We start from the raw sequence: 144,179 nt of genomic DNA on the forward strand, positions 1-144,179 counted from the left end.
CATTTGCCACCATCCATGAGTCAGTATAGAGATAAAGTACTGGCCATTTTTCTCGTTCAGCAATGTCCAAGGCCAGCTAGATGGCTTTCACCTCTGCAAACTGGCTCGATTCACCTTCTCCTTCAGCAGTTTCTGCAACTTGGCATATAGGACTCCATACAGCAGCTTTCCACCTCCGATGCTTTCCCACAAGGCGACAGGACCCATCAGGGAACAGGGCATATTGCTTCTCATTTTCTGGTAGTTTGTTATACAGTGAGGCCTCTTCAGCACGCGTCACCTCCTCCTCTGGGGATATTCCAAAATCTTTGCCTTCTGGCCAATTCGTGATCACCTCCAAGATTCCTGGGCGACTGGGGTTTCTTATTTGGGCCCGTTGTGTGATCAGTGCGACCCACTTACTCCACGTAGCATCGGTTGCATGATGTGTAGAGGGGACCCTCCCTTTGAACATCCAGCCCAGCACCGGCAGTCGGGGTGCCAGGAGGAGCTGTGTTTCAGTACCAACCACTTCCGAAGCAGCTCGAATCCCTTCATATGCTGCCAATATCTCCTTCTCAGTTGGAGTGTAGCGGGCCTCGGATCCTCTGTATCCCCGACTCCAGAACCCTAAGGGTCGACCTCGAGTTTCCCCTGGTGCTTTCTGCCAGAGGCTCCAGGTAGGACCATTCTCCCCGGCTGCAGTGTAGAGCACATTCCATACATCTTGTCCTGCCCGGACTGGCCCAAGGGCTACTGCCTGAACTATCTCCTGTTTAATTTGTTCAAAGGCTTGTCGTTGCTCAGGGCCCCATCTGAAGTCGTTCTTCTTCCTGGTCACATGATAGAGAGGGCTTACGATCTGACTGTAATTTGGAATATGCATTCTCCAAAAGCCCACAACGCCTAAGAAAGCTTGTGTTTCCTTTTTACTAGTTGTTGGGGACTTGGCTGTTATTTTGTTGATCACATCTGTTGGGACCTGACGACGTCCATCCTGCCATTTTATTCCTAAAAACTGGATCTCCTGTGCAGGTCCCTTGACCTTACTTTGTTTTATGGCAAAGCCGGCCTTCAGAAGGATTTGGACTATTCTCTCCCCTTTCTCGAAAACTTCCTCTGCTGTGTTGCCCCACACGATGATGTCATCAATGTATTGCAGGTGTTCCGGAGCCTCACCCTGTTCCAGTGTGGTGTGGATCAGTCCATGGCAAACGGTAGGGCTGTGTTTCCACCCCTGGGGCAGTCAGTTCCAGGTGTACTGGACGCCCCTCCAAGTGAAAGCAAACTGTGGCCTGCACTCTGCCGCCAAAGGGATCGAGAAGAAGGCATTAGCGATATCCATTGTGGCGTACCACTTGGCTGCCTTTGACTCCAGTTCGTATTGAAGTTCTAGCATGTCCGGCACGGCAGCACTCAGTGGCGGCGTGACTTCGTTCAGGCCACGGTAGTCTACTGTTAGTCTCCACTCTCCATTAGACTTTTGCACTGGCCATATGGGACTGTTAAAGGGTGAGCGAGTCTTGCTGATCACTCCTTGGCTCTCCAGTCGACGAATCAGCTCATGGATGGGGATCAGAGAGTCTCGGTTGGTGCGGTATTGCCGCCGGTGCACTGTTGTGGTAGCGATTGGTACTTGTTGTTCTTCAACCCTCAGCAACCCCACAACAGAAGGGTCCTCCGAGAGACCAGGCAAGGTGGACAGCTGTTTAATTTCCTCCGTCTCCAGGGCAGCTCTACCAAAAGCCCACCGATACCCTTTTGGGTCCTTGAAATACCCTCTCCTGAGGTAGTCTATGCCAAGGATGCCCGGAGCCTCTGGGCCAGTCACAATGGGGTGCTTCTGCCACTCATTCCTGGTTAGGCTCACTTCGGCCTCCAATACAGTTAACTCTTGGGATCCCCCTGTCACTCCAGAAATACAGATGGGTTCTGCCCCTTTATAGTTTGATGGCATCAGAGTACACTGTGCACCAGTGTCTACTAGAGCCTTATACTCCTGTGGGTCTGATGTGCCAGGCCATCGAAACCACACAGTCCAGTAAACCCGGTTGTCCCTTTCCTCCACCTGGCTGGAGGCAGGGCCCCTCTAGTTCTGGTCATAGTATCCATCTCTCACTTCTTGCAAACGTGAGTCAAGAATTTCTTCATCGCAATTACAATCCAAAGTAAGATCAGCCCTTCTCCTCTGTCTGGGGAACTGTTCACTGGAAACTGGACCGTCGTGAGACAGGTTTTTCCTGACAACTGGAGCAGCATTTTTCCTGAGAGAACCCCCTTGTGTGATTGTTTTTCCTTGCAACTCACGTACACGTGCCTCTAGGGTCAAGGTAGGTTTTCCATCCCACTGCCTCATGTCCTCTCCGTGGTCACGCAGGTAAAACCACAGGGTGCCCCATGGTGTGTACTTTCTATATCCTCTCTCTTGAGGAGAAAAACTCTGACTCCTAATGGCTGAGATACTGGTCCGTACAGGTGGAGAATAGGACATATCCTCTTTGAGTTGCTGGACCTCCCGGTACAGTTTCTCCACAGCCGAGACAAGGGAGGAGGAGATAGTTTCTTTGAAATCCCGAAGTCTGCTAACCACCTCATCCACCGTTGGTGCTTCTTCCTCTTTCCAGCACAATACTGCCAACGAACTGGCATACGATGCTGGTGCTCTCCGTACCAACTTCCGCCACATGGGTTGGGTGCACTGGATGTCATCTGGATCTTTGGGTGTTTGGACATCGTCCAGGTCACTATAAACCACCTCCAGCACGCCTAGTTCTCTCAGGTACTGGATACCTCTCTCCATAGTGGTCCATTTGCCTAGGCGATATATAACATCTTCCTTGAAGGGATACCTTTCCTTTACGCCTGATAGCAGTCGCCTCCAGAGGCTGAGGACCTGTGTCCCTTTTCCGATTGCTTTGTCAATACCCGCTTCCCTAGCAAGGGATCCCAGCTGTTTGGCCTTCTTCCCCTCTAATTCCAGGCTACTGGCCCCATTATCCCAGCATCGGAGCAGCCAGGTAACAATATGCTCGCCTGGACGACGGCCGAAATCTTTCCGCATATCTCGCAACTCACCCAGGGATAGGGATCGGGTGGTTTCCGTCTCGTTTATGAGTTCTTCCTCTTCCTCCTCCCCTCCTTGTGATGGCCCTGGTTTTCCATCATCCTTTTCTACACGACCTGACTTCCGCTTCCAAGATTTCTTCTTCTGTACAGGGGCGACGGATACCAGTGACGGTTGGTCCTCTGGTTCAGCTGTAGTACCCGTCGCGAGGGTTTGGGTAGCTGCAGTGCCTGTCGCGGGGGTTGGAGTAATTGTAGTGACTGTTGCCGGGGTCTGAGTAGCCATAGTGGTTGTTGTGGGGGTTGAAGTAGGCACAGTGCCTGTCGCAGGGGTTTGAGTAGCCACAGTGGTTGTCGTGCGGGTTGAAGTAGCTACAGTGCCTGTCGTGGGGGTTTGAGTAGTCACCGTGTCTGTTGCTGGGGTTGATCTCTGGACAGTATTCCTGAATAGTTGTTTAACTCTAAACAAGGCCTGAACCACATTCAGAAGACATAGCAATATGAACATGCTCGTTTGAACATCCCAAGGATATTCAAAATTCTCAGGGAATATTGTGGACGTCTTCATGAAGAGGATAGAAGAAAAAGGAGTTTCTGAAGATATGGAAGGGAAGGTGAACAAGTGGGAGAAAGTGTCCCATCCTGTCTCCCCCCTAAATTCATCCTCTGAGGTGAAGACTTAAGAAGTGTAATTATTAATAGTTTCCAAAAGATAGCTCCCAAAGAACAGGAATGATGGCAGTGCTGAGTACAGGCTCGTGACCAATAATTTTATTATAACATAAAGCCAGGTCACACAGTATAGCAAAGCAATGACCTTAATCCATTTCCCAGAGATGACCAACCCCACATACAAACTGATAATCAGCAGTATAGACAGCCAGTAAGGTGCTATATACCACAACTCCAAAAACAGATCCAAAAACTCTGAGAGCAAATAAATCAACATTGTGAACATCGAGTACTAAACTGATATAATGAATGCTTATAACAAATTTGTTTTAACCCGTTCAGGTCAGATGTGTCGTTATCTCAACCCTTTGAGCCCCACGTTGGGCGCCAAAAAGGACTGTCGTGGTTTAACCTGGCAGGCAGCCAAATACCACGCAGCTGCTCACTCACTCCCCCCACCCCCAGCGGGACGGGGAAAGAATCGGAAGGGTAAGAGTGAGAAAAACTCGTGGGTTGAGATAAAGACAGTTTAATAGAACAGGGAAAAAAAAGGGAAAATAATAATGATAATGATAAAATATACAAAATGAGTGATGCACAATGCAATTGCTCACCACCCGCGCTGACCGATAACCAAGTAGCGATCGGTACTTCCTGGATCACGCCTACCGTTCATATACTGAGCATGTCGTCACATGGTATGGAATACCCCATTAGCCAGCTGGGGGCTGTCCTGATTATGTTCCCTCCCATCTTGTGTACCTAGCTCAGTCAGTAGGCATGGGAGCTATCCTTGGACTAGGAGGGCACTTAGCAACAACTGAAAACATCAGTGTGTTATCAACATTCTCCTCATACTAAATCCAAAACACAGCACTAGGAAGAAATTTAACCCTATCCCAGCCGAAACCAGGACAATTGGTAATAAATTAAATTAATATTTCCCCAAGTTGAGTCTGTTTTGCCCATGATGGTAATTGGTGAGTGATCTCTCCCTGACCTTATCTCGACCCATGAGCCTTTCGTTATATTTTCTCTCCCCTGTCCAGCTGAGGAGGGGGAGTGAAAGAGTGGCTTTGGTGAGCACCTGGCATCCAGCCAGGGTCAACCCACCACAAGCGTATCATAAAGAACGATTTTAAATAGAGGTGAAAACACGTGTTGGTTATGTCCAGCAGATCTTACATCAGTTATTCAGATCTTCCAGCAAAGATCCTCCTATTCAGCTTGTGAGGAAATACGCGCCAGCTGTGACATGCTCTTTCCTTCACACCAGCAAGCTTTGTTCTCTCTCTGTCTGCCCTCTAGTTTAACAACTGCTGGGGAAAAAAAAAATCTACACTAACCTCCCCCAAAGTGCACACAAGCTTTTCTTCCATAACCCAGGTGCTCTTGTCCAGCTGCAGGTTAGGTGAGAGTACCACCAGGAGTAGGAGACCACAGCTCCCAGGCAATCATTCACGACCCCACCTTGTATGGTGCAGTAGCCATCTATGTGGCTTGTGTGGGACGGAACCAGGGGGCATTGTACGGTGGCACAGTTCTGAGGGCATGTCCTGGAGAGGATGTCTGACAGGGAAATGAAGAGGAGTAGGCACACCCAGTGCTGCAGAAATGGTAGCAGGATTCCCAATACTTTTCTAGCTCCACGGGCCAAGTTACAATGTGTTACAGCTCCTCCTTTGTCTTGAGACCTTCTTCACTAATCAAGTCGTAATTTCACTCCCTAGCAAAGTTCCTGCTGATTTTAGAAGTGCAGCATCTAACATGTAGTTAGGCCTGATGCAACAGAGATGAAGCGTTGAGTATCCATACTTCTCCCTGAAGTTAGTCACCTGGGCCATGACCACTAGCTAATGTTCTCACTCTGTGTCTCACTGTGTATCTCCATTACGGACACTGATGTTGACAGGGACCCTACCACAGTACAAACCACTAGCAGGAACCAGAAAGCAGTCATTTACACAGCATCAAGCCTAGGATACTGACACATGTCAGCATTTAAATGTTTGTAAACTAGTTTTTCTGCCTGAAGACATGTCCTTTTTAAAAACAAGTTGGTCAAATTGTCTCAAGTGGATTTATGCTAGTGAAAAATGTAGTTCAGCCATATGGACAGGCAACCAGACTACAAATACTGCTGTGTTTCTGATACACCATGCCTGCATTTGAGGCCAGATAATGCTAACAAGAATTTGTTAACATTATCTACCCAGAAATTGCATAATCTGGCATTTTTGTTAACTACAGGAGGAAGTCACTATCTTCTGATGGATGAAACCTCACAAGTTTTTGTACAAACAGTCATATGATCCATATGTCACCAAAGATGGTTGTTTTGATGATGCCAAGCAAAAAAAAAACCACCCCAAAACCAACCCATGTAGCAACAACAAAAAGTAACTAAACATTTCTCAGCATAGAATATTACAAGAATAATATGAATCCTAATTATACTACTACTGTAAATATTATGTAAGCTCTAGTAGCAGTGCATTAAGTCCACCACCAGTTGCCTCTGCCAAGGACAGAGGCCGCAGTGCTACGCTGCAGTCCATGGTGTGTTACTCACCACAGCTTCCTTGAGCGTAAGTGGCTCTGCTGAGCAGCACCTTCATTGTACGGAGTTCAGCTCTTCCTCTGATGTCACCTGTTGTCGCTCCCTGCCTGCACTGCCTGACCTGACACAGCCCTGTCCAGCCATCACCAACATGGCATGTAGCATCAAGAAAGAAGGTAGGAGCAGAGTCCTGAGACTACTTCAGCTGCTTTCAGCAATGTTTTGACACAAACGTCAAGTAAATGCTCGTAACTGCACTATCACTCCAGTGCCTGGTTGCCTATAAAGAACCAGACCTCCTCCTCTAGCCAAAAGAAAAACAGGGGACCCTGGACCTTTGGAAAATTCAGGGCTCCAAGCTTATCTTGGAGGATTTGTGATTACATAGCACAAATCGGGGCTTTTTTCTTAGTTAGGGACAAAGTGGGTAAATTGGGAGGATAAGGACACAAAGACTTACCCCCTGTCAGTGGATCTTTCCGAGAGGTTTGGTGCCTGACATCTAGCTGTTCTCTGACTGTCATTGTCACAACTTGGATCCAAAGCAGAATAAACAGTGAACCCTTTGTCTCCTTTTGCCCCAGAGCTATAAAAAAGCAAGTGTTACTCATTCCTCACTAGGGCTCATTTTTGAAAAAAAGGTTAATTTTAGCCTCCAAAGAAAAAAAGAAATGGAGTCTGAGTTAAAGTCAGTATGTTAAAAACATCTTCCCTTTGAAAAAAAATTTGTGAATATCATGTTGGTTAAAATAGGAGTAGTCCAACCCCTACCAAGGTACCAAGTACTCTGGTGGCCAGGACTGTACTGATGAATATAAAAAAGGATTTGCCAGCTACACTGACAAGTTTGTGGAGGGCAGGTACAGAGTCTTGGTGATTTCTATGTACAGTTCGTTAAGCAGCTAGGATTATCTGCAAAGCCCATCAGCATTCCTCATGGTCCCAGATAGTGGCTTCTTAAATACTAGGCTTTAAATAATGAAGTAAGGCTGCAAAAGTCATTCAGTGGAAGTTCTCTCTCCCTTCCCCATGCACATACAGTTCTTTACCACATTATTCCTAGGCAAAGCTAATGCTGCAAGATAAAACAGACTTTAGATAAACAGATTCATAGATTTAAGTCCTGCAGTTTCAAGTCCAGGGACTTCCCTGGTAGATCTTGTTCTTTGAATAAAATACAAAACAAAAGGAAACAAAAGGAAGCACAAAATGCAATACATCTCTTATTTAGATGGTGTGACATTTTCTCTCAAGGTTTTGGATTTTTGGTTGGAACATCCCTGGTCATCAGTGTCAGAAATCTTCCGTGGGTGGTGTGGGTAAGGCATCAGTCCCCTACCTTAATGTTCAACTCAGAAGTCAGAGTGTGCACTGGAGGAACTCTTAGGTGGTATGAGGTTTCCTTTGCAAAGTTTACAAAGCACTTAAATTCATTGACTCTCTAGCCCTTCCCCAGGGACTTTCCCAGTACAGAAGTTTCCTGAAAAGAGACGATGTGCTGAGCTAGGGGTTCCTGACATCTGGCTGTTCTGAACTGTCATAACTTGGATCCAAACCAGAACAAACACTGAACTCTTTCTGCCTGGTGCTAAGAGCTCAGTCCAGTCCTTCATTATTGCAAGGTAAGGAGAGAAGAGGGAGGGGGAATCCTCTTGATGAATTCTGCTCTAGTCTTCCCCAAATCTTGTTCCAGAGTCAGTGTAAAACCTGGGAGACTACTCTGGGGACAGGTTCTTCAATTGCTGAGGAAGATGAAAGGATTGTTACGCTGAGCTCAGGGATTTGATGAGTTTGGAGCTATGATGAAGAACAAACTTCTCATTAAGTGCTTTGGCTGGTGTGGATAGATAGATAGGTAGATTTTGCCTACAGGCATAATCTGTTGTCTAGAATTTTTCAAGACTGCCCATGATTTCCTGGGAGGCAGGACTTTGCCTTGAATGCTGAGGCTATTTCAGGTACTGTGATGCTTATCTTAACTCTGGTCTCTTGAAAAGCAACCCATGGTTTCCTGTTGTCACGAACAAAGCGGCAAGTAGTCCAGAAGAGCGTGCTGTGGTGTGGGATGGGAAGCGGCAGCTTTTGAGTAGGCCAGTCACATATATAGCTGACAAGGAGGCTGCTGAAACAAGGTACTTGCTCCTTCTATTTAAGGATGCTCTGAAAGTAAGTCAGTCTTACAAGTATGGATTTCAGTGGTAACAAGCATCAAAGATTTTTTTTTTTAATCCAGAAATATTAGTGGTGTGGTTATTTTTAAATACACTTTGTTCTTTTCAACAGGACTCATTGAAAAATTAACCAAATTTGTCAACTTCTAAACCATTAAAATTTAGAGAATTCACAATTTGTAGATTTGACAAGGAAGTAGCAATTAAAATGCTCAAAACCAATAGCACCCAGTTAAACAGTCTTGCTTTTCCTCCCATACAAATAGATGTTCAACCTTTACCTGAGTTTTATGAATCAACCGGCATACCAATATTATACTCAAAGACCTCAATTCCTTGAAGGAGAAGTTTGGCATAACATCTTTATTCAAATATGCTTAGTGCATTCAGACAATCTCTGTAACAGTTCCCAGAGAAATAGCCACATAAGACATGGTCTGGTACTGCTAGTGACAAAGGTCTTGTTCATTTTGATGAGAGTAGAATCAAGCTCGTAACTCCTAAGGCTCAACAGTAATTATTGTTCCTGATAAATGGTGACTGAACATCCGATTATATTGCTGCAGCATTTCAACTAGATATCTGCTTAAACAGGAAGCAAGTCCATCCCATTTTCTGGAAGTGTTTTTAAGGTTTTATTTATTTCTAGCTCTAAATTTGTTCCAAATGGCTCAGAACTGACAAGAGTGGGACACTGACCAAAGTTCATGCTGTTGCCCCCCTTTAGCAGGGGGGTCCCACCTCTGTGGGTAACTGGGACAAACCATGCCTACCCACCCGCTCCCCTGAGCCTGCAGATTCCAGGCCTGTTGTTCTGCATGGGCTTGGCTATCCTTTTACAACACATCAGCGTTCAAACCTGCAGCCATTATAGTCTCTGCAATGTTTATCACTCAGAGCTGACAAGTTTCTGGTGATTTATAAAGATGTTTTAAGCATTAGTCCAGAAAGTCTGACTCCAGCTGTCTATGTCTTCCCAACCCACCACTGAACGTCTCAGAGGAAATAAGGCAAGATACGTCAGGTATTTTATTTTGGTGCTCTGAATTGCACCACACTCGCTCACTCTCTCAATCTCTCCCCCAACTCACTCCCTCCTTTTCCCTGTGTGTGTGGGACTCTTAACTTCAAGCTGTGAATTGTGCTTAGGTTAGATGCCTGAAGTAAGGGAGGCAAAAGCTACAGGGTGTTTGCACAGTACTGAGCCCAACACAGGCTTTTATAGCTGCTCTGCAGTCAAAGCTATGTATTCTTAGACCTCCGGGGCCAGCTGTCAGCATGTTGCTATCAGATTTCCTACAGAAAATTCTAGGTGAGGCTGTGAGAAGGAAAAGGTGTAAACCTACGCCAGGAGTAGGCAGAGCTCACACCTTCCTTGTCACCACCACTCAAATACTCTCCCACACTTTGCTTTGCCTCTCAACTCACTTCCTTTGTCCCGTCTCTCTGCCCTTGGTTCACTTTGCCTCATTCCTTTCCACATGCTGTGTGACACATGCAAGCCACGTATGCGCACTCTGAAGGGGAGTCATGCTGTGTCACACTGGCTGCTGCAGGTGCTAGCCTCTTGCAATAGACTTGCTAGTTATTTGTAAAACCTGAGCTTGGAAGCTGTTGCTTGCTCATTGAAACATGCCAGAGTAGTACACCGCTTTTGCATCATCTTCTCTATTCTCATAGATTTAAAAATAAAAAAATCCTCCAAAATAAAAAGCATGTTGTTTTTACAGGAGTACTAGTGCTTATGAAAGGAGCCAGCCTCTGGGAGACAAGAGGAACACAGAACACACAAGAAAAGTTCCCAGCAGCATCCAGCCTTTGTGAAGTTTACTTAGAATAGAATCATATTCTATCTATTCTATAGAATCATAGAACCATAGAATCATTAAGGTTGGAAAAGACCTCTAAGATCATCCAGTCCAACTGTCAACCCAACACCACCATACCCACTACACCATGTCCCTAAGCGCCTCATCTACATGTCTTTTAAATACTTCCAGGGATGGTGACTCAACCACTTCCCTGGGCAGCCTGTTCCAATGTTTAACCACTCTTTCAGTAAAGAAATTTTTCCTAATGTCCAATCTAAACCTCCCTTGGCACAACTTGAGGCCATTTCCTCTCGTCCTATCGCTAGTTACTTGGCAGAAGAGACCAACACCCACCTCGCTACAACCTCCTTTCAGGTAGTTGTAGAGCGCGATGAGGTCTCCCCTCAGCCTCCTCTTCTCCAGGCTAAACAGTCCCAGTTCCCTCAGCCGCTCCTCAAAAGACTTGTGCTCCAGGCCCTTCACCAGCTTCGTTGCCCTTCTCTGGACATGCTCCAGCACCTCCATGTCCTTCTTGTAGTGAGGGGCCCAAATCTGAACACAGTATTCGAGGTGCGGCCTCACCAGTGCCGAGTACAGGGGCACGATCACCTCCCTACTCCTGCTGGCCACACTATTTCTGATACAGGCCAGGATGCCATTGGCCTTCTGGCACACTGCTGGCTCATGTTCAGCCGGCTGTCGACCAGCACCCCCAGGTCCTTTTCCTCTGGGCAGCTTTCCAGCCACTCTTCCCCAAGCCTGTAACGTTGCATGGGGTTGTTGTGGCCCAAGTGCAGGACCCGGCACTTGGCCTTGTTGAACCTCATACAGTTGGCCTCGGACCATCAATCCAGCCTGTCCAGGTCCCTCTGCAGAGCCTTCCTACCCTCGAGCAGATCAACACTCCCGCCCAGCTTGGTGTCGTCTGCAAACTTACTGAGGGAGCACTCGATCCCCTCATCCAGATCATTGATAAAGATATTGAACAGGACCGGCCCCAGTACTGAGCCCTGGGGAACACCGCTCATGACCGGCCGCCAACTGGATTTAACTCCGTTGACCACAACTCTCTGGGCTCATGGAACATAATGACAGCAACTAATATATTAGAAAGAGATCTAGTTCAAGGTGCTTTTTTGCTAGGAATGCTGGGTTTCTGTTAACATAATCAAATGGTGTAGGCGTGTCTCAGCTTCAGACTAGACTACTTAATTAGAGACACAGCTAGTATTAGAGAACTGCCGTGAAGCAGTACATATTCCTGCAGAGCCCATTAGGGAAAAGGAATGTAAAAATTTCAGAAAGTTTACAAGATTTGCAAATAAGTTGCTCTGAAAAAATCAACCATTTTCTGAATTTTAAAGAAAAATTAAAAGCTAGGAGACAATATATAACACAAGTAGTGTTTTTGTTAATAATTAAGATGCACATATTTGTCTGTAATGAATAGGTTGGATTTCTTTAAGAAGCCTGTCGTGGTTTAACCCTGGCCGGCAACTAAACACCACACAGCCGCTCGCTCACTCACTCCCCCCAGAATTGGATGGGGGAGAGAATCAGAAGAGTAAAAGTGAGAAAACTCGTGGGTTGAGATAAAGACAGTTTAATAGGGAAAGCAAAAGCCGCGCATGCAAGCAAAGCAAAACAAGGAATTCATTCACTACTTCCCATCGGCAGGCAGGTGTTCAGCCATCTCCAGGAAAGCAGGGCTCCATCACGCGTAAGGGTTACTTGGGAAGACAAACGCCATCACTCCGAACGTCCCCCCCTTCCTTCTTCTTCCCCCAGCTTTATATGCTGAGCATGACATCATATGGTATGGAATATCCCTTTGGTCAGTTGGGGTCAGCTGTCCCAGCTGTGTCCCCTCCCAACTTCTTGTGCACCCCTAGCCTACTCGCTAGTGGGGTGGTGCGAGAAGCAGAAAAGGCCTTGACTCTGTGTAAGCACTGCTCAGCAGTAACTAAAACATCCCTGTGTTATCAACACTGTTTTCAGCACAAATCCAAAACATAGCCCCATACTAGCTACTATGAAGAAAATTAACTCTATCCCAGCCAAAACCAGCACAAAGCCTCATAAAAAGTTTTCCTTCATAAAGTGATCTCTATTTGGCATTGTAAATGCCCCTCAGATTGCAAGTAATTAACAGGAATAATGAAAATTGAAACAAAATAATGTATTTTTCATATAACATTTATAGCATTCCAAGATAAAATTAATAAAATACAAATTATCATAATTACAGAAAATCATATTAATGACTTTTTTTAATACTTCATATGTAAAAATCATTGTCATGGTTATGTTTTAAAACAGCAAGAATAAATATCAAAAAGATGGCAGCTTTCTGCCATTCCCATTAATACTGTTAATAACAATTTATTTTACAAGTGCTTGATTGCAAAATAAAGGCAGATTATATACCATGATTTTTCCAGTAGTGTAAGTTACAGCAGTATAAAGTTTGGGTTTTTTAACATGTTATCATACCTAAATAATAAAATATATCATCATTTGCCCAAATTGTCACTATTAGCACAGACTAGAAGTTGCATATCCTTTACCTTCCCTCATAAAGACTCCTTTCACTTCACTGCTAAGAGCTGCACCTTACTTAAGCAAAGTGCAGAGGACTGAGTTCCCAATACAGATATCAGAATATGTATATTTTTAAATGCCTGAACACAGAACTACAAATATAGTCGGAATAGTAAGTATGACTAGAACTTTTTGCTATCCATACTTTTTAAGAAATCCAGCACTGATACAGTATTAAAGCAGCTACTGTTTTCACTCCCGCTTTTCAAAGTTCATTACAATTTGCATGGATTCTTTTCACTGGTTTAAAACTTTGACATGAAGATATTCAAACATTTGTACTTAACTTGGGTGGTTTTTTTGGTGTTTTGGGGTTTTTTTTGGTGTTCACAGCTTAAGAGGAAACTGTGAAAATGATGATGAAACGCAAGTATACCCTAACTGCTCAGTAATTCAGAAAGTGAAATTATAAAGAAATATATAATTTACATTCTTCAGCTGCAAATAAATATGACTATATACTGACAGAATAATTACTCCAACATTCAGTTTCCAAAAGCACAGTTTGCAAGGCAGTTATATTTTAAATCACCTAACCCGGAGCATCAAATGTGCTGCAAGAACACTATTAGCCTACAGTACAGTCACTGCTTAAACTTATCAAAGCTGGTTTTAATTTTTTTGGCTACGGTACTGTTAGGACTAGAGCTATAGTAGCAAAGAACTCATCACGAGTTGCCGTAATCTGGCTGGGAAGTGGAGTAAATCCTCAGGCACGTAGCCCCCAAGCAAGTTCTGCATGTTTTATACTAGCAGTAACTAAACTAGTTTAAAACTAGCTCAAGTACACAGCAAATGCTGTGCAGGCACATCCCTTATTTCTACAATGTTTTTTTATAGTTGTACCCTCTATTTTTTTCTTGAAAGTTTTCCAGATTTAGTCACATGAACTCACAATTACTTTTCAAAACATACTTTAGATTAATTAACCTACAAATTGCACTTAATTAGAGCAAAAGTAACTGTTGGTCAGCAATGAACACTATGGATGAAACCTGACTTCACTTATCAACTCCTCATTTAAACTCCCAGCATCCAGGGAGGATGTGACACTGGGGATCGCCAAGCACAATTCAGAGGAGAACTCAGTTTAAAAATATATCTACACCAATGAAATTAAAGTGAAGCTTTTTTACACTGTTAATAATTGGCATTTTTGAATGGCATTTAAATGAATAAGCATTTATTCTTTTTGCAACAACTTACTGCAAAATACAGGCACCTTAAAAACAGATATGTAATGCAACCAGGGCATTTGGACATTAAAAGTGTTTACCATTATCTAGTCATGCTATGTATTTCCCTTCTTCTAAAGAAATACTCTACAGTTTTAAGCCATGCCTGAAATGTGTGCAAATTATGTTTCAGCATTTAACTCAATTTTCACGTTATATTTCTTTTACAGCAACAAAACCATTAGTGTGCCAAGATTTTCAACAGTTACAAGTGTAAAAATCTTAAGCAGACATATCTTCAATAATGTATTCTTGCTATTGCACATATGCTCATATGACAATGAAACTCTGGTCCATATTCAATTTCAATTATTTACACATGCTAAAATCATTTATCTGCATATAATGTTGGAAAAGAAAAAAAAAAAATAGCCTTTCTTGACCAACGCACATTGTTCCAAAATTTATGCCAGCAAATTTTATGAAGAACAGCCTGCCGTTCAATCTTTCTGCTTATACAGGGTCTGATTCAAAGACCACTGAAGCCAAAAGAAGCCTTAATTTAATTCAGTAGATTTTGGACTAAGCATAAAGTTAAAATAGAAAAAATTTAGAAAGTGTTTACTATAGTAGTTGATATAACTGCACTTTGGATGCATTAAGATGCTTTCACAGCAACTGTTAAAATACAAAAAAATTCCTTCCAAAAGATCTTCTTCCTAAAACTTACAATGTTACAGTTCAAGTTGAGCCCTAGGTATATTTATGAAGTTTACCCTCTATTAACTTAATTAATAGTTTTTCTCCTTTTGGTCATGACACAAAAGCTCATGCTGATGCACGACAATATCTACAGCAGAAGCAGCATATTCTTGTCATAAGTAGTAAAGTTATCTTACAGGTGCATTTCCAAAATATAGTTGTTCCTTCATATTCTTTTTTTTTTTTTTAAATGCTCTTTTCTGGTTCAGTGATATATCATAAATACAGTCTTTTCCAAGCAATGAGTAGGAAATAGATTTCCACTGAATTTTCTTTAGCTTTGAGGAGTTTAGACATCATCAAATATTCTGCTTCAAGACATTGAGAGGTATCTTCCACCAGGCTGGTACCTGCAGAATCAATTTTAAATATGAAAAAGTATCACAGGAATCAGAAAAATAAAGACCTATGAAATCATATAACCCTCGCTGCACTCTTTACTCCTTAAGTCTCCACGAATTACAGGATCTGAAGTTCTACTGAATTGCTGTTTCCATGAGAATTTGTTAGGCAGTCATTAAATTAAATCTCATGTGACCAAGAAAAACAGTGATACGAATACAGGGAGTCTTAAAGAACTTTGTTTCCTCTTACAAAGGAAAGAAGTTGAATGTTTTTGTTGAATAGAACTTTTTTTTAAACCAGCATCCAAAAGTTGTTTGGGTGATTAAAAGAACATCTCATTGGGTATTCCTAGGAGAAATACAACATCAAAGATGATTAAAACAAATGGCTGCATACTTAGTGGGGAAAAAAGAAGCTTCACAAATTGTTGATCAAATATATTTTAAAAGCATTTTAAAAGCACAAATAAGTTCCAATACAAGCACAATGTACTTCCTCTCTGTGGTATTTACCAAAACCTGAAAAGACACAAAGCCAGAACCTAGCCTCCCTCTTACGCTGTCCTAGAAGGCTTTCGACTACTGCAGGAGCTACAGTTTTAAAAATCAGTGTTACACAAGCTATTTTTAAGTGAATTGAAATTTTAAATGCAATTATTCTTGATTTATTACCTCTATGAAGTGAAATGCAGGTCACTAGAGGAAGGCTCAGTTAAGTTCTGTGGCTCCAGATTTTCCACTCTGCAAAGTCCGTATAGGTAAGACTTCAGACACTATACTTGAAATGTATTTGCTCCAAAAGAATTATATATTCATATTCCTATTTTTGTAAACTATTATCCCTGTCTCACACTGTATAGAAGTCAACAGCTGATAGAACTGCCAGGTTAGTTCCTCTTTAAACTCTTGTGCTTAAAAAGAACCAACTTTTGAAATGTGGTGACATTAGACTAGATAAATTAGTTGTTGATACAAACTAATATTGCTGAATCAATCTGTAAAACTTGACAATGTCGTTTAACAGGATTCTTTGCATGTTTTTGAACTAGCATTTATTTGTTGACAATATAGATATATGTCAACTGAAACCATTTCTGAATTTTTATTGTATTTGGTATAGCTGAAAATAATGTAAACTATAACTTTTTATAAGGTAATTTAAAATTATTTATCATTAAATGGTTTACATCATAACTGCCTAGACAAAAAAAGCACCCGTAAAATGTATTCTTTCTTGAATATGAGCAGAGCTTAGCAGTTAAAAGATACTCTATTTCATGACTAAAGAAATTTGATGTTGCAATCACACCCACAGAATCACAGAATTCTCTATTATAGACAGAACTACACTGTGCAGTCTGGGACTTTTCGTTCAATAAATTCAGATTTTCATTTACTCCAGTAGTTCCAAGATCTGATCCCCAGGTGTATTCCTGCAATTACTGGCCCTGTAATACTCAGTTTTATTTCTTGCAGCCCTTTATGATAGTTTTTATGCAGGGGAATCAAGTGAGCTTTCTCAAGTCTTGTAAGAAATTAAAGAAAACCTTGTATTGTACATATGCAGGTCATTCTCCAGTTCTTTCACTTCTGTATTTATATGCAATATTTTTCAGATTATGCCAATATACAAAATTATATTCAACTCAAACCTTACTCAGACATTTCTAAAAAACTGAAAAAACCTTCCGGTTTCAATTGGTTTTAAAATAATCCCTATATCATGGGGGAGAAGGAAGAAAGGAAAAGAGCTAGGCGAGACAGTAAATTTTGTTTACAAAACTATTATTATGAAACCAGCTGATATAGCTGTTACAGGTCAGAAGACAGAAGACATTAATATCTTTTAATTGTAAATAAAACAGAAGATTCCTCAACTTCCCAAGTCCAATTCAAGAGGGTCATCATTAATTGAGTCTGCGTTAAAATCCAAAGGTTCTGCATCCTGGAGAAGTTCTATTCTATCTCTTTCAGTCCTACCATTTGACTGGGTGTACTTTGATAGCGCTGAATAGGTAAAAGGAAGGAAAGACACTCATTTGCTCTATGAACACCTTAGAGTGTGTAGAAACATCAAACCAGAATAATAATCTGCTGGTATCTCATTCAAAGTGGAAGTGTGATGATTTAGAGTAGATTCAGTATTAAACCAAATCTGGCTACACGCTCAAAATTGTAGTATTTAATTTTTGTATCTCCAGAGCAATGTGACTACAACTTTTCTCTTGCCCCTCAAGTAGGATGAGATCTACTTTGTAAAGAATCAAAGAAAATGAGAAGTTATATGCAAACTTTACTTTTAAATCAATCAATCATCCATTCATCTTTCCACCTTCCCACTTTTAACTAAGCTATCCTAGAGAGAGCTATGTGCAAGATTTAGCTGGAGTTTTTTTGGTTTGATTTTTTTGTTTTTAAAGAGGCAATCTCATGAATTAAAGATAGTTGTTTTGCAGCTCACTCTGCCACCTTCATTAGGCCATTACCTACAGCTTGTTTTGGCATTGGAATGCTACGTATTCATATGGTTAACATGAAAATATAATTTCATATAATTTCAGTTAGTCTACCACTGAAAATTTGGGTTTCCAACTTTGTAAAGAGAAAGGGGAAATCTACCAGAGTTGTCTCAAAAGCATGTTCAAAGCTTCCCGCCTCCCCCTTTTTCTTCTTCTTTTTTTTTTTTTGTTGTTGTTTGTTTTGGAAAGCACTTTCCTTGAAGCTTCTCCCTTTTATTTAGTAAACTTTTATGAGCTTTGCAGCACTTAATTCAATCTGTCACAGTTTAGTTGATCAGTTTCATTTCTCACTTGTTGTTAGCTTACAAGAGCACATAAAATATATGAAAAACACTGACACAATGACAAATAAACTTTTTGGAAGTTTAGAACAGACACAAAAAAGTTTTTTGTTAACAGACATTATTAAATGAACATGTATATACTTGTGTGATAGGTTATTGGCTTTACATTTGTTGGGCATTTATCTGATTATTCCATTATTCCAGTCTGAAAGAGTTCATTTGCAAGTAGAAGCGGTAAATTTTAGATTTAAAATTCCCAACTTCAAGACATATATAATAATAAGCTGGCTGGACTTATAAACAGAGCTTTAAACTAGATTTAGCAGGGGTAGGGGATGGTATTCTAAGCACTCAAGAAGAGCCAGGGCTGCTGAGGCATTAGGAAGCAACAGGGGAAACACCTGTGAATTGCCTCAAGGGAATTAGGACAAGCTCCTCTAAAAAGGTGATGTGGCCAATAGCCCAGCTGAAGTGCCTCTATACCAATGCACAAAGCACGGGAAACAAACAGGAGGAGCTGGTAGCTGCTGCCCAGATGGAAAACTATGATCTGACTGCTATCACAGAGACTTGGTAGGATGAATCGCACGATTGGAGTGCTGTGATTGACAGCTATAAAATATTCAGAAGGGACAGGCAAGGAAGGAGAGGTGGGGGAGTTGCCCTCTATGCCAAAAATGGGATTGATTGCACAGAGCTATCTTTGAAGAACAGCAATGCGCAGGTCGAGAGCTTATTAGAGACCAAGTGTCATGGTTTAACCCCGGTCGGCAACCAAGCACCACACAGCTACTCACTCACCCTTCCCCCCCCCATGGTGGGATGGGGGAGAGAATCAGAAGAGCAAAAGTAAGAAAACTCGTGGGTTGAGATAAGAACAGTTTAATAATTCAAATAAAACAAAATAAAAAAAAAATAATAATAAGTTGTAATGAAAAGGAAAACAACAAAAGAGAGAGAGAAGAACAAAACCCAGGAAAAACAAGTGATGCAACCGCTCACCACCCACCAACTGATGCCCAGCCAGTCCCCGAGTAGCGATCGCTGCCCCCCGGCCAACTCCCCCCACCTTATATACTGAGCATGTTGTCATATGGTATGGAATACCCCTTTGGCCAGTTTGGGTCAGCTGTCCTGGCTATGTTCCCTCCCAGCTTCTTGTGCACCTCCTTGCTTGCAGACTATGGGAAGCTGAAAATTCCTTGACTTAGTATAAACACTGCTTAGCAACAACTAAAACATCAGTGTGTTATCAACATTATTCTCATATTAAATCCAAAACACAGCACTATACCAGCTACTAGGAAGAAAATTAACTCTATCCCAGCCGAAACCAGGACAACAAGCTAACAAAGGAAACTTTGTTGTTGGTGTCTACTACAGGACACCCGATTAAGAAGAGGAGGTTGATGAAGAGTTCTTTCTTCAACTGCAGGAAGCATCACGCTCACAGGCCCTGATCCTGATAGGGGACTTCCACCACCCGGACATCTGCTGGAAAAGCAGCACAGCGAACTGCAAGCAGCCCAGGAAACTACTGGAGTGCGTTGAGGACAACTTCCTAGTACAGGTGATGGAGAGCCCGACCAGAGGAGAGGCACTGCTGGACCTGTTGCTCACTAATGTGGAAGAACTTATCGGATAGATCAAGATTGGAGGTAGCCTGGGCTGCAGCGATCATGTCCTGGTGGAATTCTCAATCTTGAGGGGTATAGGACAGGTTAAAGTAGAGTCAGGACCCTAAACCTCAGAAAGGCAAAATTTTGGCTGTTTAGGGCGCTAGTGCGTGGGATCCCTTGGGAAACTGCCCTCAGAGGCAAAGGAGCGAATGAGAGCTGGGAGATATTTAAAGACATTTTTCTTAGGGCGCAAGAGCTCTCAATCCCAACGTGCAAGAAGTCGGGCAGGGGAGGCAGGAGGCCAGCTTGGCTAAGTCAAGACCTCTTAGCCAAACTAAAACACAAAAACCAAAATGCATAGGCAGTGGAGGCAGGGATACACATCCTGGGGAGATTATAGGGATATGGCCCGGGAGTGCAGGGAGGGGATCAGGAAAGCCAAGGCACAGCTGGAGCTGAACTTGGCTAGGGACGTAAAAAATAACAAGAAGGGCTTCTTCAGGTACATAGGACAACAAAGGAAGATGAAAGAAACTGTACCCCCCTGATGAGCAAAACAGGAGACCTGGCTACAACCGACATGTTGAGTACCTCAGCCTTCTCCAAATTTTTTTGCCTCAGTCTTCACCAGCAAGTGCTCTAGCTACACCGCCCAATTCACAGAATCCAAAGGCAGGGACTGGGAGAATGAAGTACTGCCCACCGTAGGGGAAGGTCAGCTTCGAGACCATCTAAGGAACCTGAATGTGCACAAGTCCATGGGACCCGATGAGATCCATCCGAGGGTCCTGAGGGAACTGTTGGATGAAGTTGCTAAGCCACTCTCCATCATATTTGAAAAGTCTTGGCAGTCCGATGAAGTTCCCGCTGACTGGAAAAGGGGAAACATAACCCCCATTTTTAAAAAGGGAAAAAAGGAAGACCCGGGGAACTACAGGACGGTCAGTCTCACCTCTGTGCCCAGTAAGATCATGGAGCAAATCCTCCTGGAAACCATGCTAAGGCACATGGAAAACAGAGGTGATTGGTGACAGCCAACATGGCTTCACTGAAGGCAAATCATGCCTGACAAATCTGGTGGCCTTCCACGACGGGGTTAGCATTGGTGGATAAGGGAAGAGCAACTGATGTCATCTACCTGGACTTGTGCAAAGCATTTGATACTGTCCTGCACAACATCCTTGTCTCTAAAATGGAGAGACATGGATTTGACAGGTGGACCACTCAGTGGATAAGGAATTGGCTGGATGGTCGCACTCAAAGAGTTGTGGTCAACGGCTTGATGTCCGGGTGGAGACCAGTGACGAGTGGTGTCCCTCGGGGGTCCGTATTGGGACCAGTATTATTTAACATCTTTGTCGGGGACATGGACAGTGGGATTGAGTGCACCCTCAGCAAGTTTGCGGATGACGCCAAGCTGAGTGGTGTGGTTGATACTCCAGAGGGACAGGATGCCATCCAGAGGGACCTGGACAGGCTAGAGAGGTGGGCCTATGTGAACCTCATGAGGTTCAACAAGGCCAAGTGCAAGGTCCTGCACCTGGGTCGGGGCAATCCCAAACATAGATACAGGCTGGGCAATGAGTGGATTGAGAGCAGCCCTGCAGAGAAGGACTTGGGGGTATTGGTGGAAGAAAAACTGAATATGAGCCAGCAACGTGCGCTCGCAGCCCAGAAAGCCAATCGCATCCTGGGCTGCATCAAAAGAAGCGTGGCCAGCAGGTCGAGGGAGGTGATTCTGCCCCTCTACTCTGCTCTCGTGAGACCCCACCTGGAGTACTGTGTTCAGCTCTGGAGCCCTCAGCACAAGAAAGACATGGACCTGTTGGAGCAGGTCCAGAGGAGGGCCACGAAGATGATCAGGGGGATGGAACGCCTCTCCTATGAGGACAGGCTGAGAGAGTTGGGGTTGTTCAGCCTGGAGAAGAGAAGGCTCTAGGGAGACCTTATAGCAGCCTTCCAGTACTTAAAGGGGGCCTACAGGAAAGATGGGGAGGGACTCTTTCTCAGGGAGTGTAATGATAGGATGGAGGGGTAATGGCTTTAAACTGAAAGAGGGTAGATTTAGATTAGATATTAAGAAGAAATTCTTTACTGTGAGGGTGGTGAGGCACTGGTACAGGTTGCCCAGAGAAGCTGTGGATGCTCCCTCCCTGGAAGTGTTTGAGGCCAGGTTGGATGGGGCTTTGAGCAACCTGATCTAGTGGAAGGTATCCCTGCCCACGGCAGGGGGGTTGGAACTAGATGATCTTTAAGGTCCCTTCCAACCCAAACTATTCTATATCCTAAATAAAGTCTCTGTTGACAGCTGCTAGTCTAATTGCAATCATTATATGTCCCATAAGCAGTCCAAGTAATTGAGTCTAGCCAGAATCTCCAACCTCAGCTAGTTGAAGTGTTGAAGATGGGAAGAAATAAAGCACTCTTTTCAGGTGTCTTTAATGGGCAAGATGGCACTGTGGCACAGAAGGTAATATATCATCACATCATCTAAGACAAAAAGGAATCTATTTACAGCTACTCACACAGCCAGTGTTGTGCAGAAAAGATATTAAAAACAAACAAAACAACCCCCAACAAAAAAAAAAAATCCCCAAAAAACCCTGAGAAGCTGGATTCTTTTTGGTCTGTGTGGACAACTCTGTTTTTAGTGGCATCGTCTCTATTTCCATACCGCTCTTTCCATTCCTGGAAAAAGACAAAAAAGAAAACAAGCTGTGAGGAAAAAGTACCACAACTAAAGCATATCTAGCATCAAGACATAGTCCAGACCCACAATTTAGAGCTAACTGGTCAATCACATCAGACTATGAAAGTAATAATTTGAAAACATTCCTGTTCAGTATCTTGATACAGGAAGATTTTTTTTTTTTTTTTTAAACTCAAGATATGTCCCTTCACTAAACCGGTTTCAATAACTGTTCTTTAGAAGAAAGACTCACAGAAAACAAACTACATATTATTAAATCTGCACACAAAGTTCACTCAACTGCTCTAAGTTATGGTGAGAAGACAGACATTGCTTTTTTGGTTTCTATTTCCATCTAGTGGTAGAATGGTCAAATACCCAGATGCTGATAGCACAAAAAAAAACCCCAAAACATTTGGACAGGCCATGTTTACTAAGCTGCTTGTTCTGTTGTGTTTCCATTCCATCATATAATGTTTTAGCATGTAAACATTTTAATATGAAGTATAATGAAATATTAAAGAAGAAAATGTCTCATGCTCTTATTAGAAGACAACTTCATGTCTCAATAGAAACTTTTCCAATTGCTCCAATAACTTTAAAATATTTCAGATTCGTATCTGGATCCCAGATTACGGACTGGTAGGAACTGGTATACTCAAAGTTACTGTGCTAATTTATGTCATCATATCTTACAGTTCTAAGCTGCAGAAGGATCAAGCATTTATTCATGATCCAGTAAAAGGTAACACTCTCAAAAGCCCAAAAAGTTTCAAGAATGTGCTACAGTATTTAATGCAAACTCAAAAAACAGGTAACATATGAAACTGAGTTTGCTGTTGAACTGAAATTGTTGCTTAATGACAGATCATTTCAGTGTATACTAAATGCATCTTGCATTTGCTGCTATTTAGTTTCACAATAAGTTCAAGTTCTAAAATTATGAGATGGGGGGAGAGGATCAGAAGAAAGGTCTATGCAGTATTGGCTGTCATCATGTGGTGGTGCATTTCCCCCCGCCCCCTCCTAGGCTGCTTGTTGATCTCAGAAATTTCCATGAGACCTCGGCCTTGGTGTACTGAGTCTGGTGGTTGAGAGCTCCTTGACCGTATCAGAAACTCTGCATAGCTGAGGCTGGGAACATACTCCTACTGTCTGGCCCAGGTGTCAAGTAGAATAACACTGAAACCTTGAGAATTTTTTAGTAATTACCACCTGGGACTGTGGCCAGGATGGGAATTTACAGATGCCTAAAGCCAACCATCTTGCGAACCTATAAATGGTGGTCCTAAGTGAGACCCTTTGAACTCTCCGGGACCACAGCGGGCTGCACCCTGTATCTCCCTCTGAGTGGGACGCCTCTCAGAGCTTGCGACTTCTCAGGTCTGCAATATTCGGAGGCCCATCGTCCAACAGGACCTGGGCTGAAACTCTTCACTCCTCAAGGCTCAACCCTTGCCCGTTGAGAAATGCCGAGACATTTTACATGAATATTTCTTCACCAAACTCGAGGGGAATTTTTAACAGGTATACCTTTTGTACATTTATAAATATATATTTCTGTCTGTGTGTACGTGTGAACTAACAGTAAGCATAATCTGTAATTAAGTCGTGATTATAGTAGACTCTACTAACACTTAATTTGTAAATATTAAATTAGTTAATGATTAAGTGCTGCTAAAGTTTGTTAATGATTAAGTGCTGTTAAAATTGTGAATGAACCCTAGACTGCTGCCAAACACATATGGTCCCTAAGATATAAACATAGAGACATTAGACATAACATGATTTTCCTTTGTATGTTTCATTGGTGTAGTAAGTAATAGAGTGAACCTTGCCATCGAACTCTTAAGTCGCACCTTTATAAATCACTTTCTGCTAATACCTTTGACGGTGATTCTTTAAGCAGTCTCTAAACCACTCATTCGCGACACATCAATAATTGAAGTCAAGTATCCCTGAGCTTGAAAAGCCCAGAGTTTTTAGTCCCAGTATTATCTTGCCTTTCTGCAGATAATATTTTTCCCTTCCTTTAGTTAGGTCATTTTTTGCGTGCATCCTTTCGATTTATCTCTTTGATTGTGACTTTCTGTCCTGGTTTCGGCTGGGACAGAGTTAAATTTCTTCCTAGTGCTGTGTTTTGGATTTAGCATGAGAAGAATGTTGATAACACACTGATGTTTTTAGTTGTTGCTAAGTACCCTGGCTAGCAGGGCTAGTCAAGGACATTCAGCTTCCATGCTCTGGAAGAGGCTGGGAGGGAGCATAGCCGGGACAGCTGGCCCAGCTGGCCAACGGGATATTCCATACCATGTGACATCATGTTCTGCATATGAATGGTAGGCGTTTTCCAGGAAGTAGCGATCGCTACTTGGTTATCGGTCAGCGCGGGTGGTGAGCAATTGCATTGTGCATCACTCATTTTGTATATTTTATCATTATCATTATTATTTTCCCTTTTCTGTTCTATTAAACTGTCTTTATCTCAACCCACGATTTTTTCTCACTCTTACCCTTCCGATTCTCTCTCTGTCCCACTGGGGTGGGGGGGGGAGGGGGAGTGAGTGAGCGGCTGCGTGGTGTTTGGCTGCCTGCCAGGTTAAACCACGACACTTTTTGTACTAAATTCCAAATGTTATAAATTAATGAAAAACTGAAGCTGCTTAAAATGAAGCTGCCTGAATTATTGTTTATTCAGATTGAGTGCCTTCACCAATCTTTCAATTCAGTATGCACTCAAAATATGATTTGAATGAAACGTTCTGTTTGTTGCTCGGTGGTAACAGTATTCATTCTGTCTTAAATGTAATTCCCTCCTCTGAAAAAAAAAAAAAAATCTGTGCCAATTACTTTCCAATGAGCACACAAAGCAACAGGTAACTTTGGGAGGAGCATACAGTCCCCATTTCAGTGAATATGACAACACTGCAACTGCAGTTATTTCAAGCAGAGCAGTATCAGCAGAAGAGACTGATGATAAACCATTTCAGATTATTCTGCATCCTAGAATTCACAACACTTTTTAACACTTGTTAAACCTATAGGCATAAGCTGTTCTCACAGCACACTGAGTAACTAGGTTGTCCAAGTAGTGTGACCACAATCATCCTCTTATCTTTTAAAGTTAAAATGTAGATTATCTCCCCCCCCCCAGCCAAGACTATCCTGCAAGATTAAACTGATTCCATCAATTATTGGGGGACTTATTTTTTTGCAAAATAGATCATGCTGAATTAAATAGCGATGACAAATCCTATCAGATATAGCAGTATATTAATATTATAATTAGCTAAAACAATCTCATACCCTTCTTCTGTTTTCACCTTCTTCCTGCCTTTGTTGTTTTCTTTTCTCTATAAATAAAAATTTAAAAAAATTTTCTGAGCTACACCAACATTTTTTTTTAAAACAAACATAATGAAAATCCAAAGTTAACTAGCAAAGATTCTTATTGAAATAGATGGCTCATACAATTAAATAAAAACAAAAGACAAAGCTGCTTGTCTATCATTATGGAGTTTCCCATTAAAATCAACTCATCATGATGATATCTTGGGTCAAGGCATAACATTTGGATACCACTTGGCAAAGCAAAAAGAAACTCTTAGAAATAGTTGGGAAAAGTATGATGTTAGGAAGAAACTTGAGCATTATTGAATCAAAATCTTGCTGAAGTTCTAGGAGGCCCAAAGTATGACCCAAACAGTTTGTGTCAGTATCTGCTATTAAGCTGGAAGTGTAACATCACAGTACCAAAGAAATAGTAATCTGTTGTTTAAGGGAATGAGACACTCCCCCTTCTCCAAAAAATACTACTATAAGTAAATCTAGCTGGTTTCGTTTTTCATAAACTATGAAAGGAGAATAAAAGTATTGCATAATATAACATTATATCCAGAGATTTTAATTTCTAAACCTTCACTCAAGAACCACAACAGCTTTTAACAACTTTCAAGGAACACTTTCAATAAAAATTAACATTAAAAAAATTAAAAAGCTCTCCAAAACAGCAGATAATTACAGCTCTACAGAACAACATGCTTTGTGTGATAAAGCACAGTAGTTAGTTGAAACAGCAAAAAATCCTAAAGGAAATGACAGAATTTGGACAGCTCAATGAACATACTTACACAAAGAAAGATTAAAATGAGGTTGTTGATGATAAAGACAATTTAAGTGCTAACTATCCTTTATGACAGATTATACAAGATCTCAGCATCTGCTCAGGTATTATTAGATCAGTAATGACTTCAGAGGAGCATCACTGAATTGTAAAATATTTAGAAATATCTCAATTTCAGATACTGGATGAGTAAAGCTGATACTTTACTTCAGATGTCAATGAAGTCCAGCACTGTTTATATAGCAACCACAGTGCTGTAAGCCTATTGAATTTTGTGCAGTAGACTGCCTCATTACTGTTTCCAAAATATTGACAAGCTATATGCTTTTTTTGGGGGGGCAACTTTTCAGACAAGTTTAATGCAACAATATATTATATTTTGTGGGAAGAATAGGATAGAGGACTTAACTTACCTATTCTGATTAGCTCTTTTCCTTCATCAATCAAATCATTTCGCTGTCCCCCATGAACTGCTGGAATCCCAAAAGATTCAAACGAGTTTCTAAACTGGTAAAAGCAGAAGGATAAGCAATTTCCTTTGTTAATATACAATGAATAGTTTAGATATATTACACTGCAAAATGTAAAACAATTTATTCAGAAATTTATGGACAATTCAAAGAAAAAAAGCAACATAGAAGAAAAGGCAGATTATTATATTAGCTGAGAAATCAGAAAATTCAGAACAGTGACACGTTCCTAAATCCAATTGAAAGTGATGGAATAATCTTATTCAAGTAGTGAGATAAAACTGTTTATAGTCTGAGAGTAGTGCAAATGATTTAAGACAATTACTTGAAATGTTCTCAGATATAACAGAATTTATACCTATGATATCTCATTGACTCTTCTTTGCCAGAAAAAAATGACTATAAAGATTCTGCCTATTATGATTTCTGTATTTTTAAAACAGTAATAACATAGGAAAACCACCTTCATCTCAGGTTTCACTCAGGAGAAATGTGTGGCATACTCTTAAGCTGTAGGGATGCTGGCTGCCATTTTGGATACCCACTAGACAGCAGTCAGATAATAAGCTTGCTCCATCTTTTGCCCAGGATTAAGCTAGTCCTGGAACTGGATAGCATGAAACCACTTTCACCTTTTCAACTTCCCACCAGAGAATACAACTGCTGGTTTTGTTATTGTTTTCCTCCCTCCAAACTGGAACATCATTATCATGTTCAAAGTTGGCTTCATTGTATATTTATGCTGAAAAGTTTTTTCCTATACTATCTGAACTTTAAGACTGCTGGATTAAACAAGGGAGACAAATTTCCTTGATAGATTTTAATTAAACATTCAGTTTCACATGTATCTGAATGTTTAGAGGGCATTAAATTTCATGAAAAGAACCTTCCTCTCACCCCCCCCCCCCCACACACACCCCAGTGGGACGGGGAGAGAATCGGAAGGGTAAGAGTGAGAAAAACTCGTGGGTTGAGATAAAGACAGTTTAATAGAACAGAAAAGGAAGGGGGAAAAAAAAAATAATAATGATAGAATATACAAAATGAGTGATGCACAATGCAATTGCTCATCACCTGCACTGACCGATAACCAAGCAGCGATCGCTACTTCCTGGATCACGCCTACCATTCATATACTGAGCATGACGTCACATGGTATGGAACACCCTGTTGGCCAGCTGGGCCAGCTGTCCCGGCTATGCTCCCTCCCAGCCTCTTGTGCACCTGGCAGAGCATGGAAGCTAAAAGTCCTTGACTAGCAGGGTACTTGGCAACAACTGAAAACATCAGTGTGTTATCAACATTCTTCTCATACTAAATCCAAAACACAGCACTAGGAAGAAATTTAACCCTATCCCAGCCGAAACCAGGACACTCTCCTTTAGTTTCTTTTCTTCCTTTTCACCATGGCATTCAAGACCCAGGATCATCACAGTCAAGAAGTCACACAAAGTGTTTTCTTGTCATTGGCTTTCCTGTTTGCTTTTTGTGGGTTTCTTTGCCTCCACCACCACTCTTGTCACCTAGCCTAAAGGTAAGCAGGAAAAAGCTAGGACTGGATCCTTGTTGTCTTACTACCTGTAGATGCGCATAGGATATTAACGGACATTCAAGGCATTTAACTATATTCTACATGACTCAAAACCTATATGTTGCTTCTGACTGAATGGTAATGCAAAATTGAAGAAGTGAACATAAATGTAGCCAAGCAGGGTCAGACCAAAGATATCTCATCCCTTACAGTGGTCAAAAGCAGACATTTTGAAATAATATAAGGATAAAGCAAGCATATAACAGTATTTTCTGCAATTACCCTTCTAGCCTCCAACAAATTGTGCCTTAGGGAAACAAGATCAAATGATTTAAACCACTATGCTTTCAAACTGAAGTCTGGCAACTGATCAGAAATTTGTTATGAGTCTGTTTGTTAGAAAGTTCATTACCTAAAGTTTGTGCTAAAGCTTCTCAGTTTATTAGAAAACCTTGCTGAAAACATAGCTTCCTCACGGTAATTTTAATCTCAAATAGCAGAATCTAAATGTTTGTGGGCTCCAAAGTTTGAACAGACTCCAAAACCCAGGAATGAATTTTAATGCAAAAAACCCCCACACAAACCCAGTTATGAGTTAATACAATGGTTATTCTTAAAATGTACGCATTTCACATATATAAACAGCGATCTATTGTTTTAGGTTTTGCATTTTTATTAATACGTCACAACTCAACTGCTGGAAGAGAAGTGAATCTCTTCCTGATTGCTGAAACTAATATTACTAATGTAAAGAAACGTGGAGGATCAGTCTTGCAAATTACTTACCTAAAGTATGTGGCAATACAGAGAATGACAACAAGCATTGGATAATATATATAGAATCATAGAATCATTAAGGTTGGAAAAGACCTCTAAGATCATCAAGTCCAACCGTCAACCCAACACCACCATACCCACTACACCATGTCCCTAAGCGCCTCATCTACACGTCTTTTAAATACTTCCAGGGATGGTGACTCAACCACTTCCCTGGGCAGCCTGTTCCAAGGCCTGACCACTCTTTCAGTAAAGAAATTTCTCCTAATGTCCAATCTAAACCTCCCTTGGCGCAACTTGAGGCCATTTCCTCTCGTCCTATCGCTAGTTACTTGGCAGAAGAGACCAACACCCACCTCGCTACAACCTCCTTTCAGGTAGTTGTAGAGCACGATGAGGTCTCCCCTCAGCCTCCTCTTCTCCAGGCTAAACAGTCCCAGTTCCCTCAGCCGCTCCTCATAAGGCTTGCGCTCCAGGCCCTTCACCAGCTTCGTTGCCCTCCTCTGGACATGCTCCAGCACCTCCATGTCCTTCTTGTAGTGAGGGGCCCAAATCTGAACACAGTATTCGAGGTGCGGCCTCACCAGTGCCGAGTACAGGGGCACGATCACCTCCCTACTCCTGCTGGCCACACTATTTCTGATAGAGGACAGGATGCCATTGGCCTTCTTGGCCACCTGGGCACTCTGCCGGCTCATGTTCAGCTGGCTGTCGACCAGCACCCCCAGGTCCTTTTCCTCTGGGCAGCTTTCCAGCCACTCCTCCCCAAGCCTGTAGCGTTGCATGGAGTTGTTGTGGCCCAAGTGCAGGACCCGGCACTTGGCCTTGTTGAACCTGTCCCGGTTTCGGCTGGGATAGGGTTAAATTTCTTCCTAGTGCTGTGTTTTGGATTTAGTATGAGAAGAATGTTGATAACGCACTGATGTTTTCAGTTGTTGCTAAGTGCCCTCCTAGTCCAAGGACAGCTCCCATGCCTACTGACTGAGCTAGGTACACAAGATGGGAGGGAACATAATCAGGACAGCCGGGACAGCTGGCTAAAGGGGTATTCCGTACCATGGGACATCATGCTCAGTATATGAACGGTAGGCGTGATCCAGGAAGTACCAATCGCTACTTGGTTATCGGTCAGCGCAGGTGGTGAGCAATTGCATTGTGCATCACTCATTTTGTATATTCTATCATTATTTATTATCATTATTTTCCCTTTTCTGTTCTATTAAACTGTCTTTATCTCAACCCACGAGTTTTTCTCACTCTTACCCTTCCGATTCTCTCCCCGTCCCACTGGGGTGGGGGGGGAGTGAGTGAGCGGCTGTGTGGTATTTGGCTGCCTGCCAGGTTAAACTACGACAAACCTCATACAGTTGGCCTCGGCCCATCGATCCAGCCTGTCCAGGTCCCTCTGCAGAGCCTTCCTACCCTCGAGCAGATCAACACTCCCACCCAACTTGGTGTCATCTGCAAACTTACTGAGGGAGCACTCAATCCCCTCATCCAGATCGTTGATAAAGATATTGAACAAGACTGGCCCCAAAACTGAGCCCTGGGGAACACCGCTCGTGACTGGCCGCCAACTGGATTTAACTCCATTCACCACAAGTCTCTGGGCTCGGCCATCCAGCCAGTTTTTTACCCAGCGAAGAGTGTACCTGTCTAAGCCGTGAGCCGCCAGCTTCTCTAGGAGAATGCTGTGGGAGACAGTGTCAAAGGCTTTACTGAAGTCCAGGTAGACCACATCCACAGCCTTTCCCTCATCCACTAGGCAGGTCACCTGGTCATAGAAGGAGATCAGGTTGGTCAAGCAGGACCTGCCTTCCGTGAACCCGTGCGGGCTGGGCCTGATCCCCTGGTTGTCCCGGACATGCCTTGTGAGCACCCTCAAAACGAACCGCTCCATGATCTTCCCTGGCACCGAGGTCAGGCTGACTGGCCTGTAGTTCCCCGGATCCTCCTTCCGGCACTTCTTGTAGATGGGCGTCACATTGGCAAGCCTCCAGTCGTCTGGGACCTCCCCTGTTAACCAGGACTGCTGGTAAATGATGGAGAGTGGCTCAGCAAGCTCCTCCGCCAGCTCCCTCAGCACCCTCGGGTGGATCTCATCTGGCCCCATAGACTTGTGAACATCCAGGTGGCGTAGCAGGTCATTAACTTCTTCCTCTTGGATTATGGGGGGTTTATCCTGCTCGCCGTCCCTGTCTTCCAGCTCAGGGGACTGAGTACCCTGAGGATAACTGCTCTGACTATTAAAGACTGAGGCAAAGAAGGCATTAAGTACCTCAGCCTTATCCTCGTCCTTGGTGGCAACGATCCCCCCCCCCCGCATCCAATAGAGGATGGAGATTCTCCTTGGCTCTCCTTTTGTCATTAATATACCTGTAAAAGCTTTTTTTGTTGTCTCTCACGACAGTGGCCAGGTTGAGTTCTAGCCGGGCTTTTGCCTTTCTAGTTTCCTCTCTGCACGACCTAACGAGATCCCTGTACTCTTCTTGAGTTGCCTGCCCCTTCTTCCAAAGGTGATAAACTCTCCTTTTTTTTCCTGAGTCCCAGCCAGAGCTCCCCGTTCAGCCAGGCCGGACGTCTTCCCCGCCCGTTCTTCTTAAGGCACATGGGGACAGCCCGCTCCTGCGCCTTTAAGACTTCCTTCTTGAAGAACGTCCAGCCTTCCTGGACCCCTTTGCCCTTCAGGACTGTCCCCCAAGGGACCCTCTCGACCAGTGTCCTGAGCAGGCCAAAGTCCGCCCTCCGGAATTCCATGGTAGCGGTTTTGCTGGCCCCCCTCCTTACTTCACCAAGTATTGAGAATTCTATCATTTCATGGTCGCTAAGCCCAAGACGGCCTCCGACCACCACATCTCCCACCAGTCTTTCTCTGTTTGTGAACAGCAGGTCAAGCGAGGCACCTCCCCTGGTAGGCTCCCTTACCAGCTGCGTCAGGAAGTTATCATCTTCCACACACTCCAGGAACCTCCTCGACTGTTTCCTCTCTGCCGTGTGGTATTTCCAGCAGACATCGGAAAGTTGAAGTCCCCCACGAGAACAAGGGCTAGCAACTGTGAGACTTCTGCCAGCCTCTTGTAGAATATTTCGTCTGCCTCCTCGTCCTGGCTAGGTGGTCTATAACAGACCCCCAGCAGGATATCTGCCTTGTTGGCCTTCCCCCTCATCCTTACCCACAAGCACTCGACCTCATCATCACTACCATTGAGCTCTAGACAGTCGAAGCACTCCCTAACACACAGGGCTACCCCACCGCCTCTCCTTCCTCGCCTGTCCCTTCTGAAGAGCTTATAGCCATCCATTGCAGCACTCCAATCGTGAGACTCATCCCACCATGTTTCCGTGATGGTGACTAAGTCATAGCTACCCTGCTGCACAATGGCTTCCAGCTCCTCCCGTTTGCCGCCCATGCTGCGTGCATTGGTGTACATGCACTTGAGCTGGGCTGCCAATTTCTCCCCCGACATTGGCGTGCCCCCCCTAGGCTCTTCTCTAGTGAGCCTGGTTTTATCCCCTTCCCCCTTCGAATCTAGTTTAAAGCCCTCTCGATGAGCCCCACCAACTCATACGCAAGAATCCTTTTCCCCCTGTGAGACAGCTGAACTCCATCCGTTGCCAGCAGGCCCGGTGCTGTGTAAAGCTCCCCGTGGTCAAAGAAGCCAAAATTCTGTCGATGGCACCAGCCCCTGAGCCACATGTTGATCCGATGAGTTTTCCTGTTCCCTTCAGTATTCCTCCCTGCCACTGAAGGGATCGAGGAAAACACTACCTGTGCTCCCGATCCTTCCACCAGTCGCCCCAGTGCCCTGAAGTCCCTTTTGATCCCTTCGGGACTCCTCTCTGCAACCTCCTCACTGCCAGCCTGTATAACCAATAGCAGGTAGTAATCGGAGGCCTGCACGAGACTAGGGAGCTTCCTAGTAATGTCCTTCACCCGGGCCCCAGAGAGGCAGCAGACTTCCCTGTGGGATGGGTCTGGCTGGCAAATTGGGCCCTCCGTCCCCCTCAGAAGGGAATCACCTATGACAATTACCGCCCTTTTTTCCTTAGCGGAGACAGTCGTAATGCATGGGGCTGACTGACTCGCCTCAGGCAACCCCCTGGATGGGCCTTCATCTACATCCTCATTTGCCTGGCCCTCAAGTTCCAGGGCCCCATATCCGTTGTGTAAGGGCAACTGGGAAGGTGAGGGAGGCCGGCCGGGGGTTCGCCTGGCACCCCGAGCAGGGACCTGTGTCCATTCCCCTCCGTCGCCTGGGTCTCCTCCTTCTGCCTGGCGGCAAGAGGGCAGGGGATCCTCCGCTTCTTGCGGAGCCTCCATCTGCTGCCCTTGCCTCAGGGATGGTAGGGTGCGACTCCACCAATCTATCTCCCTCTCACACTCCCTGATACTCCTTAACCTCTCCACTTCCTCCTTCAGCTCTTGCCACCAGGCTGAGCAGATCGTCCACCTGGTCACAGTGCACACAGGCGTCATCTCTGCTGCCCTCCTGTACAAGGGACAGCCTCAGGCACTCCCTGCAGCCGGAGACCTGGACAGATGTATGTTTGTGTGGGGGCTCCGTCTGGGTCGCCACGTTTCTTCTGGCGATGGCTTTCGGCCGAGTGGAAACCATAGCTAGGTCCTCTTCTGGGAGGGCGATGACCACGAGTGAAGCTAGCCTCTGGAGCCTGGAGGGGGGCTGCGCCCTGCCCGCGCGAACTGCCGCGCGAACTGCCGCGCCACGCCCCGGATCGCTCGCGCTCCCTGGGGGCTGCTCTTGTATCTGAGGGGGTTTGGCCGCCGTCTCTCCTGTCCCCGCCCACGCTGAGTCAGAGCTGCCGCTCGTCAGGAGCTCACTCCTCCAGCTCGGGGGAGGGGGTGGGGGCTGGGGCACCCTCTCGCTCCCTGCGCTTTTGCCTTCGCGGTTTTTGCTGCGGTTTTGCCGCTTTAGGAAGGGTCCCCCGGCGCGATCCTCCGCTCCGGAGCCCTTTGGCTCGGTGGCTTCGAGGGGCAACAGTTTCATTTATATTTTTTCATTTATAATCATATGGATATATCACAGAATAATGATGTACAGATCATTGGGATTTATATCCATTTAAAACATTGCATCTGCAATGAAGGACAGCACTCTCATGGATCCCATTATCTGGAAAAAATATCCACAATAGCAAGCTCTGATCAGATATATTCTACATATACCCAGAAAGATTGTGCCATCTCCCTGTTTTCAGTCCACAACACACAAACACACAATCCTTTACAGTTACTGAAACATAGGTAAGTATTATCATCACAGATCTGATTCAGACAGCTGACCCAGAATGCCTAGATATAAAGGCCACCTCTAACAGTGTATTCACTTTGAGGTGTCTAAGATGCTAGATCTTGTTGTCTCACCTGATCTAGAATCAGTTCAAATCTGGTGGATCTTTTCATCTGCTGTGAAAGGAGTCTCTGGACAACACTAAGAATCTACTTGCCAACAACAAAGGGAGATGTGACTTGCTGTCCTACAGAAATTGGTTGTTCAGTAAAACTAAACTCACTGGTTTTCAGTGGCAAGTTAGGTTTGCTCCCAATCCATAAAGATGCCCCATACGCTAAAGCCAGTGGAAGCTAAAGCTATTAGGAAGTGAAGAACAGTCTGCACTCTTCAGCATATTACTGTAATTTCTTAGGATAGAGATCAAAACAGAAAAATGAAGCTACTGATGACTCCTGTGTAGCTAGCAATCATTACCAAACTCCTGGTCTATAAGTATTTTTACCCTGTTTAATATTAGTAAAAAGATTTGAGTATCTGAATCTTACTATAAGAAGTATATAAAAATATTTTTCCTATTCTCCAAACCATACAGAAGCCTCAAAACCACATTTTCTGTGCTTACTGACGTATAAGCAATTGGCTGAGTGTTTTTGTGAGAGATTGTTGCATCCATATGGGTCAAGCCCAAAAAGTTCAAGCATAATGGTGGAGTAAGATGGCAAAATAACCTGCACAAATGCAAGGGGCAACAGAATTTAAAACAATTTCTTGCATTAAAAATATTAAGAAATCATAACTGGATATATCACAGAATAATGATGTACAGATCATTGGGATTTATATCCATATGATTATAAATGAAAAAATATAAATGAAAGCTTAATGGACATTTTCAATTGACTATTTGACAGAAAATCTGCAAAATATATGCCACATACTCACATGCCACTGAAAAGGAGACTGTACTCATCTGTCTGATGATGTGAAGCTAAGTAATAATAGTTAAATACACGGATCCTGAAGACAGTAAACACAGATACTTAGGAAAAAGATGGTAAGAAAACAAGCCATTTGAAAACAAAACAAAAAAAAAAAGAAGAAAAAAGTTGTTTGAATGTAGAACTCTACTAAAGGTTTTAATGCATTCAGCACATAGTCTGTGTATGCAACAGGTTGACTACAGTCTAATTTTTTATTTTGAAATGGAACAATAACACCAGCTCTGAGAAGAATTTCAGGAGGGGTTTTTTTGACTAGTTTAAATTGAGAACGATACTTGTAACATTCTGCACTTCATATAAGCTAACATAACTGACCCTAGAAACATTTATTCTACTTGTTTTTGTTATGTAAGTGAAATTAGTATAATTGCCTCGATAATTACTATGACTGATTTGACATTTTCTTCACACAAAAAGTGATCAAAACAAGTGTTTTCAATTCAACCTATTTTGTTAGTATACTAGAATTTTTCAGCTCAGCTCCTTTACTGATAAATTTGTGCACTCGTATACTAGCCACACCTCCTGGGACTGGATTTCTGGTCAGCAGCAAATTCCTATTTAAGAAAGAGAGGTCACACACATGGCTGATTAGACACAAAGTATAAACATCTAAGCTGCAAGCTAACATTTCACAAATTACTCTACACATGCTATTCAGCTCAACTGGGTCACACCTTCACGCTGTAACGGAGAGGTGTAAGAAGTGGCAAAAGGCAGACTCCCTCCACAGAAACAAAGTTTGGTATTATGTATTTTAGAGACCTGAAAGTTGACAGATTGTCACGAATGGGTGGTTTTAAGGCTGCGTAAAGAATCACCGGCAAGGTATTGGCAAAGGGTGATTTTAATAGAAATTTATAGAAACGTGACTTAACAGAATTTGATGGCAAGGTTCACTCTATTACTTATTACATGGATTAAGTTACACAGGGGAAAATCGTATTAGAATTGTGTTGGAATGATTTGTACAGAGATTAAGAGTAAAAGGGTTAAAAGATAAAAGGGTAAAAAGGTAAAAGGTAAAAAGGGTTAAAAGGTAAAAAAGGTAAAAGGGGGACCCTCTCATTGAGTCACGAGGTTCAGAAGAGATCCAACTGGACCCAATCTTAGTCTCAGACTTGGACAACGGTTTATGTCTAATACAGAAAGGGATAGGAAGGACCTCCCGTTGGGTCACAAGGTTCAGAGTAGACCCCTTTGTTTTCTAAACTCCTTCTCAAAAAGGAGCCTAGGTGCGGCTGGATCTACCCTTAGTCTCAGACCTGGGCAATGGTTTATGACTAAAGGGTTAAGGGTGTTTTAGCAGCAACTTAGAGTCTTACAATGCTTAAACATTGATCAATTTGACAGCTTGCACAAAGAATTAGTCAAGTTGCTACAAATACTACAAAGATTAAAACAACTTAACTACAGGTTATACTTGTTAGTAACTATATAGATAAGTGCGCAAAAAGATCTAGATCAATTAATACATATATATATAACCACAGATTATAACTGTAAGCGCGCAAAAGTTCTAGATCAATACATATATATAAAACTACAGATTATAACTGTAAGCGCGCAAAAAGATCTAGTTCAATCAATACATATATATATATATGCATATGAATATGGTACCAAAGCTAAATGAAAGGCCTAGAGTTAGTTAATTTATAAAGGTATACCTGTTAAAAATTCTCCTCGAGTCCCGTGAAATACTCACGTTAAATGCTTTGGCATTTCCCAACGGGCGAAGAGTTGAGCCCCGAGGAGCGTCTCAGCCCAAAATCTCGGCGATCCTCCGAGTATCGCAAATTCGAGTTTGCGGACTCTGAGAAGCGTCCCACTCAGAGGGATATTCTGGGTGCAGCCCGCTGCGGTCCAGGAGAGCTCAAAGGGTCTCACTTGGTACTGCTGTTTATAGGTTTGCAAGATGATTGGCTTTAGTCATCAGTAAATTTCCATTTTGGCTACTATCCGAGGTGGTCCAGGGTAGTAATTATGGTATTGTTTCACTGTAACAATGGTATTGTTCCACTTGAGCTATGATCCAGGTAGGGAATGCTTCAGAGCCGTCAGAGATGACGAATTATCTCTTGTTTCTGTTCCCTACTTTGATCATGTAGCTAGTGTCCCTGGTACGATCAGTGTTGTTCCCCACCTTAGCCATGCAAGAGTGCTTGGTACGGCCAAGGGACGCTTAACCGCCCAACTCATACACAATGGCTAAAGCTTAACAGAAGGTTCTGAGATCGTATCGTAGCCCAGAGGAAAAGAAGGGGGGAGGAATGCACCACCACAATCCACCCCGTGACTAAAGTCAATCCATCTGTCCCTCACAGAGTGGCGGTGTGGTCGCCTCTTGCCTCTGTGCCTATAAACAGATGAATGCCATATTCCAATTGTAATTTGAGGGAAATTTTTGGTCGGTTTGTTTGATTATTAAGATTTTGTTAAATGTGATAGAGCAATCTTATATGTGCGAGGAGGTTTTGATAACAGTGCTACTTGTCTAGCTATTTTCCACACTCTGACATACAGAACAATGTTTAACAACAAGCATAATATAACAGAAATTAGTAAAATTACAATGGGGTGTAAAATTCGATTTAAAGTCCCTGTTGCAGTCGGCGACCATCCGAATAAAGTGTCCCACCAATGATGTTCTCCATCTTTCCTCACTCTTTCTAAGACATGGTGTATTTCTTTTGTATTGTGATGGACAGTAATTAGAGTCTTTTGTCCATGATTTTGAATTCGTTGTAGTACTTGGTTCAGGTCGTTGTGTTGCAACAGTTTTCTCACCAATGTGAGGTTCATTCCAATGGGGGTAAGTAGTAAATTTTGATAGGGTGTGTAGTTTGATTGTAGCATCTGATGAGTTGTGACAGGGGCTGAATAATTGAAGTCACATCCTATGATTTTGGTGAAATTACAAATACAGACATTTGAATGATTATTTGTTTTTACAGTGGTGTTATCTGTAAGTATAGAATCACAAAAAGTTCTTAAACAAATGCATCTGTTTCCAACATATATTAGTACAGTTTCGGGGGTTTCATCAGGATGTATTTCAAAATGACAAATACTTTGTTCAGTGTCAAGACAAATGTCTTGGGCTTTTATGGTGTTGCCTTCACAAATGAATCCTTGTTGTTTTTGTACAACACATGCATCTACATCAATAGTTTGCCATTTGTTTTTATTTTGTTGGGCCCATACTCTATGTTCTAGTGGATAGAGTACAGTTCCATTATGATTCAATCCTAGTGCAATGATTGGGTATATAGTGTATACCGAAGCATTGCGTATTGTCAAGACAAAAGCTGTTACTTTGTTATCAGTGGGGTTATAAGTGAAATTAACTAAATGCCATCAGGATTGGAATTCCCTTTCAAATTTAGTTGCATTATCCCAAATTTGAATTTCAGTGGGCAAGGTGCCTTCATTGCTTTCCCTTATAATTGTTGTTACAGTAGATTGCACCCACAACTGAGAAATGTCTATGGTGCAGAATGTACTGTAGTTGCCACATTGATTAGCATGAACAAAGGAAGTGAGGGTCTCCACCCCGTGCGTCGGGTTTGTTGGTGTATAAGCCAAATTTGGTTTATGCTGGCAATGATTGCTCCTGTGAGAAGGATAAGCAATCCTTCGATGGTTAACCCAATCTCCAAGGGAGGTGTGTTGGTATCACTCCTGGTATTGTTCCTGGAAAGGGGAAACAATACAAGTCTCGGCAGGGTTTTTCCAGACGGGTTACCCCTTAGTGGTTTAACTTGTTTAACTGCTCGGACTAAAGATAATATTCCCTTTTCCCACTCGGAATATCTCTGTTCTGTTTCTTTAAATGCAGTCAAGCTGAACATCAAAGGTCTTTTCGGTCCGTCAGGGCTAGTTTGGAACAAGTTACAGTAAGTACCATGTTCAGCAAAACTCCATTCTGCTGTAATAGGGTCGTGGGAGTGTACTGGTCCCAGTGACTGACATGGCTTTAATTCCTGTACTACAGTTTTGACTGCCTCTTCATGTTCTGAATTCCATTTCCACGGTTTTCCTTTTCGTAAAAGTAAGTATAGTGGGTGAGCAATGATAGGAAATCCAGGTACATGTTTTCTCCAGTATCCTAAAGTACTTATAAGCTGTTGTAATTCTTTTTTAGATTGGGGCATTTGCAATTGTTCTAATTTACTTAGGGTGTCTGGTGGAACTGTTGCACTACCTGCAATCCACCAAGTGCCTAAAAATTTTACTTCCTGTCGTGGTTTAACCTGGCAGCAGCCAAATACCACACAGCCGCTCACTCACTCCCCCCACCCCCAGCGGGACGGGGAGAGAATCGGAAGGGTAAGAGTGAGAAAAACTCGTGGGTTGAGATAAAGACAGTTTAATAGGGAAAGCAAAAGCCACGCGCACGCAAGCAAAGCAAAACAAGGAATTCATTCACCACTTCCCATCAGCAGGCAGGTGTTCAGCCATCGCCAGGAAAGCAGGGCTCCATCACGCGTAACGGTTACTTGGGAAGACACACGCCATCACTCCAAACGCCCCCCCTCCTTCTTCTTCACCCAGCCTTATATGCTGAGCATGACGTCATATGGTATGGAATAGCCTATTGGCCAGCTGGGCCAGCCGCCCTGGCCACACTCCCTCCCAGCCCCCTGCACATCTGGCAGGGCATGGGAAGATGAAAAGTCCTTGACTAGCGTAAACAATACCTAGCAACAACCAAAACATCAGCGTGTCATCAATATTATTCTCACACTACATCCAAAACACAGCACTATACCAGTTAATAGGAAGAAAATCAACTCCATCCCAGCCAAAACCAGGACACTTCCTTACTTGGTCTCTGACATTTCTCCGGTGGAATTTCGACTTCTGCCTTTTGTAGTGTTTGCCATACTGTTGTTGTTGTTTTCCCTACTTCTTCAGGGGAATCTTCTCCAACCAGAATATCATCTATGTACTGGTACAGTTTCACATTCTGAGGAAGTGAGACTGTTTGTAAAAGTTCAGCAAGCGCAGCATGAGCAATGGTAGGTGAATGTTTATACCCTTGTGGGAGTCTGTTAAAGGTATATTGTATACCTTCCCAAGTAAAAGCAAATTTTTCTTTATCTTTTTCCTGCAAGGGGACCATAAAGAACATGTCTTTTACATCTAGGGTTGCCATCCAGGGGTGTGTGGCTGCTTGCAGTGTAGCTGTTAAAACTGCAATATTGGGTACTGCAGCCGTTAGCAGAGCTGTGTTAGCATTGAGGCGCCGATAATCAATTGTTAATCGCCACTTCCCGTCTGGTTTTCGGACTGGCCAAATTGGTGATTTATAAGGGGAGTGGGTTCTGGAGATGATTTGTTGTTTTTCCAAATCAGCTATCACTTCAGAGATTCCAGCTCGTGCTGCAGCAGAAATTGGATACTGCGAGACGTTTGTGATTTTGGAATCTGGGAGTGCAGGGGCTGCGCGGAGTAGACGTACTTTAATGTCCCCCCTTGAAATAGATCAAGGATTGATGTTTGAACCGAAGGACCATATGCTGCCATTTGGCAGACGCCAGGTACGTCCGTTCAGAACATCGAAACCCAAAATATTTTCATTGTGATTTTTAACTGCAAAGAGGGTAGATAGCATACGCTTTTCGCCTGGGAGCCATAAATTAACTTTGGCAGTTTGGCACGTAACACTCGCTCCGTTCACTCCAGTGATTGTAACCCTTTGTTGTCTAGGTTGTATGCCCAGTTCTTTGGCATCCTGTTGTGTTAATATTGAAATTTGTGCTCCTGTGTCAATTAAAAATGTTACCAATTTTTGCCGAGGGCCAACCAGAATAAGAATGTATGGGCCATCATCATTTATCCATTGATAGGGTTGTATTTGCTGGACGGTCAGGCCCATTCGCCGTCCGGCCATTATTCGTTTTTTGATTTCGAGTTTTGGGGAAGGAAAGGGTTTTCGCTCTTTCTTGGAGCTAATGATGGTTTTTGAGAGTTAGGAGCGTTTCTTCCCTGATTATGTTTGTTGCATTTTTGAAACGTTTGAATTAGACTTTGGATAACAGTGATAGACTGCCTTTGAACTGCGATTCTTGGAATACCTAAGGCTAATACTTGATTATATAGTTCTTTCCACCTATGAGTTTTAGATTGTTGACCAATAGGCTCTGAATCGTGTAAATTATTTTGGGATGTTTGTTGGATTTGTCTGACATTGCAACCTGAACTTTTAGTTTCATTCGGTAGGTCGTTCCATCCCATTTCTCGCCCATGATTTATGATATCATGTATTAATGTTGCCCAAGTAGGTATTTCTCTGTGCACTAGGGCTTCTTCTTCTTGGTCATTGGCAGCATTTCTTATATCTAGCAAGGCATTATAATCTGTGTCTCTCCTAAGTTCATTTCATTTTGCAATGAGATAAGGTTTGAGTGTAGCAGGGGCTCCTTTAATTAATGGTTTTAGCATGTTATAATCTACAGTTGCTGATATGGGAACATTAATGGGAAGGCGCTCATGCATGGCTTGGATACAGGCAGCTTTTGTGATAGCTGTAGATAGCTCACCTAAAGATCTAATAGGTATTATTAGAGGTTCTCCTCTTTCTAGTATATCAATTCCGCCAGCCTAATATGCAATTCTACTTGTTATCGAGTGAGAATCATTTGGGGGATCAGGACCAGAATTTAAAAAGACGCCAGGACCCCAAAATCCATTAGCTTCCTCACCGTTTAATAAGACTCTGTCTCCTCCAGTTAAGCTTACTCGCCACAAGTATTCGGTCTCAGTTTCGCCTGGCTTACGGCCATAGCATTCTTGCAAATTAGCTAGCTGGATTGAATCGAATTGAGTTATTTTCTGGGTATGATTTCCTGCTCCACCCCGAGGTCCAGTTGTTTCCTCAGTTTTTATAATGGGTCTGACTATTTGTTCAGGGCTAAGGAGTCATTTTCCTCCGATTCGTTATTATCGGGGTCTCCCCATAAGTTTCCATCCCATTCTTCAGTGGATACAATTAATTTCCTAAATTGGACAAGATCAGGGGGGTAAGGAGCTCGCATAAGCATCATTTCGATTTTTTCTTCCAACTTTCACTTGTTTTCCCTTTCTTTCTTCAATTGTTTTCGCAGCAGTTCGTTTTCTGGAGATATTTAAAGAGACATTTTAAAATCAGTCTGGTCTACTATTATTGTAATAACAATCTATCTAAAAAGATTTTTGCTGATTACCTCAGAAGAGGGTACTTCAAAGACTCAAGAGGGTACCAGTGGGCTTTTGGTATAGCTGCCTTGAGTACGGAGAAGATTAAACAGCTGTCTAGCTTACCTGGCCTCTCAGAGGACCAGTCTGTGGTGGGGTTGTTGAGGGTCAAAGAACAACAGGTGACAATTGCTACCACAACAGTGCACTGGCGGCAATATCGCACCAACCGAGACTCCCTGATCCCCATCCATGAGCTGATCCGGTGACTGGAGAGCCAAGGAGTGATCAGCAAGACTCGCTCACCCTTTAACAGTCCCATATGGCCAGTGCAAAAATTTAACAGAGTGGAGACTAACAGTGGACTACCGTGGCCTGAACGAAGTCACGCCACCACTGAGTGCTGCCGTGCCGGACATGCTAGAACTTCAATACGAAGTGCAATCAAAGGCAGCCAAATGGTATGCAACAACTGATATCGCTAACGCATTTTTCTCGATCCCTTTGGTGGCAGAGTGCAGGCCACAGTTTGCTTTCACTTGGAGGGGCATCCAGTACACCTGGAATCGACTGCCCCAGGGGTGGAAACACAGCCCTACCATTTGCCATGGACTGATCCACACTGCACGGGAACAGGGTGAAGCTCCTGAACACCTGCAGTATATTGATGACATCATTGTATGGGGCAAAACAGCAGAAGAAGTGTTTGAGAAGGGGAGAAGAATAATCCAGATTCTTTTGAAAGCTGGTTTTGCTATAAAACAAAGTAAGATCAAAGGACCTGCACAGGAGATCCAGTTTTTAGGAATAAAATGGCAAGATGGGCATCGTCATATCCTAATGGATGTGATCAATAAAATAACAGCCATGTCTCCACCAACTAGCAAAAAATGCATATTCCAGGTTATACTCTGATTGTAAGCCCTCTCTATCGAGTGACCTGGAAGAAGAATGACTTTACATAGGGCCCTGAGCAGCAGCAAGCTTTTGAAAAAATTAAATGGGAGATAGTTCATGCAGTAGCCCTTGGGCCAGTCCGGGCAGGACAAGATGTAAAAAGCATGCTTTACACCTCAGCCAGGGACCACAGCCCCACCTGAAGCCTCTAGCAGAAAGCACCAGGGGAGACTCAAGGTCGACCTCTAGGGTTTTGGAGTCAGGGATACAGAGGATATGAAACCCATTACACTCCAACCGAGAAAGAGATATTAGCAGCATATGAAGGAGTTTGAGCCGCTTCAGAAGTAGTTGGTACTGAAGCACAGCTCCTTTTGGCACCTCGCTTGCCTGTGCTGGGCTGGATGTTCAAAGGGAGCGTCCCCTCTACACATCATGCAACCAATGCTACGTGGAGTCAGTGGGTCGCACTGATCACACAACGGGCCCAAATAAGAAATCCTGACCGCCCGGGAATTCTGGAAGCGATTACAAACTGGCCAGAGGGCCGAAACCTGGGAGTGTCTCCAGAGGAGGTGACGCGTGCTGAAGAGGCCCCACTGTATAACAAACTACCAGAAAATGAGAAGCAATATGCCCTGTTCACTGATGGGTCCTGTCGCCTTGTGGGAAAGCATCGGAGGTGGAAAGCTGCTGTATGGAGTCCTACAGAACAAGTTGCAGAAACTGCTGAAGGAGAAGGTGGATGGTGTCAGTTTGCAGTGGTGAAAGCCATCCAGCTGGCCTTGGACATTGTTGAACGAGAAAAATGGCCAGTACTTTCTCTCTATACTGACTCATGGATGGTGGCAAATGCCCTGTGGGGGTGGTTGCAGCAGTGGAAGCAGAACAACTGGCAGCGCAGAGGTAAACCCATCTGGGCTGCTGCATTGTGGCAAGATATTGCTGCCCGGGTAGAGAACCTGGCTGTAAAAGTACGTCACGTAGATGCTCACGTACCCAAGAGTCAGCCCACTGAAGAACAGCAAAACAACCAGCAGGTGGACCAGGCTGCTAAGATTGAAGTGGCTCAGGTGGATCTGGACTAGCAACATAAGGGTAAGCTATTTATAGCTCGGTGGGCTGATGACACATCAGGGCATTTAGGAGGGGATGCAACATACAGATGGACTTGACCATTGATGCCATTGCACAGGTATTTTCACATGCCATTTTCACATGAATGTGAAACATGCGCCATAATCAAACAAGCCAAGTGGCTAAAGCCTTTTTGGTATAGAGGATGATGGCTGAAATATCAATATGGGGAAACCTGGCAGATTGATTATATCACACTCCCACAAACCTGCCAAGGCAAGCATCATGTGCTTACAATGGTGGAAGCGACTACTGGATGTTTGGAAACATATCCTGTGCCCCATGCCACTGCCCGGAACGCTATCCTGGGCCTTGAAAAGCAAGTCCTATGGTGACATGGCACTCCAGAAAGAACTGAGTCAGACAACGGGACTCATTTCCGAAACACCCTCATAGACACCTGGGCCAAAGAGCATGGCATTGAGTGGGTATATCACATCCCCTACCATGCACCAGCCTCCGGGAAAATCGAACGATACAATGGACTGCTAAAGACTACACTGAGAGCAATGGGTGGTGGGACATTCAAGCATTGGGATACACATTTAGCAGAAGCCACTTGGCTCGTTAACACTAGAGGATCTGCCAGTCGACCTGGACCTGCCCAATCAAAACCCCTGTGCGCTGTGGAAGGAGATAAGATCCCCGTAGTATATATAAGGAACTTGTTGGGAAATACAGTCTGGGTTATTCCTTCCTCAGGAAAGGGTAAACCTATTCATGGGATTGTTTTTGCTCAAGGACCTGGGTGCACTTGGTGTGTAATGCAGAAGGATGGGGAAGTCCAATGTGTGCCTCAAGGGGATTTAATCCTGGGTGAAAATAATCCATGATTTCAGTTGTATGATGGCAGTATTACATGATGCTGTATGTCACCACTGCTGTGACTGCCATATATCAAAGATATTAGAGCAGGAACCTCTCGCTGCTAGCCAAGCAGCAAGAGGAGGAATTCATTGCAATGTTAAGACTTAAGGCCTAGTCCAAAGGGACCAGGGGTGGGGAATGTAATGGATATACCTTTAAATTGTTGTAACCCATGATTTGAGTTGCTTGTTATAGGAATTACTATAGCAGGAACCACCTGAACCAATGGAGGACAAGCCCTACAAGAAGCAGTGCAAGTGCAGCAGTGACCTGACTTGAGCTGGCTTTGGTGCCCAGTAACTCCACGCAACACACCACCTCTCCTGTCCTGAGTGACCACCATAACAGATGGAGCCCAAAGTCATGGACTAAAAGAACTCAATGGACATTTTATGGACATTTTACAGGGGTGGTCCATAGACTAAGGGAATGATACCTATGTATTACATCTGTCCTGGTTTCGTCTGGGATGGAGTTGATTTTCTTCCTATTAACTGGTATAGTGCTGTGTTTTAGATGTAGTATGAGAATAATGGTGATAACACACTGATGTTTTAGTTGTTGCTAAGTAATGTTTACCCTAGTCAAGGACTTTTAATTTTCCCGTGCCCTGCCAGGTGCGCAGGGGTCTGGGAGGGAGTGTGGCCGGGACGGCTGGCCCAGCTGGCCAATGGGCTATTCCATTCCATATGACGTCATGCTCAGCATATAAGGCTGGGCGAAGAAGAAGAAGGGGGGCACGTTCAGAGTGATGGCGTTTGTCTTCCCAAGTAACCGTTACGCGTGATGGAGCCCTGCTTTCCTGGGGATGGCTGAACACCTGCCTGCCGATGGGAAGTAGTGAATGAATTCCTTGTTTTGCTTTGCTTGCACGCGTGGCTTTTGCTTTCCCTATTAAACTGTCTTTATCTCAACCCACGAGTTTTCTCCCTTTTACCCTTCTGATTCTCTCCCCCATCCCACCGGCGGGGAGTGAGCGAGCAGCTGCGTGGTGCTCAGTTGCCGGCTGGGGTTAAACCACGACAACATCAAAGGATAGGAAGGGGGGTGGTGGTTAATGAGGTTGTATTGGATAGTGTGGGACCTGAGCATGACGTAAATGGTATGGAATAAGGGGTGGAGAATGTGCTGGTTTGGGCTGGGATAGAGTTCATTTTCTTCACAGTAGCTGGTAAGGGGCTATGTTTTGGATTTGTGCTGAAAACAGTGTTGATAATACAGGGATGTTTTCATTATTGCTGAGCAGTGCTTACACAGAGTCAAGGCCTTTTCTGCTTCTGACACCACCCCACCAGTGAGTAGGCTGGGGGCGCACAAAAAGTTGGGAGGGGACACAGCCGGGACAGTTAGTGGTGAGCAATTGTTTTCATTTGCATTACTTGTCTTTCCTGGGTTTTATTTCTCTCTCTTTGTTATTTTCCTTTTCATTACTTTTTTATTTTTATTATTATTTTATTTCAATTATTAAACTGTTTTTATCTCAACCCATGAGTTTTCTCACTTTTACCCTTCCAATTCTCTTCCCCCATCCCACTGGGGGGGAAGTGAGCGAGTGGCTGTGTGGTGTTTAGTTGCCATCTGGGGTTAAACCACGACAGTGATTCTCTCATACTTACCTCTATGTATATAATTATATCTCTTTTCTGCCAGCTGAATGAAAACTGCAAATAGCGATAAAACTGGTTTTGTGCTGAAAAACGTGCACTCTGACCTTACAACAATTACAGAGAATGTGGCCAAAACAACTCCAAGAACCCTGTAAAACCATGGTCGTAGAAGACATTCCCAGTACCGCTCTGGAAAAAAACAAAACAAAACAAAACAAAACAAAACAAAACAAAACCCAAACAAACAAACAAAAAACGACAAAAAAACCCCACACCCACAAAAAAAAACACAACAAAAACCCCACTCATATCCTGAATGCGTTAATGAAAATTACACAACCAGAAATGGAACTCCCTCACAAAAACTTACAAACTTCTTGCGCGCATGCTCTTAAAATCAAGGCTGGAATCTGGGGTCATACACTTAATTTCAGAGCTTTTCCAATGCCTAGAGATCTGGCTCAGCCCTAAGGAATCACATGCACAACTGGGGAAAACAGGGCAGGATTTGTGAGGCAAATTTTGCAAAAGGATTGGGAGGGGGGTAGAACAGAACTCTTTGCTTTCGGTCCAGATACTGTGGGTGATCCACTTTTTGTTTGTTCTTCTGTTACTCTCTCAGAAACAAAGCTTAGGCTGTAAAATTATATTGTCCTACCCTGGAAATAACTCATTGCTAGTGCACAACAAATCAGAAGTTAAAATATTATTAGGAGAAGACACTTTCTAAAAAGATGCACAAGCAGTCGCATCTCCTAATGTTTGGTACATGACAAACAAAGAGTCCTTTCCTCTTCACTTTACTAGAAGAGCTATGCCACCCCAATAACATCCCACAAATATAGAAGGTAGCCATGATGCAATGATTTCAAGTTTCTATTTTTCTTTCTTCTTTTAAGGCTTCAAAGTTTGCTATTACAACATGTCACTGCTATTAAATTTGTAAAAAAATTTAAGCTTATGGTCAAGAGCATAAATCAATACCTGACAGCTATTCCATTACATAAATGCATTAAGATGCACATTTGCTTCCCTCTACTGTAACTGAACTTTTTACATAAACCAATCTGTTCTTCTTACAAAACGGTACCAGTTACTCCTTTACATATTAAAAATCTGCATGACAGCACTTACCAACAGTTGGTGTATAGAAATACTGAATAATTTTATTCTCTGGTTCCTGGGAATGAAAGGTATGAACAAACTGTCAGGTTGCACTGGTTTCATTTTTTGCCACATCTTCTAGGTAAAATGCTTGTTCTAAAAGAATTTGCCACTGGACCTGTGTACGATGATGTCTCTGTACTGAATAAATTACCTATAATAAATTCCAAGAAATTATGGTTACAACATATTTGTTTCAAGAAACGAGAGAAAAGCCTTGCAAAATCCCTCTAAAAATTTCTACATTACAGAACTGCAAAGATTAATTACTCACAAAAGCAGGCAGTTAATTCTCTTAATATAAAAATCATAAGAGGAACACACGATTCCTGAGTTTTGCAGTTCTTTCATCACAATCTATCTGTAGCGATAACAGCCTACTTTTTCCAACATACCAATTTATTTTTGCATCTCAGTGAATACCAAGCTTTTACTACAATTTCTTTTTTAGAATGCACTGTCAATCAATCATTACAAGGCTTACTTGCAGCCAGTTAAAACATTATCAGGATATAACACAACAAGAACAGTTTTTACACATCCAGAAATTAGATCTGGACATCACTTGGGATATTAAACTTCTATGTTTTCTTTCATTGATAAAAGTTTCTGTTAAGTAGCAATCCCAAAACCCACTATACGTCACAATTCAGGTAAAGTACATTGAAAATCTTTGTTTGACTAGCATTTATTCTTATTACATTAGCATAAATGTATTAATATACCTGCTTGTGAAGTTTGACCAAACTTTTTTCACTTGGATAACTGTTCTGTCTTTCATCAAAATCTTCATAATCATCCATGTTCCTACCGATTCTTTCCTGGTACTCAATAGAACACTGGAAGGAAAAGGAAAATTGACTGGAAGATGAAGAAGGGGTAGCAAGTGCTCTTTGTTAATTATTTGTAAATGTTTGGGGCATTTCATGCAACTGAAAAGCTCACTCTAAGTGCAGATTTTTCCTTTTGATACCAGCATCTGTCTTCTAGTAGTAGAAGAAAAAGTAATATTTTCCTGTTCAAGAATAATCAACTTGACATTCTTTATTAATAAGATATGGCACTTTGAATTATTTACTGTAGCGGGTTGACCCTGACTGGACACCAGGTGCCCACCAAAGCTGCTCTATCACTCCCCTCCTCAGCTGGACAGGGGAGAGAAAATATAACGAAAGGCTCGTGGGTCAAGATAAGGTCAGGGAGAGATCACTCACCAATTACTGTCATGGGCAAAACAGACTCTACTTGGGGAAATTAATTTAATTTATTGCCAATCAAATCAGAGTAGGATAATGAGAAATAAAACCAAATCTTAAAACACCTTCCCCCCACCCCTCCCTTCTTCCCAGGCTCAACTTCACTCCCGATTTTCTCCACCTCCTCCCCCCCCGAGCAGTGCAGGGGGGCAGGGAATGGGGGTTGCGGTCAGTTTATCCCATGGGAGACAGTCCTCCACAAACTTCTCCAACGTGGGTCCTTCCCAGGGGGTGCAGTTCTTCACAAACTGCTCCAGCGTGGGTCCTTTCCATGGGGTGCAGTCGTTCAGGAACAGACTGCTCCAGCGTGGGTCCCCCACGGGGTCACAAGTCCTGCCAGCAAACCTGCTCCAGCGTGGGTTCCTCTCTCCATGGGGTCACAGGTCCTGCCAGGAGCCTGCTCCAGTGTGGGCTGTCCACAGGGTCACAGCCTCCTTTGGGCGCATCCACCTGCTCCGGCGTGGGGTCCTCCACAGGCTGCAGGTGGATATCTGCTCCACTGTTAACCTCCATGGGCTGCAGGGGGACAGCCTGCATCACCATGGTCTTGACGGGAATCTCTGCTCTGGCGCCTGGAGCACCTCCTCCCCCTCCTTCTTCACTGACCTTGGTGTCTGCAGAGTTGTTTCTCTCACATATTCTCACTCTTCTCTTCGCTGCTGCTTGTTGTTGTGCAGAAGTTTTTTTTTCCTCTTCTTAAATATGTTATCACAGAGGCACTACCACCGTCGCTGATTGGCTCAGCCTTGGTGTCGTGGTTTAACCCCAGCCAGCAGCTAAACCCCACACAGCCGCTCACTCACCCCCCACCTCCAGTGGGATGGGGGAGAGAATCGGGAGGGCACAAGTAGGAAAACTCGTGGGTTGAGATAAAAACAGTTTAATAATTGAAATAAAACAAAGTAGAACAGTAATAATAACAATGAGAACAACAATAGCAGAATATACAAAGCAGGCAATGCACAATGCAACTGCTCACCGACGGCTGACCACATGTCACGAACTGGGGTAAGCGCCCCCCCACCCCTGGTTTTTATACTGAGCATGATGTCACATGGTATAGAATACCCCATTGGCCAGCTGGGTCAACCACCCCGGCTATGCTCCCCCCCACACCCACAGCTTCCCCTGCACTTGGCAGGGCATGGGAGGCCGAAAAGTCCCCGGTGCAAGCACCACCCTACAACAACCAAAGCATCAATGGGCCATCAACACTCCTCTCATACCAAACCCGAAACAGAGCACACCCCCCAAGCTACTGGGAAGAAAGTTAAATCTGTCCCAGGCGGAACCAGGACACCTGCACTCTGCCGCCAAAGGGATTGAGAAGAACGCATTAGCGATATCAGTTGTGGCATACAACTTGGCTGCCTTTGATTCCAGTTCGTATTGGAGTTCTAGCATGTCCGGCACAGCAGCACTCAACGGCGGCGTGACTTCGTTCAGGCCATGGTAGTCTACCGTTAGTCCCCACTCTCCATTGGACTTTCGCACTGGCCATGTGGGACTGTTAAAAGGTGAGCAAGTCTTGCTGATCACTCCTTGGCTCTCCAGTCGACAAATCAGCTTATGGATGGGAAGCAGGGAGTCTCGGTTGGTGCGATATTGCCACCGGTGCACTGTTGTGCTGCCAACGAATTGGCATGCGACGCTGGTGCGCTCCGTACCAACTTCCAACACATGGGTCACATGCACTGGACTTCATCTGGATCTTTGGTTACTTGCTCGTTGTCCAGGTCACTATAAACCACCTCCAGCATGGCTAATTCTCTCAAGTACTGGATACCTCTCTCCATAGTGGTCCATTTGCCTGGGCGATATATAACATCTTCCTTGAAGGGATACCTTTCCTTCACGCCTGGCAGCAGTCGCCTCCAGAGGCTGAGGGCTTGTGTCCCTTTTCCAATCGCTTTGTCAATGCCCCCTTCCCTAGAAAGGGATCCCAGCTGTTTGGCTTCCTTCCCCTCTAATTCCAGGCTACTGGCCCCATTATCCTAGCATCGGAGCAGCCAGGTAACAATATGCTCGCCTGGACGATGGCCGAAATCTTTTCGCATATCTTGCAGCTCACTCAGGGATAGCAATCGGGTGGTTTCTGTCTCGTTTATGAGTTCTTCCTCTTCCTCCTCCCCTCCTCGTGAAGACCCTGCTTTTCCATCATCCCTTTCTGAATGATCTGACTTTTGCTTCCAAGATTTCCTCTTATGTACAGAGGCAACTGATATAAGCAAGGGTTGGTCCTCTGGTTCAGCTGCAGTGCTCATCGCGGGGGTTGGAGTAGCTGCAGCGCCCGTCGTTTTGTCATCAGATCCGGAGCCCTTCTCTCCCCCTTGAGGGTTCTGAATAGTGTTGAACAGGGCTCGGTAGGCATGGGCCAGGCCCCAGCACATTGCAGTCATCTGGGTCTCTCTGGAATTGCCAGGGTGACAGCATACGTTTTCCAAATATTTTACTAGTTTTTCAGGATTCTGCACTTGTTCAGGGGTTGTCCTGGTTTCAGCTGGGATGGAGTTGATTTTCTTCCTATTAACTGGTATAGTGCTGCGTTTTGGATGTGGTATGAGAATAATGGTGATAACACACTGATGTTTGAGTTGTTGCTAAGTAGTGTTTACTCTAGTCAAGGACTTTTCATCTTCCCGTGCCCTGCCAGGTGCACGGGGGGCTGGGAGGGAGTGTGGCCGGGACGGCTGGCCCAGCTGGCCAATGGGCTATTCCATACCATATGACGTCATGCTCAGCATATAAGGCTGGGTGAAGAAGAAGGAGGGGGGCACGTTCAGAGTGATGGCGTTTGTTTTCCCAAGTAACCGTTACGCGTGATGGAGCCCTGCTTTCCTGGGGATGGCTGAACACCTGCCTGCCGATGGGAAGTAGTGAATGAATTCCTTGTTTTGCTTTGCTTGCGCGCATGGCTTTTGCTTTCCCTATTAAACTGTCTTTATCTCAATCCACGAGTTTTCTCCCTTTTACCCTTCTGATTCTCTCCCCCATCCCACCGGGGGGAGTGAGCGAGCGGTTGTGTGGTGCTTAGTTGCCGGCTGGGGTTAAACCACGACAGTCCTTTTTGGCACCCAATGTGGGGCTCGAAGGGTTCGAGATAACAACAGGTTTGATTGGAATGTGCTAGATTGAATTTATAGCTGTTGTTGCTGTTTAGCTATTAATAGGCAGGCTCCTGTGCTTTCCATGGGGCTTGCTTGCATTACTGTATATGAGAGTCTTGTGCTCGTTAGTGGCTGCTTTTTGCTTCCGCTGCTTGCTGTACTGCTGGACTGCTTATCGTCTTACTTTGCTGTGCCTGGGAACATTCTGATAACAGCAATGGGGATGTGCCTGGGCTGGCAGATGTCCAGGGCATTGCTGCTGTTTCTGTGCTGCTGTGCTGGACAGGCTGGAACTCCAGTGTGAACTCGAGTCGAAGGGACTGTGACCTGTGGATGAGTCCACGCGGGAGCAGGACACCCCGAGGCATCTGTGGCCGTGGATAAGCCCATGCCCAAGCAGGTACATCTCGAAGCGTCTGTGGCTGTGATTATGCCCGTGCCGCAGCAGGTATACCTCTGAAGGGATTGTGGCCTAAGGATAAGTCCACGCTGGAGAAGGTACACCTCGAAGCATCTGTGGCCGTGGATAAGTCCATGCTGCAGCAGGTACACCTTCAAGCATCAGTGGCTGTGCATGAGGTCATGCTGGAGCACCTCAAAGCGTGTGGTCGTGGATAAGCCCATGACAGGGGAGGTACACCCCTGGAGGGACTGCAGCCTTGGGTAAGGCCATGTTGGAGCAGGTTTACTTCTGAAGGGACTGTGGCTGTGGGTAAGGACACGCTGGAGCTGGTGCACCTCAAAGTGACCGTGGCTGTGGATAAGTCTATGCCGCAGTAGGTATACCCCTGGAGAGACTGTGGCTCATAGATAAGGCTCCACTTGGAGCAGGTACAACCCTAAGGGACTGCAGTCTGTGGATAAGTCCAAGCCAGAGCAGGGCAAGGGGAGGAGTTCATTGCAATGTTAAACCTGATGGTCTGGTTCAAAGGGACCAGGGGTGGAGATTGTAATGGATATACCTTTAAATTGTTGTAACTCATGGTTTGAGTTGCATGTTATGGGAGTTACTATAGGAGGAACCACCTGAACCAATGGAGGACAAGCCTTACAAGAAGCAGTGCAAGTGCAGCAGTGACCCGACCTGAGCTGGCTTTGGTGCCCAATAACTCCACGCAACACACCACCTCTCCTGTCCTGAGTGACCACCATAACAGACCGAGCCCAGAGTCATGGACTAAATGAACTCAATGGACATTTTCTGGACATTTGTGGACATTTTACAGACATTTTACAGGGGTGGTCCATAGACTAAGGGAATGATATCTGTGTATTGTATCAAAGGATGGGAAGGGTGGTGGAGGGTAATGGGAATGTATTGGATAGTGTGGGACCTAAGCATGATGTAAATGGTATGGAATAAGGGATGGATACTGTCTTGGTTTCAGCTGGGATGGAGTTGATTTTCTTCCTATTAACTGGTATATTGCTGCGTTTTGTATGTAGTATGAGAATAGTGTTGATAACACACTGATGTTTTAGTTGTTGCTAAGTAATGTTTACGCTAGTCAAGGACTTTTCATCTTCCTGTGCCCTGCCAGGTGCGCTGGGGGGCTGGGAGGGAGTGTGGCCGGGACGGCTGGCCCAGCTGGCCAATGGGCTATTCCATACCATATGACGTCATGCTCAGCATATAAGGCTGGGCAAAGAAGAAGGAAGGGGAGACGTTCGGAGTTATGGCTTTTTGTCTTCCCAAGTAACCGTTACGCGTGATGGAGCCCTGCTTTCCTGGGGATGGCTGAACACCTGCCTGCCGATGGGAAGTAGTGAATGAATTCCTTGTTTTGCTTTGCTTGTGCGCGCGGCTTTTGATTTCCCTATTAAACTGTCTTTATCTCAACCCACGAGTTTTCTCACTTTTACCCTTCTGAATCTGTCCCCCATCCCACCCGGGGGGAGTGAGCGAGCGGCTGTGTGGTGCTCAGTGGCCAGCTGGGGTTAAACCACGACAGGGGTGAAGCTCCAAAACACTGGAGGTGACCACTGTCCTAGGCACTTGCCCATACTATCCCACACACCCTGCCACTCATAACTATCCAGCCTCGGGGCAGATCTCTGGGTGGTATTCTTAAATAGTTGTTTAACCTTAAACAAGGCCTGAAACACATTGAGGAGACATAGCAATAGGAACATGCTGGTTTGAACATCCCAAGGATATTCAAGATCCTCAAGAGCTTTTGTAATCAGCCTGGAGGGGAAGGGGAAGGTAAAGGAAGCTGTCTCCCCCTAAATTGGCGCTCTGAGGAGAAGGGGTAAAAAGTGTAATTATTAATAGTTTCCAAAAGATAGCTTCCAAAAAACAGGAATGATGGCAGCGCTGAGTACAGTCTCCTGATCAATAATTTTATCATAACATAAACCAGTGTCACACAGTATAGCAAAGCGATGACCTTAATACATTTCCCAGAGATGATAAACCCCACATAAAAACTGATAATCAGCAGTATATACAGCCAGTAGGGTGCTACATACCAAAACTCCAAGAACAGATCCAACAACTCTGAGAGCAAATAAACCAACATTGTGACCAGCGAGTACTAAACCGATAAAATGAATGCTTATAACAAATTTGTTTTAACCTGCTTGGGTCAGATGTGTCGTTATCTCAACCCTTCGTGCCCCACGTTGGGTGCCAAAAAGGACTGTTGTGGTTTAACCTGACAGGCAGCCAATACCACGCAGCTGCTCACTCACTCCCCCTGCCCCCCCAGTGGGACGGGGAGAGAATCGGAAGGGTAAGAGTGAGAAAAACTCGTGGGTTGAGATAAAGACAGTTTACCAGAAAAAGGGAAAATAATAATAATAATAAATAATGATAGAATATAAAAAATGAGTGATGCACAATGCAATTGCTCACCACCCGCGCTGACCGATAACCAAGTAGCGATCGGTACTTCCTGGATCACGCCTACCGTTCATATACTGAGCATGACGTCCCATGGTATGGAATACCCCATTAGCCAGCTGAGCTGTCTGTCCTGATTATGTTCCCTCCCATCTTGTGTCCCTAGCTCAGTCAGTAGGCATGGGAGCTGTCCTTGGACTAGGAGGGTACTAAGAAACAACTGAAAACATCAGTGTGTTATCAACATTCTTCTCATACTAAATCCAAAACAAAGCACTAGGAAGAAATTTAACTCTATCCCAGCCGAAACCAGGACAGTATCCACCCCTTATTCCATACCATTTACGTTATGCTTAGGTCTCACATTTTTCTATACATTTCAATTAATCACCACTATCTTTCTTTTTATATATACATATATATATATGCACACACAGATATCACTCCCTTAGTCTATGGACTATCCCTTTAAAATGTCCACTGAGTTCATTTAGTCCACAACTTTGGGCTCCATCTGTCATAACAGTTTTCAGGGCAGGAGAGATGGTGTGTGGTGTTGGGCTGTTTCATCCTGAAGCCAGTTCTCATTTCGGTACTGCTGCGCTTGTGCAGTTCTATCATCGTTGCACTTTGCTCGGTTTCATCGGAGTTAGTTCATTCTTCATTAATTTGGGTGATTTTCACTGCTATACCATTGATAGCAACCATAGAAATAATGGTATACAATATCATATAACAATTGACATCATAAAATTCAGTTCATTGGCTATTTTCACCCAAAATCAAATCCCCTTGAGGTACACACCGGACCTCCCCATCCTTTCGCATCACCCACCAAGTGCACCCAGGTCCCTGAGCAAAAGCAATCCCATGGATGGGTTTTCCCTTGCCAGAGGCAGGAGTAACCCAGACTGTCTTCCCCAGCATATTTCTTATGTGCACGACAGGGATTTTATCCCCCTCTACAGTAAGTAAGGGTTTTGATTGGGCAGGGCCAGCTCAATTGACAGATCCCCTAGTGTTGACTATCCAGGTGGCGTTTGCTAAAAGTGTATCCCAATGCTTGAATGTCCCACCACCCATTGCTCTCAGCGTAGTCTTTAGCAGTCCATTGTATCATTCGATTTTCCCAGAGGCTGGTGCATGGTAGGGGGTGTGATATACCCACTCAATGCCATGCTCTTTGGCCCAGGTGTCTATGAGGGTGTTTCGGAAATGAGTCCCATTGTCTGACTCAATTCTTTCTGGGGTGCCGTGTCGCCATAGGACTTGCTTTTCAAGGCCCAGGATGGTGATCCGGGCAGTGGCATGGGGCACGGGATATGTTTCCACCCATCCGGTGGTTTCTTCCACCATGGTGAGCAGATTACGCTTGCCGTGTCGGGTTTGTGGGAGTGTGATATAATCAATCTGCCAGGCCTCCCCATATTTGTATTTCAACCATCGTCCTCCATACCCGCGACGCTTTACTCGCTTGGCTTGCTTGATGGCAGCGCATGTTTCACATTCATGGATAACCTGTGCAATAGCATCCATGGTAAAGTCCACCCCTAAGTCACGAGCCCATCTATATGTTGTGTCTCTTCCTTCATGACGCGAGGTGTCATGGGCCCATCGAGCTATCAACAGTTCACCCTTATGTTGCCAGTCCAGATCCACCAGAGCTACTTCAATCTTAGCAGCCTGGTCCACCTGCTGGTTGTTTTGGTGTTCTTCAGTGGCCTGACTCTTGGGTACGTGAGCATCTACGTGACGTACTTTTACAGTCAGGTTCTCTACTCGGGCAGCAATATCTTGCCACAATGCGGCAGCCCAGATGGGTTTACCTCTGCGCTGCCAGTTGTTCTGCTTCCACTGCTGCAACCACCCCCACAGGGCATTTGCCACCATCCATGAGTCAGTATAGAGATAAAGTACTGGCCACTTTTCTCATTCGGCAATGTCCAAGGCCAGCTGGATGGCTTTCACCTCTACAATCTGGCTCGATTCACCTTCTCCTTCAGCTGTTTCTGCAACTTGTCATATAGGACTCCATACAGCAGCTTTTCGCCTCCGATGCTTTCCCACAAGACGACAGGACCCATCAGTGAAAAGGGCATATTGCTTCTCGTTTTCTGGTAGTTTGTTATATGGTGGGGCCTCTTCAGCATGCGTCACCTCCTCCTCTGGGGATATTCCAAAATCTTTGCCTTCTGGCCAATTCGTGATCACCTCCAAGATTCCTGGGCGACTGCGATTTCTTATTCGGGCCCGTTGTGTGATCAGTGCGACCCACTTACTCCACGTAGCATCGGTTGCATGATGTGTAGAGGGGACCCTCCCTTTGAACATCCAGCCCAGCACCGGCAGTCGGGGTGCCAGGAGGAGCTGTGTTTCAGTACCAACCACTTCCGAAGCAGCTCGAATCCCTTCATATGCTGCCAATATCTCCTTCTCAGTTGGAGTATAGCGGGCCTCGGATCCTCTGTATCCCCGACTCCAGAAACCCAGAGGTCAACCAGAGGCTCCAGGTAGGACCATTCTCCCCGGCTGTGGTGTAGAGCACATTATTTACATCTTGTCCTGCCCGGACTGGCCCAAGGGCTACTGCATGAACTATCTCCCATTTAATTTTTTCAAAGGCTTGTCATTGATCAGGGCCCCATTTGATGTCATTCTTCTTCCGGGTCACTTGATAGAGAGGGCTTACGTTTTGACTGTAATTTGGAATATGCATTCTCCAAAAGCCCACAACGCCTAAGAAGGCTTGTGTTTACTTGCTAGTTGGTGTGGGACATGGCTCTTATTTTGTTGATCACATCCATTGGGATCTGACAACATCCATCTTGCCATTTTATTCCTAAAAACTGGATCTGCTGTGCAGGTCCCTTGACCTTACTTTGTTTTATGGCAAAACTGGCCTTCAGAAGGATTTGGACTATTCTCTCCCCTTTCTCAAAAACTTCTGCTGTGTTGCCCCGCACAATGATGTCATCAATGCATTGTAGGTGTTCTGGAGCCTCACCCTGTTCCAGTGCGGTGTGGATCAGTCCATGGCAAATGGCAGGGCTGTGTTTCCACCCCTGGGGCAGTCGATTCCAGGTGTACTGGACGCCCCTCCAAGTGAAAGCAAACTGTGGCCTGCACTCTGCCGCCAAAGGGATTGAGAAGAACGCATTAGCGATATCCATTGTGGCATACCGCTTGGCTGCCTTTGACTCCAGTTCGTATTGAAGTTCTAGCATGTCCGGCACGGCAGCACTCAGTGGTGGCCTGACTTTGTTCAGGCCATGGTAGTCTACTATTAGTTTCCACTCTCCATTGGACTTTCGCACTGGCCATATGGGACTGTTAAAGGGTGAGCGAGTCTTGCTGATCACTCCTTGGCTCTCCAGTCGACAAATAGCTCATGGCTGGGAAGCAGGGAGCCTTGGTTGGTGCGATATTGCGGCCGGTGCACCATTGTGGTAGCGATTGGTACCTGCTGTTCTTCAACCCTCAGCAACCCCACAACAGAAGGGTCCTCCGACAGACCAGGCAAGGTGGACAGCTGTTTAATTTCCTCCATCTCCAGGACAGCTATACCAAAAGCCCACCGGTACCCTTTTGGGTCTTTGAAATACCCTCTCCTGAGGTAGTCTATGCCAAGGATGCACGGAGCCTCTGGGCCAGTCACAATGGGGTGCTTCTGCCACTCATTCCCGGTTAGGCTCACTTCGGCCTCCAATACAGTTAACTCTTGGGATCCCCCTGTCACTCCAGAAATACAGATGGGTTCTGCCCCTTCATAGCTTGATGGCATCAGGGTACACTGTGCACCGGTGTCTACGAGATCCTTATACTCCTGTGGGTCTGATGTGCCAGGCCATCGAATCCACACAGTCCAGTAAACCCGGTTGTCCCTTTCCTCCACCTGGCTGGAGGCAGGGCCCCTCTAGTCCTGGTCATCGTATTCGCTATCCACTTTTTGTAAGTATGAATCAGAAGTCCCTTTATTAAGGTCGGAAGTGGAATCAGCCCTTCTACTCTGTCTGGGGGACTGCTCACTGGAGACTGGGGCAGCAGTTTTCCTGGAAGAACCCCCTTTTGTGGTTGTTTTTCCTTGCAACTCACGTACCCGTGCCTGTAGGACTGAGGTAGGTTTTCCATCCCACTTCCTCATGTCCTCTCCATGGTCATGCAGGTAAAACCACAGGGTGCCCCGGTGTGTCTACCCACGATGTCTCCTCTCTTGAGCAGAGGGACGCTTTCTCCTAATGGCTGAGATACTGGTCCATGCAGGTGGGGAGTAGGACATATCCTCTTTGAGTTGCTGGACCTCCTGAGACAGTTTCTCCACAGCAGAGACACAGGCCCGTAGGGAGGAAGAGAGTCTTTCTTCATATTGCCAGAGTTGGCCAGCCAATTCATCCACTGTTTGTTCCTCTCCGTCTTTCCAGGTCATTATTGCCAATGAGTTTGTGTGTGACGCTGGTGCGCACCGTACAAACTTCCACAACATGGGTCGGGTGCATTTGACTTCATCTGGATCTTTGGGTAACTGCTCGTTGTTCAGGTCATCATAAATCACCTCCAGCACGGCTAATTCCCTCAGGTACTGGATACATCTCTCCATGGTGGTCCACTTGCCTGGGTGACGTATAACGTCTTCCTTGAAGGGAAACCTTTCCTTCACGCCTGACAGCAGTCGCCTCCAGAGGCTGAGGACTTGTGCCCCTTGTCCAATCGCTTTGTCAATGCCCCCTTCCCTAGAAAGGGATCCCAGCTGCTTGGCTTCCCTCTAATTCCAGGCTACTGGCCCCATTATCCCAGCATCGGAGCAGCCAGGTAACAATGAGGTCGCCTGGACGGAGTCTGAAATCTTTTCGCATATCTCGCAGCTCACCCAGGGATAGGGATCGGGTGGTTACCATCTCATTTACGGGTTCTGCCTCCTCCTCCTCCTGTTCTCGTGATGGCCCTGGTTCATCTTCATCCCTTACTAAACAAGCTGATTTTCTTGTGCATTTTCTTTTTTGTGTAGGGGCGACTGATACCGGCACGGGTTGGTTCTCTGTCGCAAGGGGCGGAGTAGCTGCCGTGCCTGCCGTGGGGGTTAGGGTAGCCTCAGTGCCTGCCGTGGGGGTTGGGGTAGCCACAGGGCCTGTTGTTTTGTCATCAGCTGCAGAGACCTTTCCTTCCCCTTGGGGGTTCTGAGTGGTGTTAAACAGGGCTCGGTAGGCATGGGCCAGGCCCTAGCACATTGCAGTGATTTGTGTCTCCCTAGAATGGCCAGGGTGACAGCATACTTTTTCCAAATATTCTACTAATTTTTCAGGGTTCTGCACTTGTTCAGGGGTGAAGTTCCAAAACACTGGCAGTGCCCACCGTCCTAGGCATTTGCCCATGCTATCCCACTCACCCTGCCACTCATAACTATCCAGCCTTGGGGCAGATCCCTGGATGACATTTTTAAATTGCTTATTAACCTTGGACAAAACCAAAACAATATTCCCAAGGAATACCAATAGATGTATCTTAACTACCCAGGGGTGTTCAAGGTACTGACAAGTTATCTTAACGAAGGAGACGACATCATAGAGGAAGGTAGCGAGGGTGCCATTCTCTATTTCCTCCATAAAAAAACCTCTCAGAGGAAGAGGTATACTTGCTAATGATCTCCATGAGGTGGTACCCGAAATACAGAAACGGCTTCATTACAAATCCCAAATACCAAACAACCCCCAATGCCAGTGTTTTAATAACAAATCTCCCAGGCAAAACATCACTAATCACTGCAGAGCAAAGCAGACTACAAAATCCAACTCCAATCTTTAACAGGTACAGTAAAAACAAGAGCATGGTGCAGGGCAGATAAATTAATATCGAGAACAGATGAATCAATATTGTGACCAGCAACTGTTAACAGATATAAATTCCTTAATATGCTCTAGTTAATCTGTTGTTATCTCAACCCTTCGTGCCCCACGTTGGGTGCCAAAAAACACTATCATGTTTTAACCCCAGCCAGCACCTAAAACCCACACAGCCGCTCGCTCACCCCCCCCAGCTCCGGTGGGGTGGTGGAGAGAATTGGGAGGGCACAAGTAGGAAAACTCCCAGGTTGAGATAAAAACCTGTTTAATAATTGAAATAAAACTAAGTAGAACAGTAATAATAACAATGAGAACAACAATAACAGAATACACAAAGCAGGCAATGCACAATGCAACTGCGCACCGACCGCCGACTGTTGGAGAAAGTTAGCCAGACTAGGCTGCGGTGGGAAAATTCTGAGTCATGCTGAGAAGGGAGAAAAGAAAGTCATGCTGACCTTGCTCTGTGCAGATAAGCAACTTTGAGAAAGTACAGTATAAGAAAAACAGGATGGAACCCGGACCACGTAGCAGTAACCGAAAGTAGGAGGAATATGATAATGTAATTTTTAGAGCTAAGCCAATGATTGTGAGACAAGTATGCATAAGGTAGAACTTAGTGTATAAATATGTGTAGGGTTTTACAATAAAGTTGAAGCTGGCCTTATCACTCACATTGAGTCGACTGCCTGCCTTCCCTCGCTCGTCGCAAGTGGCGCCCGAACAGGGACCCCCCATCCCTGTTTTCCACCGGACAGCGAGATCGGAGAAGCACTGGTAGCAGCGACCAGGGAGCAGAAGATCAGTAGACGCTGTCGCGGCGTGCCTGATCCGTGCTTGAACCCAGGATGATTAAAAGGGGTTCGCCGTCCGATAGAAGGCTACCCGTGGGAAAAGGCTGCAAACGACCGGATAATTAAGAGGGTCAAGAGAAGCGCGCAATGGAAGTAGAGGTAGCCTTCGATATTTTAAAATGCTTTTTAGAAGAGCGGGGAGTAAGCCAATTAAAAGACCTGGCTGGGTTAATTGCGTTAGGGAAAGCGAAAGGGTTTTTAAAAGACCCTGAAAGTATGTTTGAAGTAGACGAGTGGCGTTCTTATGGAGATTGTTTGTGGGATCTAGTAATTGATGATGATAAATCAGCAAGAAAATTAATGAAATCTTGGAGAGATGTTATTAATTGTATAAAAAGATATAAAACTGAAAGGCGAATAGCTACAGCCGCCTCAGATCGGCTTGAGCAGTCCGATCCTGCCGCTGGACGTCTCACAGCAGGGGGTGACTACTTTTCACCTCCGCCTTCGGGAATTCTTGTTCCCGTTGTTTGCCGACCCTCTCGTCCCCCTCCTGATCCGCCGACAGAAAGGGCTTGTCCCTCCGCACCGCCGGGGGAAAGGGAGGGGGAGGGTCCAAGTGAAAATGAGAGGGTAGACGGTAGCGGACAGGAGACTGCTCAAGCTGAAAGTCTTCTAAAGGCCTCACCCCCCCCACCCCTCACCCCCCCCACCCCCCCCACCCCCCCCACCCCCACCCCCACCCCGTCCCAAGCTCATCAACAGCCGCGTTTAGTGCGGGTTAGTTGGGACAAAATAGCACGAGAAGCTGTTGAACAAAAAGATTTTGATTTATTAGATCAAATTAGCCCTCAAGCCTTCCCGGTAATCTACCAGGTAGATAACGCGGGGGCTATGACTGGGGTGCATCAGGCCCTAGATTGGAAAATATTAAATCAATTGCGAAACACAGTTAATGTGCAAGGCAAATGCTAAACTATATCTGGGGTAGCGGAATGCTATGTCCAGAAGATATTAAGAACATAATGAGGCTTATTTTGAAGCAAGCACAACAATTACTTTGGCAAGCTCACTGGCAAAGACTTTGTGAAATATCTGCGCACTCGCCCCGAGCCCCAAATGATCGTTTAGCTGGAGTAACTGTAGGACAACTAATGGGTATAGGTCCTTTTGCCTCTGTAGAAATGCAGATGCAAACTGGCCCAGACGTGTTGTTAGAATCTATGAAATTAGCACGAGAAGCCTTGCAGAAAGTTAAAACTACACCAGCTCCTCCCTCATATATGTCAATTAAACAAGGAAGAGAGGAGCCTTTTGCATCTTTTGTAGATAGAGTCACAGACGCTATTGACCACGCAGATATGGCAGATTTTATGAAAGGACCTTTGCTGAGACAGTGTGTATTAGAGAATTGTAATACTTATACGAAGGGCATCCTTGTCACCTTACCCTTAGACGCCACCATAGAAGTCATGTTAGAGCGAATGAGTAGAGTTCCTGTAGGAGCTCAAGCCATGTTAGTTGAAACAACCAGAGAACTAGGGGGAAAATTAGTCAAGGCGCAGGGACAGGCGTTTGCAGCTCTTGCCCCACTGAAGCCTCCGGATGCCCACCAAAGTAAGACGACTGGCCGACGAGAGTATAAGTGCTTCCGATGTGGCTACCCAGGACATCTGCGTCGACAATGTCGGGAGCTGCCAGAACTGTCAAATGAATAATCATAATACTACGGTCTGCCGGCGTTCGGGAAACGGGAAACCGAGCGCCAAGAGCCGCAGCGCGCCGACACCAATCGCGGCTCCGGTCACCTTCAGGCCAACGGCAGCCCCCAACCAAACGACAGTGCAGAGATACCAGATGCCATTGCCCAGCTTCGACCAGCAACCCAACTTCGACCAGCAACCAGGGGGAGCCTCGGACTGGATCTGGCAACAGCAGTAGATGTCACGCTAATTGACGACCGGCCGCGAAAAATTGCTACAGGAATTAAAGGGCCCATAGTTATCAATGGACAATCTCATGGAGCGTTGTTGTTGGGGCGATCATCCAGTGGTCTCCAAGGACTTTTTATATTACGAGGACTTATCGATTGTGATTCAAAAACTCAGTACCCACATCGTTGACCGAGCAGTGGATCGTATTGACCCTGACTTACCTGTGGACTTAACCGTTTTGCACGGCCCCACACATTTTATTGGTGCACTCACGCAGTGCAAAAAGAAAAAGGGGGAGACTGTGAGAGTATTAGAATGGATATTTACCGGAATGCAACCAAAGACTACAATTCAAGATAACGACACGTTTGATTGGAATGTGCTAGATTGAATTTATAGCTGTTACTGCTGTTTAGCTATTAATTCGCAGGCTCTTGTGCTTGCCATGGGGCTTGCTTGCCTTAATGTGTATTAGAGTCTTGTGCTCATTAGTGGCTGCTTTTTTGCTCTTGCTGTACTGCTGCACTGCTTATCGTCTTACTGTGCTGTGCCTGGGAACATTCTGATAACAGCAATAGGGATGCGCCTGGGCCGGCAGATGGCCAGGGCATCGCTGCTGCTTCTGTGCTGCTGTGCTGGACAGGCTGGAACTGCAGCGTGAACTCGAATCAAAGGGACTGTGACCTGTGGCTGAGTCCATGCGGGACAGGACGCCCCGAGGCGTCTGTGACTGTGGATAAGCCCATGCCCAAGCAGCAGGAACCACCTGAACCAACGGAGGACAAACTTTACAAGAAGCAGCGCAAGTGCAGCAGTGACCCGACCTGAGCCGGCTTTGGTGCCCAGTAACTCCACGCAACGCACCACCTCTGCTGACCTGAGTGACCACCATAACAGATGGAGCCCAAAGTCATGGACTAAATGAATGCAGTGGACATTTTGTGTACATTTATGGATATTTTATGGACATTTTACAGGGGATTGTGCGGGCCTGTCCTACGTGTAGCCACCATGGGCCTGGTCTCGGAATCGGCGTGAATCCCAGGGGACTCGAGGCCAGAGAATTGTGGCAAGTGGATGTGACTCACGTTGCTGACTTTGGCAGACTGAGATATATACATGTTACGATTGACACCTATAGCAAATTTATATGGGCCACGGCACAAACAGGAGAACGAGCACTCCACGTAATGCGACATTTGACTAGTTGTTTTGCAGTTATGGGAGTGCCACAAACAATAAAAACTGACAATGGCCCTGCATACATAAGCGCCAAAGTGAAACGTTTTTTCCAAACATGGGGAGTGCGACATACTGCTGGTATTCCGCACTCACCCACGGGACAAGCTATCATTGAAAGGGCGCATCAAACGCTGAAACAATATTTGCAAAAATTTAGGGAAATCTCAGATGTACAAGAAAGACTTGTTAAGACTCTTTTTGTGCTAAATCATTTATGTATTTTTGCAGATCAGAAAGAGCCACCAGCATGGGTGCATGGTTATCCTAAAGAAAATAAGGATGACAAGCCAGTTTTCGTTATGTATAGAGATCCAGCAACCGGACTGTGGAAAGGTCCAGCAGAAGTGAAGTATATGGGTAGAGGTTATATGTGTGTACTTACTCCCACAGGGCCGAAGTGGATTCCAAGCCGCTGGACCAAAGCTGCTGTTGCTGATGATGATCAATGCAGCTCTGTCTGTACTGATCCCAGCGATGCCGTTGCCCAGCCGTGCGAACTTATGGGTGGCGTGGGCGAATAAAACTGGGACGACAGACTTTTGCCTGAGTTCAGCTACGGCAACTGAGCCCTTTAAAACATGTCTGATAGGCTTTCCTGAAATTATTGCCAGAGATTTTGATAATTGGACGTCTGTAACAGTTAATTGTATAAATGTTACTGTAGCAAATTGCTCGGTACAACTAATAAGAGCCCTAAATCACACTCTCCCTTGGGACCCCCAAGAAATTGACCTTTTGGGGTCAGAAAAAACTGGAAATGCAACTGATAACGTTACTACTCAGACATGTTTTGTGTTTGGCAGCTTTAGCCGCTTTGCCGCACAGGCCCAGACCTTTCAGTCATTGATCGGCATAAGCAGCCGCACTGATGATAACAACCCTTTTGTTAATACCACCTGTTGGACTGTTGTTTCACCTTTTACGAAAGGATTCGAAATAGGCCAATATTGTGGGAATTATAACGCTTCCAAAACACTCAGTGCCTATGGACGGAGTATGAAGGGAACCAATAACTCTTTGTGGAACAATGATACGGCCAAAGCTCTTCCCCCCCGGATATTTTTTGATCTGTGGGGATCGAGCATGGCCTGGCATTCCAAAGAACGCCTTTGGAGGGCCTTGTTATGTAGGTAAATTAACTCTGCTCACAGTTAGCCGACAAAGTTGGCTCAATATAACTACAGTAGCGACAAATAGACACAAAAGGTCTATACATCAATTGCAAGCAGATTGTAACGACAACATAGAATTATGGTCAACCACAGCCAATGTATTTGCTTCCCTAGTGCCTAACATAGGCACTGCGCAAGCGCTGGCTTGGTATTTTATTAACAATTATAGTTATAGTAAAAATAGCATATCACTGTATTTTAAATAATGTTGTAAAAATGAACCACAATGTATTGGTGGTCCAAAAAGAAAAAGGGGGAAATGTTGGAGAAAGTTAGCCAGACTAGGCCGCGGTGGGAAAATTCTGAGTCATGCTGAGAAGGGAGAAAAGAAAGTCATGCTGACCTTGCTCTGTGCAGATAAGCAACTTTGAGAAAGTACAGTATAAGAAAAACAGGATGGAACCCGGACCACGTAGCAGTAACCGAAAGTAGGAGGAATATGATAATGTAATTTTTAGAGCTAAGCCAATGATTGTGAGACAAGTATGCATAAGGGAGAACTTAGTGTATAAATATGTGTAGGGTTTTACAATAAAGTTGAAGCTGGCCTTATCACTCACATTGAGTCGACTGCCTGCCTTCCCTCGCTCGTCGCAGCCGACCACGTGTCATGAACGGGGGCGAGCACCCCCCCATCCCTGGTTTTTATACTGAGCATGATGTCACATGGTATAGAATACCCCATTGGCCAGCTGGGTCAACCACCCCGGCTATGCTCCCCCCCACACCCACAGCTTCCCCTGCACTTGGCAGGGCATGGGAGGCCGAAAAGTCCCCGGTGCAAGCACCACCCCGCAACAACCAAAGCATCAATGGGCCATCAACACTCCTCTCATACCAAACTGAAAACACAGCACACCCCCCAAGCTACTGGGAAGAAAGTTAACTCTGTCCCAGCCGGAAGCAGGACACTTGGCCAGTGGCAGGTCTGTCTTGGAGCCAGCTGGCATTGGCTCTGTTGGACATGGGGAAAGCTTCTAGCAGCTTCTCACAGAAGCCACCCCTGTAGCCCCCCCCACTACCAAAAGCTTCCCATGCAAACCCAATACATTTATCAAAAATATACTTTGTATTTTGCATGAATTCACAATAAGGTATATAGCAGAAAAACAGATGGTATTTTCTACATATCTCATTATACTTTAGAAAAAAGTATTATTAACAGTTACAGACTGTTATAACTTCTGTTTCTAAAATACTACGTATATCAAAATATGACAGAACATTACATACATTATAAGAAAACACTCTACAAAGAATTTCAACTCAAAGTCTGGTCAGAAACTCACAAGATGCCAATTAGAGATTTTTTGTTAAGGGGAAAAGAAAATAATGTAGAAGTATTCAGTAGGTGCAGGAATCACCCCCTCCCCCTTGAACATTTATGGCTGAAGATGAGCAATTTTGTTACCTTTTTCAGTATTGTATCAACACATATTTTCAAAGGGTGATTAGACTTGATAGTCTCACTTACTTTATGGACTTCCTGTTGAAGGGAGAAAAAAAAAAATAGAGTTGTTTACAGGGTCAGTTAAGAGTTCCATCTCTCCCAGTGAAACTATAACCATCAGAGCTTAAAACCAACAAAATTTCCTAAACCATGGAAACCATGGCTAGGTCCTCTTCTGGGAGGGCGATGACCACTAGTTGAGCTAGCCTCTAGAGCCTGGAGCGGGGCTGCGCACTGCCCGTTCGCCTTCCCCGCTTGCCTTTCCCGCGCGAACTGACGCGCCACGCCCTTCTGACGCGCCACGCCCTGTTTGCCCGCCCTGATCGCCCCGCTCCCTGGAGGCTGCTCTTGTATGTGAGGGGGTTTGGCCGCCGTCCCTCCTGTCCCCGCCCACGCTGAGTCAGAGCTGCCGCTCGTCAGGAGCTCACTCCTCCAGCTCGGGGGAGGGGGTGGGGGGCTGGGGCACCCTCTCGCTCCCTGCGCTTTTGCCTTCGCGGTTTTTGCTGCGGTTTTGCCGCTTTAGGAAGGGTCCCCCGGCGCGATCCTCCGCTCCGGAGCCCTTCGCCTCGGTGGCTACAGGCTTGGGGAGGAGTGGCTTGAAAGCTGCCCAGAGGAAGAGGACCTGGGTGTGCTGGTTGACAGCCGGCTGAACATGAGCCGGCAGTGTGCCCAGGTGGCCAAGAAGGCCAACGGCATCCTGGCCTGTTTCAGAAATAGTGTGGCCAGCAGGAGTAGGGAGGTGATCGTGCCCCTGTACTCGGCACTGGTGAGGCCGCACCTCGAATACTGTGTTCAGTTTTGGGCGCCTCACTACAAGGACATTGAGGTGCTGGAGCATGTCCAGAGAAGGGCAACGAAGCTGGTGAAGGGCCTGGAGCACAAGTCTTATGAGGAGCGGCTGAGTGATAGGGATTAACGTCAAGTACGAAGGAACAATGAAGAGATTTACAGTTCTTTGGTTGAACTGATGCAGATGGTTAGGAACACCTTGTGAATAGGCCGACCTGACACACAGTAGATAAAAAGGCCTTGAAACTTAGTATTCTAGATAAGGAGGCCAACCTTGTATCTTGAGATAAGAGGGTGGTGCTGGTGAGAATTACTCTACTTAAGCCAGGAGCTAGAACTAAGTATGTGTGAAGACTGAGACTTTTGCATATGTTAATGAATTCCGGGAAATGTAATGAATATGTATACTCTAACTGTATATAACTTCTATGGTTAAGTGATTTGGCACGCACACTAGGTGGAGCGATCCCCTGTGCGTCCAGCGCTGCAATAAAGAATACCCGCTTTCTAAAACTCCAAATTGAGTCTTAGAGAGTTTTTCGGAGACTTCTTCATTTCAGATTGGTGACCCAGATGGGACTTTCTCTGCTTGCCTGCGGGACCCGCTGAGAAAAAGGACTCCCTTGGGTACCCCCGGAGACTTCTCCGGAGGCATTCCTCGCCTCATCCGGATCACCACAGGAGCAGACAAAGGACTATCTATTGGATAAAGGTATTCTTTAACTCCTTAACTTTTGGGATTGGCCAATTTGGGCTCTCCATAAGACGTAGGCAGAGGGTCTTACGCAGGACGGCGTATACCGAGGCGCTAGCACTTTAGTGGTATACATTGGTTTTGGTTTTGGTTAATTGAGTAAGGGGATACCTATAAGTCATGAGGAGACGTCCTACGCGAGGAAAAGAGCATTGGTGCTCGCCCCTGGAAAAGTTGGGGGTTGGGGTTTGAGTCCCCATAAGGTGGTATCCTCAAGTGCCTTGGGGTCTCCTAACTGTAGTGATAGGAGCTGTATGTGGCATTGCCATAATTATAGTCATCTGTTGTAAAATCCGGTACCGTGTATTATGGTTTAAACTGATCTGTGTGGACTTGTGGCAAACGGTTTACGGTTAACGATTTATGCTATATGTGAGCTTGATTATTATTCTAACTGATACAGTTTGTGGTGTGAGTGAGAAGTGTAACGGGCCCGTTTGTGTGACTGAGTGTCTGCATTGTACGTGTGAGACGCAGCGCAGCTGCGAAGCGAGTGCGGAGTTCTGATCCGCGGTTCCGTGTTCTCCACGAGGAGAGCGGCCGGAGATGAACGAAGCGGATGAAATGACATATGTATGAGTTTCTGAGAAAGATGTCCTCTACATACTGAAAATAGTTGTACCCCTATATTTGTATTGGAGTATATTTGGTGTAATCAGAGGATAACTGTAAATGATGAGAATGAAATAATTTGTCCTACATGTCAAATTTGGTTTAGTTAAGAGTGAAAAGGCTTCCCCTTCTCTATGCAATAAATGTAATAGTTGCCAGCCTATTATAGTAACCCGATGTTTGAGGCGCGAAAAGGTGATTAAGTCTACTGCTTTGGGTGGTGGGGGTGGAGAAATTTTAGTGATTTTTAATCAAATTTTAAGTACACTTTGTGTAGGCAAGCAGGATGGGGGGTCAACAGAGTGAAGGCATTGTGAAAAAGAGCCCCCATTGGGTAAAATCTGAATAAGCCCGCGGTAACTATTGTAAATATTTGTCCGTTTGCTGAGAGTGACATGACACAAGGGTTCGAGTGATTTGTGGAAACCGGACTCCACAATCTATGAGATTGTAAAGTAGGTATGTTTATTCAGCGCTGGGCAGCACGGGCGGTAGTCCCACCAAAGTCGTGCGCGCCCCAACGCGGCACTCACCATAAATATATACAGTAAAACATTACATATTCATAGAGTTTCATAATACGCCTATACATATGCATGACCTGCCCCCGCTTTGTATTAAAATGAGTTCCAATAAGTCATTTCCATAGACCCCTCCTATCTGCGCTTGCGCATTGCCTCCTAGTGGTGGTCGTCGGGGGTCGTGGGGATGAAGGTTAGTGGTTCCTCTTCGTCACTGCTACTCTACTACCTTAACCCCTTCTCTCACGAGTCCCCTTCGATTGTTTTGTGTAAAGGTATTGTCTATCGTCATAGTGATTGAATATTTGTGTTGTTGTTATGTGACAAGTTTGTTTGTTTATGTGATTTCCCGTGTGTAAAATGGGATGAAGTAATGTATGCAGATATGTTTTTCACTTTGCGAAACCATCCGGAGTGGCAGAAGGAGTGTGGTATAAATTTAGCACCTCAAGACCCTTTTATATTGGCATTAGAAAAGGAACGACAGAAGGATCAGGGAAAGTCGAAGCGGTGTTGTTCAGCACGTAGCATTGGGCAGAGATGTTTGGGGACAAAGGAACAAGATAAAGAGGAAGAACTGGAAATGTTGATAACGCCCCGGGCTAGGTTGCTAGAAAGTGGGGCAGAGGGGGTGTTGACTCATCTCCGGATAAGAGCGATTCAAAAACTTTTGAGAAAAAGGAAGGCGGAGGTTTTAGCCCTGTGGCAGGGAGGACTCGGAACAAAGGTGGCAGGGGTGCATTACACATTCAAGCTCCTTTACGGGAGGCTGTGGGAGGCTGTGGGACCGGAAGGTCCGGTAGTAGTTAAAGGCCCCTTTACGATTGCAGATTTGAATAATTGGAGACAAGCAGCGGGCAATTATCGAGATAACCCTGAAAAGACAGCCCGAGGTTTTGAGATGTTATAAAAACTCAAGATCCAGATTGGAGTTGTGATAAATGATTTAGTCATTTATCATGATTTATATGCTGAGCATGACGTCATATGGTATGGAATAGCCCATTGGCCAGCTGGGCCAGCCGTCCCGGCCACACTCCCTCCCAGCCCCCCGTGCACCTGGCAGGGCACGGGAAGATGAAAAGTCCTTGACTAGAGTAAACACTACTTAGCAACAACTCAAACATCAGTGTGTTATCACCATTATTCTCATACCACATCCAAAACGCAGCACTATACCAGTTAATAGGAAGAAAATCAACTCCATCCCAGCTGAAACCAGGACAACCCCTGAACAAGTGCAGAATCCTGAAAAACTAGTAAAATATTTGGAAAACGTATGCTGTCACCCTGGCAATTCCAGAGAGACCCAGATGACTGCAATGTGCTGGGGCCTGGCCCATGCCTACCGAGCCCTGTTCAACACTATTCAGAACCCTCAAGGGGGAGAGAAGGGCTCCGGATCTGATGACAAAACGACGGGCGCTGCAGCTACTCCAACCCCCGCGATGAGCACTGCAGCTGAACCAGAGGACCAACCCTTGCTTATATCAGTTGCCTCTGTACATAAGAGGAAATCTTGGAAGCAAAAGTCAGATCATTCAGAAAGGGATGATGGAAAAGCAGGGTCTTCACGAGGAGGGGAGGAGGAAGAGGAAGAACTCATAAACGAGACAGAAACCACCCGATTGCTATCCCTGAGTGAGCTGCAAGATATGCGAAAAGATTTCGGCCGTCGTCCAGGCGAGCATATTGTTACCTGGCTGCTCCGATGCTGGGATAATGGGGCCAGTAGCCTGGAATTAGAGGGGAAGGAAGCCAAACAGCTGGGATCCCTTTCTAGGGAAGGGGGCATTGACAAAGCGATTGGAAAAGGGACACAAGCCCTCAGCCTCTGGAGGCGACTGCTGCCAGGCGTGAAGGAAAGGTATCCCTTCAAGGAAGATGTTATATATCGCCCAGGCAAATGGACCACTATGGAGAGAGGTATCCAGTACTTGAGAGAATTAGCCATGCTGGAGGTGGTTTATAGTGACCTGGACAACGAGCAAGTAACCAAAGATCCAGATGAAGTCCAGTGCATGTGACCCATGTGTTGGAAGTTGGTACGGAGCGCACCAGCGTCGCATGCCAATTCGTTGGCAGCACAACAGTGCACCGGTGGCAATATCGCACCAACCGAGACTCCCTGCTTCCCATCCATAAGCTGATTTGTCGACTGGAGAGCCAAGGAGTGATCAGCAAGACTTGCTCACCTTTTAACAGTCCCACATGGCCAGTGCGAAAGTCCAATGGAGAGTGGGGACTAACGGTAGACTACCATGGCCTGAACGAAGTCACGCCGCCGTTGAGTGCTGCTGTGCCGGACATGCTAGAACTCCAATACGAACTGGAATCAAAGGCAGCCAAGTTGTATGCCACAACTGATATCGCTAATGCGTTCTTCTCAATCCCTTTGGCGGCAGAGTGCAGGTGTCCTGGTTCCGCCTGGGACAGATTTAACTTTCTTCCCAGTAGCTTGGGGGGTGTGCTCTGTTTCGGGTTTGGTATGAGAGGAGTGTTGATGGCCCGTTGATGCTTTGGTTGTTGTAGGGTGGTGCTTGCACCGGGGACTTTTCGGCCTCCCATGCCCTGCCAAGTGCAGGGGAAGCTGTGGGTGTGGGGGGGAGCATAGCCGGGGTGGTTGACCCAGCTGGCCAATGGGGTATTCTATACCATGTGACATCATGCTCAGTATAAAAACCAGGGGTGGGGGGGCGCTTACCATGAAACTATAACCATCAGAGCTTAAAACCAACAAAATTTCCTAAAAGCCACAGCTGTACTAGACATCTAATAAAAGATAATTGAAGGAGTATTTATAAAGAAGATACGTATTTAAAAAAAAAACAAAACAACACAACGTCAGCGTGCAAACATTACTCTGTGAATGTGTGGAGGACTGGTTTCTATGCGTGAATATTGAAATGGAAAATACTTTCTTGTTTTAGTTGTAGGTAAAGAGGAGGAGTTTCTTTCTTACCTGGTTTAATTTCACTTTTATTACTTTAAGCAGCTTGATGGGTATCGTTTTACACTACTTCATTTTATATCTTCCTCACATTTATCTCCACATAGCTCACTTCTGAGACCATTTGGCATTTATCAGTAATGAAAAGATGCTACCTAACAGCTAGATAAGTTTTTTCAGAACTGCTTATCTGTTTATCAATCAGGCTTAGTGAGTACTAGATTTTATTCTTCATCCTATTGGCAATCCAGAGATAACCTTTTGATGCTTTTTTGTTGTTGTTACAAACAGCACTTTAAAAAAACAGATGTAAGTTCTAGAGTCTGCAGGACAGAAATAATTGTAAAGGCTTAGAAATCTTGTCAAATAGGATGATTAGGCAGACAGAAGAATTGCATTTGTTTAGTGTGACAAAGGAAACTAAATTGATATAGACAGTCCTTTGACATATAAAAGGCTGTTCTAACAGATGACTGGTAGTAATTCTGGTTTCCCTCTGAATCTCCTGAGAGAATGATCACAAGAGATCTGATTAGTCTGTGGCAAAGAATTTATCATCATATAGTGAGATTAGGAAAAACAAACAAACAAAACCCAGCAAGAATGTCTGTAAGGTTCAATCCTAAACATATTCAGCCCTGTCAAATAGAGTGTTGGACTAAAAAAAAAAAATTAAAAAAAAAAAAAAATTGTGAAGTGTTCTCTAATACTACAATTTCTTGTGTTTTCAGAATCTCTCTCTGATAAAGGAAGAAAACAAAAGCCTAAACTAAAGTGTGAGAGTGCTCAAATTTAGTGATTAATTTGACACAGCAGCAATTTAGAATATTTACAATCAAGTTCTCAGAATCAGCACTGGCATTCTTAAGAATTTTTAAATATTTTCATGCACTGCAGTGTTCCTATGAAGGTTGAAAATAAAATATTGGCCAAGATTTCTAAGATATAGTGCAATTGTTTCTAGATTGAAAGAAAAAAAAAACAAACACTGAAGTGTCAAATCTTAATATTTGAAACAAGGTTTTATAATGCATTAACAATATAATATATTTTACATTGTGTATGACATAACCTCAGAATTTTTCAGTCCCCCTACCTGACTTAAAGAACAGTCTAGTACAAGACAGCAAGTGCTAGCCTGGTAAACAAAGTTTTTGTTGCTCATTTTCTAGTAAGTTTTGTAGTTATGTCCCAGTTAGATGTTTTTAGAAATTTTTTCAAAATGCTATTACTGAAGAATAAAGATTCTACTATTATTTTATGTTGACCTATCACAGAAGTTACCACTCTACCCCTACAACTCTTCAGAAGTATTATTTCCAAGCCATGGTATTAGAGCAGTAGAGCAGGCAATAGCTATTCAATGGGTTGCACTTCCATTCTATTCTTGAACTAAATTAGAGCCTATTGCTCACTCACAAATAACAATAAAAACAGTACCATCTCTCTCAACAGAAACTCTTTGAAAAACCAATGATCTATATATTCTCTTCTCAAAAGGCACATAGCGTGATTCTGCAAATCTAACTTGGAAACTCTTCTTAAGATTCCAGAAATATACTGGGAGCAGAGCATAAAAACAGACATACACAATTTGCATGAACACTAGCAAAACATCTGTACACTATATTTTCAAGCATCACTCTGGAATGTTATTCATTAGTGACCAATATTACTCCAAAAGGGCCAATAAAAGAATAAAAACAACAAATAATGGCTATCAAGTTGCCAAGTTCTTCACATCAGGGACTATTTCTCATTTGATTTTTATACAAGATCTAGTGTCATCAAGTGGCACACTATGATGATTTTCTTAATTTACAGATATTTCACAGTAAGTTCATGCTACTTATGTTTTCTTGCCACAAGTGCCCAACACCAGGAAATTTAGAGATGACTAACAGCAGCCTTCACTTATTTCATAGCAAAAGCTAGTTAGTTACCTCCATAATATCCTCTAATTTCTCCTCTGCACCTGCTTTTTCAGTCATCAGTTTGGCAGCTTTGAAATAGGTCTTCATGAGAAGATAATCCCTCTTAGCCCCATTCCAGCAAGAACAGGGAATTTCCACCAAACCATAACCCAAAAGCAACACAAGAAGAAAGAGACCCCATGTGTTTGCAGCAGCTATCCCAAGAGTCTGAAGTTGGCTCCTGGGGGGGGGGGGGGAAGCCAAACAAACAAACAAAAAAACCAGACAGCAAAAGAAAAGCAAAAAAAGAAAAAAACCAAACAACATCCCCCTACCCCACCTGCAAGAAAGTGACCCTGAAGTATCTGTGCACCAATATGGCTTTCAAGTTTACAGGAACTAACTGTAATTCTTGCCAGTCTGCTACTTGGCTGTATTTAAAACTGCCGCGATTTTTCTGTATCTCCCATGTTTCTGCCCTCTCTGGAGAGAAGACAAAAATGTTTGTTCTCAAAGGAATATGTTCCTTTAGGAAACAAAATGAACTTAGCAAACTTATTGAAAGTGAGGCCAAAACACCATAACGGGAGTCAATATAAGAAACAGCCTCAGAATCCAGGATTTGTATTCAGAAGTAGAAGTTGAAAGCAACTAGGCAGTACACGATAGTGTTTACTACTGTATCGAGTATGGAAGACCATTAGCAATGTTATAAATATTAATTATTTTAACTTACCTTATGGCCTTTAAATAGAGTCTACAGTAGACAGAAGCGCTACACAGGAAATATTGACACAGACTTTTGAAAACACTGAGAAAGTTTCTGCACTAATTTTGCAAATGCATTTGTAGGGAGAAAAAAACCCACCGCAAATATAAGAGGATTCCTCTGTCCTACATATCAAAACCGGAAAACCAAAAGATAAGTTTGTACAAATAGTCAAAAAATCCCTTTCCGTAAAAAAGGTTAACAAAACTTTCCAATTGCCTAGCAAAAATCAGATCAACTAAAATTGTTTTTTTAAAAAAGACCCATTTCATCTACAGAAGATATTATCCGTGACAATTTTTTAAGAACTCATGCAAGTGCTTACAACTTTATTCTTACCGTTGTAAATTGAAGTTTGGGTTTACAGCCACATATATTAAAAATGCTCCAAAAATCAGCAAGTAAGTGCCATAATAGATTACATTCTCAATCAATGCAGTTTTAATCTTTCCAGTAATGGAGAGCCCTCCTGATGTAGCATATGATTGCATGAAACGTAGCAGAATCCTAGGAGGAAAGCAAACAAAACCAAACCAAACCAAATGAGCCAACCAAATAAGAAAAGACTCCCAAGCTTCTAACAAAATTAGCTAGTTATATGGTTTTATTCTAGATGTACTGGTCTGATGGCAAACCTTAAACAAGTTGTAGATAAAACCAACACAGTTGGCTTTACTATGAAAAGTCTCTATTAATCGAAAACTCACTACCAACCTTGATCTTCTTGACTGATACAAAAATAATTATCTGATGATAGGCTGATCAGAAACCACACATCAATCTAACCCAAAAGCACAGACAATCTGTTTGCTGTAGCTATATCTATATTTTTATATAGTATATCCAATAAAACCAAATAATTTAAAATATTACTCAGAAATTACCCAACTTATTCATGGAATTATTTTGATGTCCTGTTACCTAAAACCCATTTTTTCAGACAATCTACCCATAAACACCTCTATGTGTAAATCGCTTAGTTTCAAGTACAAAAGTGAACCAAGAGTAAATGGCTGTCACCTGAAAAGGAGCAAAAAAAAAAGTGTACTCAATTTAATACAGTAATTAGAGAAATGTTATTGCTAGCAAATAATATATATGATTAGATAGCTTTGTGGAATAGTGATATATATTCTTAAAGAGTATGCTATGACTGTTAAGATGTTGCACTTATAAATTATACCTGTATCATAGTCTTTGTCATATTCTTTTGCCTTACTTACCATGTTAAAACCTGCGATGTCCGGTATACAACATGCCAGAAAATTGGCATAATTCCATTACGAATATAATTCCATGGTTTGAAACATTTTTGCTTGCTGTAACAATGTAAGGAAGCTTATTATTAGTTGTAGGGTCAAGAGTACAGACAAAATTTTCTATAAATTCCCATATCTAGAAAGGTCTTTGAAAATAGCATAGAAATAATACGTTACTATTTGAGTAAGTAGTCAACCATCAACCATCTCAGAAGAGAATAAACTGAATCACCATTTAAAAATATTTATCATTCTCCTCACTGCAAATAATATATCTGGACAAGACAGCTTGCTTAGAGAGAAAAAAAACCACAAACAGTAACTCGAAGACTAAAGAGAAATAAGCAATTAAACAATTCAAGGTTACAATTTTTCTTTTTGGGCAGGAAGTACTTTCTTCATGTAAAGATTCTGTAGACAGAAGATCATTCAACTTTAGTTAGTGCAGCAGGTTTTTAAAATATATCTAGGAAGCCTATCACCTAGCTCTACTACCTAGACCATTTAGTGGTGAAAAAAGTGTATTAGTTGTTTCTTCTGTAACCCAGCTGGATTTAGTCAGACTTATATATAAACATTGATTTGTTGAGCCAATACTTTTCTGACAGGTAGTGTTTGCTTCAGAAGACCAGAAAAGCCATCAGAGCCTTTTAGCAAAAAGAGAGCAAAAGACAAAGTGCCCATCCACATTAAGACACTTGGGGTTTTTTCCCACACCTATCTGGGTAATGAAACAATGATGAGTCAAGGGGCAATACAGTCAACTTAATAGGAGTATCTATTGAGAAATAATTGATGTTTTCCAGGGTCAAGCTAGTTAAGCCCGAGTTGTGAGTTTTTATGTACACAGCATAAATATTTTCAAAGCTATCAAATTACCATAGTATGACAGGCAGTGTGACTAAAGGTTTCAAAGTTTTAAGATGTGAGTTGCACCAACACAGTATTTGCTCAATCACTACTTAAGTTGATATTTCTATTTGATATACTCAAGTCATATACTGTAGTATAATACCCATCAGCATGTTCTGGAATTATAGGTAAATTAAAGGGCTATTGAATAGTTTTCAAATTGTGTATTTACCTAACTATGTTTAATTAACATAAACTGAGTGGTCTCAAATAAAGGGTAAAATGTTGTGTCACTAAGTCTGGCATTTTACAGTTCTTCCACGGATATACAACATCCAGATAGCCTCCGCTTTGGGGTAACAAAACTGGCAATACGTTGCATGCACATATAAACTGACATCTTAAATGCTCTAATCATTTTACAGATAACTACACCGCACACATCTACAAGATGTGGAAATAGCCAACAGAGACTAAAGAGTGAGCAACCACAGAAAGAGCCCACATTTGTCTATATTCCCCATGTTTTAGGGATTATTTCTTTCCTGACAGAAAACAGTGAGCAGGCTAATGCTACTTCGGTAGAATACAGTAAATTTCAGATAACTCCAATTACTATATATATGCAATTATAATAAGTAATTAGATATGCTGCTTGCATATAAGACAAGCCTACTAATTTCATTTATAAGGTATAAAATTAGATTTTCAGGTCTAAGGTCTTTAAGACTGAAACACAGTACACTCCTATCATTTAAAAAAAGAAAATCATAAAATACTTCTTTAAAAACAGTCTAATGAAGAAAACATACAGCTCATACCTTGGAGCAAGAGTAACATAAGAGCCATTACTTTCTGCAGGGCTGGAGTTAACAGCAAGTTTGCATTGATTATAAATAGTCTAAAAGACAATTAATTTTATAAATCAGTGACCAGAAAAAAGGTACAACATTTATTTAAAAATAACAAGTCCCGTTTTTAAAGACATTTCCTGCACACCAGGTTTACATTTGGGAGCAATTAAATTAATAAACCCTCAAAACAACATGCAATCTGCAGGACGAGTAAGTAAAAAACTGAAAGGTTTTTATGTTGCCTAAACAGATAAAAAAAATTCTATAAACAAATAATGAAATTTTAAAACATTTGAACTAGATTTGTTATCTGATAAGATCAAAAAAATAAAATTAATTGTAAACAGAGACACTGTCATGCAAAAAGGTAAGAAGTGTTTAGTTTAACAAGACACTATTTGGAATATTTATTATTCCTGTTTAAGATATTGTCTTCTGAAATTATGATTTAAAACAAAATACCATACACATTTTACGCAACTAAGTAGAAAAATCTTACAAGTTTCTTACCATACTAACATCCAGAGGCAGTATAAATACAATAAGAAAGCAGAGATACCAAGCCAATCATGTTGCTATGATCACCAGTCTATGCTGTTTCTTGAAGTCTCCATACCGATGGAGTAGGAATAAGGCCAGAAAAAAGACAAATACTATCTCAAGGCTCAAATGTGCACCATTCATTATTGAATGTTCACTCCAGCCACACAGTGCAGCTCACTTAAGAAAGTGGATCAGAATGGTAAGACAAAAGACATTTAATTAAATTAAAATCTCTGGAAGATATTTACGCAGAAAAGAGTTAACAGACATTTTTTAAACATACTAATAGACTTTTCTGATTTCACATTACAAGAATTATGATCAGATGAAGAACAAGATTTTCAGCAAGGTGCTTTAAAGTCCTCTACAGAAATCGAAATATCATGTCATTCCAATTTTGTCATTTCACAGAATCATAGAATCATTAAGGTTGAAAAAGACCGCTGTCGTGGTTTAACCTGGCAGGCAGCCAAATACCACGCAGCCACTCGCTCACTCCCCCCCCACCCCAGTGGGACGGGGAAAGAATCGGAAGGGTAAGCGTGAGAAAAACTCGTGGGTTGAGATAAAGACAGTTTAATAGAACAGAAAAGGGAAAATAATAATGATAATGATAGAATATACAAAATGAGTGATGCACAATGCAATTGCTCACCACCCGTGCTGACCGATAACCAAGTAGCGATCGGTACTTCCTGGATCACGCCTACCATTCATATACTGAGCATGACGTCCCATGGTATGGAATACCCTGTTGGCCAGCTGGGCTGGCTGTCCTGACTATGTTCCCTCCCATCCTCTGCTTGGTAGTATGAGAGCTGTCCTTGGCAGGGTACTTAGCAACAACTGAAAACATCAGTGTGTTATCAACATTCTTCTCATACTGAATCCAAAACACAGCACTAGGAAGAAATTTAACTCTATCCCAGCTGAAACCAGGACAACCTCTAAGATCATCCAGTCCAACCGTCAACCCAACACCACCATGCTCACTACACCATGTCCCTAAGCGCCTCATCTACACATCTTTTAAATACTTCCAGGGATGGTGACTCAACCACTTCCCTGGGCAGCCTGTTCCAAGGCCTGACCACTCTTTCAGTAAAGAAATTTCTCCTAATGTCCAATCTAAACCTCCCTTGGCGCAACTTGAGGCCATTTCCTCTCGTCCTATCGCTAGTTACTTGGCAGAAGAGACCAACACCCACCTCGCTACAACCTCCCTTCAGGTAGTTGTAGAGCACGATGAGGTCTCCCCTCAGCCTCCTCTTCTCCAGGCTAAACAACCCCAGTTCCCTCAGCCGCTCCTCATAAGACTTGTGCTCCAGGCCCTTCACCAGCTTTGTTGCCCTTCTCTGGACATGCTCCAGCACCTCCATGTCCTTCTTGTAGTGAGGGGCCCAGAACTGAACACAGTATTCGAGGTGCGGCCTCACCAGTGCCGAGTACAGGGGCACGATCACTTCCCTGCTCCTGCTGGCCACACTATTTCTGATACAGGCCAGGATGCCATTGGCCTTCTTGGCCACCTGGGCACACTGCCAGCTCATGTTCAGCCGGCTGTCAACCAGTTTCTAGCAACATATTAGGACAACTCCTCTTCATCTTCTGATATACAATAGATCCAGAAGTCAAATCTCTGTCCTTGAATAAGACTATAATCCTAACTTTTAAGGCTAGTATAAATTTCAAAAGAAAATATATTCTGCTCTTTTTTTCTTCTAGAATAAATCAACTAATTTGGACAAAGGAAAGGTTTAAAATGAAATGTTTCCAGAAAACTACTGAGCAACTTTTTTTTAATGGACTGTTCCTCAACTATGCATTTAAATTCTCTACTCAGAGTTAACAGAGCATAAAAATACAGCAAAGTATATGGTAGTCTATTTGTGATGTACCTCTTTTTAGGTTTGAAATTTCATGTAATAAGCAGCAACATGCTAGCTATCTAATTCACCTTCCTATTCCTCTTCTGATCTTCTTCAGAGAAACACAGGTCTCAGTTTATTCGTTATTAGTCTTGCTAGGATATATTTTTGCTTTGCTCATGCTTCTCGGTTTAGTTACTCTGTGTTACAGTCAAGACTGCTAGAAATGCCTAGAAAGTTCATCTTCATACAGGCATGCTGTTATGCAAAGGGCCAGTGAGCTGCACAAATCTATTAAGAGAAAATTACACTGACTTGTTACGTGGTTAGTTAAACTGCTTCTGACCTTTTTAATAAGTATCGTTTTACCACAGCCACTTCATACATTTTAAAAAAAAAGAGTTTATTTCTCTGGTCAGACTGACTTGCTTCTCCGTCAAGATTACCATTTTAGCTGGTTTGATTTAACTGAAATATTTTTTGCTATGGCTTCCCCACTGTCGTATTTTCAATGCTTTCACTGTTCACTGGAACTTTAGAGATTTAAAAGAAATGCTACTACTAAAATTTCCCTCAATTTACTTTTAAATCCCTTCAGAATTTGTTAAGTAAACCATTTCCTTTACTAATCTCAGTATACTGCTGCGACGAGCGAGGGAAGGCAGGCAGTCGACTCAATGTGAGTGATAAGGCCAGCTTCAACTTTATTGTAAAACCCTACACATATTTATACACTAAGTTCTACCTTATGCATACTTGTCTCACAATCATTGGCTTAGCTCTAAAAATTACATTATCATATTCCTCCTACTTTCGGTTACTGCTACGTGGTCCGGGTTCCATCCTGTTTTCCCTATACTATACTTTCTCAAAGTTGCTTATCTGCACAGAGCAAGGTCAGCATAACTTTCTTTTCTCCCTTGTCAGCATGACTCAGAATTTTCCCACCGCGGCCTAGTCTGGCTAATTTTCTCCAACATTTCCCCCTTTTTCTTTTTGGACCACCAATACATTGTGGTTCATTTTTACAACATTATTTAAAATACAGTGATATGCTATTTTTACTATAACTATAATTGTTAATAAAACACCAAGCCAGCGCTTGCGCAGTGCCTATGTTAGGCACTAGGGAAGCAAATACATTGGCTGTGGTTGATCATAATTCTATATTGTAAAAGGTGAAACAACAGTCCAACCGGTGGTATTAACAAAAGGGTTGTTATCATCAGTGCGGCTGCTTATGCCGATCAATGACTGAAAGGTCTGGGCCTGTGCGGCAAAGCGGCTAAAACTGCCAAACACAAAACATGTCTGAGTAGTAACGTTATCAGTTGCATTTCCAATTTTTTCTGACCCCAAAAGGTCAATTTCTTGGGGGTCCCAAGGGAGAGTATGATTTAGGGCTCTTATTAGTTGTACCGAGCAATTTGCTACAGTAACATTTATACAATTAACTGTTACAGACGTCCAATTATCAAAATCTCTGGCAATAATTTCAGGAAAGCCTATCAGACATGTTTTAAAGGGCTCAGTTGCCGTAGCTGAACTCAGGCAAAAATCTGTCATCCCAGTTTTATTTGCCCACGCCACCCATAAGTTCGCACGGCTGGGCAACGGCATCGCTGGGATCAGTACAGACAGAGCTGCATTGATCATCATCAGCAACAGCAGCTTTGGTCCAGCGGCTTGGAATCCACTTCGGCCCTGTGGGAGTAAGTACACACATATAACCTCTACCCATATACTTCACTTCTGCTGGACCTTTCCACAGTCCGGTTGCTGGATCTCTATACATAACGAAAACTGGCTTGTCATCCTTATTTTCTTTAGGATAACCATGCACCCATGCTGGTGGCTCTTTCTGATCTGCAAAAATACATAAATGATTTAGCACAAAAAGAGTCTTAACAAGTCTTTCTTGTACATCTGAGATTTCCCTAAATTTTTGCAAATATTGTTTCAGTGTTTGATGCGCCCTTTCAATGATAGCTTGTCCCGTGGGTGAGTGCGGAATACCAGCAGTATGTCGCACTCCCCATGTTTGGAAAAAACGTTTCACTTTGGCGCTTGTGTATGCAGGGCCATTGTCAGTTTTTATCGTTTGTGGCACTCCCATAACTGCAAAACAACTAGTCAAATGTCGCATTACGTGGAGTGCTCGTTCTCCTGTTTGTGCCGTGGCCCATATAAATTTGCTATAGGTGTCAATCGTAACATGTATATATCTCAGTCTGCCAAAGTCAGCAACGTGAGTCACATCCACTTGCCACAATTCTCTGGCCTCGAGTCCCCTGGGATTCACGCCGATTCCGAGACCAGGCCCATGGTGGCTACACGTAGGACAGGCCCGCACAATCCCCTGTAAAATGTCCATAAAATATCCATAAATGTACACAAAATGTCCACTGCATTCATTTAGTCCATGACTTTGGGCTCCATCTGTTATGGTGGTCACTCAGGTCAGCAGAGGTGGTGCGTTGCGTGGAGTTACTGGGCACCAAAGCCGGCTCAGGTCGGGTCACTGCTGCACTTGCGCTGCTTCTTGTAAAGTTTGTCCTCCGTTGGTTCAGGTGGTTCCTGCTGCTTGGGCATGGGCTTATCCACAGTCACAGACGCCTCGGGGCGTCCTGTCCCGCATGGACTCAGCCACAGGTCACAGTCCCTTTGATTCGAGTTCACGCTGCAGTTCCAGCCTGTCCAGCACAGCAGCACAGAAGCAGCAGCGATGCCCTGGCCATCTGCCGGCCCAGGCGCATCCCTATTGCTGTTATCAGAATGTTCCCAGGCGCAGCACAGTAAGACGATAAGCAGTGCAGCAGTACAGCAAGCAGCAAGAGCAAAAAAGCAGCCACTAATGAGCACAAGACTCTAATACACATTAAGGCAAGCAAGCCCCATGGCAAGCACAAGAGCCTGCGAATTAATAGCTAAACAGCAGTAACAGCTATAAATTCAATCTAGCACATTCCAATCAAACGTGTCGTTATCTTGAATTGTAGTCTTTGGTTGCATTCCAGTAAATATCCATTCTAATACTCTCACAGTCTCCCCCTTTTTCTTTTTGCACTGCGTAAGTGCACCAATAAAATGTGTGAGGCCGTGCAAAACGGTTAAGTCCACAGGTAAGTCAGGGTCAATACGATCCACTGCTCGGTCAACGATGTGGGTACTGAGTTTTTGAATCACAATCGATAAGTCCTCGTAATATAAAAAGTCCTTGGAGACCACTGGATGATCGCCCCAACAACAACGCTCCATGAGATTGTCCATTGATAACTATGGGCCCTTTAATTCCTGTAGCAATTTTTCGCGGCCGGTCGTCAATTAGCGTGACATCTACTGCTGTTGCCAGATCCAGTCCGAGGCTCCCCCTGGTTGCTGGTCGAAGTTGGGTTGCTGGTCGAAGCTGGGCAATGGCGTCTGGTATCTCTGCACTGTCATTTGGTTGGGGGCTGCCGTTGGCCTGAAGGTGACCGGAGCTGCGACTGGTGTCGGCGCGCTGCGGCTCTTGGCGCTCGGTTTCCCGTTTCCCAAACGCCGGCAGACCGTAGTATTATGATTATTCATTTGACAGTTCTGGCAGCTCCCGACATTGTCGACGCAGATGTCCTGGGTAGCCACATCGGAAGCACTTATACTCTCGTCGGCCAGTCGTCTTACTTTGGTGGGCATCCGGAGGCTTCAGTGGGGCAAGAGCTGCAAACGCCTGTCCCTGCGCCTTGACTAATTTTTCCCCTAGTTCTCTGATTGTTTCAACTAACATGGCTTGAGCTCCTACAGGAACTCTACTCATTCGCTCTAACATGACTTCTATGGTGGCGTCTAAGGGTAAGGTGACAAGGATGCCCTTCGTATAAGTATTACAATTCTCTAATACACACTGTCTCAGCAAAGGTCCTTTCATAAAATCTGCCATATCTGCGTGGTCAATAGCGTCTGTGACTCTATCTACAAAAGATGCAAAAGGCTCCTCTCTTCCTTGTTTAATTGACATATATGAGGGAGGAGCTGGTGTAGTTTTAACTTTCTGCAAGGCTTCTCGTGCTAATTTCATAGATTCTAACAACACGTCTGGGCCAGTTTGCATCTGCATTTCTACAGAGGCAAAAGGACCTATACCCATTAGTTGTTCTACAGTTACTCCAGCTAAACGATCATTTGGGGCTCGGGGCGAGTGCGCAGATATTTCACAAAGTCTTTGCCAGTGAGCTTGCCAAAGTAATTGTTGTGCTTGCTTCAAAATAAGCCTCATTATGTTCTTAATATCTTCTGGACATAGCATTCCGCTACCCCAGATATAGTTTAGCATTTGCCTTGCACATTAACTGTGTTTCGCAATTGATTTAATATTTTCCAATCTAGGGCCTGATGCACCCCAGTCATAGCCCCCGCGTTATCTACCTGGTAGATTACCGGGAAGGCTTGAGGGCTAATTTGATCTAATAAATCAAAATCTTTTTGTTCAGCAGCTTCTCGTGCTATTTTGTCCCAACTAACCCGCACTAAACGCGGCTGTTGATGAGCTTGGGACGGGGGGGGGTGGGGTGGGGGGTGGGGGGGGTGGGGGGGGTGGGGGGGGTGGGGGTGGGGGGGTGGGGGGGTGAGGGGTGGGGGGGTGGGGGGGGTGAGGCCTTTAGAAGACTTTCAGCTTGAGCAGTCTCCTGTCCGCTACCGTCTACCCTCTCATTTTTCACTTGGACCTTCCCTCTCCCCGTCCCTTTCCCCCGGCGGTGCGGAGGGACAAGCCCTTTCTGTCGGCGGATCAGGAGGGGGACGAGAGGGTCGGCAGACAACGGGAACAGGAATTCCCGAAGGCGGAGGTGAAAAGTAGTCACCCCCTGCTGTGAGACGTCCAGCGGCAGGATCGGACTGCTCAAGCCGATCTGAGGCGGCTGTAGCTATTCGCCTTTCAGTTTTATATCTTTTTATACAATTAATAACATCTCTCCAAGATTTCATTAATTTTCTTGCTGATTTATCATCATCAATTACTAGATCCCACAAACAATCTCCATAAGAACGCCACTCGTCTACTTCAAACATACTTTCAGGGTCTTTAAAAAAAAACCCTTTCGCTTTCCCTAACGCAATTAAACCAGCCAGGTCTTTTAATTGGCTTACTCCCCGCTTTTCTAAAAAGCATTTTAAAATATCGAAGGCTACCTCTACTTCCATTGCGCGCTTCTCCTGACCCTCTTAATTATCCGGTCGTTTGCAGCCTTTTCCCACGGGTAGCCTTCTATCGGACGGCGAACCCCTTCTTAATTATCCTGGGTTCAAGCACGGATCAGGCACGCCGCGACAGCGTCTACTGATCTTCTGCTCCCTGGTCGCTGCTACCAGTGCTTCTCCGATCTCGCTGTCCGGTGGAAAACAGGGATGGGGGGTCCCTGTTCGGGCGCCACTTGCGACGAGCGAGGGAAGGCAGGCAGTCGACTCAATGTGAGTGATAAGGCCAGCTTCAACTTTATTGTAAAACCCTACACATATTTATACACTAAGTTCTACCTTATGCATACTTGTCTCACAATCATTGGCTTAGCTCTAAAAATTACATTATCATATTCCTCCTACTTTCGGTTACTGCTACGTGGTCCGGGTTCCATCCTGTTTTCCCTATACTATACTTTCTCAAAGTTGCTTATCTGCACAGAGCAAGGTCAGCATAACTTTCTTTTCTCCCTTGTCAGCATGACTCAGAATTTTCCCACCGCGGCCTAGTCTGGCTAATTTTCTCCAACATACTGCTTAAGCAGAGATCTGTTATGTATGAGGGCAGTGAAAATTGTCTTATTCCCACTAAAGAATTCCAAAGTTTGTGATGCCAGTACTTCCTTGAGGACACACAAGACAATTATTCTGTGATTTTTCCCTGAGGATTTATGTTTCCCCCCCCATTTTGCTACTTTCACATTTAATTTCCAAATAGTGAGAGCAGTCTGTTTACTCCATATCGGCTGTTATACACACAGCATCCCAGATTCTGAAAATAGCTCAAGTTACCTTCCTGTTTCTAATCAAAGATGCACACACTTACTTTTTATCTTCTGTCTTTCATCTAATAGGTTTATCAAATTATTAGTATTTCTATCAGGTCAAACATCCCCTTACTATCTGCCTGTGCTACATTTTTGCTAGATTATTTGTAAATCATGAATCCAGGATATCTAATGTATTTCTCAATCACTTATTCTAAGCAAGTCCTTGTCTATTCTTGTATTGGGTTTGCATGGCAAGGTTTTGTAGTGGGGGGGCTACAGGGGTGGCTTCTGTGAGAAGATGCCAGAAGCTTCCCCTAAGTCCGATAGAGCCAATGCCAGCCGGCTCCAAGACAGACACGCCGCTGGCCAAGGCTGAGCCAATCAGCGACGGTGGTAGTGCCTCTGTGATAACATATTTAAGAAGAGGAAAAAAAACCTTCTGCGCAACAGCAGCAGCGAAGAGAGGAGTGAGAATATGTGAGAGAAACAACTCTGCAGACACCAAGGTCAGTGAAGAAGGAGGGGGAGGAGGTGCTCCAGGCGCCAGAGCAGAGATTCCCGTGAAGACCATGGTGATGCAGGCTGTCCCCCTGCAGCCCATGGAGGTTAACAGCGGAGCAGATATCCACCTGCAGCCTGTGGAGGACCCCACGCCAGAGCAGGTGGATGCGCCCAAAGGAGGCTGTGACCCTGTGGACAGCCCACACTGGAGCAGGCTCCTGGCAGGACCTGTGACCCCGTGGAGAGAGGAACCCACGCTGGAGCAGGTTTGCTGGCAGGACTTGTGACCCCGTGGGGGACCCACGCTGGAGCAGTCTGTTCCTGAACGACTGCACCCCATGGAAAGGACCTACGCTGGAGCAGTTTGTGAAGAACTGCACCCCCTGGGAAGGACCCACGTTGGAGAAGTTTGTGGAGGACTGTCTCCCATGGGAGGGACCCCATGCTGGAGCAGGGGAAGAGTGTGAGGAGGAAGGAGCAGCAGAGACAACATGTGATGAACTGACCACAACCCCCATTCCCTGCCCCCCTGCGCTGCTCAGGGGGGAGGAGGTGGAGAAAATCGGGAGTGAAGTTGAGCCCGGGAAGAAGGGAGGGGTGGGGGGAAGGTGTTTTAAGATTTGGTTTTATTTCTCATTATCCTATTCTGATTTGATTGGCAATAAATTAAATTAATTTCCCCAAGTAGAGTCTGTTTTGCCCATGACAGTAATTGGTGAGTGATCTCTCCCTGACCTTATCTCGATCCATGAGCCTTTTGTTATATTTTCTCTCCCCTGTCCAGCTGAGGAGGGGGAGTGATAGAGCGGCTTTGGTGGGCACCTGGTGTCCAGCCAGGGTCAACCTATCACAATTCTATTGGACCATTCTTGTTTCCTCAGAAAAGGGTCTTTTGTATTTATAGTATATTAGCAAATTCCACACAAAAAAAATCATATATCTTCTCCATTCATATCAACTTTGTTAAGGCAGTGCTATCTGACATATGTAGCTTTGGGTGCCCATTTGTCCTGGTTTTGGCTGGGATAGGGTTAAATTTCTTCCTAGTGCTGTGTTTTGGATTTAGTATGAGAAGAATGTTGATAACACACTGATGTTTTCAGTTGTTGCTAAGTACCCTCCTAGTCAAGGACAGCTCCCATGCCCTACTGACCGAGCTAGGTGCACAAGATGGGAGGGAACATAGTCAGGACAGCTAGCCCAGCTGGCCAATAGGGTATTCCATACCATGGGACGTCATGCTCAGTATATGAATGGTAGGCGTGATCCAGGAAGTACCGATCGCTACTTGGTTATCGGTCAGCACGGGTGGTGAGCAATTGCATTGTGCATCACTCATTTTGTATATTCTATCATTATCATTATTATTATTATTATTATTATTTTCCCTTTTCTGTTCTATTAAGCTGTCTTTATCTCAACCCACGAGTTTTTCTCACTCTTACCCTTCCGATTCTCTCCCCGTCCCACTGGGGTGGGGGGGGGGGAGTGAGCGAGCGGCTGCGCGGTATTTGGCTGCCTGCCAGGTTAAACCATGACAGTCCTTCTGTTGTGGGGGTTTGAGCAGCCACCGTGTCTGTTCCTGGGGTTGATCTCCCGCCGCCCGCCGCCCCCGGGACCCGCCACTCCGCCCGCCCTGACAAGGCGCCGCCGTTTGCCCTCCCTCTTTTCTTGTTCCTGAGGGTTGATCTCTGGACAGTATTCCTGAATAATTGTTTAACCCTAAACAAGGCCTGAACCACATTCAGGAGACATAGCAATATGATCATGCTTGTTTGAACATCCCAAGGATATTCAAAATTCTCAGGGAATATTGTGGACATCTTCATGAAGAGGATAGAAGAAAAGGGAGTTTCTGAAGATATGGAAGAGAACATGAACAAGTGGGAGAAAGTGTCCCATCCTGTCTCCCCCTTTTCTCCGAGGCGAAAAAAGTAATTACTAATAGTTTCTAAGAGGTGGTTCCCGAGGTACAGAGATGACGGCAGCACTGAGTACAGATACCAGATTAGATTTACGACCGATGATTTTATCACCTAATAAAACAGCAGCAAAATGATAATCTTGGCCCAGTTCCGAATAATGATAAACAGCACAAAAGGGAACATATACTGCAAGCAAGGTATTACATAACCCAACATTGAGAGCCAGCCCCACAACTTTGAGAGCCAATAAATCAACATTGTGACCAATCTTTATAATGAATGCTTATAACAATTTTGCCTTAACACGTTTTGGTCAGATCTATCGTTATCTAAACCCTTTGACCCCCACGTTGGGCGCCAAAAAGGACTGTTGTGGTTTAATCTGGCAGGCAGCAAAATACCATGCAGCCGCTCGCTCACTCCTCCCACCCCAGTGGGACGGGGAGAGAATCGGAAGGGTAAGAGTGAGAAAAACCCGTGGGTTGAGATAAAGACAGTTTAATAGAACAGAGAAGGAAAAATAATAATAATAATAATAATGATAATGATAATGATAATGATAATGATAGAATATACAAAATGAGTGATGCACAATGCAATTGCTCACCACCCGCGCTGACTAAGTAGTGATTGCTACTTCCTGGAACATGCCTACTGTCCTAGTTTCAGCAGGGATAGGGTTAAATTTCTTCCTAGTGCTGTGTTTTGGATTTAGTATGAGAAGAATGTTGATAACACACTGATGTTTTCAGTTGTTGCTAAGTGCCCTACTAGTCCAAGGACAGCTCCCGTGCCTACTGACTGAGCTAGGTACACAAGATGGGAGGGAACATAATCAGGACAGCCAGCCCAGCTGGCTAATGGGGTATTCCATACCATGTGACGTCATGCTCAGTATATGAAGGGTAGGCGTGATCCAGGAAGTACCGATCGCTACTTGGTTATCGGTCAGCGCGGGTGGTGAGCAATTGCATTGTGCATCACTCATTTTGTATATTCTATCATTATTTATTATCATTATTCTCCCTTTTCTGTTCTATTAAACTGTCTTTATCTCAACCCACGAGTTTTTCTCACTCTTACCCTTCCGATTCTCTCCCCGTCCCACTGGGGGGGCGGGGGGAGTGAGTGAGCGGCTGCGTGGTATTTGGCTGCCTGCCAGGTTAAACCACGACAGTCCTTTTTGGCGCCCAACGTGGGGCTCGAAGGGTTGAGATAACGATAGATCTGACCAAAGTGTGTTAAGGCAAAATTGTTATAAGCATCCATTATATTGATTGGTCACAATGTTGATATATTGGCTGTCAAAGTTGTGGGGCTGGCTCTCAATGTTGGGTCATGTAATACCTTGCTTGCAGTATATGTTCCCTTTTGTGCTGTTTATCATCAGTCGGAACTGGGCCAAGATTATCATTTTGTTGCTGTTTTATGAGGTGATAAAATCATTGGTCGTAAGTCTAATCTGGTATCTGTACTCGGCACTGCCGTCATTTCTGTACCTCGGGAACCACCTCTTAGAAATTATTGGTAATTGCACTTGTTCCTCCTCAGAGAATGAATTTAAGGGGGAGACGGGATGGGACACTCTCTCCCACTTGTTCATCTTCCCTTCCATATCGTCAGAAACTCCTTTTTCTTCTATCCTCTTCACAAAGATGTCCACAATATTCCCTGAGAATTTTGAATATCCTTGGGATGCTCAAACAAGCATGTTCATATTGCTATGTCTCCTGAATGTGGTTCAGGCCTTGTTTAGGGTTAAACAACTATTCAGGAATACTGTCCAGAGATCAACCCTCAGGAACAAGAAAAGAGGGAGGGCAAGCAGCGGTGCCTCATTGGGGCGGGCGGAGCGGCGAGTCTCGGGGGCGGCTACAGACACGGTGGCTACTCAAAACCTCACGACAGGCACTGCGGCTACTCCAACCCCCATGACAACCCCTGTGGCTACTCAAACCCCAGCAACAGTCACCGTAGCTTCTCCAACCCCTGCGACAAGCACTGCAGCCACTCAAGCTCCGGCAACAGGCACTACAATTACTCCAACCCCCATGACAAGCACTGCAGCTACCCAAACCCCAGCAACAGGCACTACAGCTGAACCAGAGGACCAACCCTTGCTGGTATCCGTTGCCCCTGTACAGAAGAGGAAATCTTGGAAGTGGAGATCAGGTCGTTTAGAAAGGGATGATGAAAGAGCAGGGACATCACGAGGAGAGGAGGAGGAAGAGGAAGAACTCATAAACGAGACGGAAACCACCCGATCCCTATCCCTGAGTGAGCTGCGAGATATGCGGAAAGATTTCAGGCGTCGTCCAGGCGAGCATATTGTTACCTGGCTGCTCCGATGCTGGGATAATGGGGCCAGTAGCCTGGAATTAGAGGGGAAGGAGGCCAAACAGCTGGGATCCCTTGCTAGGGAAGCGGGTATTGACAAAGCAATCGGAAAAGGGACGCAGGTCCTCAGCCTCTGGAGGCGACTGCTGTCAGGCGTAAAGGAAAGGTATCCCTTCAAGGAAGATCTTATATATCGCCTAGGCAAATGGACCACTACGGAGAGAGGTATCCAGTACCTGAGAGAACTAGGCGTGCTGGAGGTGGTTTATAGTGACCTGGACGACACCCGAACACCCAAAGATCCAGATGACGTCCAGTGCACCCGACCCATGTGGCGGAAGTTGGTACGGAGCGCACCAGCATCGTATGCCAGTTCGTTGGCAGTACTGTGCTGGAAAGAGGAAGAAGCACCAACGGTGGATGAGGTGGTTAACAGACTTCGGGATTTCGAAGAAACTATCTCCTCCTCCCTTGTCTCGGCTGTAGAGAAACTATCCCGAGAGGTCCAGCAACTCAAAGACGATAGGTCCTATTCTCCACCTGTACGGACCAGTATCTCAGCCATTAGGAGTCAGCGTTTTTCTCCTCAAGAGAGAGGATATCGAAAGTACACACCACGGGGCACCCTGTGGTTTTACCTGCGTGACCACGGAGAAGACATGAGGCAGTGGGATGGAAAACCTACCTTGACCCTAGAGGCACGTGTACGTGAGTTGCAAGGAAAAACAATCACACAAGGGGGTTCTCTCAGGAAAAATGCTGCTCCAATTTTCAGGAAAACCCTGTCTCACGACGGTCCAGTTTCAAGTGAACAGTTCCCCAGACAGAGTAGAAGGGCTGATCTTACTTTGGACTGTAATGAAGGAATTCTTGACTCACGTTTGCAAGAAGTGAGAAGCGGATACTATGACCAGAACTAGAGGGGCCCTGCCTCCGGCCAAGTGGAGGAAAGGGACAACCGGGTTTACTGGACTGTGTGGATTCGATGGCCTGGCACATCAGACCCACAGGAGTATAAGGCTCTCGTAGACACCGGTGCACAGTGCACCCTGATGCCATCAGGCTATAAAGGGGCAGAACCCATTTGTATTTCTGGAGTGACAGGGGGATCCCAAGAGTTAACTGTATTGGAGGCCGAAGTGAGCCTGACCGGGAACGAGTGGCAGAAGCACCCCATTGTGACTGGCCCAGAGGCTCCGTGCATCCTTGGCATAGACTACCTCAGGAGAGGGTATTTTAAGGACCCAAAAGGGTATCGGTGGGCTTTTGGTATAGCTGCCCTGGAGACGGAGGAAATTAAACAGCTGTCCACCTTGCCCGGTCTCTCAGAGGACCCTTCTGTTGTGGGGTTGTTGAGGGTTGAAGAACAACAAGTACCAATCGCTACCACAACAGTGCATCGGCGACAATACCGCACCAACCGAGATTCCCTGATCCCTATCCATGAGCTGATTCGTCGATTGGAGAGCCAAGGAGTGATCAGCAAGACTCGCTCACCCTTTAACAGTCCCATATGGCCAGTGCGAAAGTCCAATGGAGAGTGGAGACTAACAGTAGACTACCGTGGCCTGAACGAAGTCACGCCGCCACTGAGTGCTGCCGTGCCGGACATGCTAGAACTTCAATACGAACTGGAGTCAAAGGCAGCCAAGTGGTACGCCACAATTGACATCGCTAATGCCTTCTTCTCCATCCCTTTGGCAGCAGAGTGCAGGCCACAGTTTGCTTTCACTTGGAGGGGCATCCAGTACACCTGGAACCGACTGCCCCAGGGGTGGAAACATAGCCCTACCATTTGCCATGGACTAATTCACACCGCACTGGAACAGGGTGAGGCTCCGGAACACCTGCAATACATTGATGACATCATCGTGTGGGGCAACACAGCAGAAGAAGTTTTTGAGAAAGGGGAGAGAATAATTCAAATCCTTCTGAAAGCCGGTTTTGCCATAAAACAAAGTAAGGTCAAGGGACCTGCACAGGAGATCCAGTTTTTAGGAATAAAATGGCAAGACGGACGTCGTCAGATTCCAATGGATGTGATCAACAAAATAACAGCCATGTCCCCACCAACTAGCAAAAGGGAAACACAAGCTTTCTTAGGCGTTGTGGGCTTTTGGAGAATGCATATTCCAGATTACAGCCTGATTGTAAGCCCTCTCTATCAAGTGACCAGGAAGAAGAACGACTTTAGATGGGGCCCTGAGCAACAACAAGCCTTTGAACAAATTAAACAGGAGATAGTTCATGCAGTAGCCCTTGGGCCAGTCCAGGCAGGACAAGATGTGAAGAATGTGCTCTACACCGCAGCCGGGGAGAATGGTCCTACCTGGAGCCTCTGGCAGAAAGCACCAGGGGAGACTCGAGGTCGACCCTTAGGGTTCTGGAGTCGGGGATACAGAGGATCGGAGGCCCGCTACACTCCAACTGAGAAGGAGATATTGGCAGCATATGAAGGGGTTCGAGCTGCTTCGGAAGTGGTTGGCACTGAAGCACAGCTCCTCCTGGCACCCCGACTGCCGGTGCTGGGCTGGATGTTCAAAGGGAGGGTCCCCTCTACACATCATGCAACCAATGCTACATGGAGTAAGTGGGTCGCGCTGATCACACAACGGGCCCGAATAGGAAACCCCAGTCGCCCAGGAATCTTGGAGGTGATCACGAACTGGCCAGAAGGCAAAGATTTTGGAATATCCCCAGAGGAGGAGGTGACACGTGCTGAAGAAGCCCCACTGTATAATAAACTACCAGAAAACGAGAAGCAATATGCCCTGTTCACTGATGGGTCCTGTCGCCTTGTGGGAAAGCATCGGAGGTGGAAAGCTGCTGTATGGAGTCCTATACGCCAAGTTGCAGAAACTGCTGAAGGAGAAGGTGAATCGAGCCAGTTTGCAGAGGTGGAAGCCATCCAGCTGGCCTTGGACATTGCTGAACGAGAAAAATGGCCAGTACTTTATCTCTATACTGACTCATGGATGGTGGCAAATGCCCTGTGGGGGTGGTTGCAGCAGTGGAAGCAGAACAACTGGCAGCGCAGAGGTAAACCCATCTGGGCTGCCGCATTGTGGCAAGATATTGCTGCCCGGGTAGAGAACCTGACTGTAAAAGTACGTCACGTAGATGCTCACGTACCCAAGAGTCGGGCCACTGAAGAACATCAAAACAACCAGCAGGTGGACCAGGCTGCTAAGAATGAAGTGGCCCAGGTGGATCTGGACTGGCAACATAAGGGTGAATTATTTATAGCTCGGTGGGCCCATGACGCGTCAGGCCATCAAGGAAGAGATGCAACATATAGATGGGCTCGTGATCGAGGGGTGGACTTAACCATGGACGCTATTGCACAGGTTATCCATGAATGTGAAACGTGCGCTGCAATCAAACAAGCCAAGCGAGTAAAGCCTCTTTGGTATGGGGGACGATGGTTGAAATACAAATATGGGGAGGCCTGGCAGATTGATTATATCACACTCCCACGAACCCGGCACGGCAAACGCTATGTGCTCACCATGGTGGAAGCAACCACCGGCTGGCTAGAAACATACCCTGTGCCCCATGCCACCGCCCGGAACACCATCCTGGGCCTTGAAAAGCAAGTCCTATGGCGACATGGCACCCCAGAAAGAATTGAGTCAGACAACGGGACTCACTTCCGAAACACTCTCATAGACACCTGGGCCAAAGAACACGGCATTGAGTGGGTCTATCACATCCCCTACCACGCACCAGCCTCCGGGAAAATCGAACGATACAACGGGCTGTTAAAGACAACACTGAGGGCAATGGGTGGTGGGACATTCAAGCATTGGGATACACATTTAGCAAAAGCCACCTGGTTAGTCAACACTAGGGGGTCTGTTAATCGAGCTGGCCCTGCCCAATCAAGACTTTTACGTACTGTAGATGGAGATAAAGTCCCTGTCGTGCACATAAGAAATATGCTGGGGAAGACAGTCTGGGTTACTCCTGCCTCTGGCAAGGGAAAACCCATCCATGGGATTGCTTTTGCTCAAGGACCTGGGTGCACTTGGTGGGTGATGCGAAAGGATGGGCAAGTCCGGTGTGTACCTCAAGGGGATTTGATTTTGGGTGAAAATAGCCAATGAACTGAATTTTATGATGTCAATTGTTATATGATATTGTATATCATTATTTCTATGGTTGCTATCAATGGTGTAGCAGTGAAAAATCACCCAGATTAATGAAGAATGAACTAACTCCGATGAAACCGAGCAAAGTGCAACGATGATAGAACTGAACGAGTGCAGCAGTACCGAAATGAGAACTGGCTTCAGGATGCAACAGCCCAACACCACACACCATCCTTCTGGCCCTGAAAGACTGTTATGACAGATGGAGCCCAAAGTTGTGGACTAAAAGAACTCAATGGACATTTATATATATTTATGTATATATATGTATGTATATGTATTATATGTATATATGTATGTATATGTATTATATATGTATATATATAAAAAAGATAGTGGTGATTAATTGAAAGGTATCGAAAAATGTGAGACCTAAGCATAACGTAAATGGTATGGAATAAGGGGTGGATACTGTCCTAGTTTCGGCAGGGATAGGGTTAAATTTCTTCCTAGTGCTGTGTTTTGGATTTAGTATGAGAAGAATGTTGATAACACACTGATGTTTTCAGTTGTTGCTAAGTGCCCTACTAGTCCAAGGACAGCTCCCGTGCCTACTGACTGAGCTAGGTACACAAGATGGGAGGGAACATAATCAGGACAGCCAGCCCAGCTGGCCAATGGGGTATTCCATACCATGTGACGTCATGCTCAGTATATGAAGGGTAGGCGTGATCCAGGAAGTACCGATCGCTACTTGGTTATCGGTCAGCGCGGGTGGTGAGCAATTGCATTGTGCATCACTCATTTTGTATATTCTATCATTATTTATTATCATTATTCTCCCTTTTCTGTTCTATTAAACTGTCTTTATCTCAACCCACGAGTTTTTCTCACTCTTACCCTTCCGATTCTCTCCCCGTCCCACTGGGGGGGCGGGGGGAGTGAGTGAGCGGCTGCGTGGTATTTGGCTGCCTGCCAGGTTAAACCACGACACCTACCATTCATATACTGAGCATGACGTCACATGGTATGGAATACCCTGTTGGCCAGCTGGGCTAGCTGTCCTGACTATGTTCCCTCCCATCTTGTGCACCTAGCTCGGTCAGTAGGGCATGGGAGCTGTCCTTGGACTAGGAGGGTACTTAGCAACAACTGAAAACATCAGTGTGTTATCAACATTCTTCTCATACTAAATCCAAAACACAGCACTAGGAAGAAATTTAACTCTGTCCCCGCCGAAACCAGGACACCATTATAGCCACACCTTATGCTATGTAAACAAAAAAAATTATACAGTATACCCTTTATTTGTCACACCTATACAATTTTTTACTATAGTCACACCTAAAGAGATGCAATCAAGACAGAAGGTGAAAAGTTTTCGTGCAAGATGCTGCACTCAGTTACTACCATGAGGGTACTTCCAAAAACATTATAAACAGGTACTGAATATGCTAAAATAGAGAGGGAATTGAGTCCTACCACAGCTTACCTCACTTTCAAAGACAAAAGCAACTTTGCAGTTATCAAAGTAAACTACATTTTTCTGTTCTTTACCTGGTTCCTATTTTTGAGAGAAGGGATTAAGGAATTTTAGTAGTTGAATGATTAATAGTAGTTAGAAGATTGAATCAGTAGGTAGGGGCTTGATACTTTGTTCCTCACAAGGCCGGCTCAGCCTGCTAAGGCCGACTTAGCTATGGTGTAAATTAACTGAGGCGCCTCACAAGGACAGCTCCTGAAAAAGACTAAAAACTTGTCTCAAGAAGCCAGCTAAAACTGACCCTGCAGTATGGACAAAAGTAAGAAGACAACTGAGCCTGCGCAAGAACAAAAGGTTACTAGCGGTGACGAAGAGGAACTATCAGCCTTCATCCCCACGACCCCCGACGACCACCACTAGGAGGCAATGCGCAAGCGCAGATAGGAGGGGTCTATGGAAATGACTTCTTGGAACTCATTTTAATACAAAGCGGGGACAGGTCATGCATATGTATAGGCGTATTACAAAACTCTATGAATATGTAATATTTTACTGTATATATATTATGGTGAGTGCTGCGTTGAGGCGTGCACGATTTTGGTGGGACTACCCCCCGTGCCGCCCAGCGCTGAATAAACATACCTACTTTACAATCTCATAGATTGTGGAGTCCAGTTTCCGCAAGTCAGATATAAAAATGTCAAATACAAAATGAAAGGCCTAATTTTTACCAGACTGCAACTGATGACAAAGAGTTGTTCTGAAATAATGTATATACATTTTCAAAATTGCAGTTCAAATTTTTTAGACAGAAACTACTTAAAACTAGTTCTCAGCACAAATAGCTTAAATGGAAAAAAAAAAAATCCACAAGGTGAGAAATGCAATGCTTGAGAGGAGCTCTTACTGTGAACTAAATCCTGCTTAACAGGACACCCGTATTTGGGACCCATGCTACTGGAATTATTTGTATCAGACCTTAAAATATATTACTGCAGGCTGTAAAGCCATGCCTTCCTGTGGCAAGCAGCATTTGCCTCTCAACCTGGCTGTTAGCTCAAAGAAAATAAGTTGCTTACCCATAATTATGTTTCTTCATTTTATTTAGACAGGCTTCTCACTATTAGCACACGGCTCCCTAGTATCAGGTGGCTGAAGTTCCTGAACCCCTAAAGAATTTTCTCCTGAGATCAATGAACTACTTCAGAAGAGTTCTCTCATACTGCCTTCTTAGCAGAACCTTCAACTAGTTAGAAGATGCTCCTATTAATCAATGACAAAAAGTAACAAAATTCCTCACTCTGAAGAGAAGAGTATCTATTAGCATACTCCATTTCTGGAGAGTAAGGCAGCTACGGATTAATACAAATAAGATCAAAAGCTGAAATACTGGCACTGGAAGTGCAGCTTAACCAATAAAAAGCAAGGACATGCTCTTCTGTAGGCTTAGGATTTTCTTGCTTTGTTTTAGACATAGGCAAAACCAGTAAGTTTTAAATTTTGTGAATGGAAGAGTTTGGTTACCCCCATATATAACAGTATTAAATTACCTTGCCAAACTCAAGACTAACCACACTCATGACCATCTACATTACAAATGAACTAACTACTCTGCCTGGTACAGAAATACTCAAGTTACTAAAAGAAACAGCAGAGAATGAAAAAACACAATTTCTTAGAGTTTTTATATAGCACCAAATTTAATAACAAAGACACGCCGATATTATATTCTTAAAGAAGGGCTAAAAAGAGTAGAGGATATCTGTTAAGAAAGGACCTTGGTCTCACTAAAGTGGACTCCAATACCCCTCAGAAATCCCAGATTAGACTGTACCACAGTTTTATTCTTTTCAAACTTTGTAGGAAAGCTTTTTATCAGCAGATTGTTCATTTTGCAGAATAATGCAGACTAATGTAATTGCTGCTTCAATCCTTCCCAGTCAGTCTAATATCACACTTCCTGCAGATTTCTCATTGCTGCCCTTGACACTCTCCCCAGCTTACCCATTTCCTTCTACAATGAGCTAAAACCCACAAAGTATCCCAGCTAATGCCTGAGAAGGCCTGAACTGAGGGCAAACATTTCTTTGTACGCCTTACTGAAATGCATAAATAGAAGTATAACCTGCATGATGTTCCCGTCACGTATTCAGCTCATTATGCCCCCCAAAATCTTTCTCTCTGTTATAAATGATTTTGTCCCAAACAGGATTCCAATTTAAGTTAACAATTTATTAAACGAATAGAGGCAAGCAAACAGCACTGGGTGCACCGGGAGTCTCCGCTCCACCAAGACGCGCACACCGTACAGTTCCCGCCTTTGGTTCATATCCCATCTGCTAATACATATTCATAACTATTCCACGAATGGTGTATCTTATTCGGCGCATGCCCTCTTGTTTATCACTATGCAGTTAGCAACAAAACCAGTTTGGTGGCTTTTGCAAGAGGCAAGAACTATACATGCCCTCTTGCTTAGCAACACCTGATTGGTTGCTTTTGCAAGAGGCAGGAACAGAAGTTGAAACTTAGTTTCAAAGATAGGGCTCCTCCACCCAAACAACCAGGACGCAGAGGCGCCACAGACACAACCTCCAAGGCACCATCAGGACAGTCCGTCTGGAACAGACCCGATGAACTATACATGCCCTCTTGCTTAGCAACCACTAGCCTGCGGCTATACAAGAACAATCAGAATGGTTAAAGATTACTTATACAGAGAGGGTCACGTTTCACCATGCGGCCCTAGCATTGTTCCATATTGACACAAATCAAGTGAACACATTTCACAGAGTGATTTAGATGCTGTGATGGGAGAGGTGTTTGACTTCGAATTTCTAGTAGACACAGGTGACTCTTACTCTGTATTAAACCAAGAATTAATGCCCGTGGATGAGGATTTTGTGACTGTAATAGTGTTGTCCGAAAAGCGGATTCGTGCCCGGTGTGCAAGTAACCAATTCCACACGCTCAGGAGAGATATTGTTTTTTATTCAGGCCTGGGTGCTCGGTGGACTTGCCACAAATCAAGCACACCTGGTCTAGTCACCTTTCTGTTTATATCCATGCTTCTCATACATATTTTAAATTTCTCTTTTACATATTCATTACATTTCCAAGAACTAATTATAATATTACATCATCGTAAACACATGCGCACTAAAGCCTTTAGAGTCTTCTTGAGGGTCTCGGGTGGTCTCTGGTGGTCAGCAGGGTAGTGAACTCTTCATGAACTTATTTCCTCTTTACCTTATAGGGTCGCAATTTGTCCCTGAGCCATGCTTGGACCACGTTTGTTTATAGTTTCCAAGGTTATTCTTCACTAGAGCCTAACGATGCTTCCAGGATACACAATTTAGACTAGTTACAATTCTACACACCTGCAAACACAACACCTGCTAGTTACCTAACTTCTAAGCAACAAGTCTTCATTGTTTAGAATTACAGAAGCGAGCAGTAAAATTACAGAAGCAAGCAGTATGGAATAGTAGATACTGTGCCTACTGCATCAGTTCCTCCCTTTGAGACTTATGATGTTGAGCATCATGAGTCTCACATCATTTACTTATAAGCATTTGGTCTACAAAAAGACATACATTAAATCATACAACAAATAATTATAACTAAGGTGATGATTAGTATTGCAAATAAGAACAATTGTCTAAGCCAATTTAAATTTGGAATTTCTATCTTATTTTGGCAATAGAAATTAGGATTCAGTTTTACTGATCGTCATAATTAATATCAACAGGCTTTATATCTTCTACTCCTAAAACTACAATTTCTTAATTTTTTTTTTTCCCCTAACAATAAATATTTTAAATATCACAAATAATTTAACAACAGCTCTGATAACTCATCAAGTACACCTTAAAGTTAATTTCAATGGTCCCTTAGGTATAGATGTCCACAGTTTAGGATATATTTTTTTTTTATTCTGGTGTAACATTTTTTTCTCCTATTACATGCATTGGTTTAGATCTTCCTGTTAGATTGACATCATAAGGTTTACCATACAAAATTTCAAATAAACTTACTTTTTCTCTAACTCTCGGGGTCACCCTAATTCTTAACAAGGCAAATGGTAAAGCTTCAATCTATTTCCACTGAGCTTCTGGATATATTTTAGGAATTTGTTTCTTTAATATTTGGTTCTTCACATTTTTAATAACCTCCACTACAAAATGTGGGCCTCTATCAGAGGACATTCCTAAAGGAACTCCAAACCTTGAAATTATTTCTTTCAACAAATGTTTCACAACCTCTTTTGCCTTGTTGGTTCGACACGGGAAAGCTTCCGGCCATCCAGAGAAGGTATCTACCAATACCAATATCATCGTGGTAACTCTGAAAAATCTATTTGCCAATATTCACCGGGAGTTATGCCTCTCCTTACCTCTCCAGGAGGGGGTCGGATTTGTATTTTCGGATTGTTCCTAAGACAAATCTCACATTTATTACTCACACTTTTAGCAATCAATAACATTTTAGTCCCTATCGCATATCGTTTTACTGATTCCACCATTGCCTCTGCTCCCATATGTGTTTCAGCATGGGTTTTGACCATTAATTTCTTCATAATTTCAGGGGTTACTATACATTGTCCATGTGAAGTTATCCACCATCCTTGATCATTCTTCTTACAATGTAATAGCATAGCTAATTTATTTTCTTTCTCACTATAATTTGGGGATTCCACCTGAATTTCTTTTGAAGGAATTAAAACATAAATCATAGTATTTAATGCTACACATTTAGCAGCCTCATCTGCTTTCTGATTTCCTTGTATTACTTTTGAGTCCCTTTTTTGATGAGCCTTAGAATGAATCACTGTAACTTCTTTAGGTTTCTGCACTGCTTCCAACAAATTTAAAATCTTTGTTTCATATTTTATAAGGGTACCACTGGCAGACAAAAGTCCTCGTTCCTTCCATATTGCTCCATGAGCATGCACAACTCCAAAAGCATATTTAGAATCTGTATAGATCTTGACTCTTTTACTTTTAGCCAAATTTAAGGCTTTTGTTAGGGCTATGATCTCTGCCTTCTGGGTGGATGTATTTGGAGGTAATGCTTTTATTTCTCGATCTTCAGTTAGAGTTACCACGGCATAGCCAGCCCTCCTTTCTCTTTTTGCAACAAAGCTGCTTCATTAAATGATAGCAAAGCTGCTATCAGTAAATAATTCTTCATCCGGAGTTTGGAGAGGGACATCTTTCAGATCTGGCCTGCTGGCATATATCTGTTCAATGACTTGTAAACAATCATGGTTAAGATCACTCTCTTTTTCACTTGGCATTAAAGAGGCAGGATTTAAAATTGTTCTAACAATTCTTCAGGGTCTTTGGTTGCCTCATACAATGGTTTTGCCATCAAACCATAATTTGGAATCCAAAGGCGACACCATCCAGCCCTTCCTAGAAATCCTCTCAACTCTCTTTTGGATTGAGGGGGTGCCATCCTGCAAATGGCTTCTTTTCCATCATTTCCCAATCATCTTCACTGTCCTTGGGAAATCTCAAACCCCAAATAAATTATAGTTTGTTTTGCAATTTGTGCTTTCTTTTCTGACACCCTGTACCCGGCCATTCCTAAAAAGTTTAGGAGGCTAACAGTCTTTTCTTTGCAGATCTCAATAGTATCTGCTCCCAATAGGATGTCATCAACATATTGAAGGAGGGTGATTTGATCTTCCTTACCGGACCACTGTTCCAGTTCCTTATTCAGAGCTGCTCTAAAGATGGTTGGGCTATTTTTAAACCCTTGTGGCAGCACGGTCCAGCAGAGCTGAGTCCTCCTCCCAGTCGACGGATCTTCCCATTCAAAAGCAAAAATCTTTTGGCTGTTTTCTTCCAGAGGTATACAAAAGAAAGCATCTTTCAAATCTATAACAGAGAAATATGCATTTGATTCATTGATAGTTGTTAGCACGTATATGGATTAGGGACTATTGGATGAATGTCCACCACTAACTGGTTTGTTGCTCTTAGATCTTGAACCAGCCTATATCCTTGGTTATGTGGCTTTTTCACTGGAAGGACAGGAGTATTATAATCAGATTGACATTCTCTTAAAAGTCCATATTTAAGAAAATTATTTATTATTGGTTCCAAACCTTTTCTGGCTTCTGTACTAATAGGATATTGTTTCTTTCTTACCGGTCGAACTCCTGTTTTCAATTCAACTTTTACCGGTTCCACATTTTTTGCTCTTCCTGGTTTCTCTGTTGCCCGAACAAAAGGGTAAACTGCATCTTTAATCTCTTCTGGAATTTCTTCAGATTCATCTGTGTTTGTCTGTAATAAATAAACTTGGGCTTGCCAGGCATTAGCTTCAGGAAAATGAACTTGGATTCTTCTTTTTAAAGGTGATTTGTGCTCCCAATTTATTCAATAAATCCCGTCCTAAGAGAGGCATGGTGCATTCCGGTATATATAAAAATTCATGCATCAATGTTTTTCCTCCAATTTTACATTTTAAAGGTTTCAAAAAAGGCCTTACCTCCTTCTTTCCCGTGACCCCAACAATAGATACATTAAATTTACTCATTGGTCCTTTACATGTATTTATAACAGAATATTTTGCTCCAGTATCTACTAAAAAATCGACTACTTCATCTCCCAGCTTTACTGGAACCAGGGGCTCAGCTGGGAAAATATCATTTTCTACCCCCAGTCCCCATCATTCAGAATCTCCTCCCATCATAAGTAAATCAGCTTCAGGTGGTATCTGCTGTGACTGAATCACAACTGCTCCTTCGATCTCCGGACACTCACTCTTCCAGTGTCCCTGTTTCTTGCATACAGCACATTGATTAAATCCTAATGGGGTATATTGTTTAAACATATCTCTACCTCCTCTACCTTTTCCTCTCAAATACCCTCTACCTCTACCTCTCAAATATCTTCTACCTCTTCCTCCAGCTGATCCTTGGGCATTTACAAAAGCAGCTCCTAGAATAGCAGCTTTTTGTTTCCTGTCTTTTTTTTTTTTCTTTTCCCTGATTTTTCTTTTCCTCCTCTTCCCTATTATTATAATATTGTCATTCCTGTAATTTCATCCACTTTCTGCAATTTCTTTTGCATATCTGGAGCAGCTTGCCCTACAAAAAAAGTAGTATATATTGCTCTTTTCTCATCACTCTCAGGATCTAAGTCTGTTCATTTCCTAGCTGCCTCACGTTCATAAAAGGCGGATGGGTCCTCTGTTTTTCCTTGAATTATTTGAGTCAATTTCACCAAATTCTCTGGGCAAGGTATTCCATTCTTTACTCCATACAAAATTAATTGTTGATACCGTTTAATCATCATTAATCCCGTCATTGCTATTGGGATTCCAATTTGGGTCTTGAGTTGGCATAAAATGAGCAGGACCTTCTCTTGCATTTATTCTCTCATTTTCCATATTTGCTTTTTCTAATATTACCCTCTTTTCTTCAGGAGTAAACAAATTATTCAAAAGAATTTGAATATCTTGCTAATCTGGATTATGATTTTCAATAATTGTTCGAAAAGATCTATACACCTTTTCAGGATTCTCTCTATATGATCCTGCTAACTCTTTTCAATTCATTAAATCAGAAGGTGTAAATGGTACTTTCACAAATACTGGCTCCCCCCTTGGGCCCACTGCCTGGCGAAGGGGTGCTAACAATACAGACCCTTGCTGGGTTCTAGTCCTGCCAGCTATCGGACTAAAAGTATTGCTTCCTCTTGCTTCGGTTTCAGAAGTTTCATTTTCATTTGGTGGTACTAACATTTGTGTATCTTCCTCTTCTTCTCCTAGTTTTAAACATCATTTTCCTATGCTACAAGCAGAACAACAATGCACTTTTGGTTCCTTATTTTCCATCATCATCATCATTACATTAGAATCTAAATCTAAAAGTTTACATTTTTTTCCAAATTTCATGATCATTTCTCAAAGAAAAAAAAACAAATTACATAAGATACCTCATAACATTAATTGTAAAATAGTATTATATTGCAAGGTTCCCAATTCTGGCCATTTTTCCTCATCTTCCAGTTTATACATTGGCCACCATCTAGTACAATATTCAATTAATTTATCCTTTCTCAAAGGATCACCCCCAAATTTTCCCCAATGTTTAATGATGCATCCTAAGGGGGAACAAGGTGTTACTTTTGCTGGTTGAGCTCCCATACCTTTACCAAAAAAGAACGTTCTTAACCACAACTTCATATACTCCAGTCGTCACTGTCAAACGCATATGAATATACCTCTTTACCTGTGGCCACAATTCCTTACCAAATGCATGCACAATTTTATACCCCAGAACAATATCTCATTTACCTTAGCGTTGCACCGTTGAGTCGCTCACCTGCTCTGGTTGGGGAGGATACTCACGGAGTCCCCGATCAAAAGGTCGGTGCGCGCTGCAGTCTGGAGAGCAGGGTCTCCCCACCGAGAGCCGGCTAGTCGATCCGGGCAAGGCTTCACAGCTGTCCCATCTGGGTCGCCAAAAAATGTTGTCCGAAAAGCGGATTCGTGCCCGGCATGCAAGTAACCAATTCCACACGCTCAGGAGAGATATTGTTTTATTCAGGCCTGGGTGCTCGGTGGACTTGCCACAAATCAAGCACACCTGGTCTAGTCACCTTTCTGTTTATATCCATGCTTCTCATACATATTTTAAATTTCCTTGTTACATATTCATTACATTTCCGAGAACTAATTATAATATTACATCATCGTAAACACATGCGCACTAAAGCCTTTAGAGTCTTCTTGAGGGTCTCGGGTGGTCTCTGGTGGTCGTTAAGGTAGTGAACTCTTCATGAACTTATTTCCTCTTTACCTTATAGGGTCGCAATTTGTCCCTGAGCCATGCTTGGACCACGTTTGTTTATAGTTTCCAAGGTTATTCTTCACTAGAGCCTAACAATGCTTCCAGGACACACAATTTAGACTAGTTACAATTCTACACACCTGCAAACACAACACCTGCTAGTTACCTAACTTCTAAGCAACAAGTCTTCATTGTTTAGAATTACAGAAGCGAGCAGTAGAATTACAGAAGCAAGCAGTATGGAATAGTAGATACTGTACCTACTACATCAATAGGAGCTACTGGCCAACAAGAGAGAGCTTTCTTTTTACAGCCGCTTAAATATAAGTTAGGAAAACAAATAGGGATACATAAGTTTTTGTATATGCCAAATTCTCCAAAATCCCTATTGGGGCGAGATTTATTAGAACAAATGGGAGCAGAAATAACATTTAAAAGGGATAGAATAGAATTTAAAATGAACAATTAATCGAAGTCTTAAGTCTGGCTCTAATACAAACTGAAAAAGCAAAACAAATACCCCAAGAAATTTTAGATCAGGTATATCCAGGGATGTGGGCCTCCGGGATACCTGGGAAAGCCAAAAATGCAGCACCAATAAAGATAGAATTAAAGCCAGGGGCTGGCCCAGTTAGAATGAAACAGTATCCATTGAGGCTAGCAGATCGAAAAGGAATAAAAGAAATAATTGACAATTTCTTGCAATTCGGACTACTTGTAGAATGTGAGTCAAAGTATAATACTCCTATTTTACCTGTGAAAAAGCCGGATGGCAAAAGTTACAGATTGGTTCAAGATTTGAGAGCAATAAACAAAATTGTAGAAGACTTGCACCCTGTGGTAGCGAATCCTTATACATTGCTAACTAAATTAAAGAATAGTCAGATATGGTTTACCGTACTGGACTTAAAGGATGCCTTTTTCTGTCTGGCAAAAGAAAGCCAAAAATTATTTGCATTTGAGTGGGAAAATCCCGGTACAGGGAGAAAGACCCAATTAACCTGGACAGTGTTACCCCAAGGATCCAAGAATAGTCCTACTATCTTTGATAATCAATTAGCATGAGAGATCGAAGCTTGGAATCCCCCGTCACAAGATGGCACTCTATTACAATATGTAGATGATCTTTTAATTGCTACAGAAACAGAAAAAGAATGTGTGCAATGGACTGTAAGTTTGCTTAACTTTTTGGGATTACGTGGATATCGAGTCTCTCAACAGAAAGCTCAGCTGGTACAACCACAAGTGACATATCTCGGATTTGAAATCTTGGGAGGACAAAGAGAACTCAGAGCGGAACGAAAAGAAGCTATTTGCCGCACACCAGAACCTAGGACGGTAAAAGAACTCAGAACCTTTCTTGGAATGACAGGTTGGTGCAAATTATGGATATATAATTATGGACTTTGGTGAAACCACTGTATGAACTACTGAAAGAAAATCTGTTAGAACTAGTTTGGACGGGGAAGCAAAGAGAGCATTTCAACAGTTAAAATTGGAACTTATGAAAGCCCCAGCTTTAGGCCTCCCAGATATTTCAAAACCCTTTGGGTTATTTTCTCATGAGAGACAGGGCATAGCGCTGGGAGTGCTTGCTCAACGATTAGGACCCTACAAGATAGCGGTTGCCTACTTCTCCAAACAATTAGATGAAGTGAGTAAAGGATGGCCCGGATGCCTGCGAGCAGTGGCAGCGGTCGTCCTCAACATTCAGGAAGCTCGCAGGTTTACTATGGGTCAGAAAATAACGGCGTTGGTCTCTCATACAGTTTCAGCAGTGTTAGAACAAAAGGGGAGTCACTGGCTCTCTCCTCGATTTTTGAAATACCAAGCTATTTTGGTAGAACAGGATGATGTTAATATACAGACTACTAATATTGTAAACCCAGCATCTTTCCTCAGTGGAGATACCTCAGAACCTGTGATACATGACTGTTTAGAGACAATGGAAGCTGTCTATTCAAGTCAACCGGACCTGAAAGAAGAACCACTGGAGGATGCTGAGGACTCATGGTTCACAGACGGGAGCAGCTTTGTGAAGCAAGGAGAACGTAAGGCTGGGTACACTGTAACTACCACCCATAAGGTAATAGAAGCTAAATCTTTACCTGTTGGGACATCTGCACAGAAGGCCGAAATAATTGCTTTGACTCGAGCCCTAGAATTATCAAAAGGGAAGAAAATATATGGACTGATTCTAAATATGCCTTTGGAGTGGTACATGCCCACGGGGCCATTTGGAAAGAACGAGGATTACTCACAGCCCAAGGAAAACAGATAAAACATGCAAAAGAAATTTTACAACTCCTAGAAGCTGTAAAATTGCCAGAGAAAGTGGCTATTATGTAACACTGAACAGGAAATTGGAAATAAATTGGCAGATCATGAGGCCAGGCAAGCCGCAGAAAAGATGGAAGTTGAGGCATTGGCTTTGATTCCAGACGGTAAATTTCAAGAGTTAAAATTAAATTTAGGCTCTGAAAAATATTCAAAGGAAGATAGGAATTTGATTGACGATTTAGGAGGGAAAGAAAAAGATGACGGACGGGTATATACACCAGATGAACGTATGATAATACCCTCCAGAATATTGTGGAAATTAATTTCAGATGAGCACAGCAAAACTCATTGGGGAGCAGATGCTTTGTACAAGGATCTAAACAAAAGAATAGTAGGTCGCAATTTGTATACTGTGGTGAAACAAGTGATGCAGCAGCGTGAAATTTGTTTGAAAAACAATCCTAACACAACCAATAGGGTACAGGTAGGGACAATTGGAAAGGGTAACATCCCAGGGCAACAATGGCAAATAGACTTTTCCGAACTCCCAAGAAAAGGGCCTATTGGTACTTGTTAGTGTTAACAGACACATTCTCAGGTTGGCCAGAAGCTTTCCCTTGCAGAACAAATAAAGCTCGAGAAGTCATCCGAGTATTGCTGAATGAAATTATACCTCTATTTGGAATACCAGCAGTAATATCATCAGATAGAGGTACTCACTTTTGCGCACAAATAGTTCAACAACTTAGCAAAATGCTAGGGATTGAGTGGCAGTTACATACGCCACATTGACCCCAAGCAAGTGGGCAGGTTGAGAAGATGAATCGTGATAAAACAACAACTCGCTAAAATTTGTCAAGAAACTAATCTATATTGGTATCAAGCGCTTCCACTTGCGTTGCTTAGGATCAGAACAAAACTGAGAACTAAGGAAAGCATAAGTCCTTTTGAAATTCTGTTTGGAAGGCCATACCAATTGCAATATAGAGGAGAAGATTTGAATCAGTTAGGAGAAGGATATTTGCAACAGTATATGATTGCTCTAGGAAAACAATTGGGCCAAATAGAAAAAGTAGTCTTAGGAACCAGAGCTAGGGGCCTAGACCAACCGGTTCACCCTTTTAAGCCAGGGGATTGGGTTTATGTCAAAGTTTTTTGCAGATCAACTGCTGGAAGAAAAGTGGAAGGGACCGTTCCAGGTGTTGCTGATGACTTTTACTGCAATCAAGATCAAGGAGCAGACACCCTGGATACACCATACTCCTGTGTGTTTCTTCACATACTGTGAAGAAAGCTCCACCTGGAGAATGGACTTCTGAGAGGACAGGACCATTAAAGTTGAAACTCTCTCGAATGCAGTAAATTACACTTGGGACTTTGTCGTATTATACACTGATATTAGCTTTTGAGTAAGGAATGAAAACACTAAGAGACTTGATATTCCTTTGTTGCTTTTGGATAGAATTACTCCATGAGGGTGTTAATGTTAATCTTAATCAACATTAATCTTCAAAGTGTTATCATCCTGTGTATAGCCCTCACCCAGAACTGGGTTAAAAGACCAGTTAATAAGAAACCAGAATGATGAAGCTAGTGAGTGGGTGTTTGATTGGGGGAGATCAAGATGTATATGTTTTAATTTAAGAACACTATGGTGATAGATAGTTTAGTTTGTTGTGGATTCTATATTGCTCGCTTCTGTAATTTTAAACAATGAAGACTTGTTGCTTAGAAGTTAGGTAACTAACAGGGGTGTGTTTTAGAAGTAGTGATAATTAATTTTAGCTATGGAAACTATAAACAGACGTGGTCCAAGCATGGCTCAGGGACAAATTGCGACCCTATAAGGTAAAGAGGAAATAAGTTCATGAAGAGTTCACTGCCCTGCCGACCACCAGAGACCACCCAAGACCCCCAAGAAGACCCTAAAGGCTTTAGTGCGCATGTGTTTAAGATGATGCAATATTATAATTAGTTCTCGGAAATGTAACGAATATGTAACAAGGAAACTTAAAATATGTATGAGAAGCATGGATATAAACAGAAAGGTGATTAGACCGTGTGTGCTTGATTTGTGGCAAGTCCACCGAGCACCCAGGCCTGAATAAAACAATATCTCTCCTGAGCGTGTGGAATTGGTTACTTGCACGCCGGGCACGAATCCGCTTTTCGGACAACAATAGCATTTATCTTATCTAGGTTGCTAAGCTACAAATAGGTCACGTTAGCTTTTCTCATCCTATTCCTTAATTCACCATGGTTTCTGTTTTATAAATACTCACTGAACTTTGCAACATAAAATACAGTTCACAGCCAAGCAAGAGTGCAACAAGGCTGCCAGCCAACATCTCAGGTCCCTCAGTGACCTCACTACATGAGCCAGGCTTTCCTCTGCCAAAACTTAAATAAGGAAGATGACACAAGGCAAAATGGGGATGTACTAGAACATCTTTGAGAAATGATCATGAAATTTGGAAAAAAATGTAAACTTTTAGATTTAGATTCTAATGTAATGATGATGATGATGGAAAATAAGGAACCAAAAGTGCATTGTTGTTCTGCTTGTAGCATAGGAAAATGATGTTTAAAACTAGGAGAAGAAGAGGAAGATACACAAATGTTAGTACCACCAAATGAAAATGAAACTTCTGAAACCGAAGCAAGAGGAAGCAATACTTTTAGTCCGATAGCTGGCAGGACTAGAACCCAGCAAGGGTCTGTATTGTTAGCACCCCTTCGCCAGGCAGTGGGCCCAAGGGGGGAGCCAGTATTTGTGAAAGTACCATTTACAACTTCTGATTTAATGAATTGGAAAGAGTTAGCAGGATCATATAGAAAGAATTCTGAAAAGGAGTATAGACCTTTTCGAACAGTTATTGAAAATCATAATCCAGATTGGCAAGATATTCAAATTCTTACTCCTGAAGAAAAGAGGGTAATATTAGAAAAAGCAAATATAGAAAATGAGAAAATAAATGCAAAAGAAGATCCTGCTCATTTTATGCTAACTCAAGACCCAAATTGTAATCCTAATAGTAATGATGGGAAATTGATGATTAAACAGTATCAACAATTAATTTTGTATGGAGTAAAGAATGGAATACCCTGCCCTGGCGAAATTGACTCAAATAATTCAAGGAAAAACAGAGGACCCATCCACCTTTTATGAATGATTATGTGAGGCAACTAGGAAATGGACAGACTTAGATCCTGAGAGTGATAAAAATAGAGCAATATTTACTACTTTGTTTGTAAGGCAAGCTGCTCCAGATATTCAAAAGAAATTGCAGAAAGTGGATGAAATTACAGGAATGACTATATTATAATAATAGGGAAGAGGAGGAAAAGAAAAATCAGGGAAAAGAAAAAATAAAAGACAGGAAACAAAAAGCTGCTATTTTAGCAGCTGCTTTTGTAAATGCCCAAGGATCAGCTGGAGGAAGAGGTAGAAGATATTTGAGAGGTAGAGGTAGAGGGTATTTGAGAGGAAAAGGCAGAGGAGGTAGAGATATGTTTAAACAATATACCCCATTAGGATTTAATCAATGTGCTGTATGCAAGAAACAGGGACACTGGAAGAGTGAGTGTCCAGAGAACAAAGGAGCAGTCGTGACTCAGTCACAGCAGATACCACCTGAAGCTGATTTACTTATGATGGGAGGAGACTCTGAATGATGGGGACCGGGGGTAGAAAATGATATTTTCCCAGCTGAGCCCCTGGTTCCAGTAAAGCTGGGAGATGAAGTAGTCGATTTTTTAGTAGATACAGGAGCAAAGTATTTTGTTATAAATACATGTAAAGGACCAATGAGTAAATTTAATGTATCTATTGTTGGGGTCACGGGAAAGAAGGAGATAAGGCCTTTTTTTTGAAACCTTTAAAATATAAAATTGGACGAAACACATTGATGCATGAATTTTTATATATACCGGAATGCACCATGCCTCTCTTAGGACGGGATTTATTGAATAAATTGGGAGCACAAATCAACTTTAAAAAGAAGAATCCAAGTTCATTTTCCTGAAGCTAATGCCTGGCAAGCCCAAGTTTATTTATTACAGACAAACACAGATGAATCTGAAGAAATTCCAGAAGAGATTAAAGATGCAGTTTACCCTTTTGTTCGGGCAACAGAGAAACCAGGAAGAGCGAAAAATGTGGAACTGGTAAAAGTTGAATTGAAAACAGGAGCTCGACCGGTAAGAAAGAAACAATATCCTATTAGTACAGAAGCCAGAAAAGGTTTGGAACCAATAATAAATTTTCTTAAATACGGACTTTTAAGAGAATGTCAATCTGATTATAATACTCCTGTCCTTCCAGTGAAAAAGCCACATAACCAAGGATATAGGCTGGTTCAAGATTTAAGAACGATAAACCAGTTAGTGGTGGACATTCATCCAATAGTCCCTAATCCATATACGCTGTTAACAACTATCAATGAATCAAATGCATATTTCTCTGTTATAGATTTGAAAGATGCTTTCTTTTGTATACCTCTGGAAGAAAACAGCCAAAAGATTTTTGCCTTTGAATGGGAAGATCCGTCGACTGGGAGGAGGACTCAGCTCTGCTGGACCGTGCTGCCACAAGGGTTTAAAAATAGCCCAACCATCTTTGGAGCAGCTCTGAATAAGGAACTGGAACAGTGGTCCGGTAAGGAAGATCAAATCACCCTCCTTCAATATGTTAATAACATCCTATTGGGAGCAGATACTACTGAGATCTGCAAAGAAAAGACTGTTAGCCTCCTAAACTTTTTAGGAATGGCTGGCTACAGGGTGTCAGAGAAGAAAGCACAAATTGCAAAACAAACTGTAATTTATTTGGGATTTGAGATTTCCCAAGGACAGCGAAGATTGGGAAATGGTAGAAAAGAAGCCATTTGCAAGATGGCACCCCCTCAATCCAAAAGAGAGTTGAGAGGATTTCTAGGAAGGGCTGGATGGTGTCGCTTTTGGATTCCAAATTATGGTTTGATGGCAAAACCATTGTATGAGGCAACCAAAGGCCCTGAAGAAAATCCTGCCTCTTTAATGCCAAGTGAAAAAGAGAGTGATCTTAACCATGATTGTTTACAAGTCATTGAACAGGTATATGCCAGCAGGCCAGATCTGAAAGATGTCCCTCTCCAAACTCTGGATGAAGAATTATTTACTGATGGAAGCAGCTTTGTTGTAAAAGGAGAAAGGAGGGCTGGCGATGCCATGGTAACTTTAACTGAAGATCGAAAAGTAAAAGTATTACCTCCAAATACATCCGCCCAGAAGACAGAAATTATAGCCCTCACAAAAGCCTTAAATTTGGCTAAAGGTAAAAGAGTCAACATCTATACAGATTCTAAATATGCTTTTGGAGTTGTGCATGCTCATGGAGCAATATGGAAGGAGCGAGGACTTTTATCTGCTAGCGGTACCCCTATAAAATAAGGAACAGAGATTTTGAATTTATTGGAAGCAGTACAGAAGCCTAAAGAAGTTGCAGTGATTCATTGTAAAGCTCATCTAAAAGAGGACTCAAAAGTAATACAAGGAAATCGAAAAGCAGATGAGGCTGCTAAACGTGTAGCATTAAATACTATGATTTATGTTTTAATTCCATCAAAAGAAATTCAAGTGGAATCCCCAAATTATAATGAGAAAGAAAATAAATTAGCTATGTTATTACATTGTAAGAAGAATGATCAAGGATGGTGGATAACTTCACATGGACAATGTATAGTAACCCCTGAAATTATGAAGAAATTAATGGTCAAAACCCATGCTGAAACACATATGGGAGCAGAGGCAATGGTGGAATCAGTAAGACGATATGCGATAGGAACCAAAATGTTATTGATTGCTAAAAGTGTGAGTAATAAATGTGAGATTTGTCTTAGGAACAATCCGAAAATACAAATCCGACCCCCTCCTGGAGAGGTAAAAAGAGGCATAACTCCCGGTGAGTATTGGCAAATAGATTTTTCAGAGTTACCACGATGTAAACAATACCGATATCTATTGATATTGGTAGATACCTTCTCTGGATGGCCGGAAGCTTTCCCGTGTCGAACCAACAAGGCAAAAGAGGTTGTAAAACATTTGTTGAAAGAAATAATTCCAAGGTTTGGAGTCCCTTTAGGAATATCCTCAGACAGAGGTCCACATTTTGTAGCAGAGGTTGTTAAAAACATGAGTAAGACATTAGGGATTAAGTGGGATCTCCATACCCCTTGGAGACCTCAATCTAGTGGGCAGGTGAAAAGGATGAATCAAACATTGAAAAGACAAATTTCTAAAATATGTCAGGAAGCTCAATTGAAGTGGATCGAAGCCTTACCACTTGCCTTGTTGAGAATTAGGGTGACCCCTAGAGCTAAAGAAAAAGTGAGTCCATTTGAAATTTTATATGAAAAACCTTATAGTGTTAATTTGACAGGACGATCAGAACAAACGCATGTAATAGGAGAAAAAGTATTAACTGAATATCTTTTATCTTTGAGTAAGGTGTTGAATTCTTTCCATAAGTATGTCCTTTTGAAGACACCTTTACCTCTTGAATTTCCAGTACACTCATTTAATCCAGGGGATCAAGTTTATTTGCGAACGTGGAAGGACGACCCTCTTGGAGAAAAGTGGAAAGGACCTTTCCAAGTGCTGTTAACAACAAACACTGCTGTGAAACTGGAAGGAATAGATTCTTGGATTCATTATACGAGGATTAAGAAAATTCCACCTGGACTGTGGACATCTGTATTTAAGGAACCATTGAAGTTAACTTTGCGGCGTGTTCAATGAGATATTAGAGATGCTGCTAAATTAGTGTAACAATTTGATTATTGAACAGAATTAGAGAGAGAGGGAAGATGTGGAATGTGTTGTTGTTAATAATAACGATCAGTTAGATTGATTCTCAATTTTTGTTATAGAAATCGAAATATCTGGGAACTTTTAGCCCGAGAAGTAACCAACATGTCTTCCTTTTGTATTGCAGCCGAAAATTCTGTGGGAGAGATGTATAGTTCTTGTTTGGTAAGAAAAGATATAAATTATACCTCCCAAGCACTTTCGACTATTGGTATGGAAATGACACAAATAAGAGAAGCCACACTTGAAAACAGGGCTGCAATTGACTATTTACTTTTAAGACACAATCATGGCTGTGAAGAATTTAAAGGAATGTGTTGTTTTAATTTAAGTGATAATTCACAGTTAGTGGAGAAGAAAATCCAACAATTAAAAGATTTGGCATATGGGTTTAAAGAACTGGAAGGATTAGATTTTTCTTGGTTGTTCTCGTGGCTTCCAAATTTAAATTGGCTTAGACAATTATTTTTGTTTGTGGTACTGATCGTTATTTTAGTTATGATTACATGTTGTATGATTCAATTTGTATCTTTTTGTAGAAAATAAGTATTATGAGACTCATGATGCTTAACATCATAAGTCTCAAAGGGGGGAATTGTTAATGTTAATCTTAATCAACATTAATCTTCAAAGTGTTATCATCCTGTGTATAGCCCTCACCCAGAACTGGGTTAAAAGACCAGTTAATAAGAAACCAGAATGATGAAGCTAGTGAGTGGGTGTTTGATTGGGGGAGATCAAGATGTATATGTTTTAATTTAAGAACACTATGGTGATAGATAGTTTAGTTTGTTGTGGATTCTATATTGCTCGCTTCTGTAATTTTAAACAATGAAGACTTGTTGCTTAGAAGTTAGGTAACTAACAGGGGTGTGTTTTAGAAGTAGTGATAATTAATTTTAGCTATGGAAACTATAAACAGACGTGGTCCAAGCATGGCTCAGGGACAAACTGCGACCCTATAAGGTAAAGAGGAAATAAGTTCATGAAGAGTTCACTACCCTGCCGACCACCAGAGACCACCCGAGACCCCCAAGAAGACCCTAAAGGCTTTAGTGCACATGTGTTTAAGATGATGTAATATTATAATTAGTTCTCAGAAATGTAATGAATATGTAACAAGGAAACTTAAAATATATATGAGAAGCATGGATATAAACAGAAAGGTGATTAGACCGTGTGTGCTTGATTTGTGGCAAGTCCACCGAGCACCCAGGCCTGAATAAAACAATATCTCTCCTGAGCGTGTGGAATTGGTTACTTGCACGCCGGGCACGAATCCGCTTTTCGGACAACAAGGGGTCAGGGAATCCATGGAAAGGAAACCTACATATAGACTTGTTACAAAGAGCAGTCCAGTTGAGAAAATTGGGAATGAAACCTATGACGCTATAAAGGCCTTGCAGGAAGAAGTGTCTGAATTGGCAGAAATAACCCTTCAGAATAGAATGGCTTTGGACATGATGTTAACCTCTCAAGGAGGAGTATGCACAATGCTAAACACAAGCTGTTGTGTATACGTAGATCAAAGTGGTAGAATTTCTACTGATTTAGAAGAAATTTGGAAACAGACAAAATTGCTCCATGAAATACAGAAAGATGACACTTCATATGGACTTGGGGAAACATTCAAATGGTTAACCTCCTGGATTCCCGACCTTAGTCAATGGGTGAAAAAGTTGTTAGGTATTCTTATGATTGTTATATTGGGTTTTGTTTGCATATATGTAATAATACAGTGTTTTTGGAAATGTTGTTCTATAATTGGAAACCGAAGTTCTGAGAAGGTGAGACTAATATAAGAGGAACTACAGTGAAGTTCTCCTTTTATAGCCTCAAAGGAGCTTAATTTATTGAGGGATATAGCTTTAACTATATACCCTTAAAAGAAATTGGGATTGGGATTGATAGGGATTAACGTCAAATAGGAAGGAACAATGAAGAGATTTACAGTTCTTTGGTTGAACTGATGCAGATGGTTAGGAACACCTTGTGAATAGGTCGACCTGACACACAGTAGATAAAAAGGCCTTGAAACTTAGTATTCTAGACAAGGAGGCCAACCTTGTATCTTGAGATAAGAGGGTGGTGCTGGTGAGAATTACGCTACTTAAGCCAGGAGCTAGAACTAAGTATGTGTGAAGACTGAGACTTTTGCATATGTTAATGAATTCCAGGAAATGTAATGAATATGTATACTCTAACTGTATATAATTTCTATGGTTAAGTGATTTGGCACGCACACTAGGTGGAGCGATCCCCTGTGCGTCCGGCACTGCAATAAAGAATACCTGCTTTCTAAAACTCCACATTGAGTCTTAGAGAGTTTTTCGGAGACTTCTTCGTTTCATGAGGGAACTGGGACTGTTTAGTCTGGAGAAGAGGAGGCTGAGGGGAGACCTTATCACGCTCTACAACTACCTGGAAGGAGGTTGTAGCATGGTGGGTGTTGGTCTCTTCTGCCAAGTAACTAGCGATAGGACGAGAGGAAATGGCATCAAGTTGCGCCAAGGGAGGTTTAGATTGGACATTAGGAAAAATTTCTTTACTGAAAGAGTGGTCAGGCCTTGGAACAGGCTGCCCAGGGACGTGGTTGAGTCACCATCCCTGGAAGTATTTAAAAGACGTGTAGATGAGGCGCTTAGGGACATGGTGTAGTGGGCATGGTGGTGTTGGGTTGATGGTTGGACTCAATGATCTTAGAGGTCTTTTCCAACCTTAATGATTCTATGATTCTATGATTCTAAGTTCAGTGCCTTAAGTACTGTTCTAGTACATCCCCATTTTGCCTTGTGTCATCTTCCTTATTTAAGTTTTGGCAGAGGAAAGCCTGGCTCATGTAGTGAGGTCACTGAGGGACCTGAGATGTTGGCTGGCAGCCTTGTTGCACTCTTGCTTGGCTGTGAACTGTATTTTATGTTGCAAAGTTCAGTGAGTATTTATAAAACAGAAACCATGGTGAATTAAGGAATAGGATGAGAAAAGCTAACGTGACCTATTTGTAGCTTAGCAACCTAGATAAGATAAATGCTATTGTTGTCCGAAAAGCGGATTCGTGCCCGGCGTGCAAGTAACCAATTCCACACGCTCAGGAGAGATATTGTTTTATTCAGGCCTGGGTGCTCGGTGGACTTGCCACAAATCAAGCACACCTGGTCTAATCACCTTTCTGTTTATATCCATGCTTCTCATACATATTTTAAGTTTCCTTGTTACATATTCGTTACATTTCCGAGAACTAATTATAATATTGCATCATCTTAAACACATGCGCACTAAAGCCTTTAGGGTCTTCTTGGGGGTCTTGGGTGGTCTCTGGTGGTCGGCAGGGCAGTGAACTCTTCATGAACTTATTTCCTCTTTACCTTATAGGGTCGCAATTTGTCCCTGAGCCATGCTTGGACCACGTCTGTTTATAGTTTCCATAGCTAAAATTAATTATCACTACTTCTAAAACACACCCCTGTTAGTTACCTAACTTCTAAGCAACAAGTCTTCATTGTTTAAAATTACAGAAGCGAGCAATATAGAATCCACAACAAACTAAACTATCTATCACCATAGTGTTCTTAAATTAAAACATATACATCTTGATCTCCCCCAATCAAACACCCACTCACTAGCTTCATCATTCTGGTTTCTTATTAACTGGTCTTTTAACCCAGTTCTGGGTGAGGGCTATACACAGGATGATAACACTTTGAAGATTAATATTGATTAAGATTAACATTAACACTATTGTAAGCACACTGAATAGTAAAGCAGGACGCTGCAACCTTGGTGTAAGCAAGAATTGTATAGATAACAGGGACTTTTGGTACAGAAACTAGGAACTCCATTGTCTACAAGAAGCAGACATTTGGCTGAGACCGGTTTTGTGGTTTGGAGCTCAGCCAACTCAGCATTCCAGGCCAAAAGTTAAGAGTACATGGTGAGGAAGACTGCGAGCCTTCATCCGAAAGACCCCAACAGACGACCACCCGATAGCAATGCGCAAGTGCCAGCAGGAGGAGACTTATGATAATGAGTTCCTGAGGGTGACATAATGGTCACGCCCAGTAATTGTAATAACCCGACCCAGGATAGTGAATATGCATGTCCTTGTGTAATAAATAGACTCTTGTTTTGTGATCCGGTGTGCAAGTTAGGAGGAGCAATCCCCCTTGCACCCGGCGCTGTAATAAACATACCTGCTTTATCACTCTTTGTGAGTTGTAGAGTTTGTTTCCGCGCATCAATTGTTATACTGTAGGTTTGGCAAATCCTGTTCTTAGCCAGAAGGTTTTTACTATTTTTTCACTTCTTTTTAGATGAAAACGGTCCATCTCTGGAAATACAGAAACAATATTTAAACATGAGTCCGAGCTCGGATAGCAAAGTATTTTGTTAATTTATCCTATTCCATATTTTCACTATATGTATTTCTCTTCTGTCTGTTATTGCAGTTTTAGTATCTGAAGTATAGGTAGTTTTCTGTGTTTTTACAGCATATTGAACAAAAATTGGTCATATTGTAGTCTTATCAAATAGTTAGCTTTTAGGTTACATTGACATTGTTTATCTTAGGGATTAGATGCACCAAGGATGATGAATCCCAGGAAGGCTCTGGTGAGATAAATGAGGAGGTACATCCTTGAAACTAGATAAGAGCTACCAATTAACCCCACTGTTTAGGAAAGCCCAGCAAATTCCTCTAGAGTAGTTTGACCTATTCTGACATATTCTAATTAGCATGGTAAAAAACCCACCCCCTGTGCAGGAAAGCCCTCTACCCAACAAAGCCCCTTCCCCACTGAATATGCACAGTAAAAAGAAAGGACACTGAGTTTAAGTGAAGACGAGGCGTACAAGAACCAATAGAATTAAGGGTGACTAAGTGTAAATGTAAAAAGTACTGATAACTGTTGCTTGGAATGTATAAAATGCTTACCGTGTGTTAACTGAGGGGTGCTAGCTTTGTGGAGTTAACACCTAGCACCCATCTCTGCACAGACATGAAATAAACAAATCTTTCTGCTCTGTGTGTGAGATTGGCTCATTGCACACCAGGTAATGAACCCCGCTTGAGGGACAACAGTTATCCTGTGAGGTGCAAATGGGATTGCTACAAAAACCAAAGAGGTACAAGTTGTTCTTCTAATTTAAGGAATTATGAGATAATGTTATTTTTTTGAGTCAGCTTTTGTTATCAGTGTTTACAGCTTTGTTGGCAGTTATGAACTACTGAGGGTTTTTTTTTTCAGGTTTTGTGTGAAGGATTCAGTTTTGTAGCTAAGCCAATCTGAAATATCTGATTGCAGGATTGGCAGTTATTTGTAAAGAGCTATACAAATAATATATAAAGTTCTGGGAATAGTAAAAGCTCAGGCAAAGTCTAGTGGATTGGCATTAGGCATTTAAAGAAATTGTCTGTATGAAACTGTTGAAAGAACAGAGACAAGAGAATCCTGCCACCTAACTGGTCGATGGCACTCAATTGACAAATAGAATAAAAAAAACCCCAAACTCTCACCAGCTCTGTGGTGAAATATTTAAAGTACAGATTTTCATACGGCTTTCAATTAATCCTAATTTTTAAATCTAATATAAAGCAGAAAAGCAGAACACAATGTAAGGTGTCTAACTTTACATTTGGTAAGGTATTAGGTTAATTTACTGGAAAAGTAGTTACAGCTTTCTTCAAAACTGACTGGCTAGTCCCTGAAGAAGGTATTGTCTAGTCACTGAGAAGGAATTAAAAAATCTGGGTGATGTTGCATACCTTTGACATCACAGAAAGCCTAATTCCTTAAATAGCTACTCAGTTTTGTAATTAGCTAAAGGGGATCACTAGCCAATGAAATTGATTTGAACAGAACACAAATTTGAATGAGAAAATCAGTTTCTGTACTTCCTTTATATAATAGTATACATTGCTAAGACTGGAGGAGAAAAATATGATTCACGTATAAGAACTGTAATTGCTGTCAAACTGTGATGCCTGCATTTTAGCATTTTAATGCATATATAAAATCAGTTTCATTTTTAGATTTGATGGACACTCACAGCTTTCACTGAAGTCAGCCATCCTGAGTGATATAAAACGTTCTACTGTTATTTTTATAGATGTAGGTGTTGTCCGAAAAGCGGATTCGTGCCTGGCGTGCAAGTAACCAATTCCACACGCTCAGGAGAGATATTGTTTTATTCAGGCCTGGGTGCTCGGTGGACTTGCTACAAATCAAGCACACCTGGTCTAGTCACCTTTCTGTTTATATCCATGCTTCTCATACATATTTTAAATTTCTCTTTTACATATTCATTACATTTCCAAGAACTAATTATAATATTACATCATCTTAAACACATGTGCACTAAAGCCTTTAGGGTCTCCTTGAGGGTCTCGGGTGGTCTCTGGTGCTCGTTAGGGTAGTGAACTCTTCATGAACTTATTTCCTCTTTACCTTATAGGGTCGCAGTTTGTCCCTGAGCCATGCTTGGACCACGTTTGTTTATAGTTTCCAAGGTTATTCTTCACTAGAGCCTAACAATGCTTCCAGGACACACAATTTAGACTAGTTACAATTCTACACACCTGCAAACACAACACCTGCTAGTTACCTAACTTCTAAGCAACAAGTCTTCATTGTTTAGAATTACAGAAGCGAACAGTAGAATTACAGAAGCGAGCAGTATGGAATAGTAGATACTGTGCCTACTACATCAATTCCCCCCTTTGAGACTTATGATGTTGAGCATCATGAGTCTCACATCATTTACTTATAAGCATTTGGTTTACAAAAAGACATACATTAAATCATACAACAAATAATTATAACTAAGGTGACGATCAGTATTGCAAATAAGAACAATTGTCTAAGCCAATTTAAATTTGGAATTTCTATCTTATTTTGGCAATAGAAATTAGGATTCAGCTTTACTGATCGTCATAATTAATATCAACAGGCTTTATATCTTCTACTCCTAAAACTACAATTTCTTAGTTAATTTAATTTCTTTTCTAACAATAAATATTTTAAATATCACAAATAATTTAACAACATCTCTGATAACTCATCAAGTATGCCTTAAAGTTAATTTCAATGGTCCCTTAGGTATAGATGTCCACAGTTTAGGATATATTTTTTTTTTATTCTGGTGTAACATTTTTTTCTCCTATTACATGCATTGGTTTAGATCTTCCTGTTAGATTGACATCATAAGGTTTACCATACAAAATTTCAAATAAACTTACTTTTTCTCTAACTCTCGGGGTCACCCTAATTCTTAACAAGGCAAATGGTAAAGCTTCAATCTATTTCCACTGAGCTTCTGGATATATTTTAGGAATTTGTTTCTTTAATATTTGGTTCTTCACATTTTTAATAACCTCCACTACAAAATGTGGGCCTCTATCAGAGGACATTCCTAAAGGAACTCCAAACCTTAAAATTATTTTTTTTTCAACAAATGTTTCACAACCTCTTTTGCCTTGTTGGTTCGACACGGGAAAGCTTCCGGCCATCCAGAGAAGGTATCTACCAATACCAATAGATATTGGTATTGGTTACATCGTGGTAACTCTGAAAAATCTATTTGCCAATATTCACCGGGAGTTATGCCTCTCCTTACCTCTCCAGGAGGGGGTCGGATTTGTATTTTCGGATTGTTCCTAAGACAAATCTCACATTTATTACTCACACTTTTAGCAATCAATAACATTTTAGTCCCTATCGCATATCGTTTTACTGATTCCACCATTGCCTCTGCTCCCATATGTGTTTCAGCATGAGTTTTGACCATTAATTTCTTCATAATTTCAGGGGTTACTATACATTGTCCATGTGAAGTTATCCACCATCCTTGATCATTCTTCTTACAATGTAATAGCATAGCTAATTTATTTTCTTTCTCACTATAATTTGGGGATTCCACCTGAATTTCTTTTGAAGGAATTAAAACATAAATCATAGTATTTAATGCTACACGTTTAGCAGCCTCATCTGCTTTCTGATTTCCTTGTATTACTTTTGAGTCCCTTTTTTGATGAGCCTTAGAATGAATCACTGCAACTTCTTTAGGTTTCTGCACTGCTTCCAACAAATTTAAAATCTTTGTTCCATATTTTATAAGGGTACCACTGGCAGACAAAAGTCCTCGTTCCTTCCATATTGCTCCATGAGCATGCACAACTCCAAAAGCATACTTAGAATCTGTATAGATGTTGACTCTTTTACCTTTAGCTAAATTTAAGGCTTTTGTTAGGGCTATGATCTCTGCCTTCTGGGTGGATGTATTTGGAGGTAATGCTTTTATTTCTCGATCTTCAGTTAGAGTTACCACGACATAGCCAGCTCTCCTTTCTCTTTTTGCAACAAAGCTGCTTCATTAAATGATAGCAAAGCTGCTATCAGTAAATAATTCTTCATCCGGAGTTTGGAGAGGGACATCTTTCAGATCTGGCCTGCTGGCATATATCTGTTCAATGACTTGTAAACAATCATGGTTAAGATCACTCTCTTTTTCAATTGGCATTAAAGAGGCAGGATTTAAAATTGTTCTAACAATTCTTCAGGGTCTTTGGTTGCCTCATACAATGGTTTTGCCATCAAACCATAATTTGGAATCCAAAGGCGACACCATCCAGCCCTTCCTAGAAATCCTCTCAACTCTCTTTTGGATTGAGGGGGTGCCATCCTGCAAATGGCTTCTTTTCCATCATTTCCCAATCATCTTCACTGTCCTTGGGAAATCTCAAAACCCAAATAAATTATAGTTTGTTTTGCAATTTGTGCTTTCTTTTCTGACACCCTGTACCCGGCCATTCCTAAAAAGTTTAGGAGGCTAACAGTCTTTTCCTTGCAGATCTCAATAGTATCTGCTCCCAATAGGATGTCATCAACACACTGAAGGAGGGTGATTTGATCTTCCTTACCAGACCACTGTTCCAGTTCCTTATTCAGAGCTGCTCTAAAGATGGTTGGGCTATTTTTAAACCCTTGTGGCAGCACGGTCCAGCAGAGCTGAGTCCTCCTCCCAGTCGACGGATCTTCCCATTCAAAAGCAAAAATCTTTTGACTGTTTTCTTCCAGAGGTATACAAAAGAAAGTATCTTTCAAATCTATAACAAAGAAATATGCATTTGATTCATTGATAGTTGTTAGCACGTATATGGATTAGGGACTACTGCATGAATGTCCACCACTAACTGGTTTATTGCTCTTAGATCTTGAACCAGCCTATATCCTTGGTTATGTGGCTTTTTCACTGGAAGGACAGGAGTATTATAATCAGATTGACATTCTCTTAAAAGTCCATATTTAAGAAAATTATTTATTATTGGTTCCAAACCTTTTCTGGCTTCTGTACTAATAGGATATTGTTTCTTTCTTACCGGTCGAACTCCTGTTTTCAATTCAACTTTTACAGGTTCCACATTTTTTGCTCTTCCTGGTTTCTCTGTTGCCTGAACAAAAGGGTAAACTGCATCTTTAATCTCTTCTGGAATTTCTTCAGATTCATCTGTCTTTGTCTATAATAAATAAACTTGGGCTTGCCAGGCATTAGCTTCAGGAAAATGAACTTGTATTCTTCCTTTTTTAAAGTTAATTTGTGCTCCCAATTTATTCAATAAATCCCATCCTAAGAGAGGCATGGTGCATCCCGGTATATATAAAAATTCATGCATCAATGTTTTTCGTCCAATTTTATATTTTAAAGGTTTCAAAAAAGGCCTTACCTCCTTCTTTCCCGTGACCCCAACAATAGATACATTAAATTTACTCATTGGTCCTTTACATGTATTTATAACAAAATACTTTGCTCCTGTATCTACTAAAAAATCGACTATTTAATCTCCCAGCTTTACTGGAACCAGGGGCTCAGCTGGGAAAATATCATTTTCTACCCCCGGTCCCCATCATTCAGAATTTCCTCCCATCATAAGTAAATCAGCTTCAGGTGGTATCTGCTGTGACTGAGTCACGACTGCTTCTTTGTTCTCTGGACACTCACTCTTCCAGTGTCCCTGTTTCTTACATACAGCACATTGATTAAATCCTAATGGGGTATATTGTTTAAACATATCTCTACCTCCTCTGCCTTTTCCTCTCAAATATCCTCTACCTCTACCTCTCAAATATCTTCTACCTCTTCCTCCAGCTGATCCTTGGGCATTTACAAAAGCAGCTCCTAGAATAGCAGCTTTTTGTTTCCTGTCTTTTTTCCTGATTTTTCTTTTCCTCCTCTTCCCTATTATTATACACCTTATAAGCAATTTCAATTAACTGTGGTATAGTCATTCCTGTAATCCCATCCACTTTCTGCAATTTCTTTCGAATATCTGGAGCAGCTTGCCCTACAAACAAAGTAGTAAATATTGCTCTATTCTCATCACTCTCAGGATCTAAGGCTGTCCATTTCCTAGCTGCCTCACATAATCGTTCATAAAAGGCGGATGGGTCCTCTGTTTTTCCTTGAATTATTTGAGTCAATTTCGCCAAATTCTTTGGGCGGGATATTCCATTCTTTACTCCATACAAAATTAATTGTTGATACTGTTTAATCATCAATTTCCTGTCATTACTGTTAGGATTCCAATTTGGGTCTTGAGTTGGCATAAAATGAGCAGGACCTTCTCTTGCATTTATTCTCTCATTTTCCATATTTGCTTTTTCTAATATTACCCTCATTTCTTCAGGAGTAAACAAATTATTCAAAAGAATTTGAATATCTTGCTAATCTGGATTATGATTTTCAATAATTGTTCGAAAAGATCTATACACCTTTTCAGGATTTTCTCTATATGATCCTGCTAACTCCTTCCAATTCATTAAATCAGAAGGTGTAAATGGTACTTTCACAAATACTGGCTCCCCCCTTGGGCCCACTGCCTGGCGAAGGGGTGCTAACAATACAGACCCTTGCTGGGTTCTAGTCCTGCCAGCTATCGGACTAAAAGTATTGCTTCCTCTTGCTTCGGTTTCAGAAGTTTCATTTTTATTTGGTGGTACTAACATTTGTGTATCGTCCTCTTCTTCTCCTAGTTTTAAACATCATTTTCTTATGCTACAAGCAGAACAATAATGCGCTTTTGGTTCCTTATTTTCCATCATCATCATCATCACATTAAAATGTAAAACTAAAAGTTTACATTTTTTTCCGAATTTCATGATCATTTCTCAAAAAAAAAAAAAACAAATCTACATAAGGTACCTCATCCTATTTTCCTTGTCTTCTACAAAATAACATTAATTGTAAAATAGTATTATATTGCAAGGTTCCCAATTCTGGCCATTTTTCCTCATCTTCTAATTTATACATTGGCCACAATCTAGTACAATATTCAATTAATTTATCTTTTCTCAAAGGATCATCCCCCAAATTTTCCCCAATGTTTAATGATGCATCCTAAGGGGGAACAAGGTGTTACTTTTGATGGTTGAGCTCCCATACCTTTACCAAAAAAGAACGTTCTTAACCACAACTTCATATACTCTAGTCGTCACTGTCAAACGCATATGAATATACCGGTTTACCCCTGGCGCCTACAACTTCATATACTCGTCATCACTGTCAAACGCATATGGATATACCTGTTTACCTGTGGCCACAATTCCTTACCAAATGCATGCATGCACAATTTTATACCCCAGAACAATATCTCATTTACCTTAGCGTTGCACCGTTGAGTCGCTCACCTGCTCTGGTTGGGGAGAATACTCACGGAGTCCCCGATCAAAAGGTCGGTGCGCGCTGGAGTCCAGAGAGCAGGGTCTCCCCACCGAGAGCCGGCAAGTCGATCCGGGCAAGGCTTCACAGCAGTCCCACCTGGGTCGCCAAAAACTGTTGTCCGAAAAGCGGATTCGTGCCCGGCATGCAAGTAACCAATTCCACACGCTCAGGAGAGATATTGTTTTATTCAGGCCTGGGTGCTCGGTGGACTTGCTACAAATCAAGCACACCTGGTCTAGTCACCTTTCTGTTTATATCCATGCTTCTCATACATATTTTAAATTTCCTTGTTACATATTCATTACATTTCCGAGAACTAATTATAATATTACATCATCTTAAACACATGCGCACTAAAGCCTTTAGGGTCTCCTTGAGGGTCTCGGGTGGTCTCTGGTGGTCGGCAGGGTAGTGAACTCTTCATGAACTTATTTCCTCTTTACCTTATAGGGTCGCAGTTTGTCCCTGAGCCATGCTTGGACCACGTTTGTTTATAGTTTCCAAGGTTATTCTTCACTAGAGCCTAACAATGCTTCCAGGACACACAATTTAGACTAGTTACAATTCTACACACCTGCAAACACAACACCTGCTAGTTACCTAACTTCTAAGCAACAAGTCTTCATTGTTTAGAATTACAGAAGCGAGCAGTAGAATTACAGAAGCAAGCAGTATGGAATAGTAGATACTGTGCCTACTACATCATAGGTTCCTAACTTTAGATAAAAAAATCTGAAAGTATTTGGTATGAATATGAATTAAAATGTTTTCAGACTTCTGGCAGGTTTGATAATGGTGAAGATGCAACAGAATTTATTTTCTTTTGAATCTGAAAATGTAAAAATTAACTGTTTAAAAGTCAGAAGTAAAAAGCTTCTATTGAGATCACAAATTCCTGTCTTATCCTCTTAAAGATTTGGAGATTTTTTGCTTTGCTTTGGGAGGAATAGAGCCACAGCACTGTCAGCCACTTTTGACATACGACTTCAGGTTTTCCTTCTGCCTGAAAATTGGAGAGAGATTTGGGCTCATATTGTCTCCACTGTGTCCTTATCTCTCAAAGGTTAAGGATCATTTATCTGTTCTCTGGGCAATATGGAGCAATAATAATAATAACTCCTCTAAAATTTTCAAAACCTACAGTGTCCTGCTTATTTTTTTAATGTATATATTTTGTGAAGTTTGTACAGCTTTAGGAAAAGAAATAGCAATAAGAGTGGAATGTGACAGCAAAGGCTGAAGGACCCATACACCTCATGGACAATGCTGGCTTTTGGGATACAAGCAAAGTTGGTGAAAGCAATTTTACATTATTTCTTGCATGTCATTCTGACTAGTGCTTCCTAGGTTTAGGCAGCAGCCAGCAATTATTTTTCCCAAAATGTATCTCTGTATTTTCTTTCAAACTGAACTTTAGAAATGCAGTCTCCATCTGAACAACTGTAATTTGCTAGTTGCTTGCACGTACAGTGCTAAGGCAGAGCACTGAGCAGAATGATGGAGCTGGGATGCCCGCACTGGATGAGTAGAGCAGAGAAGGCACCAGGCCTGAGATCCAGGTCCCTTCTGTGTCAGGGAGCTCCGGTCAGAGCATGTTTGATAGTGCTTCTGCACAGGACAGGAGGCTGGAGCCAGGAGGCCATGCAGATAAGATCTCAAACAAGGGAACTGGACATTTCTAATGTGTCTTCCAGGCAAGGGCTTATATTGAACTCCGAATGCAACAAACATTAGGCCAAGACCTTTCTAATTCAGCAGCTTCAGGGGAACCGTAGCGAGGAAAAGAGAGCCCAATCTGTGGTGATTATTCATAGGCAGACAGACAGGTCCTGTGTCTGGACTCTTGGCTGAGGCTGGTGGATTATTCCAGTCCCAGTAGCCAGAGGCAGCCCGTTTGGCAGGTTTTTCTGGTAACTTTTCCAACAGCTTCTTTTATCCACAAGTGCCAAGCTGCTGAGGACTGGAGCAGCCCAGTCTTAACCAGGCACTAGCCAGCCTGTGTCTGTCTGTGTCCTGTTGTTGATGAGGAGGAGGGGTAGCTCCAGCCCACCCCGTTCCCATCCCTCCGCGTCTGCATACACCCAACCTTGACTGCTGCTTCCCTACAGCCTTTTAGCTCCAGCAAAAGTTAACTCTGTGATAGAAAGTCAGTTCCTTTTTCACAGCAATTCACTCTTTGCTAATTCCATGCTTTGGAGTAGTAAATGTACCTTTAAAAATATTGCTAGCTTCTGAACTTTGAGAGATACTGTGGAGAATATGAAGGTTTCTGTAGCATGCTTTAATTTTTGTATTTTTCCTTCATTCAATAAGAATACAAGTCCCTTTTTTTTAAAAAAAAAAGGAGATGGGAAAAAAGCCTATTATATTGAATAAATCATATTTCAGTGAAATACTATTGTTTATGTGTGCCACTCCCCTCTAGTGAATAGAAGTGGAATTGCTCCATCTCATGCCATGCCATGGACCCCCAGCTGCAACCAGATTATGGAAATTTTCTTTAACTTTCAGTGACAGAGAATTATCTTTTTTGGAGTTGAACAATGTGAGCTTTTTTCTGCTTTTTCTATTAAGGACAAACCAGATCTTCATTGCAAAGCATACCAAGTTTGCTAAATTCAGTCCTTTGCACACACATAATGCCCAAGTAAATATAAAATTAACTTCAACAGCAGAAAAACTGTATTAGTTATTACTGCTGTGTCTGTATATCACTGGGTTTGAGTAATAGTTTCATGCTATTTGCCCCCGTTTACATACACGCAGCATTTATTTTAACAAATACATTTTTTCTTAAATTTTTTTCTTAATTGTTGCCAGTATTTTAATATATATTTATTTAGTAATTTTAACTCCTCCATGATAGGTTGGTGTTTGCTTTATTAAAGCTTTAAGTAATTGATACCAATGCCAGAGTGGTTTAGTCACAGACAGGAGTGCAAGCCAAGATAAAAATATCGTTCCATATATTTTCACACAAACATTTTTGTTGAACTGGTAAATATTCTAATATGAAACAGAGGAAGCCAGTGTTATAAAAATGGTGTGTACATGATAGATATTCTGTCAAATGTCAACTAACAAGATATCAAGTGTGGGATTTCTCTAGCCAACTGCTAGTCATATAGCTCAGTAGTCACCCTAGTCTGTCCTTATCACCCATGGAGAGAAATACATGCATTTAGGGCACCATTCATCTCCTGACATACACAACTAAAACAGGTCAGATATCTCATGCTCAAAACCGGATTGTTTCTATTGACTGCATGTTACAGACATCTGAAGCTATCATGAGGTGAATCCTATATGTAGTGGTCTAAAAAAATCTATTTGTGTCTGCTTCTTTGCTCTTTAAGTGTTCCATTTTTTGGCATAATAAATGTGTCACTAATTGGTGGTACTGGTGAAAACAACTTCTTGTTTCACACTGACAACCAAGTTAGTCCATTAGAGTTGCACAGGCTGTGAAGGTCTCATTCTTAGCAAAGTAAGTAGCCTGAAGAAGTCATGTAAGTAAGATGTAGTAGTAGTGAACCCTAAATCAACAAAATTTGATTGTATGTTGAAAAATGTTTTTTAAAAAAAAAAGAACATGGATCCAAAGTTGGTTTCAGTCATACCTAAGAAATGCAAAGGTATGCCTGAGAGTAGAATTTGGTCTATAGAACTTCATGTTTATATATTGTACTCACACATTAAAACTGACACTAGACATTCACTTACCTGAAGCCTAAAGAATGGGAAGTGTGAATGTAGCTGAGAGGCCAAGTGTAACACATTTCCTTGCTTTCCTTTTGGGATCATTTTGCATTTCACATCCCTGCATTTTTCTGAGAACCAAAGCTGCAGTTCACCCTTGTTCTTAAAGGATGGCAGACATGTTGTTTGTAAAAGCTAAAGGCACTTCTTTCTTTTTAACTGAAAGAAATGTAAAGGAAATAACAAGGCCAAATCCTGCAGCCTCTAGTTAGGCAAAACTCACGCTGAGATTTGTGGACTCTAGCTTTTTTTTAGTTATGGACTCTGCTGTACATCACCACAGCTCTTTATTTTCTTCATTTGTAACAAAGGGATAAAGTTCTGTTTGTTATTGCACAGCACTCTGAGAACTATGGTTGAGAAGTGCTATTACAGAATTGTTATCAGAAATGATCTCTTCTCTTTTCCAGAGAGATCAGTGCTTGCCCAGCCTATATTTGTTTTTGAAAAGAAGAACTGTCCTTTGAAGGTAAAAAATTAAGCTTTTGATTTCCATAATTGATAAAAAATGCTGAGAAATGAGGATTATATAGACAATGATCCTAGCAGTAATAAAAGATTTTAGCCCAGGTTAAGACTTGTAATAATTGGTCTCAAAATAGAACAAGGAAAAGTGGAAACTAGAAACAAGACTGCTTTTAATACATGTATGTTGGATTGATATACTTTGTGTCCTGCTCTAGAAAATAGCTGTTTTATTCTCCTTGACCTTTCCATGCTTATATTTTTTTCCAGCGGCCTGCAGAAGACCCAGTTTGCAAAGCTGAAAATGCTAATAACCACCTCATTGAAACAGTATACTAATACACTGGGTTATTCATAGGTCTGACTGTTGCCTGTGAAAATTGTGTTTGGACCCTTACTTTGTATGAGCTGGGACAAATCCTTGTTAGTAGACTAAGACTATGTGGGTTGTAGAGCCACCTACTATGTCCTAATATATATGTCCCTGCCTTACCTCAAGAATTCTTCTGTGGAGAAGAATTGTGGAGTTGGGAGTTTTGGCCAAGATAAGACAGGAATTCGGCCTGTGCGCTGAGAACTAGCAGACGCGCACATAAGTCTGAGATAAGACGTGAACACCTGGCTTAGTTGTCTCCTCTGTAAGGAAACAGAAAACATCAAGAGAATTATGTAACTGGTTAACCGTGAGAATAAGCGGATCTGAGAGCAGTCGTGTGGATCTTTGCCAAAAGGAAGAGAGACTGTTTTTCTTAGTTAATAAGGGATACGAATTGGGTGATGATTGGGGGAGACAGCGGGACCTCCCCGTTATGGTAAAGGATATATTCTCCTGTATTGTAACAATAAAGGATTCTGCGCATGCTTATGTGAGAGTCCGTGCAATCATACACCACAAATGGCGCCCAACGTGGGGCACGATTGAAAAAAAAAAAGACGACGACCTGAAGAAAGAAGGTCTTGAAGAAAGGAAATAGAAATATCCGGTGGTGTACCCCTGTTGAGCTGGACGGAGGATAAACGGAGGATCAACATATCGAGCTCGATTCATCACCGGTCGCAGGACGATTCAGGTGAGCAGCCGCGGGGAAGTTATATGAACTTTATACATTAGTCATGGGGCAGTCGGCATCTCAGTCACAGAAGCTTCAACTTGAAATATTTCAACGTATTTTAAAGGAACAAGGTTTTAAGGTCGCTCCAATACAATTGGTGAGACTCCTTGCGTGGGTCCGGGATCACTGCCCTTGGTTCCCTTCTGTAGGAACGGCTGGGTGTTATGATTTAAAGCAATGGCAAAAAGTGGGTGAGGAATTACAGACTAAACAGATTTTGCAACTAGAAGTTCCAGAGGGAATATCGATTACCTGGCGAGTTGTGTATACGGCTCTGCAAAAGTTACGCCCTGCCAAACAGGTGTTGCAAAATGTGACTGATCCAGCAATACCGGTGGGAGAATCAAAAGATGGGGAAGATTCGTTTGAACTGTTGGCTCCTGATGAAACTGTAATGCCTCAGGCGGAGCCCCCGCCTCTGAAGGATGATTCGGAGCCAGACGATCCCTTTGACACGGGCGTGATAGACCCCGAACGAGAGCCTGATTTATACCCTCCACTCACGCCAGTTAAAGCAATGGCTGCATCCGCGCCAACGGTGGATGAAATTTTACAGCGACAGAGACAAAAGACACTTTCTCGGTTGTCCGTCATGACACCACCACCATTTGCGCCTCCCCCCCCCCGAGGAGATCCGCTGCGGGGATCCGCGCACCCCCCCCACATATCAGCCTTTAGGTACGGTAGCGCCAAGGCTGTCCTTTGATGAGTGTCGTACGGAGGCATTAAAAAAGGGGGATATAAAGCTTCTCCAGGCAATGCCTGTAATTTATCAACCTGGCAGAGCGCCAGAGTATGCTCATTTACCATATGAGGTGATTAAGGAGGTGCGCAAATCGATAAAGGAGTACGGGTTACAGGCTTCATTTACTATAAACTTATTGCAAGCAATAGGGGAATCTTATACGATGACTCCTTTAGATTGGAAGTCTATATTACGCCTTGTTTTGTCAGCGGTGCAGTATTCTGTGTGGTTTTTTTGAGTATCGTGAACTTGTTATTGCAAAGGTAATAGACAATTTGGACAATTTGCAACTACCCTATGGGCGAGATGAAATGTTAGGTGAAGGGAATTGGGCGTCACCTGCTGCACAAGCCACCTTACCCCGTGAACTGCTTACACAGGCGGCTGATTTGGCTATGAAAGCATTAAGGCGAGTGCCGGATTCTGGCAAGCCGGAATCATCATTTGCTACGATCCGGCAAGGGGCGCAAGAACCCTATGTGCAATTCTTAGATCGATTACAAACTGCTATACAGCGTCAAATAGAGTCTCCTGAAGCCGCCGAGTTGTTGCTTTTTCAGCTTGCAATTGAGAATGCTAATTCTGATTGTAGAAAAGCTATAGATCCCGTTCGGAATCGGGCAAAGACTTTAACTGATTTGATCAGAGCTTGTCAAAATGTGGGGTCAGAACAGTTTAAAGAGGAGATATTAGCAGCGGCGGTGGCTCGACAACTAACGGTGGCTCGACCGGCAACTAAGTGTTTTGTATGTGGCCAGGAAGGTCATATTAAAAAAGATTGCCCCAGAGCAAGACGAGGAACAAAGGGCCAAATTAAAGGTCCCGCTCAGCTGTGTCCTCATTGTCAGAAGGGATATCACTGGGGTAACCAATGTCGAACCAAATTTGATAAGGATGGTAACCTGCTCCCAGGACTGATGCAGGGAAACGGGAGGAGGGGCGCGAGGTCCGGCGCCCCGAGAACCTTCAACAGGACCCCGATTTCAGGGCCGGTGGCTCAAGCCTCAACCTGGGCGGTGAATTTGCACGAAGTAAATGTCAACAATTGCCAACCGTCCATGCCCTTAAGCCAGCTACATTCGGAAGCGACAGGTTGGATCTGGCCACCAGCCAATCAACAGTAATACGAGATCAATCTGTTAACATACTCCCCACTGGAGTGTATGGTCCTTTACCAGCAGGGTTTTGTGCCTTATTGATAGGACGTTCCTCAACCTCCAAGGCAGGACTTTTTGTTCTTCCTGGGGTGATTGATACTGATTATACTGGGGAAATTAAAATTATGGCTTGGACTCCTACTCCTCCGTGTACTATTCCCGCAGGGGAGCGCATTGCTCAGCTAATTTTGTTACCTAATGTTCAAAGGGAGAAGGGAGATCCTATATTAGGCCAGCAGAGGGGGTCAGCAGGATTTGGAAGCACAGGTTTGCCTCAAATATTCTGGACTCAAAAGATAACTACGGGTCAGCCTATGTTGATGTATAAAGTAAATGGCCGTGCTTTTACTGGACTGGTGGATACAGGGGCGGATGTCTCGATAATTCAGAGATCTGAATGGCCCTCTGATTGGCCATTAGTACAAGTTTTTGCTGCCGTTACCGGAGTTGGTGGTACCCAAATACCATGGCGGAGCTTGCATTCTTTACTGGTGGAAGGTCCGGAAAATAAACATGCCATGCTGAAACCCTATGTTTTAAATGTCCCATGTACCCTATGGGGACGTGATCTGTTGCAACAATAGAATGTAGCACTTGCGACACATTTTTAATGAAGGCCACTGAAGTACAGCCGCGCCTGAAACTGACTTGGCTTACAGACAAGCCAGTGTGGGTTGATCAGTGGCCTTTGAAAGGTGAGCGGCTAGAAAAAGCTTGGGAATTAGTACAGGAGCAATTACAATTAGGACACATAGTGCCATCCACCAGTCCTTGGAACACGCCTATTTTTGTCATACCTAAAAAATCAGGGAAATGGAGATTGTTACAGGATTTGCGAGCTATTAATGCCGTTATGGTATCCATGGGGGCCTTGCAGCCCGGGACCCCAAATCCTACCATGATCCCTGATGATTGGCATTTAAAAGTTATTGATCTCAAAGACTGCTTTTTTACAATTTATCTACACCCAGAGGATTGTATTCGGTTTGCTTTTTCTGTTCCTACAATTAACAATGATCGACCTATGCAACGGTTCCATTGGGTTGTTTTACCTCAAGGCATGAAGAATAGTCCTACCATTTGTCAAGTAGTGGTGGGAGAGGCACTTTTGTCAATTCGTCAATGGTATAAAAATATTGTATTGTATCATTATATGGATGATATCTTGTTGGCAGCTGAGACAAAATCATCTCTCTCTCAAATTTTTGAGTGTTTGTCCACAGAATTACATCGATATGGCTTTCAGATAGCAGCAGAGAAGGTACAGTCAGTTTGTCCTTGGAAATACCTAGGCTGGAAACTCTTCGAGTCGCATGTGTGTCCACAAGCCTTGCGGCTTGCTACTACTGTAAGTACTCTGAACGATCTACAGAAGTTGTTGGGCACAATCAATTGGGTGCGACCTCTATTGGGAATTACCACTCATGAACTGTCACCCTTGTTCTCGTTGCTGAAAGGGGATCCTGATTTGGCATCCCCCAGATCTCTTTCGGAACCAGGCCAAGAAGCATTGCAACAGGTAATGGATAAAATTAATGATACCTTCGCACATCGAATCCGGCTATCGTTGCCAGTTCGATTGTTCCTTATTTACCACTCTTTTCAACCGTTTGCCTTACTGGGACAATGGGATGCTAGGGTACAAAGTGAAAAGGATGCCTTACGCATTCTGGAGTGGCTGTTTTTACCTCACTCATTTAGTAAGACATTGACCACTGCAATTGAAATGATCTCTCATTTGATATCACAAGGTCGACTACGATGTCAACAATTGACAGGTCGAGATCCAGATGTTATGCATTTGCCTTTCACAGGAGATGAATTTTGGACATTATTACAAAACAGCCTGAGTTTTCAGATTGCAATGGCGGATTACGTTAATTCCATAGAACACAACTTACCACGCCATCGACTTTTGAATTCCTTACAGTCTCTACCACTACAGCCACGCATATTATTAAGTTCTGTGCCTATTCCACAGGCGCAAACTGTTTTCATTGATGGATCTGGAAAAACAGGTAAAGCTGTAGTGGCGTGGAAGATGCCGGGAGGACGGAAAACGTCTGAACACCAAGTGGAGGAAGCAGATCAGGCCCCCTGGTCTTCGGATGTTACTTCTCTACCTGGATCTATGCAGGTAGTTGAATTAGCAGCTGCTGTTCGCGCTTTTGAATTGTTTTCTCAAATACCACTTAATATAGTGGCAGACTCAGCTTATGTCACAGGCATAGTACAGCACATAGAGACTGCATTTATTCGAGAAGTAGATAATAAGCAACTATTTTCTTTACTAATACAGTTAGCACAGCTGCTGCGTGTTAGACGATTTCCATATTTTATTATGCATATCCGATCTCATACTAATTTACCAGGACCGCTCATTTCTGGTAATGCTGCTGCGGATGCACTCACTCTGATGGCAGTCCTGCCTCGCCGTTTGGAACAAGCAAAATTATCCCATGAATTTTTTCATCGGAATGCTCACTCCTTACGGAAGCAGTTTTCTCTTACAGCTGAACAGGCCCAGGACATTGTTCCTGCTTGCCCGGATTGTCAGCGGCTCACGCCAATGCCAGTAGTATCTGCTGTGAATCCCAGGGACTGACTTCCAATGAACTATGGCAGATGGATGTTACTCATGTTTCCTCCTTTGGTCGTTTGCGCTTTGTTCATGTGTCTGTTGATACCTTTTCTGGGTTTTTGGTTGCAACGGCTCATACGTGTGAACGTGCTCGTGATGTTATCAAACATCTTCTTCGATGCTTTGCAGTATTGGGGGTCCCCCGTAAACTCAAAACAGATAATGGACCTGCCTATGTCTCTAAACGGTTGTTATTATTCCTACAGGCATGGGGTGTGTATCATGTTACAGGTATTCCGCATTCCCCCACAGGTCAAGCAATTGTGGAATGTGCTCACTCTTCCTTAAAGCTGATTCTTGAAAAACAAAAAAGGCGGAATCCACTGGGAACTACGCCTCAGGAGATGTTAGATAAAGCCACTTATGTATTAAATTTTTTAAATTTGTCAGGGTCAAAGCAGCAATATCATTCAGCTGCTGACCGGCATTTTCGAACAGGAGAGGTTACTGAAGTGTATCCGAAGGTATTTTATAAACACTTAGAATCTGGTCTATGGAAAGGTCCGGTTCCCTTGCTTACCTGGGGACGGGGATACGCTTGTGTTTCTCTTCCTACAGGCCCATATTGGGTCCCTGCGAAGAATGTCAAGCCAGCGCAAGTGTTGGCAGATGGCCCAGAAAAAGGACCCGAGGAAAAACAACGAGAGGATGCTGCTCCTACGACGGTTCGGTAATGCAATCAGGTCAACATCAGTAATATGGTCTACAGTGCTGTTTTCTGTTCAGTCTTGTCCCACGATAATGCTATGGGGAATTGGCACTACCATGATGTTTCAACCTGTGGAAGCTCACGTTTATTGGGCACATGTGGTGGACCCTCCTTTTTTCCGACCTTTGACGTGGTGGGACGCGTCGTTACCGATTAGCAATAGTGATGCTTTATGGTCAGGTGGCATTTGGATTCCCCCATCTCTAGATGGGAAAGATGATACATATTATGCTAATGACACAATGTTTGTTTCTGATTTTCCTCCATTATGTCTTACCGTAGATAAGTCAGAGTATTGTGTGATCGTTGAAACACAGCAACACTTAGTAGCAGTGTCACATGGAAAACGGGCGAACCTTACTATGGTCACCATTCCTGGGTTGGCATCAAAAAATACTATTAATAATGATATGTTAATTGGTGACTTTGTTCCTGATTTTCCGCAATGCATTTTGCACAAACTCTCATCGATCACACAATTTGGTTGGAAGCCATGCTTGGGAGAACGGCCTCGAGAACAAAGTTTAACCGTTGATCGTATTATAGATTGGGGCCCTTATGGGTCATTTTGGGATCCATCTTTGAATCAATCTGTTTTGCCTTTTCAGAAAGCCAATCATTCAATAGTCTGGCACAATGGTGGGTCCGCAGGACCCATCCTACAGATGGAGTATAATGGTTCATTTTCTCCTCCACAACCGAATGTGTGGCGTTTAGCTTTGCCCTTTTTTATGAGGCAACTATCTCAAGTATGGATTGTCAACAAAACACAAGCTAATCTGAGTATAATACATGAAATTAATGTGACGGTATGTACTACTCATCCTTATCTTTTTGCTATGACTTCGCGTGTAAACATTACTCGATGTAATCACTCCTTTTGTATTCAGCTTTATTCTCCTTCTTTTAGAAGTTGTATATCTAAACATGATTTTAATGAAACTGCTTATATTTTTCCCCTTCGACATCGGGCAGAACTATGGATACCAGTTAATTTAACCAGACAGTGGGAAGGGGAGGATGGTTTGGGTAGATTTGTTAGAATTCTAGTAGAAGATATAGATAAGTCTAAGAAAAGAGCAAAACGATTCTTAGGTTGGTTAATTTTTGCAATTATTTCTGCTGTTATTATTTTAGCAAGTGCCACTGCAGCTATCGCTTCCTTGACACAATCTGTAAAAACTGCACATGAGGTAAGTGAGGCATTAACCAATGTTACTAAAGAATTCCAAATTCAAGAGAAAGTTGATGAGGAGGTATTATCTCGGCTACAAGCCCTAGAGGCTACTGTGATGTGGTTGGGGGATCGGCAGGAAGCGTTAAAAACGAGAGTTAGTCTGCCGTGTGATTGGGAACACGTACACAAATCTTTATGTGAAACCCCCTTACCATGGAATTCATCACAACATGATTGGACTTTTATTAAGCGACATTTGATGGGAGCATTCGATTTGTCATTGCAGCGAAATATTCAATCTTTACACGATCAACTGCAGGATCAGATTCACAGATTACAGGAATTGACTAGCCAAAGTGTGTTTGACAGGTTACAGCAAGACTTGTCTTGGATAAATCCAAAAATTTGGTTTAATGGCTTCAATCTACGCATGTGGGTGTTTATTGGCATAGGGACAGGAATGTGTACTTTGTTCCTAGTGTTCCTGCAGGTCCTTCGGTCTGCGATCCGCAACGTGCGCAAAATAGAAGCTCGCGTCATGGTGACCCTACTTACCAATGGGATGGTGATAAACAAAAAAGGGGGAGATGTGGAGAAGAATTGTGGAGTTGGGAGTTTCGGCCAAGATAAGACAGGAATTCGGCCTGTGTGCTGAGAACTAGCAGACGCGCACATAAGCCTGAGATAAGACGTGAACACCTGGCTTAGTTGTCTCCTCTGTAAGGAAACAGAAAACATCAAGAGAATTATGTAACTGGTTAACCGTGAGAATAAGCGGATCTGAGAGCAGTCGTGTGGATCATTGCCAAAAGGAAGAGAGACTGTTTTTCTTAGTTAATAAGGGATACGAATTGGGTGATGATTGGGGGAGACAGCGGGACCTCCCAGTTATGGTAAAGGATATATTCTCCTGTACTGTAACAATAAAGGATTCTGCGCATGCTTATGTGAGAGTCCGTGCAATCATACACCACAACAATGGACTGCTAAAGACAACACTGAGGGCAATGGGTGGTGGGACATTCAAGCATTGGGACACACATTTAGCAAAAGCCACCTGGTTAGTCAACACTAGGGGATCTGTCACTCGAGCTGGCCCTGCCCAATCCAAACCCTTACGTACTGTAGAGGGGGATAAAGTCCCTGTCGTGCACATAAGAAATATACTGGGGAAGACAGTCTGGGTTACTCCTGCCTCTGGCAAGGGAAATCCCATCCGTGGGATTGCTTTTGCTCAAGGACCTGGGTGCACTTGGTGGGTAATGTGAAAGGATGGGGAAGTCCAATGTGTACCTCAAGGGGATTTAATTTTGGGTGAAAATAGCCAATGGACTGAATTGTATGATGTTCGTTACTATATAATACTGTATGACATCACTTCTATGGTTACTATATGCCATATTAAAAGTATTGCTGTAAAAATCACCCAGATTAATGAAGAAAGAACTCCGATGAAACCGAGCAAATTGCAACGATGATAGAACCGGACAAGCGCAGTGATAATGGAACCAGAACTGGCCTCAGCATGCAACAGTCCAACACCACACACCATCTCTCCTGCCCTGAAAGACTGTTATGACAGATGGAACCCGAAGTCATGGACTAAATGAACTCAGTGGACATTTTAGAGGGATGGCCCATTGTCGTGGTTTAATCTGGCAGGCAGCCAAATACCACGCAGCCGATCACTCACTGGGACGGGGAGAGAATCAGAAGGGTAAGAGTGAGAAAAACTCGTGGGTTGAGATAAAGAGAGTTTAACAGAAAAGAAAAGGGAAAATAATAATAATAATAAATAATAATAGAATATACAAAATGACTGATGCACAATGCAATTGCTCACCACCCGCGATGACCGATAACCAAGTAGCGATCGCTACTTCCTGGAACATGCCTACCGTTCATATACTGAGCATGACGTCACATGGTATGGAATACCCCATTAGCCAGCTGGACTGGCTGTCCTGATTATGTTCCCTCCCATCTTGTGCACCTAGCTCAGTCAGTAGGCATAGGAGCTGTCCTTGGACTAGGAGGGCACTTAGAAACAACTGAAAACATCAGTGTGTTATCAACATTCTTCTCAAACTAAATCCAAAACACAGCACTAGGAAGAAATTTAACCCTATCCCAGCCGAAACCAGGACAGTATCCACCCCTTATTCCATACCATTTACGTTATGCTTAGGTCTCACATTTTTCTATACATTTCAATTAATCACCACTATCTTTTTTATATATATGCATATATAATACATATACATACATATATACATATAATACATATACATACATTATATACATAAATATATACAAATGTCCATTGAGTTCATTTAGTCCACAACTTTGGGCTCCATCTGTCATAACAGTCTTTCAGGGCCAGAGAGATGGTGTGTGGTGTTGGGCTGTTGCATCCTGAAGCCAGTTCTCATTTCGGTACTGCTGCGCTCGTCCAGTTCTATCATCGTTGCACTTTGCTCGGTTTCATCAGAGTTAGTTCATTCTTCGTTAATCTGGGTGATTTTCACTGCTATACAATTACTAGCAACCATAGAAATAGTGATATACAATATCATATAACACTGTGTGTGGGGGGAGTGAGCAAGCGACTGTGTGGTGTTTGGCTTCCTGCTGGGTTAAACCATGACAGAAGGAAATATGCACATCTTTAAAAATAATAAGCAGCCTAAAAGCTAACACAGATATTGTCAATGGACAGACACTACACTAATATGCAAACCCCATTCAGGATTTATTTATACCTTGTATTAATGACCTTTAGCAGGAAGGAAAGAGAACGTTGAAACTGAAATCTTCAAATATAATCCTTGAATTTACAGAAGTCTTCAAAACTATTTTCCAGACAAGAGTAAGAAATACTGTTTAGAAATACTTCCAGATCTTCCCACATTTGTGGCAATAAGCTTTCAGCTACTCTTGATTCTGTATCTTCGTTATTTGGCTCCTTGATTCTTTCAGCTAGAATCCGCACCACAGACGTAGTATTTGACGAGCAGAATACTGTGTTAATGTAGGAAGACATCAGTATAATGGATAAAGGATGCCTTAACAATTAGTAATTATGATATGAAACTCAAGATTTCAGTCAGTGCTTCAGTGCCATTTAGGATTTGAGGCAAAACAGATTTCAATTCGTCTTAAAGAGGGCTAAACTAGATGGGTACACACAGAGCAGGCACCTGTTTTAGAGTGATATCCAGAAACATAGCTTGCATTCTGCCTGTTTTACATCTTTGGGATTTCTGTCTTATCTCATAATGCCTAACTAAGTTTCCTGCAATAATGTATATTGTCTGTCAGTTTTAGTGTGCATTTGCACTTTTAGCTTGTTTTTTACTGCCTAGTTTGAGTGAGAAAATGCACTCACAGATGCATTTTAAGAAGCAGGAGCAATGCTTTCACACTGGTAAATCCTGTGACTGAGAGCTGGCAACACTTTCCATCCATTAGTATGCAAAGATTTTGTTACAGTGAGCATCGTCACTTCTGGTTGAGATTTGAGGCAAGGAAGTAAGCAGATTCATGTATCAGCTGGCCTTAGGATGTCCAGCCAGATGTCAAGGAGCCAACGCCATTCTGGATGGCTACTCTGAAAGGGGGAATAAGTGAACCTTACAAAGTGAGATTGTTACTAGGCCTTCATTATGCCAATGAACAAAATTACGTAGTGTCTCTTGTGTCACTTGATACACCATAAGTAAGTTTATTTAAGTGTGCCTGAGACCAGTTGCTGAGGCCAACCAGGAGAGAACAGCTCACTTCCACACTACTAAATTATCTTAGCCCCTAAAGCAGCATGGGCACATGCAAACTGCCTAGTGGAAATGATTCATAGTATATCGCAAACTGGGCTTGGAAATTGTTTGGAACAGTGCAAGCTCACATGAGCCAAAAATATAATAGGAGCCACGCTAAAAATTTCACAGCATGTATAATTGAATTTCAGTGCCCAGGAGTGCTCCCTTGTGCTGTTCAATTTAATAGCAGGTTTCAACAAGACAACTGATGATAACAGTGAGGTTCTTTTGCCCCTTAGAACTGTTTGACGTAGTTTGCTTGGTTAAGCATTGGTATAATCTAAACAGTGATGCAAGTGTCTGTCTACATGAAGTGTAATGGCTACATCTACTTCCTGTAACAGAATACCAATCATTAAGACAAGGGATGTGTTAGGTAGTCATCACACTGAAAGAAAAATGGAATTGCTCATTGTTTTTCTCTGTAAGACAGTGATACGTATAATTTCAACCCCTGCATGAGCAATTCCCCACCATTTCTGTGCAACAATAATAATAGCTACATGGTAAACAGTATCAAGAGTTTTTTTCTAACATTCCTATTCACACTTGTCGAGAGTTCCAGAGAGCCAATCAGTCTCTGATGTAGCAAAAGTTCTCCAGAGTTTCCTCAAAATTTGCAGAAGACGGAAGAGGAAAAAAGCCTTATCTGAAGCATCCTGAATTCTCAAGGAAATTCTGACCAAAAGGAAATGGATGAAATTAGAGAAGGCTAACTGACTTAATTATGTCTTTGCTATCCATGCCCTTGCTGTTTATCTAAAAGTTAAAAGCATTTGGGGCATTACTGCTAAAGCTACATTAAAAAAAAAGTATCTTAGAGATTAAAAGGGTGTACTCAGAATGGAGAATTTTTATTCTCATCCACCTTCTAGAGTGTCTTCTAGTTTCATATGAGCCTGAGAATTTTCAAACAAGGAAAAAGTAGAAAAAATGAGCTTTCTAGCAGAAATCTTCAAGGAGGCAGAAGAAGAAATAAAATATTGTCTTGGTTAAGATGCTTTCAGTTTGGAAGTGTACAAGACTTCTTAACCAATGAGAAAACACTCTAAGAAA

General features: G+C 43.0%; 1 pseudogene; it reads right to left on the minus strand.

Annotated features, from left to right (window-relative positions):
- Nucleotides 1-15,083: 15,083 nt before the first annotated feature.
- LOC142074946 (G-protein coupled receptor-associated protein LMBRD2-like) lies at nucleotides 15,084-79,848 on the minus strand (annotated as a pseudogene).
- Nucleotides 79,849-144,179: the final 64,331 nt, after the last annotated feature.

Source organism: Calonectris borealis, chromosome W (assembly GCF_964195595.1).
Source record: "Calonectris borealis chromosome W, bCalBor7.hap1.2, whole genome shotgun sequence".
NCBI lineage: Eukaryota > Metazoa > Chordata > Aves > Procellariiformes > Procellariidae > Calonectris > Calonectris borealis.